Source organism: Ostrinia nubilalis, chromosome 16 (genome assembly GCF_963855985.1).
Source record: "Ostrinia nubilalis chromosome 16, ilOstNubi1.1, whole genome shotgun sequence".
Classification (NCBI taxonomy): Eukaryota; Metazoa; Arthropoda; class Insecta; order Lepidoptera; family Crambidae; genus Ostrinia; species Ostrinia nubilalis.
Window position 1 is genome coordinate 12,340,021 of NC_087103.1, and position 117,937 is coordinate 12,457,957.

The following is a 117,937-nucleotide window of genomic DNA, read 5'->3' on the forward strand; positions in this document are numbered from 1 at the left end:
TTTCGTTAATACACTGAGTTTATTAATTTCTACGAGTGGATTTCATTTTGCCTGAGACCTACGCCATGAACCCTGAACCAGAAGACCCTGTCGCCAGCGACAGCGACGCTCATCCATCCCTGGCGTCGACCAGAATAACAATGTATAGGCTATAATTTATGACGATCTGTGACAAACTAAATTTCAAGCGGGTGAAGCCGCGGGCAATACTACATATTTCATACTAGCTTTTTGCCCGCGACTTCTTCTGCGATGAAGTGGAAAATGGTTCTAATAGAATTAAAATATTCTAAGAAAATTAATTTTGTTAAATGATTATATTTTTTGATATAAAATCTACACATCATTATGTTTAAATATTTGAATACTTACAAAATTATGAGATCTTTCTAAAACAAAATTAAAACACTACACCTGCCGCAGATTTCTTTGTAAACAATGTTTTTTTGTTTTTCCTTCAGGTGCTAAAATCACCAGGCTATTGTGTGCGCATACTCTGGAGTATTCCACATACAACTGGTCGTCGGAGAAGCATAGATTTCCATTAAGTCTACTCCCGCTACCATATTATTATGGAACTCCGCTAAAACTCGTGAGGGCGCCAACATTTGCTTTTGTATCGAAAATTAGTATGAGCAGCTGCGCACGCGGTTGCCCGTTGCAGGCTCTATGCAACCACACTATTTTAAACCGTGGTCCCTAAGCATGAGATGGGAAACTGCACTCTCTTGAATTCTCTTGAATTTGATGGTGTTAGGGGAATCCTAGGAATGAGTACAGACTTTCCAATGGAATCTCCTCATCAATATTGCGAAATTGCGAGTTGCAATGCAATGTTACGTTTTCACTTGTTATTTTATTGTAATCTGACCTTGATTTTTCAAACACGTGTCAAAATAAAAAAAAATAATTTTAATCAAAAGTACTAAGGAATATTTCATTGATATCAACTTAGAAACAAGCACAGATCACAGAAACTAAAGGGAAATGTGACAAGGGACAAATTGGAACATATTGCTTGTGAAAGCAATGATGACAGTAGCGACGTCATTATGTAAACAGTTTATATTGCTTGCATAGTACTAAAGATTATTCGAACGTTGAATACTGATACCGCAATGGATAATGAGCACATAATTTGATTTCTTTGTGTGTGTGAATTTCTAATACGACACTGAGTTTCGAACTCAGCGCATTACTTAGCATCTCTCTATATTTCTATGGAACCAAGTTATCTCCAAAATAACATTCCACACCTTTTTAACCTAGTCAGGTAATAATTTTAATAAAATACGAAGCACGTCATCTATCAATAGGATATATGTATATTTTAGAAGTTAATAAATTATGCATAAAATATAAGGGTGAATATCAACAAACTCGTTTTTTGCCTAATTCCGGTGGCGAATTTTAATTTCCACTTTCCAAAACTTTTTTGTGGCAGAAATAATAGTAAATAACTTGTATTATTCAATGATATGGTAGAGATCAAAATATTATTAATACTTCTCGAGATATGTTAATTTGAAATTATCAAGAGCCACCGAAATTGTATTTGAGCCACCGGAATTAAGAATCAATGCACCGAAATTTATTTATACAGCGGAATTCAGAATGTTATGGATGATTGTCTCAAATTACTTATTTATTTGTAATCAATTAAGTATTATTATCCAGTAAAGATGTTTATAATTAAAAACAATATTCAGGCCTATGTTGTGACCCTAAAAAAGCATCAGATCTTCCCATGTGAGTCGTAAGAGCCGACTAAGCAATCAAAATACTGGAGGGTGGGCTGCAGCATCTTTCCAGGTATTATACTACCATACTGGAACTACCAACCAGCCTGCTAAGCATGGTGATAACGGCAAAATCCCTCCATAGAGAACAAATCCAAAACTTTTTGGCTCTAGCCGCCAACAGCCCCGTTATTCTAGACTCATCACAAAGACATCATACATGACCCTCAAACCCAGAAACCAACTCTAGTCCCGGGAGGGCGACCAACTGCCCCAGATTGGTGTTAGGTTTATCTTCCATAAGTAAAAATATTGGTCCAGGCTAGCCAAGTTTTCTTGATGGTATCATACCAATCCTACACTCAGAATTACGTAACTAATTATTCGCTAAAGACCATGCGAACTGGAGATTAAGTATGAAGATATTTCTAGATCTATACCAGCTACTGAACTAACACATTACATATTTGTAACCTAACCTAACCTAACCTAACCTAGCGACAATGAGCTAAATGAAAGTAGTACAATTAAGAAACGGAGGACTAAATCCAGCCAGCCTCATAGAGAGAGAAGGCCTAGCAATGTAAAAGCCAGAACTGTAAAAGCGTACTGAGCTGCACCCTAATAGTACTGCAAAAATCAAAATGTAGTAATCATTTTTAGACGAACAGGCAATTTAATCACATGTGCATTCTCCGATCACCACACAGCTTATGACCGCAGTCTATGGAGGAACACTATCTGCGGTCGCGATCCTCATCAGTGAAGGACCGAGGAAGAAGAAGAAGTGATCACCGAAATAGAAGAATGCCGAATAAAAGATGCTCAAAAGATGTCGACTGATGAAGCCTAAGCCACGACCAGTGCCAATCCAGCTCCAAAACCCCACGAATTTTCAGCTCGAGTGGCAGAATAGATTGCAACCTATGAGACTAGGGAAATTTTAGCTGTTTCAGAACTATTCTCATCTGTTTTTAAGATTCTGCTTAGTATCGACGTATAAATAGCTATCCAAGTCCTCATGCTGATACAAAGTGTATTATAGAGACGATTTTTTGTAATAAATCGAAAGTATGTATTTGCGAGGACCAAATTGAATATACCAACATGAATAACGAGGATAGCAGAACCATTTTGGTAAATGCCTAAGCTGCTAGGGGAGATTAAGAAGCACTACTAGTAATTAGGCTGAAGATCGAGATTATTCCGACACTTTAGCGAAGATATCCTAGAATGCCCTATTAAAAACAACAAGGTATGTACCAGGAGATAATGAAATCACAACTGAGCTTATGAAATCAGATGGAATGCTAGTACTAAAGTTCCCTTAAATACCACCATGTTTATTGGCCGATAAACCAAAAAATAAGACATGGTGGTGGTGGTAGAGACTGGAATGGAATGGACGTTGGCGATGGTCCAGAGTCAGGTGAGGCCTCCTGCTTCGGGCTTTACCGCTTTTTCCTGAAATATGACACTCTCGGTATCCAACATCCAGTCTCCCAGACAACCTCATTTTCGAAAAGACGTTCGTAATACTACGTACATATTTAATGCTGCGTTAAATTATGCAGAAGACTGAGGACTATAATCAGTCATTATTATTGGCCTTTTTGTACCTTCTTCGATTCGGTCAAGACCTGGGCTGTACTACAGTCTCTTTAATGGCGTCAAATTGACTGTCGATACATGCAACTTCTGAAGTATTTGTATGAAAACTTCATCATATCAGCCCTCCCCCAAGATCAGAACTCGAAACTTATCTGATTGCTGCGAGGGTTCAGAGTTGGAGACACCATAATCTCTTAAAGTCTTTACTACCTCCCACTTAGAGGTTTTCAAGCTTCAGAGCTAGACCGAGCTCAGTATCAAGATACGGCGAGTACATCACACAACTTCGATTAACTGACGATATTGTAGTTATGACTGAGACCTTAGTAGACCTAGGTACAATGCTCCAGAGCCAATAAGACCAATTCTTGCAATAGATTCGCCACCGGAGCCACCGAAATTGCGCCACCGAAATTAAAAATTTGTTACAAAATTCAAATTATAAAGAAAACTATAATTCTGATCAATAATTTCTGTATGCAGATACAACAAAATACCAAACTTTAATCATGTTAAAGAATCGTTTAGCATCTAAGTAAGTAGCTTTCAATCATACACTTGTCACCGAAATTGAAAAATTTTGTATTCCTGTGCCGCTGATACAAACATTTACGGGTCTGCTGGAAAAACAATACCACAAGTCGCAAGTCTTTATAGCCCGATCAGGAGGACACAGCTGAGTGATGCAGGGAAGAAGAACTCTACGTCTCTCAAAGCTTCTTTGGAGAAGTAAGAGAGTGTCGAAATTGAGCCACTGTAATTGCGTTTTTTCGTGGGACAGTTTTGAAAGGCTATTTAAAACTCTTAAAATATGAAATATCACATTTCTTTCATATCATTTGGAAGTCTTATTTAATGTATTTTATGGCTATACTATTCTTAAATTACTAGAATCCCCGAGAAAGAAGGAATGACACAATTTATGAGTAGAAATAGAGTTAGGACGCGCCACCGCTATTAGATTTTGGGTCTTTGAAAACTTTTTTAGCACATAAAATAACTAGCTATTGTCCTGAAGACTTTGCTATCGTGTAAAACGCTGTTTAAACTATATACAGAAAAAAAATCATCGCTCTAGTTACATTTCTCCCATCGATTCTCAGCTCCGCCGCGTAAAAAACGTGTTTGGGATATTCACCCATAAACACTTTAGAAGTTTAGTTAAATCGTAGAATTTCTGAAAAACAAGTACTAAAATCGTACTGAAAAAAACAGTATTAACATGTTATCTAATTTATTTATTAAACGTCGAATTTTATCAAAGATTTTGGACTAAAGTTTTTGAAAATATTTTATAGCCTACATAGAAAAAAATTAGGATTCTAAATCGTGAAAGAAATTTTTTTTCGGAGCCTATTGCCTCCAAACAAACAAACAAACAATTAAATCTTTCCTCTTTTATTAGTATAGATTTAACAACAAAACAAAACGCTTCTTTTTCTTCTTCACGAAACAAAACTCAAAGCGGATAAATAAATAAACAAATCTTTGGACAATTTCACAGCGCCATCTAGTCCAAAAGTAGGCAACCAATATGCTTGTGTTAAGGGTGCTATCATAATGGATATACTTTTTTATAATTTATTTATTAAATTAAATACATGGTACCTACATATTATACATAGTTACACCCAGATCCGTCAAAGAAATTAAAATTCATCATTTCAATTTCTGCTCGGCCGGCCGACTCGAAACAGCCTCTCGGCATAGTATCAAATGTATTTGGTCGCCGTACAAATCACCGCTTTACGACACGAACGCACGTAAACGTCACGGCGGGAAAAATGACACAGGTCCTGCCTTGACGGGCGCTCGCGCCATACTAATCGATGTCGGCTTGCGCATTGTAATTTATACTGATATTCACATCAATATTTTGACAAAGTGGTTACTAATATTTAAACAATAACTGTAGAAATTAATTCTACAATGAATATTCTTTATTTTGGGATACTTTTATTGCAGTTTATGCTGTGTTTTTAAACCAAAAACCACGATCAAAATGTGACGTTAATCTTCAAATTTGCCAAATTATTTTTAGATTTTACTCAATAATGGTAATGAAATTCAAGAATCTATTTCATTAATGGACTACAAGAATATATGTCCGATGATTACTATATATTTTTAAGCTTATTATATGAGCATAAATAATAGATACAGGACTTTGAAAATGAGTCTGCGGCAATTTTTTCGTAAAATGGTTGTGGGAGATGGGGCACTGTGAATTAAGCAAAAGAGTTTTAGTAAATCCGTTTCATTAATGGTCAACAACAAGGATTGACCTATCTTTCGCAGTTATTAAATAATCTCTGGGTGTTGCTTAAAATAGTAATTCATGCTTCCAAAATCTTAGAAATTCGCACGAAAATGTAAAATGGCTCTTAATGAAATGATATTAAAACAGCTAAACATACTAAAGCTAAGCGTCCACTTGTCGGTATGGTATGGACAAGTGGACGCTTAGCTTAAGCTTCACTTGGTAATTTATTTGTGACTTAAGCCAGCACAAAATAAGTCATTAAGGTCAACGTTCTAAACCTACTGCCCTTATTTAATGCGAAACCTTATAGTCGAACAAATCGACGCGTCGCGACGGGAACTCGCATCATAGTAGGTCTACTACTTAACTAGGATCGATAAGTATTTCATAAAGAACTTTCACTACTGATTTACGTTTATAATTGTTAGGTATCTGTCGTCTTTGAATTGTGAAGGTCGCGGGAAGAGCCTGGATGCGGGCAGCACAGGACCGATCGTTATGGAAATCCTTGGGGAGGCCTTTGTCCAGCAGTGGACATCATTTTTCTGAAACGAATGAATCTTGTTCGAACGAGTCTTACGTTAAGTCCAATTTTACTGAACATATTATAAGTTTGGGAACCGTCACAAATCGCAGTGAATGTGGGTAATAGTTGTTATTAGTTAAGTGATAGCACTGTAGAGAGCGTGTGGCATCAGATACGCGCGCACGTAACACAAACGATTTTTAACTCGATTGCTCCGCTTTAGATAATTGCCCTTAAATATAACAATCGATCGTGGAGTGGAACTGAACTTTAAGTGTGCTTTGATAATTACACCTTTTTTTTTAACTTTGAAAAGGTTTCTGTAATGTATGAGAGTTTTGTAATTGTTGAAATACCTATATTTTTACTAGCTTTCTGCCCGCGTGGAATTTTGTTTGTGACAGAAAAACTTTATCGCGGCGTCCCTGTTTCAAAAACCAGGATAAAAACTATATCTATGCCAAATTTCATCAAAATTGGTTCAGTGGTTTAGGCGTGAAAGCGAGACATACAGACAAACAGAGTTACTTTCGCTTTTATAATATTAAGTATAGATAGTATAATGCGTAGGCTTGGAAATAAGTTGTCTTGATACCACCGCTCTTAAACTAAATTATAAATAGATTGTTACTTATCAGTTGTTATATGTAATAATTTAACGTAAGGTACTGTTGCGGCCCCTCGCGCCTGTTATATTTTGATAGCAAAGATTTATTTTACTGTGTAATTGCCACCTAACTGTGAAAGAAAATAATTTACTTATAGTTCTTGAATCAAAAAACATCAAAATGTAAATCATAATTAAATAACTAAGGTAGGTACATTAAATTAATTTTAACTTTATTACTTTCAATTTGTTTCAGACGTGTTCGTGGTCGTGCCACACCGCGCCGCCGAGGCCCGACGAGTCTTGCTGGAGCGCCCTCGTGCCCAAAGTGGAGCGCGAAGACGAAGCCCGCGTGGAGCCCTGGCGGCTGCCCGACCTGCGGCCAGCGCTGCATTACATGCGGGATCGTGGTAAGATAATAACAAGAACCTTCCAGAAACTGCTTCATGGAAGGAGTAATAAACAATGGGGAGTAAAAATTTTGTTCTTACAACCTTCCAGAGATGAATGCTCTGCACAGAAGAAAGTATCCCATCCCCATCCAAAAATAATTATAAAAATGGGCATGTCTCCATTTGTCCTACACTGGCGGACATCGGAAAAAAAAAGTTGCGAGATATCCGCTAGTTGAAGTCCCCGTGGTTCCTAAGGTGGATATCAAAAGTTTGTAGTGGACAACATGAACACGAAGAATGTGTTAAGATTAAATGTTTTTGAATTATCCCACAAAAGAATTGAGATCTAAAATAACGGGTTTCAAGTTCAGTCGAAAGCTTTGATTTTAGCCCGCCTCTAATACTTAACTTAGTCTGATTTAATTTTATTGTTACAGAAAGAGACGGTTGCGCTGCATGTGTTGCTCCACTGCCACTGCTGCCCCCTCCTGCACCTGCGCCTCATTAGCACTAAATCATTGTAATTAAAAAAACTTCATGAAATTGTTCGAAACTTTTTCTAAATTTCGCGCCAAAGCAGCCTATACGATGACATTACTATTTTTTTCTCTAAGGATTACGGCCTTGGACAAAACCACTTTGGCCGGTTGATGAAAGCAAAATCCAGATGGCGCTGGTGCTTATTTAAGATGTTACAAGTTGTAAAATCAGTAAAATGACATATTTTTTGTTTTATATTTTAAAGAATTTATTTGTACAGGATTTTACTATTACAAAATCCGTTATTATATATTATAAGTTATAATCCGATTTGCGACAAGACATTAATTCGAAAGTACTTTTTCAGGAAGTGATAAGACGGCTACTTTCTTGTAGAAATATTGTAGATACATAATTTTAAATTATTAATATAGTGAAACCAAAAAAGCAATCGTAATGAATTGAATTCATTAAAAATGTAGGTAAAAATGTAATTAGTTTAATGAAAATATTCTAGTCAATACTAGTCGCATTGAATCTTTTGCTGTGTTAATTTTAAAGACCTGTGGCCTATTTTGTATACATTTAGGTTCCTGTAACATTGCTACAAACCATATTTATTACAATGTAAATAGTAGACTGTCATATTAGCACTATAAAAATATTGTATTTCCGTAGAATTATTATGGGCCATGCTAAAAAAATTTCAATTTTGTGTAAGTACCTACTTATTACATAGAATGTAGGTTAGAACGAGGTTAACATTGATTAGCCGATATTATACTTCACATAATACATTAGATAGGTAGGTATTGATAAAATGTAAATAACTGAGTACCTAATCCATCCTAATAATATTCTTAAATCGATACTCGTTTAAATACTGGCAATAAAATATGTAACCAATGTTTTTTTTGTATACTAAGTTAACAATGCTGCTTTTTAACAAAAGTTATGGGAAATGTAATATTTATAGGCACTATAGAAAATGAATAAAGATACTTACTAGCATTTATCGTCTGTAAACATATCAAAATACTTTAATGTGAAAATTATTGTAATTTTGTATTATTGCTTACGTAGCTATGTATTTATTTAGACTAGTTGCACATAATAAACACCTACATATAAGAAATATTGTTTTTTTTTTAAACTATCACCCATATCGTCTTTCCTTTTCTTATCGTTATTAATACCGTCTGACTTAGTAAAATACATAATTATTATATCATTTATGGAACTAACATCTGCAATCGTAGGTGGCGCAACGAAAGTTGAATGGCGAACGTATCTATTTACACTAATGTAGTTTGTGTTCAATTTAAAATAACGTATAATCCTATTATCTTATTAATCCTATTATCCCATTAATCCTATTATCCTCCTATTAATATTATAAATGCGAAAGTTTGGATGTCTGGATGTCTGGATGTTTGTTAATCTTTCACGCAAAAACTGCTCAGCGGATTTTGATGAAACTTTACAGTATTAATGTTTATAACCCAGATTAACATATAGGCTATAATTTATGACGATCTGTGACCAACAAAATTTCACGCGGGTGAAGCCGCGGGCAAAAGCTAGTATTAAAAATGTTTGCAAGCCAGACAGATAGAACTTGTTAGTCCGACTACGCAACAAGACGTTTGCGGAGACAGTGTTTATGATACAAATCTTTACTTGTGTTAATGGCCTCAACTCTCGTTGAGCGATCTATATTGATTAATTTGCTCAATGAAATTGTAGCATTCCTTGTTAACTTTATTTTTCCCGGCACAGTCAGCGATGTCGTAGCTTGGTCTGGTTAAGAAAATAATTTTGTTGGTTTTGTTATCGTTCGTTTGTATCAATTAAAATGAAATAACTTACTTTGTTTTATTTAGCATTACTACATTCTACTAATTAAAAAGAAAATATAAAACAAAAACTTAATTGGATTTTAAAACACTTTTCTTTTCAAGTCACGGTTTCAAATATTCCAGTAATATTTTTTTTAATTCCTTAAAAATATAAAAGGAGGAATCAAAAATCTCGCCATCCAAATCTTGTCTATGGTTGTTCATGTTTGGATAAAGTTGTTATAGTCCAGTGCCAGTACTTGTTTTTAAAAACTTTACGTCAACGTCACTGTCATGCAAACTGTCAAATAGCTTTGTCTATTCCTTTTCCTTGATAAATTTTCTCCTGAGAGGTTGGTTTCGTGTTGATCTAAATCCTTTTTTATCACAAAAAGTATTTATCTTTTCTCAAAATCTGATCATGGCGTTCAAAATAGCAAAGTTCCCCACGAGTTTACGTGTTTATTTTTGTGGAAGAGTGCAAATATGTGAAAGTTTAACCTAACCTTTATTGTATGGTGTTTGACTCGAGCCGCTCTGTTTCAGAAGCAAAATGGGTCGTTACTCTCGGGAACCGGATAACCCAGCTAAGTCATGCAAAGCGCGTGGCTCCAACCTGCGTGTTCACTTCAAGGTGCGTGATAATTTGTGACTTTCATCTCCACATGTATTGTTTACTACCGCCGTGGTGTTAATCCTCGCCTGATACTCCCAACTCCGATCGGTTCTTACTATCTCTAAAGTCTACTGTGTATTTATAACCTAACATTAACAAATGCCATTTGTTTTGCCATGTAAACAAGCAGTTATTGCAATGCCTATGTAGCAAAGTACCCCCAACTATTGTTCTATAAGTTTTTATACCATGCAACTTCTTAGAAATGTATCAAATAATTTCAGAACACATACGAGACAGCGATGGCGATCAGGAAACTGCCCCTGCGCCGTGCTGTCCGTTACCTGAAGAACGTTGTTGACCAGAAAGAGTGCATTCCTTTCCGCCGCTTCAACGGTGGGGTGGGCCGATGCGCCCAGGCCAAGCAGTTCGGAACCACACAGGGACGCTGGCCCAAGAAGTCTGCAGAATTCTTGCTGCAACTTTTGAGGAACGCTGAATCTAACGCTGACTACAAAGGTCTTGATGTTGACAGGCTGGTCATCGATCACATCCAAGTAAGTTGAGGTTATTTTTTATGCCAGTTTAGGTTATTTATTATTTGTATGTTGTTTAGGATGCAATGACTACAATAGTGTTTAATATGTGATGATAAGGTAGATGCTATTAAAAATAAATAATTGAGGGTATGAGAGCCAGAGTTCAACTCAGTTTGACCATTAGGCCAACTGTGTTATTGATAAAACTTATTTGAGAAATGTTGTAAGGAGCAAAATTGCAGTAGCTTCTTTATAGATTAGTATTACTCCAGCTTGTTATATATTCATATTCATTTATATTATGAGACCAATGAGTGGAAAAACATACAAATACCTAAAGGGCTACTGCTGAAAATCAGTGTCTAAAAAGAGTTTGCTCAATTTGCACTTTTGTCATTTATAAAAAAATTAGCTAAGATGCTATTATGATTTACTAGCTTTTTGCCCGCGGCTTCAGCCGCTTGAAATTTAGTGTCACTGATCGCCATAAATTATAGCCTATATCTGGGTTACAAACAATAATACTGTGAAGTTTCAACAAAATCCGTTCAGTAGTCTTTGCGTGAAAGAGTAACAAACATCCAGACATTCAAACTTTCGCATTTATAATATTAGTAGGATTATTGCTGAATTCATTCATGACTGGATAATGAAACTCATTCCATTTTATTCCAATACTAGCCTGTATTTCGATTGCTTTCAATTAACACATTTCTGTGGACTCCTACAACATTTTAATTACTATTCGGCCAACACATTCCAATACCAACATACTTTGTTTGCATTCACAACAAAACTATCCTTCCACCAGAGAACAGAAACATGGACAGCTTAGCAAACACTCCGAGATGTTTGTGTGATCCACAAACATTTGATATTGGCTAGTTGGAACGATTTCTGTTTATAAATGCCAAATACAACAATACCGGTAGTAAAACTACATGGTTACATTTTCTACGTACACACCTGAGATTAAGAACATAAATCGAAAATAAATCTCCTGACACAGTCGGGTAAATAGCGGAAAGCAAGTGTTTTTCTTTTTTTTTTTGTCATAAGGCTCTATGTTGATGTTACCAATGGAATAAACTTACGTATAGAGAACCTCGTAAATGCAAAAAAAAAAAAACATTTTGACATTGGGATTTTTTTCTGTTCGGCAGTAATGTAACTATTATTGCTGATAATATTAATGATGGTCTTCAAGTAAACTGACTTAAAATTTTAGCATTATCACTTGTCAACTACTCTAAACTTTAACACAGCACTCACTTTTTATTTCTAGAATGATTTGTGAGGAAATGAAAAAGTATGCAACCCCTCTTTCCATAATTTTAAGATTTGTGAGATAAAAAAAAAAAGACTGAAAGTGAGCCCTGATTCTCACTCCCTTTTCTCACTTTTTTTATTTTATTTTTTATAGCGGCCGCCCGCGACTTCGTACGCGTGGACCTCGTTTTACTCCATTAGGGGTAGAGTTTCGTAAAATCCGCTCTTAGCATCTATAGCGCATACATTTTAAATTTCAACTCTCTTACTTTAAACACATAGGACTTTCATAATATAAACTTCCAACCCTCCTTTTATCTCCTTAGCCCCCGTAGTTGATTTCTAATGATACATTTTCAGTATATGTACCACCTCCACCACCACCATTTCTGCCATAGGACGTCCACTGCTGAACATAGGCCTCCCCCAATGCTTTCCATGTTGATCGATTGGAAGCGGCCTGCGTCCAGCGCTTCCCTGCTACCTTTACGATGTCGTCGGTCCACCTTGTAGGTGGAAGTCCCACGCTACGTTTTCCGGTACGCGGCCTCCATTCCAGAACCATTCTGCCCCATCGGCCATCAGTTCTGCGTACTATGTGCCCTGCCCATTGCCACTTCAGCTTGCTAATCCGTCGGGCTATGTCAGCGACTTTGGTTCGTTTACGGATCTCCTCATTTCTGATTCGATCTCGCAAAGAAACACCAAGCATAGCCCTCTCCATAGCACGCTGTGCAACTGAGCTTCTGTATAAGGCCTATAGAGAGAGGCCACGTTTCCGAGCCATAAGTTATCACTGGTAACACACATTGGTTATACACTCTAGTCTTCAGGCATTGAGGTATTTTGGACGAAAAGATGTTGCGTAGTTTCCCGAACGCTGCCCAGCCGAGTTGGATTCGACGATTGACCTCCTTCTCGAAATTGGACCTACCTAGCTGGATCGTTTGTCCGAGGTAGACATACCTACTTGTCGACAATCTCGAGAATTGAGCTCCCAACTGAAACTGGGTAGGGCGCAACATGGACATTCGGCATAAGCTTCGTTTTGTCCATGTTCATCCTCAGGCCTACCTGTTGGGAAAATCGATTAAGGTCTTCGAGCATTGTGCCAAGATCTTCCAACGATTCTGCCATGACCACAATATCGTCGGCAAACCGATGTGTACACAGTACCACAGTGTACCGAACAGTATATGTACACCTCCACAATATCTAGAGATCATAGTGAGCATACACTTTAACTTTCAAGTCTCTTACTCTCAAAACCGAGGACTGCAATACAAACTTCTAACCCCCTTTTTAACTCCCATAAGGGTTGAATTTTGCAAAATTTTGTCCAATGACCCCAAGCTACCCATCCTTATCGCTCACCCACGGATACGATGTCCTGGGTGAGCCAAGTGGACTCTAGTTAAATTATTATTTTAGTGTCCTTTGATCATCTACAAACAAATCACACCTCCTCTGAATAGTCACATGTCCAATTGTTGTACTACATATTTTGTTTTGTAACATTTTTGATATTTTCTAAAAACGCAATAAACAAATTGGACATGTATGTGACAATTCAGAGGTATGATTTATTTATAGGTGATCAAAGAACACTAAAAAAATAATTTAACTGGAGTCCACTTTGATCATCTTGGTGATCAAAGCCAGGTGGAATAGACCATTAACCCCTGAGAACTCTTTTGAGACTTGTAGTTTCTGAGACTTCGTGATGAGTGAGTGAGTCACTTAGTCATTCAATGACCTTTCTTTCTACTAAAATTATACGTACCTATAGTAATTATCATTAAAATCAAATAAGTAAGTACCTACCAACCTAAGTAATTAAAATAAAGACCCTACCAAAAAATTTACAAATTACATACAGAAAATAAATCGAAGTAGGTAATTCTTATCCTATTTAACTACAATCGCCCACGCGCCCATCCCATTTGTCCGCCGCTGAACCGTACCCTAATATTCATCTCGGTAGATGGCGGCACATAGTAAGAATTTGCAAGGAAGTTTATAAAAAGTCACTAATTAACACTTTGATTTACTCGTTTAAACACAGTGAATGATTCAAATAGGTACATACAGTGAATGGTTCAGTTACATAAAATATCTTTATTTATTAAATTTTCAATATTATTTACGAACAGCGCTATTCATAGTACCTACATGTAATATTTAGTTACTAATTTACTAATGATGTCGATAGATGGCGTTTGACAGCTTTGCCTTCATGAATATTTACGTACCTCAAAAATGTTTGTCAGGCGCAAGAAGATTTTAACCAATGACGATAGATGGCGCTTTTCCACGTCTTATGAAAATCCCAAATATTTTACGGGACCCTATTATTTTCCAAAATAAAATTTAGCCTATGTTACTCGTGAGTTATGTAGCTTTCGAATGGTGAAAGAATTTTTAAAATCGGTCCAGTAGTTTTTGAGCCTATCCATTACAACTAAACAAACAAACAAACAAACAAAGTTTTCCTCTTTATAATATTAGTGTAGACTAGCTTTCCGCCCGCGGCTTCGCCCGCGTGGAATTTTGTCTGTCACAGAAAAACTTTATCGCGCGCGTCCCTGTTTCAAAAACCGGGATAAAAACTATCCTATGTTCTTTCCCGGGACTCAAACTATCTCTATGCCAAATTTCATCAAAATCGGTTGCGAGGTTTAAGCGGGAAAGCGTAACAGACAGACAGACAGACAGACAGACAGAGTTACTTTCGCATTTATAATATTAGTTGGGATTATCCTTGCACTATGCAATAAAATAATAAATTAATTACTCTGGTTCTCACAGCTTCTACTGTAATCAATATTTTAATTTACTTTTGTAAGTTGACATGCATGCGTACCTGCAAAAGTATTGAACAAAAGTCTATGGTAGCCTTATTCGTATTCATATGCATTTACTGCCACTCCATAAACTACACTGGTCATCACAAAAATCGACCCTCCCGCGACAAGCACTTTCAAACATATGCATCCCCACTTCCCACCAATATTGGCACCATTTAAAAGCCTAGTTCTAAACTTCATTTCATTAAAGGAAAGGTTTTTACCCCAAAAATGTGTCTGTAGAAGAATCCAGAGTCACTTCTTCAAAAAATAGGTAGTTACGCTTGAGCCAACTTTTATGGCTATAAAACTGTTAAGTTGGGATTAATCGCTATCCATCTGTTAAAGAGGACACGTGAGATCATTATTTGGTTTTATATCCATAAAAATTGGTCTAATTGATCCCAGAGGCGAGCCCAAAGTGAGGTCTTTATTACGGCTTTTACCCGTGGTCCCCCCAACGGGGACATGTTGGGGGGACCACGGGTAAAAGCCGCTTTTTTAAGTCTCATTTATGTTAATATTTTATTAAGATTTTAAATGTGTTTTTCTTTAACCTCGTAAGACCGAAGAGTAAATTGTGTCGACTTCTAAGTATCGCCGAATGTGCTTTCAGAAGAACGAATAATTTGAAGTAGTAAACGCCGAGCACTTCGAGTAAAAAAATTTCTATGTTAGAGATTTTCTTTTGCATTCATATTTTCAGGGGCCCTATATAATAGTGCATAGAGCTTATTTTAGGTGAAAAATAATAAAAAAATGTTTTCTCTTAAAAGAACATTCGGTATTACAGACTATAAAAAGGAAAAGTAAATAAATTGTATTTTATACTTTAAAGTAAAACATAAATGTAACCTTCTTACTAAATTAATACTACATAAAGATACAATAACGATATTAATAAATGTAACTGAAAAGGAACAACGGTTTTAATTTTATTTAATGTTTCATAATTAGTACTTTTAAAAGTACTATCGGTTTTATAACATACACTAATGATAGGTTAAAATGTACAAGAAGTAAAGTGAATATTCATGTTAATTATAATATTTACTAAACTAAAAATCAGAACGTTCTCATGGTAAATTTTCTCAATCATATTATCATAATTTTAAAAGTCCAATACTCAATCCCATCAATAGAAAAAATATACAAAAATAAAACTTTCACCATCAAGACCGAATGTTCCTTGCAAAGAACTTTTATTTTTCAAACGAAAAAAAATCTTACAAAACTACTTCAAATTAGGAAAAATAATTTTTTTGCTTGTTTAGCAGTATTTTAACTTAAATTATACTGGTCAGTTTTGCAATTAAACTACGTTTACGTGAAGAAAAAAAATTCATCGCACATCATGTCTTCTCGGACGAACCACCTTGTCAAAGAAAAATGATAATTTGACAGTGACATTTTGTTTTTTTCATATTAATAAGTTCGGATACCTGATTTTGAATACTTTAAGCCATAGACTATCACTCTTTTTTTTCGATAGGCGCGAATTTTTGAACTTAAATTTATCGCTAAAGTTTTAGTTCCTCTGAAGGCACATCCGGCGATACTTCGAAATCACCTCCGAAAATGTCTCGGCGTTACTGACTACAAAGTTTCAGTTCCTTCTGAGGCACATCCGGGCTTACGAGGTTAAGGACATTTATTGGGCTTTCAAATACACCAATATTGTTGGGGCACCATGATTGTGTCAGTAGAAACGAGTTTTCCTGTAAAACGTAGGTGGGCCGATTTTTGTGATGAGCAGTATATTAGAAAAACGTTACACTAATTTTCTATCATCAGTTTCATGCCTTTTTTGCTTGACAGGATGTTACACAATGGACAGACTGTTTTCTAAAGGCAAACATAAATTGTAACAAATATTTCGTTAATGGAAATTATTATTATTTTCTGTTTATTTTGTTACTTACATTATTATTTCATTTTCTGTTTTATTAGTAATTTTATTTTGTGGATAGGTTTAATTTTTATTTTTCAATTTGATTTTATTTATTTTTGATTATTTATCAATTTCAACTGATAAACATCCAGGTTTTATTATGAAATCTTCAATAATTATGTATTTTAACCTGTTAATTAAGTGAGACACCATTTATCTATGGAAGGAACTTTTGCTGTTCAGTATAATGATTGTAAATGTCTGATTTTATGTTGAGTTTCTAATCTATTAAATAATAGCTTTCCGCCCGCGGCTTCGCGCGCGTGGACTACATTATCTACATATTTTACGGAACCCTATTTTTTTCCAAAATAAAATTTAGCCTGTGTTACTCGTGGATAATGTAGCTTTCGAATGGTGAAAGAATTTTTAAAAACGGTCCAGTAGTTTTTGAGCCTATTCATTACAACCAAACAAACAAACAAAGTTTTCCTCTTTATAATATTAGTGTAGATGAATCTGCTCTTGAGAATAATCAAATTAATATCACTATGCATGACATGCAAGCATGACTTTCGCATTGTTGTCTAAAACCCTGGTATAGGACTGGTTAATGGTGTTCCTGCAGAAATCCAGGCTGCCAAAAATCAATCATGTTAATTTCAATAAAACAAGTCGGACAAAGGAATACACAACAAAAGCAGAACCAAGAACTTTCAGTGCGAATTTACCATTCCCTGAAACATCAAAGAAATACCTTCTAGATAGAAATTAACCCTACCTATGTTTCGTTACAGGTAAACCGCGCACCCTGTCTCCGCAGGCGAACGTACAGAGCGCACGGTCGTATTAACCCTTACATGTCGTCTCCCTGCCACATCGAGGTGTGTCTGAGCGAGAGGGAAGACGCCGTCGCCCGCGCGGCGCCCGCCGACGACGCGCCCGCTAAGAAGAAGCTGTCCAAGAAGAAGCTTGCGCGTCAAAAGGAGAAGATGATGAGGGAATAGGCTTTTAAGGGTTAATAAATGACTTACCACAATTTTTTGGTTTGATTCCACATCTCAGGTAGGATTTTTTTTCACAACAGTTTTACAACCAATATGTAGAGAGAGAATAGTACAGATTATGAATATTACCACACCATGACCACACCATACATTCTAGTCTAGAAATAGTCTGTAGGTACAGCATTTCATTTTTATTTTATTTACAGTAATTAAGTCTGTTTTAATTACTTTTGAATGTATTTGTTTGTTGCAACACTAACACAATAACTTGAATAAACGCACCACTAGATGGCGTTATAAAATATACAAGACACGAATATAGGAAAGATTTCGATTGTAGGCTGCATTTGGAACTTGCAATGAAAAAAATAAAGTTATTTAGCAGGTTTTTAGTGCTGAAACAAATTGTACAAAGTGACGTAAATGTTACATCCACAATAATTTAAGAACGACCTGAACGACTAGTCGAAGGTTGTTGAAGAATTAGCCTTAGATTTTCTCGCCGAAGCTCCTGAATTTCTACACAAACCTCGCACAAACAGTTCTCCAAATAGAAATTTTCTTCGGCTAATATTTCGGCATTGTTGCCAGCTTCGATGCGTTTTTTTCTTGATGAAGATATTTCTTTTCTTATCCTCTCGTTCTCTGCCTCAAGAATTTTTATTTTCGAATCGTACATACTTGGGATCAATTCATCAGCTTGAGTTGTGAATACTGTCTTTGAGATGGTTGTTTAGGTATCTCAATTTGCAAGCTTCGTCTTTTGCTTCGTGAATTTCTGCTTTCAGAGCAATATTTTTTTCCTTCAGCTGGATAGCTCTTGACATCTCCTGGTGTTGTTTGGTTGTGGCTTCCACCAACTGATTCCTTAACTTTCTGTTCTCATCCACCACTTTTCTCAAACTCAATGCAAAGTTTGACACGGAGGGTTTCTTTTTCGCAGAATAAATTGATTTGTACTTTTTCATAACTTTAAAATTGTAACTTGGTAATTTTGATGCGAAAGGGCTGTAATTTGACAATTTTGACACCTTAATTTTGATTTTGATTCACGTCAAAGCAAGGGAATAGGTATGTTTTTTTTTGTGGAAGGCAAAGAAAACTTTATGTATAGGTCAACTAACACATTCTGTGGTTCTATTTGTGTCTGAACAGCAGAGATCATAACTTTTCTCTGATCTCTTGACCATTACTCAGGTTATGAGTGTTTTATATTACTTTACATGTTTTATTCCATAGTTTCCTACCACCTCTGCTTCTCTTCTGATTAATTTCGTTGCGGGTCCAATGACAGTTTTAACTTTCCCCCGGAACAAACTTGGCCTTCATTGGTTGGGTTTTTATGGCGGTCAAGCTTTAGATCCTGGCTAGACAGGTGTTGCATTGGTGGGAACGAGAGGTGGGAATAGTCCCGTACCATCTGCTGCTCATCCATGCCCCTGGTTGATTTGTTATGAAACGTAAGCAATTGCAAGGCCGCCTATGATGTCCAAACACTACCTGCATATTAACCATTAGTTTCCTACACGTACGCAACGTGTTACAATGTTGCATTCATTTTCTCATCGTGCAGAGATATCTCGTAATGGTAATACCTAGTACTATAGCCATGCCTATATCTATGATCATTGTCAAGGGAGAGCAGACTCCCACGCACGTACTTAGTAGTGGAATGAGACGATATTTTTTATGGCAGTAGGTAACTAACTAAAGTAAAAAATTCGCAATTAATTTCGTAGTTCATTATGACGTGAAAGTGAGATATAGAATTCCCAAATAAAGCTTGCACTATTTCCACAATAATTTAAGCTAATATCGACTCAGACTACAACAAGATTTCTACATTGGGCTTTTGTAGTTAAATAATACTAGAGATACATTATGTTAGGTACTTAAGTATTTCTCCTCGCTTTAGAATCTAGATCTGAAATTCGATTTTAAATTGATTCGCTCGATTAAGACCTAACGTTTACCTGTGCTGCCCTGTGCATCATGAGGGTAGTTGTTTCAGAATTAGGTAGACTTAGGTACAAAACGGTCTCCAGAAGTTGGTTCAGTCTTCTAAGGTAGACTGGAGGAGAATGCCTAATGGCATTAAGTTCGCCTACCGTGATTTACTTATGTGCATAAAAGTGTGTAAATGTAGAGCTTTAACATCAAAGAAGAGCTACTGAAATGCACTTGCAACTGGTGCTAACGGTTTACTCCATCAAAGAAGAACTTATCTGCCACTATTTGAAACCGTGTTTGATCAGTAAAGATATCTTATTTGTGACGTCCGCGTCGGTCTGTTTCTTTTAGGTATATAAGTTTGCTTAGATTGCAGCTATAAAATAATTATTTTTTTAATAACCGTTGTGTGAAAGCTGCGCACGTGACATTAGCGGAAAAGTCTGCCCTCAGTGGCGAAAAAACGCAAGTTCATCGCCATCAACCAAAAAAGAAGAAGAAGAATTACTCATGTGTATCATAAGCCAAGTACTGCAAGTACCTTAAACTCGGGCTAATTCCTTTTCGCCTCACTCCCTGCATGGACCTGGCTTATCAATCAGCCTCACAGTTCGCCCACCGTCGCTCCACACGCAGCACGCATGCCTCGCGTCGCCGTGTTCCTTCTCTTGTGCGCGTGCGCTTACGCCGCGCTGCCCGAAAAACTTGCGACTACAGGTTGGTATTTAATTTTATTATTATTTCCATGTGAAATTAGAAAAAAGCCTCCAAATGTGCCATGCCATCAATGAAGGTTGGTAATTTATTATTTATTTAAATTAAAGTTACACGCGAAGGTAGAAAAAGTTTCATAAATTCTTTAATCGATTGGTCAAATTTCACGTCGACTGTTAGGCTACAACAATTTAATTTTTAACGTTAAGAAGCTAAATGCAAATTTTGTCTAAAAATTGCTCACAGAAAAAAAATAGGCTATTATTGTTCTTTATTTCTAAGTTACCTACTCGTACGTATGTATTTGCATATTTGATTTCATTATTCTTAATTTTAATTTATAATTGGTTATTTATACCTAATTGCACGGAGACGGAGATGGTAAAATGTCCAAGATTTCAGATTTTTCACAGATTAAATCCTACCAACCTAGGTGATTTAGTTTAAAGATTTAAGAAACAAACTTACATCTAAAACAACTACGGATCAAAAACCAGAATATTGTGTACCACACCTCTTACTTTTCACAATTTTGAATTGAGCGTCAGTAAAAGTTGTCTGTCAAAGTACCTACTTACTTAGCATTACACTTACAATAAGTTTAATCTGACGATTATGTTCTTACCTAAACTATTGGCACTGAATCATCCCGTCACTAACCTACCCCAAGGCCACACATGCAGATTATTCGAAAATTATTCCGCAGTTTATCTGGATTTATCATCCTCCGCAGTTACTGTCAGACGGAAATTTAAAGGGCTCAATCTGGCAATGAGGTCACTGGTGCAGTAGGGAAGATTCCTTTCGATGATAAAGTAGGCCTAAAGAACTTATAATAAAGCTATTTTTACTGTAAAAGTACTTTCGTAGCTAATTATGCGTCCAAATTACAAAGTACAATTTCCTACGAATAATTTTGCACGTAACACTCGTTTTGACTGCTTATGCTACATTTCAAACCTAGATACCTATCTACGAGTTATTAATTTACAAAGGAAATGCAATACCTATGCTTGCTACGTGTTATTGTAGCATGGTTAGAAATAATACCCATCCCTGTTAGAGCGCAAGCAACTTGAAGCGCAACACAGATGTTTGTGTAAGTTATTTTAACATGGTAGAGGTAGGAATATTAAGTAGGATTTTTTTTTATGCACAACGAGGAAGCTCTTGGCCTGTATCTCATCTGACGGTAAGTGACGATCAGGACAAAGGTGGAAGCGCGCTTCACCCGGAATCCTCAACCACGGAGGAACTGCGGTTATGGCGACAGACTTAGGTAAGATGGTGGTAGCTAGCCAGGCGGACTTAGAACAAGCCCTACCACCAACCAAACCGAACAGAAAAATCTGCCCCTCCTGGGAATCGAACCCGGGACCTCTGCGACTGATGTAGGTGGTTAGACCACAAGAAACCGAGCAAAAGGCAAACAACCAATTACAAGCTAGGTAAGGTACACCCTTACCTAGCTTGTAATTGGTTGTTTGCCTTTTGCTATTCGGTATGAATATATTTTCATCCGAAATGACGACAAAAAAAAACAAGTTTAGTTTAACCATAAATCTGCATCTGCATTTGATTGCACCTCCGTATTCCCCGCGCCAGATACACAGAACCATGCGCCCCAGAATGCAGCGTAACCGATCTATATGGATCATTGCCACTAGTATCTACGTGAACTCGCGCGCATGTCGTTGACTCGCGGCGCGTTTGATCCGCGCCTGACCCACTAACAGTAATGCAGTTAACACCGCCACCGGACGTTGTAACCGCCTCACCCTATATTCGGACGTAATCTTCTAACGTGCGAATGTTTTGGTGTTTATCTTTTTATTGTTTTAGTTTTATGTCTTGGCGCATTAGAAGAAGGGCCGATCTCTAATGAAAATGGGAAAAAGCAATAGAGAAGAGGATAGTAATGTTTGTTCTTAAAGAAAGTTGTGAGACCCTATTTCTATGATAGAGTTAAAGAGCAATAAGAAAATCATTCGAAAATGGTGGTTTGCCCTGAGGTTTTTAGAGCAAGGGTATACCCATGTGCTAACCCTCAGAATCGAGCTGGTTCGTTAACCAGCAATAAGAAAATCTGAAGCGAACCCTCTCTTTGGTTTACGTGCTCTGTTCCTGTAGACAGATATTCGAGATTTTGATCACTTCGTTAAGTTCCCACACATCACATCCCAGAATTTTGTACGTCATCATAGTTTCAGCCACTAAAGCTACAATTGCTGAAATTCTAGAAATTATTAAGACTCCCGCAATGATTTCCAGATCGTCGGACGGTTGGAGAGGCCTGCATGTAGCGACATAAAACTTTTGATATTTCGACAAAATAAATACTTACTAAAGTTCGGGAAAGATTCGCCATTTAGTTTTTTCTTATAACTTAAGTTCTTCAGATTTCTAGAACATGTTTAAGTTAGGTATCTATATTTTTGTATTGAATCAATAGTCAAATTATTGCATTCCCCGTATTACATTATCATCCTACTCATTCAGTCATGCCGAGTACTTCGTTAATCGGCCACTGCCTACTCCAGTTTCGCAAACGGGTCACTGTCACGATGCGAAATTTTATTTATGCCTTTACGTCTGGCGTCCATTACAACTCAATTGCGAGGATTCGCGAGCGTTTCCTCACTGACACAATGTAGGCTGATACAGTATGGTGACTTCCTAATGGAAAGTTTTATGAATAGCACGGCAAAACGACTATAAAGGAAATCAGCAAGGATCCGAGATATCATAAACAATCCTTTTGCTAGAGCTATCTAAGATAGTTTGATACATTGATAGATCATAAATAAAAATAAAAAATTAAAAAATATAAATATATAAAATTCATTTATTTTTGCAAATAGGCTTTTAAAAAGCGCTTTTACACGTCCCAATATTAACCCTACCACTGCTTCGGGACAATAAATGGGCCAGTGCTGAGAAGAAGCAGCGCAAGAAACTCAGTCACTATTATCAGCCTCCTTTTCAAGGTTTTACAGTCTTTAAAATATACAAATTATAGTCATAAGTATTGATGCGAGCTAGGTAGAAACATTCCAAACATTTTTATCTTTTATATAATCATCAACTTTATAGTAGCCCTTTTTTATTAAGGTGCTTTTGATATGTGCTTTAAATTCATCAGATCAAAATTATTAACGAAGAAAAGTATAGTATTTTTTTATGGTTACGGTCAAAGTTTGGTGGTGCAACTCAGCCTTAGTACTTACTGACTGATAGCTAGGTACTTTATCATAGGTGGCACGTGCATAATATTTCAGGACAGATGCAGACACAAAACCACCGATTGAAGTCGTAATTTGAACATTACGGGTATTTCATTCATATGATTCACAGATATAGATAGATGCAGCATGTGAAAAAATTTGTATGAAGCCGAGCGTGCCACTTTTTAAACGTCATTAGTGTCATTTTAGCGAATTTTAGTGATTGCCGCAACGTAAAAATAATCGTATCATCGTACTGCATTCGCAAAGTCATCGAAAGATATCGTGTGACTCGATTCGACAATTAATTAATTCCGATAAAACTGATAATTTCTTAAATACAAAACCAAAAACATCTTTATTAACCTTTTTAAATAAATTAATTCTTACAAATCGTCAAATCTCGTTATTTGTTTAACCCTACCAGCGTTTCAAGACAAAAATTGGTCAAGTGCATGAATACATGGATTAGTGTGTGTCTTATTGTTATAAAAGTAAGTACGGTTCCTTGTGATCGGTATGAGTACACCACATACACGGACCATGGTTTTAACTCTTAGAGTACATCGCAGGATATGTATTAAAAACAATGCTACTTTATACTTCTTCTACTGCTACTTTATTCTAATTAATTATTTGTTACTTGTGCTGTTAATTACAATTCTCAATCCGTAAATAATTTCTTCTTTCTACCGTGTTCGTACTACTGTCCTCGTAAAATCATCGTAACCGATTGTTGTAATCGGATTACATGAACATCACTCGACCATGTATGTCCATTTGGACATATCGGAACAGTGGGTAGACACTTCTCATACAAAAACTAGTCTCTATATGTAGCAATTGATATACAACCTTATCCCTTAAGCAATAAAGTGCATTTTGGATTGATTTCACTATAGCAGGGGAACCCGCGGATCAATACCACCATACTAAAAATAATTGTTAGTGTCCTTATGTTGGTAGTATTGTTAGTTTGACAAATGAAAAAAAATGTCTGTCAATTGAGTTTGAGTTTTTAACCGGCGCACAGTGGTCTGAAAATGAAGATCCCATACCATAGAAACTTAATGTCAGAAATTAATAAATAAAAATATGTATTGTGTTTAGTATACCTCCCTTTGTTTTACTAATATAGTATAAAGGGTATGAGTAGCTCCATGTGTGAGAAAAAAATATTTTTATTTTTTTTGTATGGAAAAATCACTTAAAGTGGATTTTTATTAAACTGAATAGAACTGAAGGGCTGGTACTTATATGAGCTATTGCACCATACATGGCGATCAAGATGACATACAATTTTTGTGCCGTTGGGTGCCGCTTTGCACGTAGCAAGCTTTGAAAATTTTGAATTTTCGGTAGGTGATCTTTCATGTCTTTGATGTTATTTTATGAAGTTATTAATCGCTTTCAATACGAGAATAGTATGTAAATTAATACTCATATAACTAGGAATATATTAGGGATATTTTTAAATAATTTTTATTTTGAAAATATAAAAAATAAAAAGTTTAATCATTGAATGAAGTAACCAACCAGTTGGTTGACATTGTTATTAGTTACTAACCTGCTAAAACCCGGTCCGTGAGCACGTAGAATTTTGTCCAAAGACCCCTAGCTACCCATCCTTATCGCTCGCAAGTAATTAAATAGCTGTCGCGACTGTGCAACGGGCACCCGCAGTGAGTGTGCGAGCGCGATAGCAACATAATTACGCGCGAGCGATAAGGATGGGTAGCTTGGGGTCATTGGACAAAATTCTACGTGCTCACGGACCAGACTATAGGTACTAGTTACTAACCACTGACATTGTTATTAGTTACTAACCTGCTAATGACGTTTTAATGAAAATAATAGCAATCAGTATTGATTAAATAAACAACTTAAAAAATCGAACTGCCTAATAGGCCAATAGAATTACATTTGAAATCGGAAATAATTCCTACATAAGATTTTATTATTTTAATGGCTTCATTTGTTACCCATTAAGACTATCCTAAGTTTTCGACTTCGATGGAGTTGTGCTTAAGTGGTGAGGGCCCCCGAAAGTGGCGTTTTTTCGGTTTTACGGTTATATCGCGTAAAGGACTTACCCTATCAAAAACTGGTCTTCATGACGGTTGAAGGGCATTTAATAAGACTAAATTCATATGTTTTGGACAAACCGTTCTCGTGCTTATCTTCGAAAAAGTACAAAATGTACGTATAATTAATGACCCTCTCTACGTCCAATGGCTCGTCACTCGCAGGCTCCCAAGCCTTGTAAAGGGCCGACTCAACCAGTTTAACCCTGTCAAGGCTTAAGAGCTGGATGCACCTATCCTTGTTCGTCCCAGCCGTTCCTTAACTGCGGTTACTGCACCTCTTTCTTGCACTCTCCTGAACGACTCTGTGTTACTATACCAGGCATCGATTAGGCAACGTATCGAATGGCTGGGACGAACAAGGATAGGCGCATCCAGCTCGTAAGCCTTGACAGGGTTACACTGGTTGAGGTGGTCCTTTTCAAAACTTGGAATCCTGCGGGTATCGAGCCATTGGACGTGGAGAGGATCATTAATTATACGTACATTTTGTACTTTTTCGAAGATAAGCACGAAAACCGAAAAAACGCCACTTTCGGGGGCCCCCACCACTTAAGCACAACTCCGTCGAAGTCGAAAACTTAGGATAGTCTTAATGGGTAACAAATAAAGCCATTAAAATAATAAAATCTTATGTAGGAATTATTTCCGATTTCAAATGTAATTCTATTGGCCTATTAGGCAGTTCGATTTTTTAAGTTGTTTATTTAATCAATACTGATTGCTATTATTTTCATTAAAACGTCATTAGCAGGTTAGTAACTAATAACAATGTCAGTGGTTAGTAACTAGTATAGTCTGGTCCGTGAGCACGTAGAATTTTGTCCAATGACCCCAAGCTACCCATCCTTATCGCTCGCGCGTAATTATGTTGCTATCGCGCTCGCACACTCACTGCGGGTGCCCGTTGCACAGTCGCGACAGCTATTTAATTACTTGCGAGCGATAAGGATGGGTAGCTAGGGGTCATTGGACAAAATTCTACGTGCTCACGGACCGGGTTTTAGCAGGTTAGTAACTAATAACAATGTCAACCAACTGGTTGGTTACTTCATTCAATGATTAAACTTTTTATTTTTTATATTTTCAAAATAAAAAATATTTAAAAATATCCCTAATATATTCCTAGTTATATGAGTATTAATTTACATACTATTCTCGTATTGAAAGCGATTAATAACTTCATAAAATAACATCAAAGACATGAAAGATCACCTACCGAAAATTCAAAATTTTCAAAGCTTGCTACGTGTAAAGCGGCACCCAACGGCACAAAAATTGTATGTCATCTTGATCGCCATGTATGGTGCAATAGCTCATGTAAGTACCAGCCCTTCAGTTCTATTCAGTTTAATAAAAATCCACTTTAAGTGTTTTTTTCCATACAAAAAAAAATAAAAAATTTTTTTTTCTCACACATGGAGCTACTCATACCCTTTATACTATATTAGTAAAACAAAGGGAGGTATACTAAACACAATACATATTTTTATTTATTAATTTCTGACGTTAAGTTTCTATGGTATGGGAGCTTCATTTTCAGACCACTGTGCGGCGAATTGATTCGTGTGAAGTTATTTTCTCAGATTTGGTGCAATATTACTGTAAATAAACTTTTCTGTCGTTTACGTTGAGTTGATTAAGTTCCTCCGTATCGGGCGTGATAAAGTTTGCTGTTCAGTGTTATGTTTTTTGTGAGATAGAGACTCTTTTAAATAAGCTGTGTTTCAACTTCTACAGAAGTTTAAACTCTTATTTACTTTTCTGTTTAATGGGTATGTTATCTACTTACTTGAAATATTACATCTATTACAAATCTATTTTTCATTAAAAACAACCCTATGTGATGAAAATGTAAATGTACTTTCAAAACTGGTAAATGCATGAACCAGGGCATTGACACTGGTTGGAGAGAAATTATAGGCTTTGTTTAATTAATACCTATTTCATTTTAGGCTTCTACTGATAATGGAGAGTAGAAACAACAAGAAGTGCGTTATTTGTAATAAGAGGCGAAGTCGTGGTGGATCACCCTTACTTTTGAGTAGGTTTCCTCTGGATTCTGACCGGTAAGTTTCTAATAACACTCATTTATTACAAGATAATTTTACTGATTGTGTAAACTTAAAGGCTGGGATTAATATTTTTAATCATACAGTAAATAACCATAACCAATTTTTAATTTCAGTATTTTGTTTCGTACTCTGCAAATGAATTGCATAACAATACTAAAAGAAATTAGTTGATGAATAAATTTCAGTTTGTTATTCTTTTTCTTTTCTAATAGGTATTTCTTATTTCAGTTGTCGAATGTGGGTTAAAAATGCTGGCTTAGAAGACTTAGCATATGTACCTATTGAAAAGTTACACCAACTGAAGTTTGTTTGTGGTGGGCACTTCACTCCTGAATCCTTCAATGCCAAAGGAACTCGGCTGAAGAACTCAGCTATTCCAACACTGGAATTGAGCAATCCCATCTTGCCAGATGAAGTTTTGACAGAGTTTCCTCTTCATGTAAAAGACTCCAATAAAGAAAACCTCAAGACAGGTATGATGATGACTTCAATTATTTTTTTTAAATTTAATTTACTATCTATCAATTTTTCTGAATTATTTAGATGTCTTAATTAATTTTCTTTGGTTTCCAAAACAAACCAACCGAATGCAATTTAACAAGGTTCTTTCTTTGTAACCACAAACATGTGTTGTATGCTTATCAATAAATAATATATAATTTCAATTATTAATTATATCTATACTTTGTTACAGTTCTTTATGATCATTCATATTGCATTCCAAAGAAGTCAAATCCAGTTGAACGAGGTATGTTTATCTAAAATTATACTAATAATATAAAAAGGAAATATTTAATTGTTTGTTTGTATTTGATCGGCTCCGTAACTCGAAGCCAAGATAGCCTAAAGTGCGGGTTAGAACCCCACAGCTTGAATATTGTAGTAAACCCACTCGTAACACAATTTAGCTTAGAATGTGTGTTGAGTTAGAGGAACTTTAGTAATTTGTGTAATACAAATTCTTCAAAAAAAGTACCGGACCAATTTGAAAAATTTTAGGCAATCTACATTAATTAGCCAGGTCAGCTAGTTTAATAATATTTATAAGCTAGTAATTTTTAATGTGAGCAAGACATGTACTAGACTGATTGTACCCTAAAGTTGGGTAAGAACATGACATTTTATTACCCAATTCACATTTCATTATCTGCTTTCAGTTCCCCTTACAACTACAACCAAACAACTAAATTCAACATGTTTGGGAGCTGTGGATATACCAGATTCTGGTATTTCTGCGAAAACAACTTTTGAACCTCTTCCTTCTACTTCCAATGCACCAGAACATATGACCTATAAACCCATTACTCATGGTAAGTGTACAAACTAATTATTTACCTTCTAAAATATGCCTTCCCTCAAACTAAAGAATGCCACCCTGGATGCGTTCTGCAGTCTGCAGTCAGGTCAAAATGAACTTATATGTACAACATTCTAGGTTTCTGTACATTTTATATTAATGCGATTTGACCGTGCGGATACGAACAAAGAACGCAAAGCACACGTGACTGATTGCCTTATCACGACCACTTACAGATTGTCTTGACATACCCGCAGACCGCATCCAGAATGCAGAACATTAAAACCTCTAAATGCCTTTAATTTAATATTATGTCATTGTTATTGAAGGTGGGCCCACGCTTCATATTTTATGAGAAGAGCTATCATTATCCTGTCTTTGCATTTTTTTAAAACTTGATAATGATTGATTGATTTGGAAATAATATGTTTCATAAAACAACAAAATAAATTTTAAACTAATTTGCATATTTATAATATTTCAGATGATAAAAACATTTGCCATCAAGATGCACAGGCAGAAATATTAGTCCACAGTTATAAAAGACCTAAGAAAAACATTGAAATGAAAGGTAAGATAAAACATACCTAATTTAAAAAACTAAGTAAAATTGCTGATTAATTAACCAATATTCAATTCAATTTGCTTTAATGTTGTTTTTTTTACTAATGGAAATGTTTTTATTACAGACACTTCATCAACATTTACAATTAAAGAGAAGAGGCTTTGGCGACAGTTACAAAATGCAAAAAAAACAATAAGGAATATAGCGAAGTCAAGAGTGAATTTAGACAAGTTAGATTCGGAAGTGCTGACATCGTTAGTAAAGGATGTAGTGCAGAATAACAAAAAAAAGTCACAAGGAAAAAGGTGGACTTTAGCCAACAAAATATATGCTTTGGCTATATTTAAACGGTCCCCTAAAGCATACCGCTATATGCAAAAGCTGTTTACGCTACCAAGCACTAAAACGCTCCAAAGGATTTTAAAAAATATACCAATGGAGCCTGGTATAAATAAAAATATAATTGATATCTTCTTCTTCTTCTTCTTTTCAGCCAAATGACGTCCACTGCTGGACAAAGGCCTCCCCCAAGGTTTTCCACAATGATATGATATATTAGAATTGATATGTTAGAGGCAAAAGCATCAAGTATGCCAAAGGAAAATAAATATTGCTCGTTAATATTTGACGAGATGGCGTTAAAGAAACGGATAATTTATAACGAAATTGCTGATAAAGTGGATGGCTACGTGGATTATGGAGAGGGCGAGAACATGGGACGAGAAAAGAAAATTGCAGACCATGCGTTAGTGTTTATGATACAGGGTGCTAAACATAAATACAAGCAATATATTGCGCACTATTTTGTGGAAGGCACAATATCAACAGCAAAACTGGCAAAAATTATATCGGACATCATCAAAAAATTAAAAGAAATCGGATTTATGGTTCTAACAACAGTTTGTGATCAGGGATCTACAAATATAGGAGCTCTTAACATGTTAAAAAGAAACTGTGGACAAGGCATAGATAGCAACTTTTTCTCTGTAAATAATGACAAAATTTTTATAATCTATGACATCCCTCACTTGTTCAAATCATTACGAAACAATTTCTTTAAAAGTGGAAATATGTCTTTCGATGGAAAAATTGCACAATGGAGGCATTTGGTAGTTGCAGAAGAACACAACAGAAATTTTTAAAATTTTAAAAAACTGAATAGTACCATTGTAAATCCAACATTCAAAACTAAGATGAGGGTGAAGTATGCTGCGCATGCTCTGAGTAATACCGTGGCAGCTATTTTAAAAATGATGGCATGGAAAGAAGTTTCTGATTGCAATGATACAGCATTTGTGATTGAACAGTTAGATAAACTATTTGATTGTACAAATGGTCCATCATCTTTAAATGACGTAAAGAAAGGGATCCGGGAAAATGTTTCCACATCAAGTAATCACATTGAGTCTTGGACCTTTTATACTGATAAGTTAAAAACCATAAAATTTATAACAGCAGAAAACACGATACTAAAAAATGTTAAATGCGTAAAGGGATATCAAATATCTATCAAATCCTTAAACGATATTTGGGAAAAGTTAAAGAATGAAGGGTTTAAATATATGAACCTTAGACAGTTTAACCAAGACTCTCTGGAAAACTTATTTGGAATCATTAGGCAACACAGTGTAACCAATAGAAATCCCACTATCACGCACTTTACTGCAGCGCTTAAAACAAGCATGGTTACTGGGCTGAAAGTGCCTCATAGCAGAAGTGCTAATTGTGAAGCAGACAACAATAAACATATGCTGGAATATAAAGACATTTTAAAAACTAATTTAAAAACAACAGAAATAAAAATTAATGTTCAAGATTCCACAGACACTGAATTTTATCCTGTGTTGTCTATCCCGGACCCTGAAAACTTAGAACAGCCCATTGAAAATTTGTGTAGCCTTGAAAACCAACCAGTAGTATATGTAAGCGGGTATTTAGCTGCCAAACTATTACAGAACAGTTCTTGTTTAATTTGTGAAGAGTGTTTGAGCGTGAAAACTCCTGTTGACAATGATTTGTATGCATATATATCTCTTCGCGAATGGTGGCATGATAAAAAAAGTCTCGTTTATCCAACAATTCAATTATGTACCACCGTAAATAAAGCTAAACAATTTTATCATGACCATATTGCCGACCAGATATATATGGAAAATGTTGGAAAATTCATTTTCTTAATGTTGAGTACAAATTGTAATTTTAGTTGGTTTAAATGTCAACAACATAATAAAGAAATTTATGATAAGATGTTTAAAATATTAAGTTACCTTTTTCTAAGAAAAAGTTGTAAAATCATTAATGACAGCTTCATAAAAAGTGAAAACAATTTTGCTGACAAAAGTAAAAAAGCACAGCAACAAAGCATTGAAAAGTAATCTTAGGGCTGAGGTTCGATCAGCTGATAAGAAAATTAAAGATGTTTATAAATAAAAATCCTATTTTTTCTTAGAAAAAGTTGTGAAAATAAAAGTTTACAAAATTATCATTTCTGTACATTGTTATAATTTTCAATAATTCCTCATGCCTACAACTGCTATGTCATGTTCAATACTTATTGTAATATACCTATTTTATTTCGAAATAAATAATTTATGTTACAAAACTTCGTTTTACTTACACATAGTATAAAATAAAAATAGTAATCATTAAAATATTGAAGGTTCCTATACTAGATATCGATATGCAATTACAACCCTAGCAAAGTATCGATAATCGATAAGTTATTACGAACGTCACTAATACTGTCAGAAAATAAGGCATTATGTTGGTAGCTCCGCCTGTAGTTTGTGCGGTTGGTAAAGATTTGCGGGTCGTTCTCTAAAATGCATATGTGTGCGTGAGCTCAAAAAATATCTATGGAGTGCCGTCTCTTACTCTTTTATGCTCTTTGTATCGGAATGGCACGCTTTGACGATCAACTTGCTGTATCTACTCTAATCCATATCTGTGATATGATTTATTTATAGTGTAGTGAGGCTACCCTTTAAGTTTCAATTTTATCAATGACGTGCGAGAATGTGCGTAGGAGTGTCCAAGCTTAGTGTTGAATAGGGAAGTTGTATTGTTAGGATAGGCGTGAATCTTTGTTTCATATTGTCCACAACAATTATTGTATTTTTAAAGTAGCATAGTTCCTCTGTGGTTGAGGATTTCGGAAGAAGCTCGCTTCTACCTTCGGTCTGATCAACCCTTACCTCTTTTGCACTAATCATACACTTGGTGAGATGCAGGCCAAGATCTTCCTCGTTGTTGATATAAAAATATTAAACTCGCATCTTTTAAAGTATTCTTTATAGTACCTACCAAATGAAGCTCAATATTATGTGTCTTAGGCACTTATAGAGAAAGTTTACCATCAGTTTCAGAAGGTATCGCAGTATCGGTAAGAGATGTTAAAGTTGATAGCTCAGTAGACGCTGCTATTCACATGTTGTCCCCTTTTCAATCAAATAGATAATAAAACATGCAGAATTCCCGACTTTGCATTATTATTTGTGTGTTTTTAAGCGTCATCGCTCTGTTGATATCTTCTAAGACAAGTCATTGTACTGGTACAAAATTGTATCCATGCGTTTTCATACTGCTTGTGGCATTGCGCCCATTTATCTTGGTTTAGTGTGGTTTAGTGCACTCGACAAATTGAGCATTGTCTTTGAACTTGTTTTGCCTACAGCCCGTTCTAATAGGCTGGCGATCTTGCAAAGAAATAAGTATGAGTAACTTTTCCATTGTCTAAAAACATCAGGAAGAGATTTCCACCGATGTTTTCCTTAACAAAGGTGAAATTTTGGAAATAAACCGTCACAGTAACAGACAGAACAGTCCTGTTACTATTTTTCATTTTACTACACCTACTTATTAAAAAGATATAAAACGAATTTGATTTGTCTTATATTTAAAGAAAGTACTACTCACATAAGTATCATGAGTAGAGTCTTATTATAAAAGGATGCCAACGATTCCAATTTCACCCTGTGTACTTTTTCCATCAATTACATACACTTACCACACCTCAGTCTTAATCTCAAATTAACAAGGCATAAGTAAATGCTCATGATACAACACACAAATGCAACCCAGCCATGTATTATAAGTTTCAAATCTTTATTACTATGTAGACTTACATCTTCGCCTGGCACTGAGAAGAAGTGACGGAAGAAATTCACACCCGTATTCACAAACGATGCTTGCTTAAGTAAAGCAGCAAATCGAACGCACAGCGTTGAATAGAGCTCTGAGATTGGTTCGTGTGTGACCCTTTGCATCCACGCGCCCTGTGAGACCTCATAGTATTGTTTGTGATTACGGGCGTAAATCCTCTATCATATCACTGCACATGTAATCTGCGCATATGCACCTAACCGAGCACGTTGCAGCAACACGACACTACCGCGCAGATTATTGCAAATCGTCACGTAACGGATCATTTTCATCGCGCCTCAAGTGGAAAATAGTTTCCCACTCCACAGGGAAGTCGCGGGAATAGGACAATCGCAACATTTGATTAACCGGTGACGTCTTTAGGTACATGTTATACGAGACGTGACGTCAAGGAAAACAATAGAGCTGCTTTCAGCTTTGGGTATCCGATGTTTCAGATCTATGTTAAAAGAGCATAGAAATGGCCAATCGCGATCCAAAAGAAAGAGTGAAGAGGTAATGATTTCTTTAAATTATGTACTATAACTACCTATTTACGAACCTATTTAAAACTAGATAATTTACCAATTTAAGTACATTTATGTTGAAAACGTGTCATGAAACGACTTTTTTTGGCGACTGGAAAGATAATTTGCAAATAGTAAAGGAATGCCTTACCGTAAAATTAAAACTTTTGGCAGATTACTCGGTCTTGCACTCGATATTACATATTTATGAATTTGTGTTGTGAGATAGGTGCAGTTGTTTTACTGAAATTTACCTCAAAAACTTTTGTGCTAGGTATTAGAATAACGAACCAATGGAAGATTTTTCTGCTCTATTAAGTGTGGCATTGACGGCTTCCTAGGAAGACACTGGTTGCTGCCATCTGTCCTACACTTCCTGGTCCAATAAATGGATTGATAATGCACTTGGCTCACTGGAGTGATGTAATCCACACGGGTTGCTGACTTGTAGACGTTTTGGTTAGACAGTGACCGACAAAACGGTTACAGACCTACTTTTTTGGCTACTACAGATCTACAGAGAGTAGAGCGCTATATCTGCAAGAATATTTCAAAGGTTCAAATTGCAAATGAATGATTATATATATTATATATATTAATACTTTGACTTTGACTACATACATAAGGCGAACTTAATGCCACTCAGCATTCTCCTCCAGTTAACCTCAGGGCCAAACTGAGCATAGAGTAAGTGGTGGCAAATTACTTAGTCACATAGATTGAAAATATGAAATCAGATTTCTCCCCATCCCAGAATCCTATACTGAGTTCGTGTCAACTTTTGGGTAAATAAAAGTTTAATTTGCTTCATTTCAGAAACCAAGATGGTTCCACAAGAAAGGATCATAGCCGTGAAAAGGGTGCCAATCTCGTACTTCTACCCTTTTAGCCTGTGGCCCATGCCAAAGTACCCGCTAAAAGGTCAGTACTACGTTTCACAGGTTTATTCCAAATATTGAATTACAATATGGCTTCATTCGAAAGAAAAAATTAGGATTTTTTTATTTTTACACTAAATTGTTCGTAAACAATTAACAATATTTCTAGAAAAACTTTCAAAATCGTAGCGAGGAAAAAATTAGAAATTTAACTTTTTCCATATGTAATTTTCCAAGTAAAAATTTTTAATACCTACTTAGCTATAAAATGTTGGGAAACAAATGCACTGCTTTAACAAATAACATAGATATTTTAATTATAATTCTCTGTGATTGCTATACAGTAAACCTATGTCTCATATACTGATACATTCTCGACACCTACAGTTACAATAATGAAAAGATCTTCTTCACTCACTTGGTTTATATGGTGGGCTACATTTGTGATCGTGTTATTTATTGTATTATTATTATCTTTCAGACCGACCAGCGAGCGAGGTAGAAGAACCGCCAGAGGTCTTCAAAAACAAGAGGTTGTTGAGGACCTTACATAGGAAGAAAAGATAAACGAAGTAAAAGTATTTACTATTTTCGACGAATCTCAATAATTGGCTCATAATTCGAACCATGTGACTGTTTTATAACGTTTTTTATTTCATTTGTTAATTTTAAAATTATTTGTGAAATTCTAAAGCTGGGTCGACGAAACAGAGACCCATGTTGTTTTAGATTATACATTAGATTTAATTAGTGGTAATTTGTATTCGTAAATATATTTATATTGAATGCCCACCAACCGACTATTTAAACAGGTTATTAAAATGTTATAAGCTTCCGATAAAGGGTAAAATAAAGAATATGTATATGTATACCCGTGTGGTAGGATTTGATTTTGACCTGAGGCAGTGGGATGAGCTACCCTAAAGTTAAAGTGAGGGTATGCCCTGCATTGAGACGTATGTAGGCTATTTACTTTTTAATGGTAATTTAAAACCTTAGTCATTTTGAAATCTAAACTAATACATATGTATTAAAAAGCTAAAGAGTTTGTTTGAACGCGCTAATCTCAGGAACTACTGGTTTGAAAAAATATTTTTGTGCTTGATAGCCCATTTATCAAGGAAGGCTTTAGGCTATTTATAACAACGCCAATGGGGACGGAGCAGTAAAGAAAAATATTGCAAAAACGGGAAATATTATTCAAACTATTCTCACGCGTACGAAATCGCGGGCACAGCTAGTCTATTTTAATAGTCAAGTTGGTAGGGGTACGTTTTGTTGCTTGCCTATATGAGTGACAGAACCTTATTCGAAATTCATAGTTCATGAGGCTTATGTTCATAGGGAGGCCTATACCGAAGTTCAGCAGTGGACGTCCTGTGGCTGAAATTATGATGATGATTGCTTATGAAAGTTCTCTTTAGGTATTACCATACGTAACATTTGATAGAATAATCGATAAACTATGCCAAATAACAATGTGGATAAAGAAGGGTACGGAACATTGCCATGTTTTTGTATTTTTGATAAGTCTAGTCTAGAAAATAGATACGTAATAATCATTCAATAGAATTTAACATTTGTATGTGGTTAATCTACGATTCGAAATAAATGAATGTTATTATTGCAAATGTGTTACATTTTTTTTATTACCCAGAAAAAATTGCTAAATTAGATTGATTTACTGCATTGATTGCGATAACATAGCGTAAATAGTGCGTTATATTTGCATGTGACGTCCCTGAATAAAGCTCGGTGTGCACGGACCCTAAGTTTAATTGACGAGCATAGTTTTTGTACGAGAATCAAAAAAAGAAAACACCAAAGGAATTGAGAAACCTCCTTTTGTCGAAGTTGGTTAAAAATAATGCGAATTATAAGACATTCAGAGCCATCTATCGCTTGACACCAGTACTAGTTCGTAGCTCGGCTACGCGCATCTTGTAGCAGCGCTTCGACTACGAAAGCGTTAGTGCGCCGTAACGCCACCGCTCTGTGGCCGTAGCGGCGCCACTATAGCGGCTACGATTTGCTACGAGCAACTACGACAGGGCGTTTCGTAGCTCGTAGTATTGATCGCGCTTGCGCGACCTACTGAGACAAGGTCCCGAATGGTCCCGAATTTGTAAACATGTGCCAGTGAAAATAAGTTTTCAATTATAACTTGTGAAGATGCGGGTCGGAATCGTGTGGATTTTGTTCACCTACGCTAGATATTGTCTGGGTAAGTAATTTTAATGTATCCTAAATTCTTGGGATAATACTTATGCATATTCGTAGCTCTTATGCCGTTGTTAAAAAGTACCATATTCACACTGACACGTTTTGCGAAGTGACTGTTCTAAAATTTACGAGTATTCATAGCAAGTTCTGAAAGTTTTACGAAACATTTTAATTATAATCGTTGGATTTATTTACAATTGAAATTTACTCGTAAAAGTACCTTAAAATAATTTTTAATTAAGACTACAAAAAGTTTTAAAAGTTGAGTAAAGAGTATTATAGCATTCGTTCAGTATTATCATAGTACTAATAAATAATGAGTATTTGGTATTAAGTATATCACAGCATTTAAAATCCGCACCAACAGACACTGGTATTTCTTATAACAAATGAAGCTAAATCACATTATGATTGTTTGACACTGATTCTTTTGTAGTGATTTGTGTAAATCTATAAATAATTAAGGCCGAAATTAGAGTAGGCGGTGCATACAGAAATTAATACAAAGAGTAGGTATTAATAAAAAATCAGTGTCTTGGCAGTTACACTGTCAAGATGTTATTGAATGGTTGATCTTTTATGGCAACTTTGTTCGTTTTTTGTGCGTGTCTTTGTTGCCAAAATAAAGTTATTTTCTTTCTTTCTTTCCTTCTTTCATAATTAACTATTATTAAATTACTGAATACTTAGTAAGTAGATAAATAATAATGTTTGCAGGTGTAAAGCTCCTAGAAGCGAACCCGGACGTCAAGCGTCTCTACGATGACCTGCTCAGCAACTACAACCGGTTGATCCGTCCGGTTACCAACGTGAGCGACATCCTGACCGTCCGGTTGGGCCTCAAGCTGTCTCAGCTGATGGAGGTCAACCTGAAGAACCAGGTCATGACCACCAACCTTTGGGTGGAGCAGGTCAATGTCTTGATATAAGATTTAGGACAGCTTTTTTAAAATAATATGAACTGCACAAATTGAAACTTACGCCCGTATTCACAAACATTTCTATGAGGTCTCACAGTGCGCGTGGACGCACAGGGTCACACACGAACCAATCACGGAGCTCTATTCAATGCTGTGCGTTAATTTGCAGCTTTACTTAAGGAAGCATCGTTTGTGAATACTGTGTGACAGTCACAGTCAGCTAATCTGTTGAACTGAGGTGAATCCAAAATTAGACCGTGTGTGTGAAATCTTAAGGTTAAATGTTATTGTACACAGATAGATTTTTGGATGCACGTCAGTTCAACTGACTATTGACAATGAATGCTTTACATTAAGGCACGTCTCTTATCAAATTTGATTGATTTTAAATAGTACATAAAACTTTTTTTAATCAAAATATAAACTATATTCTTACCTTACTTTATTTTAGTGCCAATTTTAAAAACAGATGATCAGCAACTTTTTTACTATTGTTTTGTATTTTTTCCTAATTTTTTTTCGAATCGATTTTCCGTAACGACTTATTTTTTGTTTTCATTTCCCAATCTTATCTTCAAAGGCCTCCTTTACGATTTTGCAGAAGTGGTTCGACTACAAGCTGACCTGGAACCCGGACGACTACGGCGGCGTGGAGATGCTGTACGTGCCTTCTGAACACATCTGGCTGCCGGACATCGTGCTGTACAACAACTGGGATGGAAACTACGAGGTATTTTCATTATTTAAACAATTTACTCGTATCAAAGGTTTTGGGTTTCTATGAAAGTTTGAAACCACGGAGCTAAATGTAATTAAATACCTGCTAAAGTAATAGAGGAGACGCGTTTTATGTGTCATTTACACATTTTATATAAAGGGCCAAATAGCAGTTTGAAACAAATCATGGGGTCGTTTTTTATTTAAAACTGTTTTTAATAATTTATTTCCTTTGTCTCATTCACACGTAGGTAATGGAGAAGCTTATTAACTTTTTTTTTCACAATGAGAAAGCTCTTGGCCTGCAGCTTCACCTGACGTAAAGTGATGATCAGGCCAGAGGCGGAAGCGTGATTCACCTGGAATCCTAAACTACAGAGGAACTGGCTATCTTTTCTGTTATCATGTCTATTTTAGAGTGGTAATTACAATGAGAGACTATTTTTTTTTCCAGGTGACCCTGATGACCAAAGCTACCCTCAAATACACTGGAGAAGTGAACTGGAAGCCACCGGCGATATACAAGTCGTCCTGCGAGATCAACGTGGAGTACTTCCCCTTTGACGAGCAGACCTGCTTCATGAAGTTCGGCTCTTGGACTTATAATGGAGCTCAGGTTTTATTTTATATTTTTTCAGTATTCATTTGTACCGCCACGAGCTTATTAACTTGTTTCATTATCAGAATAATGTGCAATAATCATACAGTCCAGTCAATAAAGCATTATAGATGGAAAACTGTAGAACACAATTTCTGACTTCAGGACTTTATTTAGACTAGTTAGGAGGTGAACATAGCAAAAGTCCCCGTCCTTAGCCCTTGAGCCGGCGAGGAGAGGTGGGTTTAAAGGTGCCACTTTTCGGTTTTTCGCTTAATCCTCGGAAACTATGCGTCCTAGTGACATGACTACTATGAACCAAAAAAAGCATATTCAATTTTCTACAGGTGAGATAGTCAACTTTTTTGATAAATTGTATAGTTTTCGCGGCATCTGCTCTAGAAGGTCTGTAATATTGGAAATTTTATTTTTGTCTTACATGTTCCCATCAGGAGAAAATCGACTAAATCAACATTGAGCAATCATTCTAGACATGCGGGAGCATGTTAAGCCTAGTTCCAGGGAGGGGACTGCACCGTGCGTATATTTAGACGAACCACTTTGAGCCACTATTGACTCCTCATCACTCAAAAACTACTGTGCATTAACACTTCAAATTTGGCTCATGTGTTGAGACTTGCAAGATATACATCAGCTTCAAATTTCATAAATATGCCTCAAACGGTTCTTTAGGTATATATACGCACGGTGCAGTCCCCTCCCTGGAACTAGGCTTAACATGCTCCCGCATGTCTATAGTGTTTGCTCAATGTTGATTTAGTCGATTTTCTCCTGATAGGAACATGTAAGACAAAAATTAAATTTCCAATTTTACAGACCTTCTAGAGCAAATGCCGCAAAACTATACAAGACTAGCTTTCCGCCCGCGGCTTCGCCCGCGTGGAATTTTGTCTGTCACAGAAAAACTTTATCGCGCGCGTCCCTGTTTCAAAAACCGGGATAAAAACTATCCTATGTTCTTTCCCGGGACTCAAACTATCTCTATGCCAAATTTCATCAAAATCGGTTGCGAGGTTTAAGCGGGAAAGCGTAACAGACAGACAGACAGACAGACAGACAGAGTTACTTTCGCATTTATAATATTAGTTGGGATTATCCTTGCACTATGCAATAAAATAATAAATTAATTACTCTGGTTCTCACAGCTTCTACTGTAATCAATATTTTAATTTACTTTTGTAAGTTGACATGCATGCGTACCTGCAAAAGTATTGAACAAAAGTCTATGGTAGCCTTATTCGTATTCATATGCATTTACTGCCACTCCATAAACTACACTGGTCATCACAAAAATCGACCCTCCCGCGACAAGCACTTTCAAACATATGCATCCCCACTTCCCACCAATATTGGCACCATTTAAAAGCCTAGTTCTAAACTTCATTTCATTAAAGGAAAGGTTTTTACCCCAAAAATGTGTCTGTAGAAGAATCCAGAGTCACTTCTTCAAAAAATAGGTAGTTACGCTTGAGCCAACTTTTATGGCTATAAAACTGTTAAGTTGGGATTAATCGCTATCCATCTGTTAAAGAGGACACGTGAGATCATTATTTGGTTTTATATCCATAAAAATTGGTCTAATTGATCCCAGAGGCGAGCCCAAAGTGAGGTCTTTATTACGGCTTTTACCCGTGGTCCCCCCAACGGGGACATGTTGGGGGGACCACGGGTAAAAGCCGCTTTTTTAAGTCTCATTTATGTTAATATTTTATTAAGATTTTAAATGTGTTTTTCTTTAAGGACATTTATTGGGCTTTCAAATACACCAATATTGTTGGGGCACCATGATTGTGTCAGTAGAAACGAGTTTTCCTGTAAAACGTAGGTGGGCCGATTTTTGTGATGAGCAGTATATTAGAAAAACGTTACACTAATTTTCTATCATCAGTTTCATGCCTTTTTTGCTTGACAGGATGTTACACAATGGACAGACTGTTTTCTAAAGGCAAACATAAATTGTAACAAATATTTCGTTAATGGAAATTATTATTATTTTCTGTTTATTTTGTTACTTACATTATTATTTCATTTTCTGTTTTATTAGTAATTTTATTTTGTGGATAGGTTTAATTTTTATTTTTCAATTTGATTTTATTTATTTTTGATTATTTATCAATTTCAACTGATAAACATCCAGGTTTTATTATGAAATCTTCAATAATTATGTATTTTAACCTGTTAATTAAGTGAGACACCATTTATCTATGGAAGGAACTTTTGCTGTTCAGTATAATGATTGTAAATGTCTGATTTTATGTTGAGTTTCTAATCTATTAAATAATAGCTTTCCGCCCGCGGCTTCGCGCGCGTGGACTACATTATCTACATATTTTACGGAACCCTATTTTTTTCCAAAATAAAATTTAGCCTGTGTTACTCGTGGATAATGTAGCTTTCGAATGGTGAAAGAATTTTTAAAAACGGTCCAGTAGTTTTTGAGCCTATTCATTACAACCAAACAAACAAACAAAGTTTTCCTCTTTATAATATTAGTGTAGATATAGAAAAACTGGACGGTCTCGCCTGTAGCAAATTGAATAAGCTTTTTTTGGTTCATAGTAGTCATGTCACTAGGACGCATAGTTTCCGAGGATTAAGCGAAAAACCGAAAAGTGGTACCTTTAAACCCCCCTCTCCCTGCCGGCTCAAGGGCTAAGGGCGGGGACTTTTGCTATGTTCACCACCTAACTAGGCTAAATAAAGTCCCGAGGTCAGAAATTGTGTTCCATGGATTTCTCTCTACACCGTCGTTAAGGCATTCATTGACTGGACTAATAATCATAATCATAATATCTTTATTGCTTAAGCATAAGCATAATAACTTTAAACCCTTGAAAAAAAGTTAAAATAGGTAGGTACTAAAAATTTGCAAGACTGGAAATTATGTATTTTTCGAGAAATCATTCCAATGTAATAGTTTTTAACTGTTTTAACGGAAAATTAAAGCTGGTTTGCTATGCCAAAAGCATGTTCAAGCCCTGGCTACGTATAAACGTATAGAAGATTTATTTGGGTGCTGTTTTATAATACGTTACCTTTTGAAGCAAGCTAGGAAATTAATAAGACGAAATAGGCAGTTAAGCTAGTTCCTGTAGTTTGCAGTTCTATAACAATCACTGAAAGTTCGCGGCGGTTAAGCTGTGAGCACCTACCTAGATAATTTTAATCCGTCTCTAGCTAACCACTGAAACTAAAGTTGCGTTAAAATATTCCACTACCCAGGTGGATCTCAAGCACATGGACCAGTCGCCCGGCAGCAGCCTGGTCCACGTGGGCATCGACCTCAGCGAGTTCTACCTATCCGTCGAGTGGGACATCCTGGAGGTACCAGCGACTAGGAACGAGGAGTATTACCCGTGCTGCGCTGAACCTTTCTCTGGTGAGGATTGTTTAACTGAACTACTTCCAACACTATCGCCATCGCCGGCGCGATCATAGGCCAATGACAGGTCGTGGGAACTGTCATGGATCGCGCGACCTCATTGGCCTATAATCGCGCCGGCGATGGCGATCTGCACGAGTTGGTGTGGTTGAAGCTTTAAATTCCCAAATTACACAACCGAAATATTTCAAACAAGACGTCCAACGGTGGCAACGATCGGTACTGTGTTGACCCCACCAGATGTCGGATCAGGTCTACGGATCCTGAATAAAGATTAAAAAGTAAAGCAAAGAATAAAAAATAAAAAGAGATGTAGGAATAAGTTCTAGTACTCGGCTTTGAGTATTCGACGCCGGTATCAAATCAATAACAAAGCACAACTTTTCTTAAAGAAGGGATCATATTGGTCTTAAAAACTCAATTACTTTGCAATTAACTGTGAACTGAAATGAAAATTGAAATTGAGAAAACGTTAGTCAAGGGTTTCCACTAGCAGCTGTGCGGCACTCGGCAGTGGCACCAACTGGTGAATCGCATTTTAACAGCTCATGAAAAGTACCTACCTACGTCAATTTAATGGTGCTATCAAATAAGTATTTGGTATTATCTCAATCTGTTTAAATCTTTTTGTTCCAGATATAACCTTCAAACTAACTATGCGCCGTAAAACCCTCTTCTACACAGTGAACCTCATCATACCGTGTGTGGGTTTGACTTTCTTGACAGTGCTGGTGTTCTACTTACCGTCCGACTCAGGGGAGAAGGTAAGTGGGAGAATGCAACGCTAAGCCCGATCCGTAACATGGACATTCAAAGTTAGCAGTATAAAATTGCACAAGAACAAAAACCTTGGAGTACAGTCAATTTTGAAAATTCACCGTATCGCAAAAAAGTAGCTAAAGTAGAAAAGTGCAAAGTAGGTAAGAGAATAAATGTAAAATTGTGTACTTTTACGAAGGGGTTCACAAAAATGTAATTGCTATATTATTTCTAAAGACTGTACTTACAAGTGACTTTTTGCGTGATACCTATTTATTGATCGGGCTTTCTCATACAGCTGAAGAAAATGGGTTATTAAATGATTTGATGACAAAAATACTTTTGCATTCTAATCGTATAAATATGAGCATGTAAAAGTAGACAACTTCGTAAAGATCAAAAGTATTTTTGAGTGAAACATCAAAAAATTTAAATAACCTTGTTATGTTTAGGCACGACACAAGCATACACGCATCGATTTGGATGTATTTTTATTCGAAAGAGCATCAAGTATGATTGTGAAGAATATTCCTACAATGACCAATAAAAAATTGCAGGCTATAGAACTGCTGATACAAACAACACAAGAAACAGTACATAATGTATTTATAAGCTTTTGTAACTTGCCTGCTTTTTGAAGTGTTTTAAAAATTCTTGTTAATAGTTTTTTCCTTCTTTATTAATGTCTGATATCGAAGTATAGATTCACATGTGATCAGAAATTGATTGTATTTTGGATTGTTAGTTTGTCTTTGTGATTTTGTGATATGCCATTCGATGCCTGTCATGCGTAGTTACATCCTATGCCTATGAATTCCCCACTCCATTTTACGGGTCGAAATAATAGAGTTTATTGTACAGAAATTAGATGGAATTGGTGTTATGTAAGTAATGAAGAGTGATAATAATGATGACCGAAACAATCTGCCAATCGTAGCAAGCTTAAATCAAAATTGAGTTAATTTAGTAGATACAGTTATAAATAATTTCATAAGGAATAGACAAATCTCCGAATTGGTTTTCGATCTAGAAATTCAAAACACTTCAAAATAGTAGTACTACAAGTTATTACGTACTACGTAAAATCTGGTAAAGGTCGCGGGAGAGCCTGGATGCGGGCAGCGCAGGACCGTTCATTGTGGAAAACCTTTGTTTAGTGGACGTCATTTGGCTGAAGTGAACGAAAGAACGAAAATATATTTTGAAATTCTAATTATTACAATTACGTACGACTTTGGACTAACATTATACAGATTTCATTGGTAAACGATTCATGCGATGCTTCAGAAATACTCGTATTTAGTATTTCTGTAGCTGTGCCTTACTAATAAATAAATGATTCGAATGGCAGATTCGTTTCGAAGTCATGTTTGGGATAGCACTAGGGCATGTTTGTTCCATCCTTCTATCCATTGCCCATGATCCATCTTCCATGTTTTGCCTCTCACTCATCCATAACCAGTATTAGTCTTTTTTGAATCATTAGTTAGATTGTGTGAGTGTGTTAGCGTCGTAAGACGAGTTTGATCATCATTGTCTTTCCACTGAATATAACGAAATAACTTTGCTTATAAAATTACCTGTTAGTCCCTTAATTATTATCTTTAATGTTTGTCTTCAAAAATATTAGCTATTTTATTATGAATTAGGTCTTTCAACCTCAAAAATCAGCAAAGTTACTTCGATTCTTATTCACTAGGAAAAAATGTTTTGCTAAATGCAATGTTCATTCAGCTCTAAAACCACCTCTGTAATTACGTATGGAAGGCTCTTCATACTTGGGAGCATTTATTTTTCCTTGTGAATCCATTTCATTTCTTTGATCGATGTTTTTTTGCGTGTTTGTTACTTACGAGTATATTTATTGTGAATGCAAAAATGTTTCCTTCCTTGCTACTCTATCAACGTGAATATCTCTTACGAATTGCTATAAGATCCTATTATTTTTAACGTAAAGTAGTGGCACAGTTTTAGACTGTAGGCTATAATGTACTTCATTTAAATAAAAGCTTTCGTTATTCAGTAGTCTAGAATCTTTGACTTCCATTCTTTCTGGACCCTTGGCCACAAAAGTAGATTCTTCTAAATTTCGGTCTTCCTTTCAATTCTACTTCTTAGAACTTAGACTAGATTTTTACATAATATAAATTACTAATTATGAAACTGAAGTTTGATGATTGCTTATCATAAAATCACTACTTATGATAGTGATTTGAACAGCTTAGAAGAAACAAAAAACAATAGCAAATCACACGAAACATTGCCACTGCTTGGATCTAAAATGTGAATCTATACTCGAACACTTCATAAAGCTTCCATTCACAAACTGACATGACTCATCCGAATGTGTGCATTTGTGCGTGCTTCCACATGACTCGCTGCTTCTGAAGTGGAAAGACAATCATATGCTTAACGTGTACTCAAAAAGGACTTAATTCTCTCCCTAGATTTCGCTCTGCATCTCCATCCTGGTCTCCCTCACAGTGTTCTTCCTTGGTCTGGCCGAGATCATCCCGCCAACCTCCCTGGCGATCCCTTTGCTCGGGAAATACCTGCTATTCACCATGATACTCGTCTCTCTCAGCGTTTGGTTCACTGTTTGCATTGTAAACGTCCATTTCAGGTAATTTGTCTGTTCTCTCGTAGATATCATTAAGCATCTCAATATTGGTGTCACTGACGGTGTTTTTCCTGCTGCTGGCTGAGATCATACCCCCGACCTCGTTGGCGATACCCCTGCTAGGAAAGTATTTGCTGTTTACAATGATTTTGGTGTCGTTAAGCGTTTGGATGACGGTCTGCGTTCTCAACGTACACTTTAGGTAAGTAAGACAATTTTTTATGCACGTCTTAGACTTTCATGAAAACAGTTTGAAAGGCAGCGCGGTGGACATATACTTAATAGTGTTTAGACCAGTAAGTTGAAGGCACTGGCTTTGACTAAAGCACTACCATGTAATGAACTACGCCGCAGATTTGCGGATGGCTTAATTCTCTTGCTGCAGGCCAGACACCATTTTGATATTGATTTCTCATCATCAGTTTAAAGCGCTTTTATAATTTTATGAGCTGATACAGACAGGTAAGTGTGTTCATTAAATAGACATTACTGTTTAGCTTATTAATGGCAAATTAGGTATAATATAAAAGCGATTTGATAAAATATTTCTTAAAGTGAAGGTTTAAACCGTAGTTTTGCTTTATTTTCTGTAATAACATTGAACCAAATGATAAGAAAAGTTACTTGACAAGCTAAATCTTTATCAGTGCTTTGTATCTAGTTGTTTTATAAATGCTTTTAGTAAAACCATAGCATAATAATGAGTATTGCTAAAACCTATGTTCTAAACAGTTTAATGTTAATCAGGTCATAGGAAAGCTTTGGTTTTATAATATTACAATTTCGCAAAATAGGAGTGACAATAATTCATATAAAACTATCTAGCTTCATGCAGACGCTGAATGTGTTAAGGAGGAAAGTGACGTTATTGTAACGTAATTAGATGATAATGATCATGGATTTTTGTTGAAAAATTATTAAGAAAATCAGATTATAGTTTAATTAGGAATATGCTAAAGTCATAAAAAGTGGCCATAGTATAAATTCTGCTTAGTTTGGGGCTAGAATTTATTATGAAGTAGATTGTCTAAATTTCTTATTTACCAAATTACTAATATTCCAAAGTAAATGTAAAGCAACAAAAAAGATTCCCTGTCACAGGAATTCGAGTAACATAATACCTACCTAAATCAGTTCGCAAAGTATTACGTATTCAAGATGGCTATGTAGGTACGTACATACCTTCGCATAAATACTCCACAATAGTGCGAATCGAGATAGGCTGCATAGATCGCATTTCTTTGTTGGACTCTATCGACGGCTGGGTCAACAGCCTTTTATATGTACATATATCTAGAAGGATTGTAAAGATTGCAATCTATAGTATAGTTCCTTGAGCGAAGATAAACCCATAGGGACTACGAGTATTTAGGGGTTTCATATCACTTTTTATAATGAAAGACACTATTAATTTAGACCAAGCTGAAGGTGGACTAAGTCCCAAAACTCTTATGACCATTTTTACTACATACATTATACTTACCTACTTTAGTTATTGTCTTGAAAAAGGACTATTTCTTTTTTTGTAAAGTTGGTCTGGTTTTTGGATAGAGATTTTTGCAAGAGCGTGCTCGCTCTCTACTTCTCAATTAGAAACCAGGCAATTGCTAATAAGATTACTTGACGCTCAAGTATAAACATAAACTTAAAAATAGATCCAGTGGTCTAACTGTTGAACCAAACACAGGCTTGAATAAATACCTCAGATCTATTTAGAATATCATTGTAGCGGACAGCCGCTCGGGCGTGCGGAAATAAGAAAATATATTCGGTTTAAAATAAAGATGTATTTCTGCATTAAAGGCCCTGACGGCTATCAAAAAACATATCCTTCCAAACTAAAAACAAAAGGTATCATAAAGAGTAAAAAAAAGTATAAAAACATAGACAAAAATATCAAAAGATGCTGGTCCACCTACCGGTTCCCAGCAGTCATGCTTTCAGTACCAACCTCCTACGATCTATGATACAAATATTCGGCCAACAACGTAAATCTAGCCTTCATTGTAACTTTGGCACCACGATAACGGTACAATAGTGCGAATATGAAATATGGCGCACTCTAGACCAAGCTTTATTGAATGCACATTTTGTGGAGCAAAAACTGGTATTGCTTTTCACCTTTAGTAAATTAAGAGGTTTAATAACGGTGCATGGATGGAACTAAATTATCTGTGTTTATTTTTTCAAGATGTATATTGGTAATTGGAATCTATAATCAAAAAGCTATATAATATGAGGCTCCCTTACGTCTTTTCAAAGTATAAAGATGTTATGTGAAAAATCGTATCTTGGGCTAGATTAATTCGAAATTGGAAATACAATAATACCTACTCATATTATCTTATACATTTCAAAAATCTCAAGCCCAATCCAATAAGAAGTACTTATGCGTAAGTGTCCCCACTGTATTTCTGAAACGTTACACTCTAAAAAAAGTTATTTATTTACTCACTTATTCTTAGGGAGATGAACTTAAGTAATGACCTCACTAAAGTTATCCTTTTAAACATTTTAACCTCCTTTCCTTCAGCGCAACCCCAAATAATCTTCTAGGAGAGCTTGCTCTTATACTAGATCTCTCAGTGAGATATCAATAAACAACTGCTACAAATGCATTGTACCCATAATTAATAACCAAAACACTTGCAATTGTCACGTCTATTTGCACCATTATATCAGTAGTTCCAAAACCGAAAATTAACGTTTACCGTTCCCATCGAGCTGTGAATCCCGCGTTAATGGCGCCGTGAATCATGGGCTCATTGTTATTTTGTCATTACCGTAATAGAACGGCGAGCCCGTGAGTTATTGCCGCAGATACTGCTATGAGAATTGGTAAATAACATGCTTAGTACTTTGACAGGGACGTAAGTGGTGTGTTGGGAGAGATCTTGGAGGGTCTTTAAAGAAATACCTACTGATTGTAGTCTCATGAAGCCAGATTTGATGTATGATGAAGAGAGGTGGTTCAGAAAATGCCTGACGATCTTGTTAGGCATTTTCTGCATGCATCACACAAAATGCATCCTGTAAAAAAGCCTTCAAGGGCAGATGCCCTTTGTGCATTTTGTGATTTAATTGACTTTTAACAAACTTAGTAGAGTTTTTACTATGGCTGTTTGAAGTTTAGCTTTTATACATTTATTTGGGAAGACAAACAGTCAAAAGTACTCTTATGACACTCTTCTTTGACTGAACCAACATTCCTAAAGGTAAGCTTAGTACGACACCATCTTACAACAATCAATCATCCAACATTTTAATCTAAGTACTTTATTAAATTATTTCTAGATGCTAAAACCTGAAAAATGGCCAACTTATAACTCCAAGCTTTTGTTACCTAAGCTTGTAGTAAACTAAACGTAATATAGTTGCTATTAGGCAGCCAATTGCGTAATTAATTGGAGCAGCAGCTGACTCCTTAATTAATATCAAACAACATGTACTACAGAGCGATTGTAATTGACTACAGTCGTAAGACAACTCAATCGAAGGGCTATGAATTACGCCACAGAGCATTAAGATCAAATGTTTTGTATTCAAATTGTAATTATTATCTTTACCTAGAACCTCATAGATTGTCAGAGTCAGATTCTGATAGAGTGCATAAAAACTATTATACTGCTCTGACATTTTTGGGTTAGGATAAGATGCAGTGAGTCACTCAGAGTTTTGTTCAATGATAAAATCAAAAGTTTTTGTTTTACAAACTATTGAACATTAGATCAAGTGCTCGTAAATATTAAGGTGATATCTTAATGCAAAGTGTAAGGAGCTGGAAAACGAATTTCTGTGAACTCGAAATATTTTTTGTCTGGAAATAAGAGTCACATATACAGTGTGAGTCACGTTAAAGTGTACATATGAAAATGGATAAAACTAGACCTATTTTTATCGACAAAAAAAAGGTCAAAAATTTTTTGAGATTTTTTTTAAATTTTTTATAGAATTTTTTTTGTTCCAATTACTTATTGTAAAGAAAACGTAATAACTTTTAAACTAAGCGGTATATCCTGATAAAATAAAAACAGTAATAATGCTAAATAACAGGCGATACTGAAAAAATACATAAAATACCCAGAAAATGCCAACAAATAATAAAAAATGCGACTTTTTGAAAAAAATCTGCTTAAAAATTCGTATTTTTTTGGTTATTTGATAAATTTCTCAAAAAAATGCCCCTATAACAGGTGGTTTTTATTACTTTGTATTATTCTCTATCGTATTATCTTTGTAAAACCAAAAATCGCATGTCTCTATCCCTATCACAACATTTGCTATGATCGTTTGAACAAAGGCCTGCCACAACATTATTCTCCGCTACAGGTAGAGACAGTTTTAATTTTAACTAAAATGCTTATTTTACTTCGAAATCTTTTGTTTTTATTTGAAATCTAACTTGTCTTTATCAAAATTACAAATCTAGAGCCATTTTCAGTTTCGTTGTTAACGAAGCGTTGAATGGCGCGCCCGGAGAGGCTTAGTTCAAACGATCATTGCAAACGTTGTGATAGGGATAGAGACATGCGATTTTTGGTTTTACGAAGGTAATACGATAGAGAATAATACAAAGTAATAAAAACCACCGGTTATACGGGCATTTTTTGGAGAAATTTATCAAATAACCAAAAAAACACGAATTTAAAAGCAGATTTTTTTCAAAAAGTCTCATTTTTTATTACTTTTTTGCATTTTCTGGGTATTTTATATATTTTTTTAGTATTGCCTGTTATTTAGCATTATTACTGTTTTTATTTTATCAGAATATACCGCTTAGTTTAAAAGTTATTACGTTTTCTTTACAATAAGTAATTGGAAGAAAAAAAATTCGATAAAAAATTAAAAAAAAATCTCAAAAAATTTTTGACCTCTTTTTTGTCGATAAAAATAGGTCTAGTTTCATCTATTTTCATATGTACACTTTAACGTGACTCACACTGTATATTTTTATTCAGTCCTATATAGGTACGAAAGAAAACACCCCAAGCTAAATTCTGTGTCATATTAACAAGTTATAACAAGTGCGTTTTTGAAACAAATTGTCTATTTCTGTCATTTCCTAAAGCTTCCTGTGCTATTTTCTAATTATAACCTTCTCTAGGTCCCCATCAACCCACACCATGTCTCCGTGGATGAAGAAGCTGTTCCTGCAGCTGATGCCCAAGCTCCTCATGATGAGGAGGACCAAGTACTCTTTGCCTGACTACGACGACACCTTCGTCTCGAATGGATACACCAACGAGCTGGAGATGAGGTAAGCTATAATAATATACCTATTTAGGGACTGATTCACAACTTTTTGATAAAGTTCCTGATAACTTTTTAAAATTTCTGTCAGTTTTGTTACCCAAGTCTCTGATACCTTTTTGAAATTTATATTTCAGACAAACAACCACTTTTGGTTGTACGGGACTCGAATAGAGATTTGATGAAGTTTCGTTTAGTAATCAGATTTTATCGCTCTCTATCACATAAAGGTATCTAAATGATTACCTGGTACCTATTTTGCTAACGTCAATAAGTGATGGTGATCAGTTACCCATTAGGTGACTATCAAGTTTCTTTAAATCCTCTCATATAAATAAAAAACTTAACGAACAGGAAACCGATATTGCGTAGTAATCAAGGATACAAAATCTCAGCCAATCAAATTTCCTGATGGTTTAACATGGCATTAATCATCAGGCAAATATTGCATCCGCAATCAAATGTCGAGTCATTACAAATAATAATTTATCTGTGCAGCTGTCGATCATCCCCAGTCAATTAGCTAAACAACTATGTGCATTGTCAAAGCGCTGTTTCCACATACAATATTGACGAAACTTTCCACTGGCTGTACTAAATCCGTTTTAATCTGGATTAATCCGGTAATTTCAACAAATCGATTTGTTTATAAATAAATTTGTGAGTATGTGCTAATATTCAGTATTTGTAACGTGCATGTTTTGTCGTATAAGAAGATTTGTTCTCCTGCAAGGCATAACACTCTAAAAACATTGGCCGAAAAGAAACCTTCCTAACGTCTCTAACGTTTAATAGATAAATAAACAATAATAAACATTTATTTGCCTTAAAAGGTGGTTTTGTTTGTAAGTTTGCCTTAAACCGCGATCTCCAACCCGCCTGCCAAGCGTGGGGATTATGGCAAAACCCTCTACTATAGTGGAGGAGGCTCATAGTCCAGCAGTGGACTGTAAAGGGCTGTTGATGATGATGATGATGAAAAGGTGGTTACAGAGTAGATCTTGCTTGATATAATATCGAGCGATATTAGTGTAGGACTTCATCTTTTAACTCAAAATCTTCGCTTACTGTAAGTCACTGCCAGTTCAATTAAGAAGCGGGTTGGACAACATTTTAACTTTTTTTGTTTCAACTTGTCTTCACTTTGTCAATACAATCTCATTGTTTTGTCTGTAAATCCAAATAATTTTCCCTTTGTTTATTTTGAATGGCGATCATGGTGCGTGCTTTAATGACGGTTCGCCATTTTATGGGGTGGAAAATCTCTCGTATCGTATTAATCGTTTAAAAATCAACAAATTCCAATCTGCCCGGGGCTCATAACAACTAAGGTGCGCGCACACGGGCAATGTTTCGGGCAATTTTCTTGACATCGCGATTAGCTTTACCAATTAAATAAATAATGCGGCAATTGTTTTGTATGTATTGTTTTGTCTTTATAAGAAATTGATCAATGAGGCCATAGCGTCCGTTGTATTGTACTTAAGGGTCGCAGTAGACTGTAGGTTAGAGACGTGATACCGTAAAGGTTCGGCCAAGCCAACGTGATCACACGCGATCAGCCGGCGTGCAGCGATGGCGATCAGACTTGGCTTGACCTTTACTGTTTTCTACTGATCGCCATCGTTATCGCCATCGCGCACGTAGGCTACACACGTTGGTTTGGCCGAGCCTTAAATTGGCTATGAGACAGTATTTAATAAAAATCTTGCCCCATGTATCAAAAATACATTGGCCCGAATGAGATCTGCAGTTTTACATAATAAGTTTTATATACATTGTCACTTACAATCAGGTGAGAACCAGGCTTCCCTATGTGTAAATCACATAAATTTATTCAATCGACGTATTTGAAAATCAAACCCCGATTTGAACAGTTTAAATCACCTGTGTATACGAACCCTTACTTTGAAATGTTTTCTTTTTGCCAGATTGAAATTGAATGTTGAAGTATCGGTAGTGTAGCCGTATAAAAGCAAACGAATCCATTTATAATATGAATTTGGTAGGACAAGATTTATTTTTTAACGGCATTCAGTTTGTATTTCATTTTTGTAAAGGCATTTTATGATAATTATTGTGATATTGGATTGCGATGTCGATAAAATACGTGTAATTTCAATGGAAAACCTACAGTTACATATGTTATTCAAGACTCATTTCCAACAAAGGTATTTGTATCCCCAGATGCATGAATAATAAATAAACAAATTCTTGAATGAATGAACGAAACGTATTATTTATATTGTTTTCATTTGTAAGCCAATCTGGTGATATCCGGCGAAAAGAATTAACTTTTATTGTATTAAACTAAAGGTAAAAAATGATCGGCCGTACGTTAATTGATATGAAGCTTTAAGCCTAGGCGCAGACCATCGATTTTTCGTCGGCCGATAGTTTAGTCGGGCAGTTGATCAGTATGGGCACGTATGGAAGTGCGCACATTACGCCGATTTGATTTGGCCGATTCTTCATACAATTTAAAATCGGGCACAACTATCGGCCAACTAAAAATCGATGGTCTGCGCCTAGTCTTAATCATTATACGGTGCAATATAGAGCTGTTTAGTACATGCGTACTTAGGTTTAACTTATACAGTCATCATCAAATAGTTCTTGACACTTAGTAGCCAAAAACTTCGCAACACGTCTTTGTTACAATTGAAATAAGGTTGCTTTGTCAACTTTTTAACCACTTTCGGTGTCACGAACTATTGACGCTGACTGTACTAGTGCGAGCTTGTTATTTAAGAGCTTGTTAGCGCGTTTACGCTCGTGAAGCAAGCGTAAAAGCGTAGAAGGCACAGGCTGATATTATTGCATAGGTTCAAACGACCTACGACTCAAGGATCACGCGCAAAATGTAGCTGAAGCGCAAAGTGTAGCGTGCATGTAAGCACAACTGAAAAAGCCCTTAAAAGCTTGGGCCTCATTATCATTAACTATGAGCTTTGCTATATGATGAAATGACCTATGGCTATATTTTGTGTCATTTTTGTAAAAACGCTAAGATATTTAAAGCCAGTTTCTTTTACAACGGAACAAAATGATAAGAATGAATATCTCAATAAACTTTCTTTTATTAGAAAACTTTTCAAACTTTTGGGGAAATAAACATAATAAATCCTTAATTAAAAATTATAAGTATTAAATGTGTACAACTTATTTTCCAATAAAATACTGTCTCTCGCAAATCTTTGTGCCCTCGCGATAGACTTAAATGTTCAGCTACTTATTTCCCCGCATCAAAAACCAATTAAACGTGGTCTTACACATTTTATTCGTTCCAATTAATTTGCATTACAAAAGCTTGTGTCCGTATTTCCCATCGATATAGCTATATTATTATACTCGATGTATAAACTCGTATATGGCTACAATGTAGCTCAAAAAGTAATGCTTAATTGATTCGGTCAACTGTTTTTCTCGTGGGTCATGTGCCTCTTTTCAACACCGTTTATAGTTGCGGATTCGTATCTCGTGAGGGATGTTAAATGTGTACCAGGAGGCCTGGATGTTAGTAATACATGTTTTTAGATAGCTAATGCTGTAAAAATGTATTAAAATTCTTGTTAAGTAGCCGGTAGCCACCAATAATAGTACGTTTCTATAATAGTAAGCAGCGTATTAAAATTACCTCTAATTTCCCACACCTGCTATTTCCCGCACAAAACTGTTTCGGCACGAGCAAAAAGTTTCCTCCCAAATTGTATGAAACATCAGCATCCCAGGTGTGCAGCCACGAAACTTTTGACACATTTTTAATCACCACCATTGGGCTAAATTGCGTCAACCACAAAACAGAGCTAAAGTCTTGAATTTAAATGATTCACGCTGGCACGGGCACTGAAGTTGGAACAATGCTTTGGAAATGTTGCCATTATGTCTGAACTCTATTTAGGTTTGTTTTTAACCGACTTCAAAAAAGGAGGAGGTTCATTGTCGAAATTGAATCTATGACCAAAATTAAATCGAGTTTTGAGGAGAATCTCTGAGTCGACTCGTTGGGATCCTAAAACCCGAAAGGGAATCGAAAGTTAAATGTTAGTTCCTAGTTTTTCACCAGAACATAATGTCAAAGCTTCAGGACATGCCACACTATGGATATAGGTACCACAGAGCATACAAACAAGAGTTTTGTATTAAACGAAAACACACTAACAGTAACTGTACAAAAACAAAACTAAATACATATGAAAGAAGAATAGCTGACCGTTTTTGATCCGCAAAAAGCTATAATCTTTGCCTCTTCAGTACTAATTTTTCTCCGCTTTGCCCGACAGTAGCGGAGAGGGGGGAGAGGGGGGGAGAGGGGGGGTGTCCCATTATTCGTACATTGTGGCGTGGCGTCACGTGTGTACCCGTTTGATAATACCGACGCAAAATACTATTCTATGAGGTGAGAATTGAGGATTGTATGGACGGCACATCGAACTGTACACGGCACTTTTTGTGGTTGTAATTAAGCTATTTTGCAACACAAAAACTCTCAAAAAACGCATTTATTTTTGCTAGTAGGCTTCTAAAAATCACTTTTACACGTCTCAGTATTAACCCTACCACTGCATCGGGACAATAAATGGGCCAGTGCTGAGAACTCAGTCACTATTGTCAGCCTCTTTTTCAAGGGTTTACAGTTTAAAATATACTTAATTATAAATATTGATGCGAGCGACGCAACAAAAATGTATAGTCTAATGTGCAATGACTTTACATAAAAAACGAATTGAGAACCTCAATTTTTTGAAGTAACCGACTTAAAAAAAATTAGGTTCATTAGGAATTGTAAAAAACTAAGTAGTTGGTGAACAGTGAAAATGTGTTGAATGTTGAAGTGTTGTGAAAAATAATAACAAAAGAAATATTTTCATTTTTTTGATAGGACCTTGTTATAATTATGTAAACTTCTTGTCTAGCAAGGTAAACCGACTTTCTTACAACTATAAATGATGATAGATCATGGGGGCAGGGCTACCATTGGACCCTAAACGTACAACACGACCCTATGTTTCTTGCCACACCACTAAACAAAGACTTTGATTAATCTTATACAAAATTGCTCTAAATTGCCTTTATCCCCGATTTATAGCCCTCCCCCTAAATGGATTACCGGCCTTATCGAAAAATGGAGAAACATTTTGAATATTGATTGAATAACGGTATAATTCATTAATAGTAAGGGCCATTTTTCATGGCGATCCGTTTTGCGGGATTCCGTTTTTTGCAGAACCCTGTTTAGTAGAACGTTCACACGAATATCCCGCCGTTTGCAGTGTCCCGCAAAAAACAGATTCGATCGAATTTCGTATTCAGTTATGTCATTAAACATAAATTTTTTACCAACCGGCCTTTGTGAAAACCATTGGGGGAGGCCTAGGTTCAGCAGTGGACCTGTGGCTGAAATGAATAAAAATAGGAGTATTTATTTCAGTTAAAAGTATTATCAGAGTAAATACAAATGAGTAGGTCATATTCATAGAAACACACCGCACGGTGTTGCGCCGAATTTTGTCAGTGTGTGCGTACGCGCCGCATACGTATTGGCGCGCTCAGATACAAACCGCGCTCGGTGCGTTTCTATGAAGATGACCCACTCATTTGTATTTACTCTGGTATGATGATGATTTTTTTTTGCAAACAGCCGTACCTACTGCAAAAAACCGTACCTGGATAAAACGGGATACTGCCTCGTGAATACATAAGTCCAGTTTAGAGGGATCAAGTAATGCAGGATCCTGCAAAACGAAATTAATGGGAAAGGGCCCTTACCTACTGCTTTTGGAGACAGCCTGTATGTAGGGACATCGATCGGGAATACGGGAGAGCTTTGGAATGCAAATTGATTGGAAGGAATAACGAATAAAATGTGTAACACCACTCTTTTTAATTGGATTTTTGTTGACATTGACAGGGTCAGCATGGAATCTAAACAGCGTGCGATTGTGGTGTTATTTTATAACAATAATATGCAATCTACGTATAATGCTCTTAAACCAGAAAAAAAACGATACGACAAAAAATTTCACTGTTTCTTGGTACGAGTTATATTTATTTTGTAGGTTGGTATTCAATGCGACGTTCATTAGTACATGGCGAATTTAATGACATAAGGGATATCATGAGGGTACCACCTCCTATATGCTACGACGAACCCATACTACACACAACATAAGCATATTTGATTTACCATGAGATATTAATGTGCACTATGTGCCTATTAGCAACTTGTAACTGAAAATCTTACCAGTATCTGTACGTAGTTGAAGCCAAATTAACTTCTGTACCTATAGGCTTTCGTGCAGTAGTAGACTGCCAGTTAGAATGATTCGAATTAGTGTGAAGATTCCCAAAAAATCTGCAAGGAACGGAAATACATGCCACGGGAACTGACACAATAAATTATTTTATTGATTGATTGATAGGGAAGGAAAGTTCTTATTACTTTTTATTACTTACTTATCCCCATTGCTTATCAATAAGAATCCTAATAAAGGAATGAAAAGTCATGATTATAGACTTTCAGAAAAGTAGACATTTGCGATATTTGTGATATGCATTATTAAATTCCGCGCGAATATAGCCGTAACCAAAAGCTTGGATAAACTTGCATACTCTGTCTGTACCCACTTCAAACAAGTGCTAAATTACTACAAACCTTATAATAATATGCATTTATGTGTGTGTAAGTGACTGGCGATTAATGATAAGTGGTTTTACAGCAGAGACAGTCTCACCGACGCGTTTGGTGACGGCAAGAATAGCGACAACGGCGACTACCGCAAGTCGCCCGCGCCTGAGGATGACATCCTCTCTGCCAGCGCGCACCAACGGCCCTCAGGTATAAACGCCGTTTTATAATACAGATTATACAGACCTTAAAAGTTCACCCAGTAAATACCTTCACACTTGGGAATACACACTCAGGGAAACGGGACCAGTCACACCTCTTTTTCCACCGTTTCAATTACGTTACAGCCAGGATCTAAACTTTGGCCTCCAAAGTGTGCCCAAGTTATCGGAGTGTAGCCTAATTACAACCTGTCTGGCCAGCGTGGGAAGTGTAGGCCAAAACCTTCATTTGCCTCTGATAAATTAGAGGGTCTTGCTCCTTCAGTGGAAACTAAATGACCTGATAATGATTATCAAGAACCTATCACAATCTTCTTTGACCAGTAGGGCTAAGATGCGCGCCGTGATAACTTTTATCGACGTCAATTTGAATGGGAAAAGTCGATAAAATGGCGTGATAACCGCCTATCACGGCGCGCATCTTAAGCCTACTGATGATGATGATCAAGAACGTGACATACTTTTCTCTTCCACCAGTAACGGAGTCGGAGAACATGCTTCCCCGCCACCTGTCTCCAGAGGTCGCCGCAGCACTCCAGAGTGTCAGGTTCATCGCGCAGCACATCAAAGATGCCGACAAGGATAACGAGGTTAGTGCACATCTAGTTAGTCGTACGTAAAAATGTCTATCTGTCTATTTAGTTATAGTTGAACGATTTTGAAAAGTCAAATGGCAAAGATCGGAAATAGTAACCCGGTATTGATGGCAGCGCCCTCCTGCATATGACATTTCAGCGTTTTCCAACGTGGCAAAGATCGGCCTCATGTCAATTTCACGGTTTAGTTTAGTTCATCTATAGCCGGTGGTTGTACCTACTTCAAATGTTCGTCATTGTCAAATAAGTTAGTCGTACATGGTCGTACATCAAATGTCCAAAGGTTTTAAATGCACAAAATATTATTTTATAAAGACAAGCAATTACCACAACCACAACGAAGTGTTATTTCAGTAAGGAAAAATAAATGATAGAAATAAACCCTAACGCATACACAATAGCAAAAAAAAAGGTTAAAATTAGCAAGAAACTTCACGATAATGAGTATTGAATATCGATGATAGTTTGGTAAGCATTACTAGTCAATTAGTAATACCCTAAAACATAAATCACGTTTTATACCTATCAATTGGTTGGTAACTGACATCCAAAAACATCTCGCTTGTTGGTTGGTCAAACCATCGATAAAAAATAACACTGCACAACAGCATTTTTGTTGCATGGAATGTTTTTTATGGATCTAGCTGCATTTTCTACCCTGATTCCAAATCTGTACTTAGATTTTCGCTAGCAGCTCTACTTTTTCAGATGTGAAGGGTAGCTATTTTTATCAAAAAAACATGGTTTTCTGTCATATAACTATTTATTTAACTATCTAATTAGTACAAAACTTTCTTTTATGTGACTTTCTTGAATGAGTTCGAGTGTTACTACTGTTCTGGATAATCCAACAGTATTCAGCCATCATACTTTCACTCCAATAGCCCTGGTACAGCTCCTCTATGGCGCAAATATCCTGATGAAAGCGTTCTCACTGCTCCTCGCTTAAATCTCCAAGATTTTCAGGAATTCGATCAAGGTGGCTATGAAGGAAATACATCTTAATGCTCATGTCGTATTTAAGTTGCTGAAAGTATAGTACTAACTGATTGACGTGGTCAGGAAAATTGACGGACTACTTATTTCCCAAAAAGTTTTTTACGAACCAAACAAACTCATTCCATGCATTTTTTTCAGCGTTTGTCATACTTTCAGTAAATTTTACATCGTTTATTAATTTTCTAAGTTGTGGTCCATCGAAAATTTCAGTTTTTAACTTCTCAGCACTCAATTTTCAAAACGATCCATTCGTTGAACATTTTTGTGCGGACATACTGTAGTACAGTACCTGAGGTGTACTTGGTTGGGGTTTTAGTGTATCAGTTGAACGCAGGACAGGTCTAGTAACTGACGGCACATTAGAATAAACCCACTTAGAATGATTTTAGCGATTAATTCCTGTTATGTTTACAACGCAGAAATAACAGCAGTCGTCGTGGTGGTTTGACGGTTCACGCCAAATCATAGGACTAATAAGGTTCAAGGGATCCCTCTTGTTATTTTTCCATAATCGTAAAGACTCCACACACGTTTTACACACTATATTCGGTATCCAGGGCTTGTTATTTGTTTCCAACAGCCGTTGAAAGTACTCCAAATGGGCATTTTTCACGAAGTCTGGCACATTTAAACGGAATTTTTTGAATGTATATCTGCCACAAATGTGACAAATCTATTTGGATTGTTTACACAGGTCCTTCTAGACGAAGTAGTTGCAAAAAAAGAAACAGAAACTAGTAAGACGTTGACGATAGCGATATCAGCAGTCAAATGGAGAGTACATTTTAAGAGGGTACCTGTATCTCCTAAACTAGAGCTGCTGGAAAAAATCTGAGGGTAGATTTAAAATCAGCGAGCCTAAATTAGTAAACAACAAGAGAAAAATCTCATGCAACAAAAAACAAGTTCGATTTTGTTGTGCAGTGTAATTGGACGCAACATTAAATAACTTTTCAAACTTATGAATTTTCAAGCGGCGTGCAGAAACGCCGGAACAGCGGTCTTAATTATCGCCGAATAATAATAAAGAACGAAAAAACATTACTTTTATTTCCGAGGTCGGTTTGAATATTCATGTAGTGTGTCCGCGCTGTGATGGCCGGTGGAGCAGAGAGTAATGGAGTGGGGGTGACGGTGTTGTAATTAGGGGAACGGGAATTAGGTGCGTACTGCAGAAGAAAACTTGATTCAATTTAAAGCATTTGAGGCTTTTCAATGGTTGAGTTTCAATATTTTAGACCTATGACAGGATAGAATCTATGACGGAGATTGAATCTAATTTTGAAAGTGGTTTTGTAATGCGGACTTTAGTGCTATTCTACTCGTAGGTTAGTATAGTAATAGAAGTAGCAAAGATCTTGAGTACTACGCTAAGGCACGTAGCTTCTCAGCGCTTGGCATTTGTTTGTCTAAAAGCAAAAAAGGTAGAGATGATTTAAAGAAAAAAGAAAAACATTTATTTGGTTCGTACATAAAATAACACACATTATTGTAAGTAGGTACAACGATTAGAACCAAAAAGGCAACCGCTCATTTTGATTTGACTGACTCACACTATTTCGCAGCATTCAGTCTCCATTTTTGGTCAAAAAATGACTGGATTGAGATTGATTTTAGCTTTAGCGTTCTCAATGCTCATCTTTTACTTATGTATGAAATGACTATGAAAAGTTCCTACTTAAGTAGGAGATGAGCATGCTCAAGCTTAATCTCAATTCAGAATCCGAACAAAAGCCATCATTATACGTGTATTCTTGATACAGAGCTTGACGTTACGTTTTTCACGGGATCCCAAATTCCTCCTATCACCTGCAAACTATCTCTAAAATCACGGAAACTCCACTTTATCCACCAAATACTTTGTGGAAATGCAATTTACGAGCACAAGAAATACACCACAGCTGTGGGCACTTCCCATTCGGTCGGGAATATTACAAATTCCGACTCCACAACAAAGTAAGACTAATCTACTTCACTGCAACATCGCGTGTACATTCGTATTGATAATAAAAATCCTGAAACACGGCACAGAGAAAACAAATTTTGTTTCGTGTTGCATTTAGCGGTTGTTTGTCTTGTATAAAAAGTTTATTTAGCTGTGTAAAGAGAAGACGTGAAATTTCGTTTGAACTGTACACTGGTGTTTGTTCTTCAAACAAAAAGCTTGTAGTTCGAACACGTAAAATGTATTATTGTAGTGACGTGTTTTTACTTCCTTCAGCGCAAATCTATGATTGTTCTTATAGATTTTTGTAAGCCAGATTTACCTATATTCTGCTTTATAATAGCATGACTGCTTTCATTTGTTGTCTTTAACATCTCCTAAGAATCTGTTATTTGGAAGAGCGATTTTTGAAGTGCATCGGTTACACTTGACTAAAGTTTAGTTTTAGCAGGCCTGTTCATCTCCGCGAGTTTACATCGAAAACAAAACACGTACGATGGCCCACCTACAGGATACTATTCGACAAGGCCTCACATACGAGCGAACATTGACTCACGCACGCGTATTCTTGTGTATGATGGAAGAAAATAAAGAAAATGGTGTACTAAATACTGTGCAGTATTTAACTGCCTAAATTATAATAAAAACACAGAATGTACTTTTTTAAGTTGCCTCAAGACACTGAGAGGTAAATAAGTAGTTAATATTATTCATGATAATTCATGCTAAATCATGTATTTCCTCCGCCATTTTCCGCAGTTTGGCACCTCACGTCACATCATTTTACCGAAGTCAGCCCTATAGCTTCGGCGCAGTGCCAATCACTGACGTTTGTCAACAAAATGGTGCTTGACTCTTGAGACAGGCTAAATTACACCATATTGTTAATGACATTGAGCATACATTTTTTTAAATACCTTCGTGAAGTAAAACTTCTGTACGTAGTACTTATTATTATTCTGTGGTTTTAGTTACAGTTCCTCATGATCTGTTTCATTTGACAAAACTTTTTATTATTAAAAATGTCGGAAGAAATATACACGTAGAAATGCGTCAACCCTAAAATCTTGTCCTTTATTTCTCACTCAATAAGAGTGTTTTTTTTTATCCACAACGAGGAAGCTCTTGGCCTGTATCCCACCTGATGGTAAGTGACGATCAGGCCGAAGGTGTAAGCGAGCTTCACCCGGAATCCTCAACCACGGAGGAACTGGCTATCTTACCTCTAACTGCCGGAACACAACAATGCTGTTAGCATTGTTGTTATGGCGACAGACTTTGGTAAGATGGTGGTAGCTAGCCAGGCGGACTTAGAACAAGCCCTACCACCAACCAAACCGAACAGAAAAATCTGCCCCACTGGGAATCGAACCCGGGACCTCTGCGTCTGAAGCAGGTGGTCTTACCACTATAGACCACAGAGGCGGTTAGTGGAAGTGCATCAAATGCACTCCGTTACACTTGACCTGTTGTATCCCAACTGTAAAGTTGCACAACGTCATCCGAATCCGATGACGTTGGCCATTTGATCCAACGTCAAATTAACCCGTCCAAATATTGGGGCGAATTTTCCCACTCGTTGTTTATTTAATCATCGTTGTATTGTTGATTTTTCGAACAGTTAATTAGCGATTTCTACGCTCGCCCGAGGTTGTGTTTTGACAGTTGATTTTATTATTTGGATAGTTCAGTTTGGTTCTGAACCGACTAAAATTCACTGGGCGAAGAAAAAACATAAATTGGAGTTGTTGTAAAGGGTTTTGAATGTTTTATTCATAATATTTATGAAATATTTCTAAAATTGATATAAGCAAAGTGAGTAAGTAATACTTACAAGTCCAATTGCTACTCTTGTCTCTTACACTCGGTCCCTGAATCAAGATTTTAAATACTATTTGCCAGTGAAACAAGCAGTTTCTTTCAAGCATTTACCACCCAGGTACTCTTCCACCAATTTGGTCTAAACAAGTAGGTACTTACTTATATTTTGTCTATAAGTTTAACCGCGAACCACACATAATTCGCAGGTCACACACAATTCAATTAGTAACCCACTCAACCGTTAACCATTTCATCAGACCTTATAAAAGTGAGTGATAAACTCTAGTAAATTGCCGACATCGCCGGTCCTCAAGCCAAAAATTGCTCTGTAAAATCTTCACCGAACACAGCACTTACCGCCCGCCTACGACGGCGTTAATACCAATTTAAATATTCAACAGCTTTAGTAAATGAAGCATTAAAATATTATGTCACCGTCGATACCTAGACATCTGTTAATCGCTCGTTGTAACGTTATGGCTTAAGATGCGCGGGCGCGGGAGCGGTATTGATTATTATAATGAGTCATTAGATGAGGATTATGATATTTATCTTCATTATTATTATCTATAGGACAAGCAAGCAAATAAAGAAGAAAGAAAGAAGAATAGAATCTAGAAGCAAATAAAGTGTAAAAACACCGTACCACATCCGAAGGAGAACAATTTTGGTAATTCAAATACCTGAAAGCTGAAAATTCACTTCTAAGGGAAGTTTAGGAGCAGGTACTCTCTTATGGCATGATTTTATTCTAGCCCTCCAAACATGAAATACCCACAGTTGTTTCTAATATGTTATGACGATCTCAAAAGATTTTTGTAACGAGCAGTATTTATGGGCAATATTGCTTACGCCGGTTCAGTGTCACTGCATGAATGTAGCATACTAGCTTTCCGCCCGTGGCTTCGCCGGCGTGGAATTTTGTCTGTCACGGAAAAACTTTACCGCGCGCGTTCCTGTTTCGAAAACCGGGATAAAAACTATCCTATGTCCCTTTCCCGGGACTCAAATTATCTCTATGCCAAATTTCATCAAAATCGGTTCAGTGGGTTAGGCGTAAAGTAAGACAGACAGACTTACTTTCGCATTTATAATATTAGTATAGATTACGTCAATTTACGAGTTACCACGTTCTTTTCTTATTCAGTCAAACTTATTGAAGAGAATTTGTCGATAATATTAGAATCGCTGCAGTCCGCTCTCTCCCAGCCATTGTAAACACCCTTACTTAGGGTGGGTATGCAAATTGGCACACTTTTGAGCTCTTCAAGGTATTTGGGGGCATGTACACTAAAGCTACGGCTAACGAATCCCTTTAGTTTGGGTAATCGATAGTTAACGACGTGCGATTGGAAAATCGATTCAGCATAAACCGAATAATCCCTACCAATCTCGAGTGCGTTGTTAGCGAAGAGACAAGTCCTTGTGTTAAAAGTTTTTGAAGATTCCGTTTTGTTTGTCTGGTGCGGAGATAACAATGTCCCTGAATATAAATCGGCTGATATGTTTGAAGTTTGTTTATTTGTCGCTTAGCAAATCGATCCATTTTAAGCGAGAGTATACAAGTAACTAAATCGATTAGCAATGTGTTCAGTATAGTTATCAATAGGAATAAAGGTTACTTATGAACTCACCTCACACTATACACACTGAAATATCTATCAAGTATTAACAAAACCGTATTAAACTAGAAAACGATACAATCAACTAACTTTGTAAGAATTACATCGTTAAAAAAACAATAAAGAAGCTGAAGATTCCAATTTTCATCTTCTAAAACGAAAATAAACAAAAATCAAAAGACATGCAGAAATTTTGTTCTTGATAAAGCGGGGAATAACCTAATAACCTCGCTCGCGAGTGAACGAACGATCCCCGGATACTGAATGATGAACGAATGAATGTTTTATTATCGCCGCTCGCAGGTGCTGTCGCGTGGGTAAATATTAATTCGCTGATAACGAGGGCTGGCTAATATCCAAGAGTCTTTACAGTCTTACTGGTGTAGACTTGAATTATTAAAGATGAGAGACGATGCTGGTACAGCGTTTGGTGGGTAGACACACAATCGTGTGACGATTGTTACGTAATAACATGTGGAATGAGTCGTAATTAAATAATTTAACGACTTGTAGAGTTTGACAAAAAATATTATTAAATTCAAATTCAAAACGTTTATTTGCCAAAAACACAGTAATACAGTAATACTACTGTAGATGCTGATGATGTGCTGTATATTTATTTGAGCTTCACTTAACCTGAAATATACAATGCCTAGAATTTTAATTCCGAAATAGCTTCGTTTCGATTTTTTTGTGTGTATTTTCTTCGCTCTGTGAAGCGATTACTAAATTACATCCTATCGTGATTAGTCTCAAATCCAGCAAATCATCATCTTTTGGTGCAGTTAATTATGATGCCCATATATTGGATAATTGGACGGAGGCCGGCTCAATCACTCCGGGTATAGTTACGTGTAATCTTGTTTGAACCTGGATTATGATGCAGGATCATATACGGTGAAACGGGATTAGCCGCGTTTCAGTGATGGTACTTTAATTGGGCCAATAATTGCCCTGATCTTGATTGAGTAGCTTATTAGTTAATTTTCTGCGACCTTGCTTTCTCATATCGGACGTTGTCGTTAGAAACAAGCAAACATACAGATGGTTCGTAACGTAGGTATGCATAATAAGAAAATCGCCTAAAAGATTTCTATGTACTGTCAGCGTCAAATAGTTCCTGACACCAAAGTGGGAAAGAAGTTGTCAACGCAACTTTATTCCAATTTTATTGTAATATGGTTTAAAAGACATTTATTTCTCTAAAAGAATTACATTCACTTACAAGAGAAATACAAATTAACCTTAAAACTATAGATTATTTAAAGTTTATACAATTTTAATTGTTTACATTTTAATATTTTTTGCACGAAGCAGACGCGTACAATAACAGTCACTCGAATATTAATATATTGGCCATTCGTGGGTACACTAAGAAAACAGTACCTCTAGTAGGAAAAACTTTCGAGTTCGTTTCGTTGCGTATTCAAAGTGTCATCGAAAAATTTTGTATGAAAAATTAAACAGCGCCCCCTATATTATAGCCGCCCTAGGGGGCGCTGTTTAATTTTTCATACAAAATTTTTCGATGACACTTTGAATACGCAACGAAACGAACTCGAAAGTTTTTCCTACTAGAGGTACAGTAGTTATAATTCGTAACGACAGGTCCAATTACGTATCGTATTCTAGTTTCTATGAGAATGTTATACTTGTCACTTTAAAAAAAAAGTTTTTTTGATTTTATTTGCAACCATTTTTAGTATTATTAAATTATCATTTTAACAGATTTAATTAAACTCCGAGAATTGGTTCATGAAATAAACGTAAGTAACAAAGACTTGTTGTGAAGTTTTTGGCTACTTTGGGTGTCACGAACTATTTGACGCTGACTGTGCTACTAGAAAGGCTGGGCTGAACTAAGGTAAAATTTATGTTCTTGTTTTTTTATTTATTTTTTATTTATTTAAGGCAACAAACAGTCATGTACAATCAATAGTACTATAGTAAAGATGAATATGATTAAAGACCAAATTAGTGCCTATAACATTTATAGCTATTACAATATTGGTTACAAATGAGCCACTCTTAGGACTAAATTTTTTAACACCAAGCCCTGGGTTTTTTAAAAACCTGGTGCACAGACAACAGCATATCGAGCCAACCACTATGGAATCTTATGTAGTTGTAATAGTTACTTTTTGCAACTAAAATATATGTAGATAATGATACGACATGCTGTCAGTCGGAAACAAAATAAAATAAAACAGAAAAATAAATGAGGAATATTTGTTACGAATTACTAGTCTCGTGCCGATTAATGAGACCGATAAAAGTTTTTCATAATCAGATACTTACGCGCTTTTTTAACGCCAGCGTTATACAAATCCCCTGGAAATGACACCCCACGCCTACGCTATGGTTACGTAGAAATTTGCTTCTAATTACTGGCACCTAACCACCCTTAGCCTACTTTATTACCAATTATTCTTGGCGAATTCCGAGAAAAAGTCGATTTCTAATAGAATTGGGTACAAAAGGCTCGTTCGTTTCAGCCAAATGACGTCCACTGCTGGACAAAGGCCTCCCCCAAGGTTTTCTACAATAAACAGTCCTGCGCTGCCCACATCCAGGCTCTTCCCGCGACCTTTACCAGATCGTCGGTCCACCTAGTAGGAGGCCTGCCAACGCTACGCCACTCGAGAAATTTCCTGTCCCAACGGCCTCTATGAGCTGTTTGTTTGATTGTAATTTTCTTTCTACTATTAGTAGTAGAGTAGGACCTACTTTCCTTTTAGGTGGCAATACATAATTCCACCCTGTATGATATTTTTTCTTTCAAAGCTTGCGATCTATACTGCCTCTATTCCAATTATGTCTGTATTGATTAAACCGGGCCGTTAACAATATCGGAGCGTTATTTGATTGTGGCTTGTACGTTATTACAGCGACATCTGCGTTGAATTGCCCCGGCGATGCTTGGGGATTAACACACTTTTTCAGGCCACCCTGTATTGTGGCAGAAAAATGTTAGTTTAAAATAGACACGTATTTGACCACAATTTAATATGTTTTACTTTCTGAAAAATTAAAAAGCTTTCTTCATACTCCTATTGTTACAAATAGTATTACGAGTACAATATTATTATAATAACTTTTTATGATTGGAGTACCTATCTTGTTTTTATTCTGAGAAAGAATTGAAACTTCTAACACGTAAAATTTTTCTTATAAATAACCCTAGTTTTCTTCTTTCGATACTTTTTAATTTTCCATGTTAGTCAGAGTTAAACCCAAACTAGGTTCAAGATAAAGGAGCAATAAACAGCTCGATGTAAACAAAGTTCACCTTTACTAACAGAGAAGCGTTAGTACGAGTAGTTAATAAGTGTTTTATACAGCTCTTTTATCTCTGAGCGCAGGAATAAAACCGTCACTCCTCGTCTGCGAATGTGAAGACATAACTAGGGTCTGAAGAGAGTAGGCTCACTACATTTATCTGTCTAGACAGAATAAGAGCTATATCCTTTACCATCCACCCCTTCAAGCTTGCCACCGGGGTGTTTGTTGCCACTAATATAGTGGCGTTTACCACGTCGGTTGTAAATGGCACATACTTATTCCCATCTACTCTCTTCGAGCTTGCCACCGGGGTGGTGGTTGCCACTAATAGGTGGCGTGAATAAAGGAATGATCTTAGAAAACAAAATAGGATGTATTTTAGTTTATGACACTTATGGTCTCCAGAGAGCTCCTCCAGGTCGCTACAAGACAGTTGAAGAGTTTTAATAATAATATGATATGAAAAACTTATCGTAACCACCATTTAAGTCGAACCTTTCTCTAAGGAGTTTCGAAAAGCGCGATCTAGCTTTATTCATCCAGCCATTGAGGGCTATCATTTTGAGGTCGTCATTTCGTTCAGCAGGTTATGTTAATACGTTTAGTCAGGCATGTCCTCCATTTGAGAACTCGTTAACATCACCTTTATTTGTTATCATAATTATTAGAGATGAAACGGATAGTTGTTTGGCCGGATACCGAATACCGGATATCCGGCGAGCTGCTAGGCCGGATAGCCGGATATCCGGCGGCCGGATAGTTGTCCCATTGTCATGTTGCATGTCGTAACGACTTTAGCGCTGCACAGGTGCTTCGAACGCGATCAGTAGGTCTAGTAGACTAGACAAGTCACACCTTTCGAAAATCGAATTCGTTCGAATAGAATGTCAGATTTTGCCACTCGTCTAAGGGGCAGATCAATTCGGGCGATTTCGGTTGCCATCGTGAGTATGTGATTGAATAGCGAAAATTCAAATAGTTTACTTGCTGCGTAATCTGAATGAACTGCATTATACAGGGTGACTTTGAAATCGTTGGCATTCTTTTTAATATAAGACTCTACTCATGATTCCCCAAATGAGTCATTCAAATGAATTAAAATTTCAATATTTGAAATCTTGTACAGACGACAGCACATCAATCTTCATATTGTGGCATCTTATTTCAATGTAAGTATTAAGTGTTATTTTGCAACAAAATGTATAGGATGATGTGCTGTTGACTGTACAATAGTTTTAAACTCTTTTTAAGAGCACACTAATACAAATACATAGTTAAAACTTAAAATAATGACAAAAAATCTCATTGGAGTTGTCTCATATTTGGGGAATGCACCATGTATCATGAGTAGTCTTATATTAAAAGGATGCCAACGATTTCAAAGTCACCCTGTATGTCATCAGACCATCAGTGAAAAAAAAGATTGCCTATTTTATTTGGCAATATTTCGACATTAAAATATATTTACTATTTATGCATTCGTCATTAGAGTGAAGTGAATAGCCCAGAAAAGAAATTAGTTTTTTGAAAGGCCTTAATATGGCTTTTTTGTAACTTTTTGGACTTTAGATAAAAACCGTCATTATTATAAGCCATTTTATTGATATTTGACTCAAAGATTAATGTGTTTCATTTTATTATAGGAAATTTTCGTAGTTTTTTTAATATCCGGTATCCGGCCGGATAGTGAGCTACTATCCGGTATCCGGCCGAATAGTAAATTTAGGCCGGATATCCGGCCTACCGGATAGTTGCCGGATATCCGTTTCATCTCTAATAATTATAATATTTTTTTAATCAATAACAGGTTTAGTCGTCATTTTAAAGGACTTATTAATCTCCTTGTATCGTCCTGGTAGGGCCAGAGAAACACAAAATGTTATGTTTACCATCGACCTAAATTTTAGTAGAGACAAAGTGGTACCTCATGCGCGCGCAGTTTTATTAGTTGCACTTTTGCAAGAAAAATGTTAATATCTACTGCATGTTCTGCTACTATGGCAGGTACTGAGGGACATACAAACAATTGAGCTCGCCTGTGCTCAGTGATTTCCTCTATTGAGTGACATTGTTGCTGGCTGGCGGCTGTTAAGTGAATTAGTCGGCGGTTACCAGTTTTACTGCTGCTTTGAGCACTGTTACACTCAGAGTTTATGAGCTTCCGGATTGTAACTTTGAGGCTATTTTTGGAACGGGTTTATTATAGTTGCACTGTGGTTATTATTACTACTATCAGATTGACAGTTATTTCATCCCTTGTTTTATTCGGATGTTATTGCTGTTACCAATATTTGAAAATGTTTTGACAGTAGGTATTTATTTGAACTTGCTATGATGTATTCTTACAGAAACATTTAAAATGCTTGTCTTGTATTTAACCATTGATACCACTAAAGTATCTTTTGAAGATTACTGTTTATTTATAATATTAAATTACTTATTTAAGTGCCTTAAAATACTACTTATCAACCCTAGAAAATGCCTCCAGGCTAATTATTTTAGAAGTGGGCGTGGACTATTTGTAGAGACACAACTTCCAGTAGTCTAATTTAGGAGGTCTATTTTTAATTCCTTGTCTTGCTACCGAGTATTAATTTTGAAAGAGAGCCATCTCTTGAGAGATTATTATCATATAATCTTGTACTTAGGTACTCATGGAACACGATACCTTAAAATATTCCCTCAACAAAAAGCATTAAGTAAAAACATAATACAGAGTAAAGAAAAACGCAAAAACAAATCCCCAAAGCCCCTTGAAAGGTAAAAAAACATTTTCCCACAGAATATATTCAAATTACACCATCTCTCTACAAACTAGACACCCCAAAACACAAAACCAATTTATATTCAGTAAATTATAATAAAAGAAGCGGACGTATTAAATTCAGGAGTAAAACATCGTAGGGCATAAGAAATGGCGTAGGGCGCTCTCAATAATTAAAAGTCATTATATAAATCTTGCTTAATTTGAATTTAAGACTGTCAATTTTGTTTCTGTTCCATCTAGTATCATTGAGGACATTAGAGGAATTAGTACGTGAAATGGAGTTCGACGAAGTCGTCGGAACGAATGGGCCCGTAGGGAGCGAACGAACGAATGAGTGAATGAGTGGCTTACTAAATTCTGAAAGCGCCATCGCAGGTGCTTTGTAATGGAAGTCGTAAAAGCCGAGTGCGAACTAAAAAATGAGTGAACGATGTTTGAGAGTAAGTATAATGGCGTGTAAGACGCTGGAGGGTAATTTGATAAATCTATTGAGCTTGGAATCGTGACAAACTCTATGTTATATGTAGTATGTGAAAAGGTCTAAATTTATCGATTGAAGAATGGTTAATAAATTGGTGATATTTAAACAGCAGTACCATTTGTAATATTAATTTATCAGTACCTAGAGTAGGCAGTCATACTTGGATATATCTGAGACCTTACTAAATACATAAGGTATTGTATTGTTTTCAATTTATCAAAATAAAGTTTTTATCTGGACCAGTAGCAACAATTTAACTATTATTTCATTTGTCCACCAAATCCTATCCTGTTTACCCGTAGTTTTACCAAAAAAATGACTCCTCAAAGTCAGACTTCGTTGTTTTAATGTAAACATCATAATCGAATCATTTGCAATTTGTTTCGCTTCTATCTCGTGCCCGAAAACGATTAGTCGAAACGCGGTTATACGAGATTGAGCCTGTTCATAATACACTTTTATACAGAAGGCCTGATATCTAACAAAAGAGTGAAAATAAGAAAAATTAAAGCAGGGAAAAACAAACACTATCACTTCTGTAGTTCAGTGAATAGCTATCTCTTAAGATGAAAGGGTGTTTATGAAAGAAAAATTACTACAATTGTAAAGATTTAATTGAAAGAGTAAATACAACAGTAATAATACATATTAACACTGCCTATTGTGGCTCTACCTATGAAGTTTACGAATCGCTTGTCTGCACACACATACGTCTAACAATAATCAAACTTATTATCACGTTTATTAATTAGCAAGTTAAGGTTAGAGCACGTCTATCTCTAAATATATAAGTGGGTTATTTTCTAAAGTACTTTTTAATGGCTTCCCCAACCTGTCTGGCCAACGTAGGGGAGTGTAGGTCAAATCTTTCATTTAGCTCTGGTAAAGTAGAACAGATCTTTCAGTGCAGTTCTGCAGTGTATCTGTGTGCAATCTTTCGTTCCTGCAGTGGGGACTACACTAAATGTCCTGGTGAAGATGTTACGTAAATACTGCCCTGTTTCTTTGTAATTTTTTCCCTTAATTGGGCAGAGAGTCTACTGCCAAGCCTTCCTTTGTAATAAATCTAATTACGTGCTCTCATTACTGACAACGATCGAAGAAATCAGCACAATTTAAATTGCAATCGATCGTCTCCCACGGGACCTACTATCGGATCCCTGGAATAGACTTCACTCTTGGGGGTACTTAAAAACCGCGGAGCCGGGATTCTGGAACGATTTAGAACAGGAATTACGGATTCCAGCCAATTTACACGTGTAGAGGTTTTTAACTCGATAAAGTTTAAAAATGGGAGTCGGGAGAGCGTATATTTCGTGAGGGCTTTTGGGGAGATTTAAAGAAGGTTCAAGTCGCCTGGAGTCCTTTTTTGGTTTTGTTTAATTTTCTGCATACATTGGCTGTAAAAGTTTTAAAAGTCTAAAAGTGAATATTTATTTAAAGGCACTGGGTCTCTATCAGAAGGAACTCTAGGGGTGGAATCTCCATAGGCGTGGGTTAACGGGCAAGGAGATAATATCTTGGATGGTTGACAATCACTTTTCCTACAATTTAACGTTCCACCAAACTCAACACGCTTTCAAAGATAACCTCGCAGCCGCCTGCTCACACTTGACATGACACATCTGATTGACAGTTATCTTTTTCTGCGCATCAGTCGGGTGTTACGTTTAGGAATCACAAACCTTCTGCTCTACAGATTTCTACAGATAACATAATATTAAGATTGGTACTATTAATCATCAATAATAATTTGCAGCATCTGTGTCCGGCGCCGACATATTTTTATTCTGTTCATCAGATCCTCAAGCTTTAGCATATAGTCTTGTTTTAGATATAGAGTCAAGAAGAATCAAATTTTTAAGGAGTTAGTAAGTGTAAGGAGTTATTTTTTCTCTACCCTGTTGTTTTGTGTCATTCTTTCATTGATGTTAATAAAACTTCACTTTCTCTTTATTTTAATGCATTTCTGTAGCTTTGATTTTTATTTTCACCAATATTATGTCGGCACAATATAACACATATTGGAAGTGTAAAAGCGGCTTAAAGTTTTTAAAATTTCAACAAATACGCAGCTGTCCGGTCTCGTGCCAAAACAAATGGCGCCATCTTGATGGCTGACGCCTGATTCTACCTGTCAGTGGCGAGTTATTGCCCAAATACGGCAATAGATAAAGATTAAACGCCATGGCTGTTTTACGGTTATGTGTGCATGAGCGATATACGTAGCACGTAACTGGGTTTTTATTTGTTGCGACCTGCGTGTTTTTACCCGAATACGGTGAAGCTAAACGGAAGGATTATGATTTCGGCAGTCTATTTACGTACTTTCCTCCGTACTCCGTAGCGCCTAAACTCCGATTTTGATCAACATGGTTCAACATGATTCGTTATTATGGTCCGAGTAACATACGCTCTTCCCGCGACCTTCACCAGGTCGTCGGTCACCTAGTAGGAGGCCTGCCCACGCTACGTCTTCCAGCCCGTGGTCGCCACTCGAGAACTTTTCTGCCCCAACGGCCATCGTCTCTACGAGCTATGTGCCCCGCTCACTGCCACTTGATTTAAGCAATTCTGCGAGCTATGTCGGTCACTTTGGTTCTCCTGCGGATCTCCTCATTGCTGATTCGATCACGCAGGGAAACTCCGAGCATAGCCCGCTCCATCGCCCTTTGGGTGACCTTGAGCCTTCTTATGAGGCCCATAGTAAGCGACCACGTTTCAGATCCATATACCATCACTGGCAACACACACCGTTCATTGTGGAAAACCTTGGAGGAGGCCTTTGTCCAGCAGTGGACGTCATTCGGCTGAAACGAACGAACGAACATACGCTACATTTTGAGACGAAGAGAGAGAGAAGAGAACGCACACTTAAGTATGTGAGCCGAACGAATTGATGTTTTTCCGTAGTTAGTCCAGGTTACAGTTTTTTTAAACTATTTTTTATTGGACCGACTTGTAAACAAGTATTTTTTATTCTCTTTAAATAACCAAGAATTTTCTTTGAATTTTAAACGTGAAATTTCTTTTTACTGCTCCTAGTCGGGAACTCGGCGGCAGTCAGATATAAAATGCACGAAATGCGATCTTATTCGATTTAGCAGAGTGGTGTGGTGTCATTTTGAAATCTAATATTTTAGTCATGCATCCAATAAAATATAATACAGGAAGGCAGAAACCACACTCCGACTGGGTAATCTTTTGGATGGATATTTTAATGGATACCTAAGTAGATAATAAAAACCTAAAAATAAATTAGGATAAGTAGCTTTAAATAGGTCATTTATCCGAATTTTATCTCTCAAACCACCAGCTTAATGGTCCGTACTTAATAATGCCATGTGTCAGTTTTCGCCTGAAACTCATTTGAAACCCAAAAGTCTTCTAAAATGAATTGGTTTTATGTTTATAAAAGGTTGTCAATTTCTGGTATTTAAACATTTTATAAACCTTCAGTTGATCCGCTGAAGTTTAACGAAATAACATATGACTATCATCCCTATAAGTAACGTCGTAAGAACCTTTATGTTTGAAGAATATATCAGGTAGTATAAGTATGCATCAGAAAAATAACGATTCCTTTAAAAACTAGCATTAAATTTTTGTCGCCGCATCAAAAATCATACACGAAAAAGGAGCGTGCCACAAAAAGGTATCGTCTGTTTAATACGCCATGATGGCTTTAAAATTTATTTGCCCTGCGGGTGCTATTTATACCGCCGTTTCAAAAATGAACTGCGGTTATCGCAAGACGAAGGAACGTGTCTGGAATAGCAATTCGCCGAATTCCATCGCCGCAGGCAGTTTTCGGTAACTTCGAAAACGAACACGGACGTGATGGCGAATTCGTACTTCGCAATATAGACAATCAACGTTCGTTACGACGCAACTTCTTGTTAGGTGTTCGATATATTAATTAAGGGCGATGTAAGTTTCAAATTGTAATTTTATTTTCGGGAATGGAGTTTTCGATGAGTTTTGGACGCAACTCAAATACAGAGTGGATGTTGTGTGAGGTTTTGAGAATACATAATGTTAATTAGGTTTAAGTACTATGGCGATGAAAGAAAACATTATTGTTTCTTTAACGCATGTTGGTAAGCGTCTGAAGAAGAAACAACTTTATTAAAAGTTAATTAAAGCTATGCATAGTTTGTACACCCCCATTAATTTACTATTGCGTTTCGTTTGAGTTGAAGTGTGTTTAAGACGTAATATCAAATTAAGTTATTGACGTAAGGAATCACACTTACTCATGACAATAAGATAAGATATGATAATAGGATTAAAGCAGATTTTCAGCATAAGTAAAAATACGAAAAGTATCAAATTAGTGAAATTTCGATAAGATAGTTCCGACCAAAACATTTCTATGTTATTTTACCCACGTGCGTGGCAGCAAAATGTGACCACCATAACAGTATCGCTACTGGTTCATGGACCACATTCGCCCAGTTTCTTTTGGCTTTCAAAAATGGCGGCACTCTGTTAGCCGCCATTTCTTTTATTAATAGCGGACGGCTTATCTCAGAGAGCAAGACTTGAATGCAAAATATGACGAGCTTATGACTTATGAACGATTTCGCCTTTTCTAGGCCTTATAAATTATCGGCTTTCAATATTTCGCTGGATGTAATCTATTACGGAGTTCTCGTGAATAACCTTCGACAATAATAAATGATGTCTGTTTTTTATACTCGTTAATAAAGTTGGAAACTTCGGAGTCTTTTTAATTAGATTTTTTTCATAGCCATTGTTTTAGCGCGTAATTCTGAATTCTCGAAATGAAAGCTTCTTTTTTTTTATAATACACTGTTGTCAAGGGATATACTTTTATGATCGAATTATTTTGTGATAGCAAAGTATTTCGAAGAAAAAAGTATGAGAATCTTAATATTTTATGCTATTTAAAAAGGTATAACTGACCTAATAAGATTGACTAAAAGACACAATTCATGCTGCTTTTTGTCGTAAAAATACGTATAAAGCATTTGAAATAGGCGATGGTAAGAGATGTGATAAAAACAGATATTTATTTACTTATATAAATATATTTATTTATTAGGGATATCAACAGCTTACAGATTTCAATGTAACATTAAACACTTAACACTATGGAAAGCCAATAACAGATATCCACGTAGTAGCTTAGTTTAAATTATATCTGTGTACAAACAAACATTTGTGAAGAGCGGCTGAGAAAAAAAGAAGAGGCTCTTATTGTAAAGGATCGAATACATATTCTGATCGCATGAAGTGAAATAAATAAAATTGACGTACTCACGCGACTAAAACTTCGTCCAGTAACGCCCGTCGAAAATGCTAAACTAAAAATTTGTTCACCTTTAAAACTCCGCAATAAAGTAGATGTACGAGTATGTCCCCAGAGCGTCCGTATCAATGTAAACACGGATACTACAGGCAAACTCTTAGATACACTAGGTAACCTTATTTGCGAGGGATTTCTCCCAGTACGTACAGTCAGACTCGAAAAGATCCGTTTTGTGGCCTCAACGCTGTGGTTTAAAGGGAGTTGGAATGTCATGATCTTTTTTTGAAACTTTTAAATCCCGAATAGGGATAGAAAGACACGCTAAAACACTCTGTAATTTGTTTTCATTTTGAATCAATCTAATCTTTCATTAGGCCGTGATACCTCCAGATTTAGGCTAACCAATGAACTTCGACGAACGACAAAAAGTTTATGTTATTCGATCTATCATATTCCCTATGTTACATTCGAGTGCGTTTTTCGTTAATAACCTTATCTAAGGCCGCTACCAACCAGCCAATCTAGAAATCATTGGAAGAGGCCTATGTTCATCAGTGGACGTCTTGTGGCTGAAATAATGATAATCAACCTAATTTGACTACGTGAACTCATAAATTGTATGTGAATACTGTAAATTCTTCTTCAGACGATCTACAGACAGTAGAAAAATAATATCCCCGCCTAAGTCATCACTTTCTGAGGCCAACTGTACACATTGCGAGTTTAGCGGCGGCTTGCACCCAGAGATAAGTAAGCAACTTATGTAACGCGCACAAAATGGCGGCTCGAGCGCGCTGAATTTAAAATGGCTGAGATACTGCGCTGGCAGCCGATTGGTTATACACTGAATGAGTTAGGTTACATTATCTAAATATGTATAACTTAAAGGTACAAGGCACAGCCCAAACCACTGGATGGATCGGGCTGAAAGGGCTGGGCAAACAGGTAGATGTTATGACGTAGGCATCCGCTAAGAAAGGATTTTACGCAACACCACCCCTAATAGAGTAAAACGGGATCTACGCGTACGAAGTCGCGGGTGGCCGCTAGTAAAATATAAAATAGACAAATGTTTTGCCCCATCGCTACATCATCATCATTTCAGCCATATGACGTCCACTGCTGAACATAGGCCTCCCGCAATGATTTCCATAGTGACCGCTTGGTAGCGGCCTGCGTCCTGCCTTCCTGCTACCTTTATGAAGTCGTCGGTCCACCTTGTGGGTGGTCGTCCTACGCTGCGCTTTCCGTTTTCTTTATCTCCTTTATGACGATATGCGTTCCATGCAAAATGTCGTGTCGTCACACACAATGATATCTGTCAAAAACAAAATTGAAACAAAAAATTTAAGTAAAAAATCAGTAGATCACAGGATTAAAGGCCTTTTCCCAATATCAAAGAGAATAAGAGTCGATTTACCTCATTTTCTCGAATAAACCTCGCTTTAAAAGTCCAGTCGCGAGTTGAATTCCAAATGTACTGTGGAACATCGCTAGTCGATTGGTTATAAATCGAACATGTGCAGTTGCAGTCCGAATTTATATGAACGTTTGGGCGAGTCCACGGTCTTGACAGATGGAATGACAAGTTTATTATATTTTACACTAGCTTTTGCCCGCGGCTTTGCATCACTAAGGCTGGGTTACACCATCTTACTTCGATTGACTTTAACAAACGTCAAAATCTGTCAAACTCCATACAAAAAGCACCGGTTATCGTTATAGTTACGGTCAAAGTTTGGTGGTGCAAGTCAGCTTAAGTAGGAAACTAGCGTCCGCCCGCGACTTCGTACGCGTGGACCCTATTTTACCCCCTTAGGGGTGAAGTTTTGAGTTTTTTTAGGGTTTTTCCGGAAATTATTCGAACTTTTCTCGCGGTAAAAACTATCCTTGAACTTCAAGGAACATTAAAAAAAAGAATTGGTAAAACTGGTCCAGGCGTTATTGAGTTATGCGCTTACCAATACATGACACTGTCTATCTTATCCGAACTGTACAAAGCCACAATGAAAACCAGCTATTGTTTTAATCTTAAGATGACGCGTGTGCCTACACCTATACTAATATTGTGGTTATATTATGCTACAAATACAAGTATTTTATGTTAGGCATTATATTTGTATTTATTTGTGTTAGGTAGGTACCATGTTTATTAGGAGATCCAGCTCAGCGTTTCGTTTGCTGCGGAATAAATTTTGTTATGGCTAAAAGAAATCAGCAAATAATTTTATTTCTCTAACGTAGATATAAAAGAGAGATGGTGGCAACACGCATAAAATTTTCATTCACAACAAGTTGCAGCCCATTTTTTGAGACACGAACAAGAGATGAGAAGAACAATTTCAATACATTATACAGTTATTATAAATCTCATCACTAACCATGCAATTCGATGCTAGAAGTCATACCTTCAAATCACCATTATACGTTAACGTCTGTTTCATGGTCTTCGTGCATACTCATTCAGCTCTTGCACGAAACGAACTGGCTGTTCTCCCTAAGATATGCGTTGTATAACCACACAGCTCGTGTTTGAACATCCGGATATCGGATTTCAATTTAACTCCTACCCGCAGGACTGACTTGTTCAAAAACTGTGTGCCTACCATGAGTTTACGTTAGGTGAGCTCGCTAGCGAATACGTCAAAAAATTCTATGAAGATTTTATTTCTCGAAAGTAGCCGCTAGGGGCGCTGCACAATATGTCATACATTTAAATGTCATTTTATTACGCAGTCGCTAGCGAGCACACCTAACGTAAACTCATGGTAGGCACACTGATGTAGCATTTTTGTATACAGACAACAGTATGCAGAGCTAAACACTGTGGGAACTTATTTAGTTGAAATAAAAGCGAATTTTCAACAAAAATAGGTAGCCTGATGTTGTCGTCTGTACTAGGCGCAGGTTTGTAACAAACTGCCAGGTTCATCCCTTTTTCGTGTAGTAATTGGCACACGTCTGCTCTGCCGACAGATGGATTATTGTTTTGTTAAAGTACGCTTTCTGATGAAATGTATTTTATTTTATTTTTCAGAACAGTACTTTACTTGTTATTTTTGACTGGCTTTATTATTTTTGCATTATTAGCTGTGTAAGAGGGACTCCGTTTGCCTGTGGTAAATTAGAGAGGATCATGCTCCTGTATTGGTGATAATGAAGTAGTATAGCAATATTATTAGATGTTCACATACCTCTGAAAACTGTGAAATGAAAAATTGTACTTTATGCACACTGATACTGATTTTATAAGCCAGTTTTGAAACTGATCTATGGTATACCGAAGAGCTACAGTCCTATTCAAAATTTTGCCAATCTATTCCTTCAGGTTTGAGCAACAAAACAGTTTCATAGTCGTTCAGAAACCATAGGCAAAATAGACTTATAGCACTATATCGACAACCAATTTAGAACCTAATAGAAGCCAGTTGCAATTTAACCAGAATGTGACCTATATAGTGAAGGGTCAATATTGGCGGGTAGAAAATTATTTTGAACTAAATCAACAGTTTGCAGGGTAGAGTAGCCTCTAGTGATGGGTATAGGTTTGTTGGGTACCTGATTTTCAAATGTATTTATGATTTTCATATTTCAAGTAAAGAGTGTATTAAAATGTATTGTTGATAAGGTCTACCTACTTTTTGCTATAAGCAACGTCAATCCCGAGTACCGTTTTTACCGTGTTAAACCAAAGTCTAAACTTATACTATAAGAATTGAGTAGATAACATTACTGAATTTTATAGATTTATTTTAGTTATCATATTATCATATCAAAAAATAGCTGACACAAAAATACCAACTAAAAAGAAGGAAGTCAAACAAAAAAGCTTAGACAGAGCTTCACATTTAAAAATCTTTAAAAAGATCTGCAAATCGGGAATACGTCCAGGAGTCGCCGACATTATTTGTCTAGCCAGATCTTCAGCTAGATTTCAGTTTCCTATCGAGGCGGAAGCTGCTCCCTAATAGGGTTTCCGCCTGACTTGACTTACTTGACTTATGGTCCTATGTCCCCTAGATGGGGCAGAGGGCGTCCACAACAGTCCTCCATCTCGTTCGGTCTTGAGCTTCTCGCTTGATCTCGCTCCAGGTCTTGCCGATCTTCTTCGCCTCGTCCGCTACAGTGCGCCGCCAAGTTTGCCTGGGTCGACCACGTTTGCGTTTTCCTTGGGGATTCCAATCCAGAGCCTGCTTAGGGATGTGATCGGGGTCCCTTCGGAGAGTGTGGCCAATCCAGTTCCACTTGCGGCGCTTGATCTGCTGGTCGATCGGAATTTCGTGGCAGCGTTCCAATTCGTTTCCGCCTGAAGGAACCCTGAAAGGACTGAAAGTCGCCTTTAAACTAACTGTAGAACTCGGATCCGTTTGATTGAGGTCTCTAAGAGCTCTTTTAACACGGACTTTTGCTTTCGTTAACGAGATATCTAGTTATTTAACTTAATCGTCCTACGAATGGCTGATTAGATAATTAACTTTGGTGATTTGTCTACACTAATATTATAAAGAGGAAAACTTTGTTTGTTTTTGAATAGGCTCAAAAACTACTGGACCGTTTTTAAAAATTCTTTCACCATTCGAAAGCTACATTATCCACGAGTAACATAGGCTAAATTTTATTTTGGAAAAAAATAGGGTTCCGTAAAATATGTAGATAATGTAATCCACGCGCGCGAAGCCGCGGGCGGAAAGCTAGTATAAAATAAAGTGTGTTTGAAAGAGTTTCTTTAAAGAAAAGTATTTAAGTATGTTTATATCCGTTGTTTAGTACCCATAGTACAAGTTTCGCTTAGTTTGGGACTAGAAGCGCAGTGTAAAATGTCCAAGGATATTTATTTATTATTTTGTTTTAATTTCTCTTCCAGGCTTTGCTTGAGTTTCATGCCCGTTTTCACCATCAATCCCTAATTTTTAAGTGACCCATATGAAAACAAAAAGCCTGTTATGTGTTATCATAGGGGTCACTTAAAAATTAGGGATTGATGGTGAAAACGGGCATCAGTTTGTTGAAGTCTTTACTCTTCTTAAAATGTTGACAGATTGACGGAAGCTGGACGTTCAGTTAAACTGACGTTACATTCAAAAACTGACCGTCCATGTGAAAGATTCTATTGAAATTCACTGTAAACTGACAGTTTTTATTGGATGTCCACTGATCAGTTAACACTTAAAACTTAAACTGAGTGTGTATGAGAAATTGTGAGATTGTCATTCAGAGGAGCAGTCCATACAAAAAGGCAGTCATTAAGACGATCCAATGAGTCGATATGAATTTTTGCCCATTAACCATTTTGCCCTACTGTACATTTTTTATAGCAGTAGGTTATTAACTTCAACATAAAGGCAACTTATCCCAGGTACTCAGCTTCACCTGCAGTATTAAATTTACTTCTAAAATTGAAGGCAAACAGAATTCAAAGCTGCATTGAAATTAAATCCGTCGCGTCCACGGGAGTTATCTGACGATGCGAGCGAAGTTTGAACGCGACCGATTGCTGGAGTATGCACTGAACAACTTTTTGAATGTCAATGATAGGGAATAAAGTCGGTTATAATAATGTGCTGGGAGAAAAAAAGGAACCAAAGGAGTCAATTATTACCTACCTATTTTGTTTATTTCGTAATCGTCTGACAGGATTCTCTTAAATTGGGGGTTTTGGTTTAGATTTTCTTGAAGGCCTTTTGAAGTTCAAAGCTGGTCATGAGCCTCCTCTATAGAATGTCACGTTAAATAAATCATCTGTCTACCGGGTGGTAACTCGAGTAGAATTTAGGTCCATTTAAGATACCACAGTGTTTAGCTTAATGGTTTGTGAGGGGTGTAAAGCCTATTTTCTTACAATATTTTTAATAAAGAATTTATACACATTAAAGTAAGCTTTTACATTACTGTGTTTGATGTAAAACGTCCACTCTATGGGCCAGCGTCATAATGCAGCGAAATGTATGAGAATTTCCATGAAAAAGTATGCTTAAAATAAATGGCTTCCAGACTGAGATGACCGAGGCTCCATATTGTTGGGTCACGTTGAAAAATACATGCAATATTCAGACTTGCTTAAACACAGCTCCGCCTTTGTATGAGTTCGGAATCCTCAATTTAAGCCCAATGATATATGGGTGTGACGCGCAAGGCTGCAATTTATTGGAAGAGTAAAATGTCGCAATGAATGGGACTGTTTCAATGAAAGGTTTGCGATAGTTATGAAATTACAACGGACTGTATTTATGAAAGACTAGCTGTGCTTGCGACTTGGTCCGCGTGAAAATATTTGAGTAATATTTCCCGTATTTGCAACATTTTTCTTTACTGCTTCGCCCCTATTTGTTGTAGGGTGATGTTATATAGCTTAAAGCCTTCCTCGATAGATCAGATTTTTCAGGAATACAAAAAATACTATAACTTTACATTAAATGACATGCTGCAGCTCGTACGTGCCATTTTCAGTTGAATGTTACCAGATATTCTTTCAATCCATTTAACAAACTGAGCATACGGTTTATTACGTAAAAGCACTCCATTGTAAACGAACAATAAAACCCTTAATTTGAAAAATCTTGACTGAAGAATGCTTTGAGCGTATAAGGGTATAATAATATAAATGTGCTTTGGAAGAATAAAAGGAATTCCACAAAAGGGCTTCAGAAAAGCGAGATTTATTTTCACTGAAAATATAAGTGAAAGATGTCATCTTATTTGCGTGAACCGGAGTGTCAGTCTGTACGTGATCAAAGAACTTTAAGCTCCCGTTTATATACGGGGCTTAGCGCGGGGCGTGCGACCAGGCGTAGGCGGGTAGATCATAGTGATTAATTGATTATGACTAAAACATTACAGAAATTCGAAATTTCTGACATAACAGTTCCTTTTCAGGACACCGTACTGCATTTATTCTATGGTAGCTTACCTAAGTAGAGTATTTAAAAGTTTTTTCAGTAAAATCAGGTGACTCTCATTGCCTCAATGCTGTACCTATTGTTAAGGAGGGGAAGAAACATTACATTAGTTAAGTAAATCGTAATATTTGTCTCTCTCTGTCTTTTTTTCTATAGTCTATTTCATAATTAATGACATGGCCAATTTTCCTGGCTATACGGGTAGTTAAAGTAACAGTAAGACTAACTTTATGAGCCACCACATGTTAGATGGCTAAGCATGACATGGCACAATCGGTCAGACGTGGCGGGAATCTATTCGTTTTTTACTCTAACTCTATCCCTTTTTAACCACTCCGTAAAGTCGTTTACCATCCATAGGCTTTAAGCACAGTAGTCTTTTGACCACGCGTCACACAGTCTAGGGTATCGCCGCTACACGACCGTGGCCTTAGACCCGACGCGACGCATTGTTCTTCCATAAACGCCTAATCTCTCCTCGGAAATTGTCCCTTGATACGCTTCCCCCATTATCCTCCTCGGAAATAATGAAAAAATGTCCGCTAAAAGTTTTTATTGTTCTTAGAAAGGGTTCAATTAAAGTGCTTTTGAAAACAAGCAAACAAGCCGCCGGTCGTCAAATTGGCTCTTTAGCATAATTGGATGGGATTTCCTTAAGAAACTTTTAAATTATAGTCGACAAGAGAAATGGAAAATCAAAGAGGCTTTCAGATTGCTAATCAGTTTAAACCATTAGAATTACAGCGAATTACTTGTTTATTTTTTCCGGAGCCACTTTAGTCCTTAATTGAGGAGTATTTTTTTAATAGTGTTGTAGAAGATACTATCGATTTGTCAGACTTTGTCATGGCTACTATCGATAGTATCTCGGAGTAGTTCTATGTTACCATATCACAAAGTTATAAATGATTGAGACCAAAGTATTTCATACGAAGTAATTCCACTTATGCCGTGTTCAATTTCCATAAAAGTTAGCAGTGTCACTACCAAAATGTTTCACTTTAAAGTCTATTAAAGTGTTCTAAAAGCGATTTAACAACACTACTACTGTTTATTTTCTATTACATTTAAGTAATAATAGTATCGATACATGAAGCACAGCAGTGATTAAAAACTATCGATACTTTTGATCGATTTCCTGCAACACTTAAGTGCGGATAATCTGAAGATTTGCATTTAAACTGTCTTTGCGTCAGCTCTGGGAGCCCCTTCATTTAGTCGCTTAATCCATATACATAGAGTGCTCTAAAGCATAATTAGGAATAAGTAGTTTTAGAACAGTTGAATTGGGAATTCTTCAATGGTGGATTGGGAATTACGAAGCCACGTCTTACCTCGTTACATGTCAGGAACTAACGCCCGTATTTAAAAACATTATGAGGTCTCACAGTGCGCGTGGATGCACAGGGTTACACACGGAACAATCTCAGAGCTCTAGTAAACGCTGTGCGTTCGATTTGCTGCTTCACTTAAGCAAGCATCGTTTGTGAATACGGGCGTTAGTATCAGCGAAATGAATCATGTTTTCCAATGAAATCGCTGATATGTTATCCTTTGGACCACCCATATGTAAGATAGATTAATTATGTGGGTTGGCGGCACTGAGTAAAATACATTTTTTTAAATTTCCCTTGACCTCCACTCTTTCTGTTGATGTCGTGAAAGTTACTAGGGGATAAATATGCCTGCCTAGGCCTAGAGATATTCTCTGTAGTAAACCAGAGTCATGCTTTTGCAATGGAGACAGAACTGATGATGATAATGATTTTTAAACGGTTTTATTTAGCTTACATTACATCAATTAATAAGTAAAATAAGTTCTAATTCTCAGTGGCCAGCCACGTGGTTAATAAGTTGAACGAAAAAAACTGATCAAACATTTTAGTGCAATAAAATGTGTAATCATTTTTTTTTATTGATATTTTTCTTTTGTTCTCAGGTCGTAGAAGACTGGAAGTTCATGTCCATGGTACTGGATCGTTTCTTCCTATGGCTGTTCACCATCGCCTGCTTCGTGGGCACCTTCGGGATCATCTTCCAATCACCTTCGCTGTACGACACCAGGGTCCCGGTAGACCAGCAGATATCCTCCATACCGATGAGGAAGAACAACTTCTTTTATCCGAAGGACATTGAGACCATTGGGATTGTCAGTTAAGTTCGTAATTTGAAGAAAAAAAAATTTATTGGCCAAAACTTATGACCCAACACACGAGTCATGACTACGATAGATGTGACTCTACCTGGGTGTCACGATGCGTCACAGTGTCAGTGCTATGATCAGTATTTAAAATATTCGTGAGGATTTGATCAGTATAAATTAAACCTAAAGTATAAGTTAAGAAGCTATTGGGTTTTGTCATGTAGGAGTAACGTAGGGCAAAGGTTCATTGATGAATCATAATAAAATTATTATTAATTAAAATAAATTATTGTATCCTTCACAAAATATACGTTTTATGGTAAAGAAATTATTTTTTTTATGGCAAATATGTCTATTTAGATTAGACAAAAATCAGATTACGTCAATCACCCTAAAGGAATTAATATTATTGATGAAAAGGAAGCTATTGAAAATAAGCCACTGAATTAAGTGATGATTTTTTTACTTAAAATAAATTAACGTGTTCAGAAATTGACACATTTAATTTTAAGCATTAAGATTCGTTATACAAATGTAGGTATATTGTTATGTGGTTTTGAAAAATGTATTTTCTTTCGTTTTTTTTTACATAAATGAACAATAATATCATAGGTTAATAGTAAAAATAAATTATTAATCTTAAAGTATGAGAAAATACTCTACATAATTATGCAATAGTATTAGAAACTAAGAAATAAATTATATTGCCAATAAGAGTTTTTAACGGCTGTGAATTTAAGTTTTAATGAATTTTATAACTATGGCAATGTTTATAATAGAATAATGTGTACCTACTTAATGTTTCTTATTAATTATCTGTGCACAATAAACTTGAATTATAAATCAGTGTTTTTATTTACTCACTCATCTCAGATAGATTTATAAGAAAAGCTGAAGTGGCAATGGGCAGGGCACATAGTACGCAGTCTGACGGCCGATGGGGCAGCAAGGTTCTGGAGTAGAGGCCGCGTACCGGAAAACGCGGCGTGGGACGTCCATCCACAAGGTGGACCGACGACATCATAAAGGTAGCGGAAAGGCGCTGAACGCAGGTCGCTACCAACCGGGCATCATGGAAAGCATTGGGGGAGGCCTATGTTGAGTGAGCAGTGGACGTCCTATGGCTGAGATGATGATGATGATGATGTTGATTATTCTATAAAAGTCAAGTTAGCACACTAGAGACACCTCCGATATTTCATATTGGACCCAATGACTAATAGAAGTGAAAAGATTTTGTCCTACTGTAGAATGTATTTTATTTTGATCAGTCACATTATCGATAAAACGATATTACGATATTACGATTTCGATACTATCGTTGACACAATTACAGCAAAGCTAAGATAAAGTCTAGAACTTCTAGTGTATTTCTAGAAAGTCTAGAAAATTGAATAAAGAGCAAAAAAAAGTCGTCCGGCAAGCGAAAGGTCGTGGGTTCGATTCCCGCCTTAGGCAGTTAGATTTTTTCAAGTTGTTTATTTAAAATTTAGTTTGAAAAGCGACTCTAATCGCTAAGAAAATTTTATCAAGTGAAAAAAGTGGTTTGAAATAGTATTTCTCGTTTTTTAGTTAAATCAAACTATAGGAAATATTATGAACAAAAACAGGCCCTACATTATTTTCATCCTTTTATCTCATTTAGGACATTTGGAAACAGATTTAAAAACGGGCATAGGACATACACTTGGTGACTTGCTTGACGACACCAGCTACGTTCGTGGCTTCGAATCTCCCAGAGGGCAAAGAAAAACTACCATAAGCAAACAAAACATATATTTTTATCCAAGTCATTTGTGCCGTATCTCCACAAGCCTTGTTATGAGGTCGAACAAGCTCAGAGGGCAGTCGTCGAGGTACCTGTCACAGTTCCCTCTCTGGCCCTCCAACTCGGCTTCGTAGTAGTCATCATCTAGACCCTCTTCGCGCGATGACGATGGCCTGAAAAGTAAGTTTGAACCTAAATTTTAACTCAATCTTTGGGCAAAGCGGGAAAGAAGGTGGTGCAAAAAGGTTTTATGTTGAAGATATTAAAATGCACGCAGATAAATGAACTAACTACTTATTAGAGCATAGTTTATTTTCAGGGAAGATTCGACGATATTTTTATCATGACACGAAATCCTCAGCTTCATGCAGACTTTATAGCAAAACAAACCTGTAGTTCAGAACAGTTCAGAACCGTTTGGTTTAACAATATTACAGAAAAGCTTATCCATGGCCTGATGTTTCAAACAGTGACAGTGTGAAGAACTATTTTAAAAGTTTATCTTACGTAAATATAATGTGCATGATGTGCCCAAGGAGTCCATTGTGGTGTAGCGGGGTCTCCGCAGCCTCGCAAATGTTTCTCAGCATGCACTCTTTGCCATTCATGCCATGTCTGAAACGTATGAAGAAGTGGTTAAAGTTAAAATAAATAAAATCCTAATCTTCAACTGAAATTAATCCAAGTAACTGAAAGGCGTGCATAAACGCATTTATGTGTGTAAAATACGAAAATAAAAATAAATTTTATCAGCTGAGTTCATGGAAGATATTCCAAAATAAGCCGTTTTGAGCTGTTCATTGAAAATAATTTTATACTCGTAGTGTAGAAAATGTAGAGACTTATATTAGTTTTTATTTATTGTAGCGTTATCTAGTTATTTTTTAATTTAATGCCGTCCACTGCTAGGTACATAAAGGTTTTCCCCACGGAATTCCACTTTTTATAGTAAAATAGCAAAACAATGCAAAAAAATGCATAATCCTCCTGGGCGTAAGTAGTCTGATAAAAAAGTTTTGTGTATGTCAGCTTATCAATATCCCTCTATTTTCTCTTTGTAGAACGATATTCCAGCTAGAAGTTTAAGATTTCAAGCTCTACGTCATTTTCCCTCAAAGTATTACCAGCACTTGTCCCATAACACGTACAGAATGTCAACACATTGAAAAGGGTACTTTATGCACTTACTCCTTAAATCTGTTTTCCAATACAGTGTATGCCAGCTCCCGCGTTATGCTCCTGGTTTGCCGGGAACTTATAATCTGGAAATGTTTGAAAATATGGAAGATTATAGAAAATGGTTGAACAAGTTTGGTATAGAATAGTCTTGCTTTAAGTCGATCAAATCAAATAATTAATTCAGTAGGTACATATTTAGGCTTAGGTCCTTTCCATGGCGCTTATCATCATCATCATCATCATCATTTCAGCCACAGGACGTCCACTGTTGAACATAGGCCTCCCCCAATGACTTCCACATCGCACGGTTGGTACCGGCCTGCATCCAGCGCCTTCCCGCTACCTTTATCAGGTCGTCGGTCCACCTTGTGGCGCTTATACATGTCCCAAATAGGTATAGCTTGCCCTACCACCACTTCGGGACAACATATAGGTTGGTGCTGAGAAGAAGTGACAGAAGAAACCCAGTCACCTTTGTCAGTCGGTGATATTTAGTTGTCTACTATGTCCCAATTAGCATCTAAATAACAATAGTATACATATCGTATTTCATTGTGTATGGAAATGCTAGTGCGCATTTAAAGTTAAGATCTACTCGTACTTTACAACAACAAGTAAGGTGTGAGAACCAATTCGTCCCACAATAGTGCAGGATTAATGTAATGTAAATAAGAAAACATAATAAGCAATAAATATAGCGAAATTAAAATTTCATCAATAGACACACCGTAATTGAATAAAATTCTGGATTCATTCGACATTGATTATATTGAATGGCCATTAACATAATTACGACAAAACCTAAGTGCCTATTAACCTAATAATTTTAATGAAGATCGGGCACCCTGTAGGCTTCTAAAATATTTCTTATCCTTATATCAACGCAATTTTACTGATCTCCAGGTTGCCTTAATTTAATACAATGTTGCGTAAGAGACTGAAAAAGGTGACTCATGCCCGTTTTCACTATCATACCCTAATTTTTAAGTGTCCTCTATGGTAACACATTATATGGATTTTGTTTTCATAAGGGTCATTTATAAATTAGGGATTGATGGTGAAAACGGGCACCAGTTTCTTCTGCCACTTCTTCTCAACACCAGTCCATAAATGTTGTCCGAAGTGGAGGTAGGGCAAGCTATATTTGGACAAAACGGGCATCAGTTTCTTCTGCCACTTCTTCTCAACACCAGTCCATAAATGTTGTCCGAAGTGGAGGTAGGGCAAGCTATATTTGGACGAGTAAACTCTCTTTCTGAAAGCCTACTTGCAAACGTTAAATGACTTTATTGCAGGCAATAGTTAGTTAATTAGTTTTGCAGGGCAATCAAAACCGCACTTAGCCTCTTGATTGGGCCAATGTGCGTGATTTGTGATTCATCTTCCTACTCCAACTCCAACCCCAGATTCACCCAGAAAGCAAGCAGCCGATCTTGGCCGCTACAGGCCTCCTGCAGCGATGCTGGTGATTGGACAATTTGAGCCCGTTGATCTGCTACGGTTCTGCAGGCAATATTGCACACTATATTGCAGGCAATATAGCATCGTCGTTTCAGCCAAATGACGTCCACTGCTGGACAAAGGGCTCCCCCAAGATTTTCCATAATGAACGGTCTTGCGCTGCCCGCATCCAGGCTCTTTCTGCGACCTTTACCAGATCGTCGGTCCACCTAGTAGGAGGCCTGCCATATATGGACAATATAGCATACGATATTGGCAATATTGACTTCTGACTCTTACCGGCAGGTTTGGGAACAGGACTTCGTCAATCTCGGTGATGTTGGTGATGACGCTGTAGTTGGACTCGAAGTTGTATGAAACGAACACGTTCTTGTCGGGAATGTCTATGGGCACGGCTATGGCTACGAACGTCTGGAACAAGGTAAAGTTACGTGAAATCCATGTACACAATATACGATAGATTTTTCCTAAAAGGTTCTCTTCGAAGGATAAATGAGACAATGTGACATAAATCGATAAAGCATAGATATGAATTATAGAATTTAATCCAAAATTGCATTTATTGCAAACATTTAAGATGCCATAGCGATAAGTGCTATGTGCCATTGTCTCATAAAAAGAGCTATTTGTATGTAAATGTGGTGCGTGGCCTTTGTTCCTAATATTTATGTAAAAATCAAAGACTTGAGACTTTTTTGTCTAATTAAAGGAACTCATGGTAGACAGTGTTACAGAAGAATGAAGTTACTGAATATTTTGCTCAATAGCTGAAGCCTATTTCAAGACTGAAATGATGAAAATCCAATGTTTAGTATGTTGATTTTAGTATGATTAAACTTTGACTTACCCCGTAAAGACTGGTGGGAGGGAAAACTAGAGCTCTCTTTTGACGATCACTTCTGCCTGGACAACTTGTGAAAAGCAGCCCTCTAGAAATGAAAATTTTAATCAAATGATTTCACAATAATTAAATAACGAGTTTGAAAAATCATTGGTTTCCACACTTACAATAATATCACAACTTTGAAATACTTCATAGTTTTCACTATCTAAACACAGTCACAATACACTCATCTATTTCTACGTATGATGTACAAACTGGTACTGACATATGAAATGTTAAAACATCTGTCTCTATTTGCTCCACATTGCTTACTTGGTATAGAAAATTATAGGGTACACGCTAAATAATTGCGCACGTTAATAGGGTTCGAGAGAAAATTACTTTTTCTTTTTAAGAGTAAACCGTGAATTTTATTATCAAGCATAAATGGATAGATAATTTACGTAGCTTTAGATTTTGGCTACATAAGAGTTGCAGCGGTGGGAACGAGAGGGGGAATAGTTACGTAAATTAGGCATCTACGTAAAACTTAACTATGCACATTTTTTTTTTAAATGAAACTTATTCATTAGACAGACGAGTTAGGTACCAACGTATACGAGTAAATATTAATAAAAAAAAAATTAATAGTGACATTTTGTTGTTATTGTTATTGCGGAAAGCTCAAAGTATTCATAACAAAATGATTTTTTACCGACATTGAAGATATATTACTTAATTTAATAAACAAGTCATCACATTTTTACTAAATCACAAAAAAAAAAAACTATTTTTAAAATCACAGTTCAAGGGATCAAAAACCTGTGTTTGTCTCGCACCCTAAATTATCGCATGGTCAGTAAGTACAGTCAGCCAAAAGTTCCGTTATGTGTCAATAAGTTGTGTCGTGGCGCGCCACTAAAGGTGCTAAGTGACCGGAGACCCGCGACCTTACGGCTCTATCACGAAGTGGGTTCAGGCATTGAGTGCAGCCACAGTGTATGTGGATGCAGTAGGTTAGTATTTGTTAGACTAATTAAATTAGTTCTTCATCATCATTATCATATCAGCCACAGGACGTCCACTGCTGAACATAGGCCCAAAGACTTCCACGATTTTTAGCGGTCTGCATCCATCGCCTTCCTGCTACCTTAATAAGTTCTTACAAATCATCAAAAATGCTCTTAAATGTCTCAATATTTTTTACTCTAACAGTGCTGAGAGAAACATTTGTTTGTTGTTTCAGCTGAGTTTATTTCAGCGTTTCTTCTCAGCACCCGCCATAATATGCGCTGATAGAGCAAAAAGATAAGGAGATAAGCGCCAACATTTTGTCTAAAATGAGTAAAGATTTTTCATTTTCATTTTCCACTAAAGACGTCCACTGCTGGACAAAGGCCTCCCCCAAGGATTTCCATAAATACCGGTACTGCGCTGCCGGCATCTATGTGCATCCCGCTACCTTCACTGGATCGAAGTAGGTTAATGTCCGGTATATATTGATAATTTTATGCATATACTAGCTGTTGCCTATATCCTTAACTTCAAGCTCCTTCTATTTACTTTTGATTAATTTTGTTGCGGGCCCAATGACAGTTTTATTTGCTGTGCTTAATGATTATCTGCTTACCTCACCTCTTTACCTTACACTCTATGGTAGAGTCCAGTTGATCCTTTTCCTTTAGATGTATATTGGTGTTTGGTGCAGTGTCAAATACCAGACTAATAGAGCAAACACTGACGAAAGTTGACTGAGAAAGTTTATTTGCTTCCAAAAAGGTTATTTATGTTACGATTACACGAATATAAGACCGGTAGCTTTTACCCCGTATGTAAAAAAAATGTGAGAGAAGTCGATATTTTTAAGAATATTACTGAGCAGGGCCCTGGCTACGTATACATTATGAAATATCTATATAAATAAAAATGAATTGTTGTTCGTTAGTCTGATTAAAACTCGAGAACGGCTGGGCCGATTGAGCTGATTTTGGTTTTAAAATGTTTGTCGTAGTCCAGGGTAGGTCTAAACGGTGAGCAAATAAGGAAAAATTGCGATGGCTTATTTATTCCCTTTAAGAGTAGGCGCACACCGTTGATTTTTAGTTGGCCGATAGTTGTGCCCGATTTTAATTTGTATGAAGAATCTGCCAAATCGAATCGGCGTAGTGTGCGCACTCCCATACATGCCCATACTAATCAACTGCCTGACTAAACTATCGGCCGACGAAAAATCAACGGTGTGCGCCTACTCTAAGGCGGAACAGAGTTCGCGGGGTCAGCTAGTTTTAATATATAATTTAGGTTTCATCTAAATTAGTTCCTATGTCTAGTTTAGTTGTAAACAAACATGACGCTCGGCAACATGAAAGATCATCATAATTTCAGTCAACTCATAGGATGTCCACTGCTGAACATAGGCCTCCCCCAATGATTTCCATAATGATAAAAGAAAGATATGTAGTGGAAACTACTATTAAGCACTTTTTAAAGTAATTTTATGCAATATTCCTCAAGAAATGGCTGCACTAAGTAGTTGAGATTACTTACCCTCGGAACTTAAAAATAATATAACGCCAATTAATATCAAACATAAAATTAAAACGCATTTGCTTCTGAATATGAAATAAATGAGATGTCAACATATCGGGTATTGTTTAGATTCGGGATGATTAATTAAAGTCATAAAATATTGTAAATTAATTGAAATTATTATTGTAACCATAAGTATCGATGTAGAACTGCAACAGCATCAACACAAACCTTAGTGGTTTCCTGAATGCTGTCAAAACAAATTTTGTCTGTAATTCTTTTTATTTGGTAAATAAATGAAAAAAAAAAAAAAAAAGATAATTATTCCTAATTACAGCAACATAAATAGCTTTTCCTTTCAGCAGAGTAACTTACCTAATAGTTCCTGGATTCCCTACTATCTTATTAAAACAGACTCTATTCCAAAGCTGTAAGGTTCTTCATTAACCAAGCAATGTTAGTTACAGTAATCTGAGACCAGAATCTTTGGAATATAGACCTTAAAATGATGATAATTAAAGGCGTTTCTGCTTGATAGGGTTCCATAAATGCTTGTGCCTTACAGGTGTAAAGGTAACTTACGAGGAAGCGTTAGTTATTGTTGATGGACTGATGGGCTTCTCTTAGCAATTTGCATAATAACAGCTCCCAATGTACGTAACGCATAGTATCTCTACAAGGAAATTGAATGCTTGGGATAAAGACCACGTTGTCTTGTTTGGCTTTGAATAGTTTAGACTGTGGAGGATAATAATATGGCTGTCGATTTGCTGAAGTGGTTGGAAACTCACCTGCCGTCATAGAGGTCCGATCCTATAGATTCTATGGACAATAAAACATTAATTTGCTTAAAAGTGTTTTATTAACTTAGTATTAACTATGTATAGTGTATTTACAAGGAAAAGTATTTAGATAGTTATGTAAAATCGTTGTCTGATACTCTATTAACTTTGCATATTTTTGTAGTAAAATATCTAAAGAAGGACATCAAACTCCGCTTACTTTTGAAAAAACAATAATTGAAGCCATAATTCGGCAACAATAAGGAATATACAAATACAAAAATATCTTGTTATTTCTGGCAGTATTAAATAACTTAAATTAATGATTGATTAGTTCACTGATATCTCTTCAATTTAAATATTGCAATAGTAACGGACTACACTTGTTTCCATACTGGTAGATTATAAAAATTAGGTACATCTAGACACGCGGCAGGGTGTCAAGCCAAGTTCAATTCATAGTTTCAACATGCCTGATATTCAAAGTTAATTCTCATTTTATGACGTTTGTGTAAAACTTTTGCTATAATGCTTTCTCTACATGTACTGAAAATAGATCCAACGGGCTCTCAGGACATTGTATGCTGTATCTCCCGCATTCTTCGGCCATTCCGTAGTATTCCGCTTCGTAGTACGAGTCTTCTACTTCTTCTTCTAGCATTGACGCTGATGGCCTAAAAATGTAAAAAAAAAGTCATAAGATTTTTGACTTATTTAATTTTGCAATTAGGCTGTTAAAATGGTTTTACAGGTTGCAGACGTTTTTAGGCCCAGTGCTGAAAATAAGCGCTAATAGCCCAGTCACTTTAATAGAGTTTTAATATTAATCTACGATGTAAAATGCTGTTTTATTCGCTTCACTTCGCAATAAAATGTATGATTTTTTTTCTCTACGTAAAATACATATTATTACTTTTACATGTTTTTTGCATTAGACTTATCTAGATACTTATTGCAATTTACGAATGTGGGAGAATGAGGATCAGTACTGTTGCAGAAAATTCAATAAAACTAGTATCTACGTTAATCTTTAAGACATAAGAAAGATATATCTTTTTGAATTATCCAAATCGGACCATTACTTACGAAGATATTAAGTAATAAACATAGGCCCTTTTATCCGCTAAAAGTCAACGTACGCAGGGCCGCGTGACGTCACTATATCCGAATCGAGCGCAGCCGGCGTACTATTGGGATGGAAAATATTTTTTTCCAGCTAAACTATCAGTTTTAGAAAAAAACTTTTAATAAAATTTTTCATCAAAATAAAGTCGTCATACCCAGTTTCTGGCATTTCTGGCATGCGGGGGGTGTCTACCCTGCTTCTGGCCGAAGGGGAGTCATATCCAGCTTATGCTTATGGCCTGGGGGAGGGGCAAGCCTTACCCAGCTTCTGGCCTGGGGGGAGGGGGAGGGGTCAAGTCATACCCAGTTTCGGGCCGGGGGGGGGGGGGGGGGGGGTAAATCATACCTAACTTCTGGCCGAGGGGGAAGTCATGCCCAGCTTATGACCTGGGGAGAGGAGGGGGGCGGGGGAGTCATACCCAGCTTCTAGGCTAAGATTAAATAGATTGAGCAGCTGTCCTTTCCTGCAGCAGCTGGCCCGCCCATGGGAACGGCGAATAGATAGGTAGGTACGTAGGTTTAACTCAGAAAAACTAAATAACAGGTAGGCATTGCGTGTACATCGAAATGATCTTCATAGCAATGTCTTGTAGCCTAGGCAGAGTGTATTTGCCTCAGCTATACCTTATTGTTAGAAGTAATTAAATTAATACTTATATATTTTTATATTTTACTAGGAAGAAGACAACACTTATGAACACTTTATTTGAATAAATCGCCAAATATACCACCGCGGAGACCCCAATTGCGTCTCTGCGTTCCATTGAATCGTATGGATTTTTTGCGTTATTTTTCACAATTTCTATTTTTAAAAATAACCTATCGATAGCTTACTTTATTCTGATGAATAAATGTCATTACAAGTTTTTCTCTAAAACTGATAGTTTGGCTAGAAAAAAATATTTTCTATCCACGCAGTACGCCGGCAGCGTTCGGATCGGATATAGTGACGTCATCGTCCCCGCGCCGGGCGGTCAGTGAACTTTTTTAGTAATTTGGCCATAACTTCGTCAATTTTTGTCGTAGAACAAAAATTTTTGGACTGTGTATTAAGGATTTCTTAGCCCTATAAATCTGCATTCACAGCTAAAAATCGAAATGATCCTCATTAGTCACAGTTTTGTGAATAAATATAAAATCAAAACGATGAAGTAAAAGGCCTGAAAATTAGTGTGATCTATTGTTAAGTCCATTCAAAACGTCAAATCATTAATCAAACATACCATACATCATTCGCATGCGTTCTGGGAAATTTCACTAGTTTTTGTGGACCAAACTTACTAACCGTTGGCGGCCTAAATAATGTACCAACTTTGGTAGCTTAACACTACTTCGGTAATTTAGTACAATATTTTTACTAGTTAGTTACATGCTAGAATTATATTATAGGTTAGGAAAATATTAGGAATTAGGCCTTTACTACATGATTAATGTTAATAATTAGCATAACAGTTGTTATAGAATGACGACCAGCTGTCAATATTGACTCACGCCCGTATTCGTTAAAGTTACTATGAGGTCTCACAGTGCGCGTGGACGTACAGGGTGACACACGAACCAATCACAGAGCTCTATTCAACGCTGTGCGTTCGATTTGCTACTTCACTTAATAAGCAAGCAAGCATCGTTTGTGAATACGGGCGTGAGTTGCTAAAGTTGTGCTGAAGCATTGTCCCGAAGTAGTAAATGTTATAAAATCATATTAGGATTGGAACACATAATCCTTCAGCTCATTTTATAAACTTAAGAATTTAATTATTATTACTGACGGGATTGCTACCTTAATTTTGAGTTTCCGATATTTCGGCACTGTTGCAAGCGCCATGGTCACGGAGTAACTGAAGAAACTTGCGGGTGAGATGTTACTCCGTCCGTGACCATGGCGCTTGCAACAGTGCCGAAATATCGGAAACTCAAAATTAAGGTACATGGTAGCAATCATCATTTCAGCCATAGGACGTCCACTGCTGAACATAGGCCTCCCCCAATGACTTCCACATCGCACGGTTGGTAGCGGCCTGCATCCACCTTTAACAGGTAGCAATCCCGTCAGTAATAATAATTATGTTAGTGACCATGAAAGTTTAAAACAATATAGGTACCTACTTAAGAACTTGTTAAATAAATTGTAGTATCTTACGTTAGAATAAGATGCAGTAAGTCTCCAACGACGCCGTTGTGGTGGAACATTGCGCTTGCGTTCTCGCAGATGCTCATCAACAGACAGCTTCGTCCAGGGTAGCCATACCTGGAAATTGATATTTTCAGTTAAATAAAAAAAAAATAATAATAGTCCTTACTCGTATTTGTGGCGTTCAGTTTAATAAGTTATTTAAAAGGAATATCATAAACTAGCTATAAATTGCCCAATTATCTATTGAAAGAAAATAATGATAACAAATTCTCAAAAGAACTAAAAGAGCTTTTAAGTACAAAATGTTATTACACTATAAAAGAATATCTAGATGATAAAATAAGATGAGTCTATTAATCTAATAATTAAAAAAGCCTCCTCTCTTATATTTTATATTTTAAATTGCAGCGCCCAACAGGGTCCATAATTAACTGTATTATCACACTGTAACACCTATATTACCTACTATGTATTATGGAAGCAATAAACATATTGAGTATTGAGTATTGAGTATTGAGCTTTCCGTCCGCGGCTTCGCCCGCGTGGAATTTTGTCTGTCACAGAAACACTTTATCGCGCGCGTCCCTATGTCCCTAAAAATATCCTATGTCCTTTCCCGGGACTCAAACTATATCAATGCCAAATTTCATCAAAATCGGTTCAGTAGTTTAGGCGTGAAAGCGAGACAGACAGACAGAGTTACTTTCGCATTTATAATATTAGTATAGATTAATCTTGTAAAAATATCTTTTGTCCATTGATATATATAAGGTCTTAATGTCCCTTAACCATGTGTTTTCAGGATTGGCGGAATATGGCTCCAAAGAGATTCAGGGTATTAATTTATTTGGATTTGAATAGGTATAATGCTTTATTAGTTTTATAAACATTCTGTCAGTTCAGCAGTCAAAAAAATGGATAAAGAATAAAAATATTGCTCGTTTGGTTTGAGTGAAGTTTTCCATTACATTTTTCTGGTTTCAACCTACAATTTCCAATCGTTATAAAACATTCGCTATAAAATAATAATAGTTTGTAAGCGAATCGAGGTGATATTAATCGAAAATCCAGATTCGCGGTGGCATCGCGATGAATGCTCGTGATTGCAACATTCTGGGTAGTGATGGGCGATAAAGAACATAAAAATTAAACAATCGATTAAAGGATTGCATTTAAATGATATTGAACTCGTTCCAAAAAGATTAAAAACGAACATTCGAATGGACTTTAAATGTTTGTTTATTCAGTTTATTCAGAAACTCAATAGCTACATTATTTTTTTTGTACACATTTTTCGGTCATCTTTGATATTTTTTGTGTTGTCAAATGCGAGTCTTTATTGAGTCTAAATTGAGAGTGCGATTTTTATTCTGTGGCACTTTCATAAAATATCATGTGTTAAAAGAGTTATTATTATATCACCATCGATACCATGTATTCGATACCATCGAATCATCGGATTAATTGAATATGCTTTTAGTAAAAATCGCATCGCTAATCCATCAGACGCTTAACCGGCAACCGATCATGCCACGTACAGGCGACAGTTATCAAGCTAAATACTGCATCTTATTACAGTTGTGTTAGGTGCGATTTTGCAATAAAATTTTATCGTGGTGTACTGTATTCGAATTGAGGGTTTAATATTCGGATGTTCCAACTTGTTGTTTCGGAGAGCTCTTTCGTTGCAGCACTCGTTTCGGATTATAATCATTGGTTTTATTTTCATGCTGTATTTTAGTGGGGATTTCATCTTTCGCATCCACTCGATCTGAGCGCTCATTATGTTCGTAATGTTAATTAGGTATATTTATATGTTTAATTTTGGGTGAGTTAATGGGAGGTAATTTAATACGCCCACATTAACGTTAAATATTATTACATGTCATTCATTCGGTGTATTTAATAATGTTATATGTTAATCGAAAAAGAAATCCACTTCTGAATAAAGGCCTCTCCCAAGGATTTCCACAATCCCCGATTCTAAGCTGCGCTTCCCACTATCTTATCGAGATCATCAGTTCACCGTGGACTGCTTACACTAAATCTTCCTGTCCGTGGTCGCCACTTGAGATCCATGGCCATCACAGGTAACAAATTTTAACTAGCACTCGTATTAACTAATATAAAGTTGGCTGAGTTGCATTACCTAAACTTTAACTATTTAAGCAGCTAGGAAACTCTGTAATTGGCTTAGATTTAATGCTCCTCAAAGTACCACGAAAATTACAACGTAAGCTGTTGAGTTTCTAAATACATAAATAAGTACTTAAACTATAGTCTATAACCGGTATTTTTTGTATGAAGTTTGACAGACGTTTGTTGTAGTTAAATTATGATGGTGCAACCCGACCAAAGTGTAAATAATTCCTGAAGTAAACATACTTTAATATTTCTATCGCTCAACTGAAGGATACTTAAGCTTCAACACTTCTAAGGAGGTAATTAAAGCAAATTAAGTAGAGTACTTACTTCTCCAACATGGATTCTATGAAAGCGTAAAGATTCGCTCTAGTGTAGAAATTATTTGGTATTTTGCTATCTGCTCTTGGTGATTCACTTCGGGCTTTTCTGCTTATCTAGAAAAAGGAAAAAAAAATATTTGATTTAGAGGGGGATTTACTAAAATAGTGTAGCGGTTGACCTCGACCGTTGGGTCATGGTCGCTTTAAAATCCTTGATTTCCTTTAAAAGTTTCCTTGATTATGCGGGTCCAACGTTAAATCCGTTCTGCTCTATGGGTGTGAAACGTGGAAGGTCACCAAGGTTATCTCGCACCAGCTGCAGGTCTTCATCAACCGCTGCCTTCGCCGAATTCTCGGCATATACTGGCCAGAGAAAATCTCCAACGTCGAGTTATTGGAACGCTGCCACGAAATTCCGATCGACCAGCAGATCAAGCGCCGCAAGTGGAACTGGATTGGCCACACTCTCCGAAGGGACCCCGATCACATCCCTAAGTAGGCTCTGGATTGGAATCCCCAAGGAAAACGCAAACGTGGTGGACCCAGGCAAACTTGGCGGCGCACTGTAGCGGACGAGGCGAAGAAGATCGGCAAGACCTGGAGCGAGATCAAGCAAGAAGCTCAAGACCGAACTAGATGGAGGACTGTTGTGGACGCCCTCTGCCCCATCTAGGGGACATAGGAACATAAGTCAAAGTAAGTCAAGTTGATTATGCTTACCAGTTGACGACATTGGCGTGCAATAGGACCTTAGTCGACAGTGGCGCCATTCTGGTTATTTGCAGTCGACGATCCGTCAGTATACGATAGTTTTCCTGCTGCTTCAGCGCTCACCACTTGGCGTCACTAGCGAGTGATAAAACCTTACTCGACCGTGGCGCCAATCCAGTGATTGCAAATTATGCGATGGTCCTCCTACCGTTTCAGCATTCAGCAGTTGGTGCAGTGGTGATTGTGGTTATGACAGTGGTCTCCACAATCAAGTCAAGTTGGGCCTTTCTCGCTAGAGGCACCAACTGGTAACCGCAATATTAACACAGTCCTTATTGTGCAGCATAAAAAATCAAACGCCCCGTGTACGCCCCGCTAACGCCCCATATAAATGTGTGTACACCTTTACTCGATACTTTCCGGCGCAATCAATAAGATCGAGCCAGTGTTTGCAGAACGGACGCTCGCCGAAGGCTGCAGTGATTGGTCCTCGAATCTTCTGCTTTGAAAGCTACGGCACTTAGAACTTTGATTCAGTTTCGATATTTGCTGATTTCAGCAAAACGAAAAGTTTTCCGCGTGCAGTAAGAGTAGGCGCACACCGTTGATTTTTAGTTGGCCGATAGTTGTGCCCGATTTTAAATTGTATGAAGAATCGGCCAAATCGAATCGGCGTAGTGTGCGCACTCCCATACATGCTCATACTGATCAACTGCCCGACTAAACTATCGGCCGACGAAAAATCAACGGTGTGCCTACTCTAACGGTCTTTATCTATTTTGATTTCTAAGAACTACATAAGTGATGTTAATTTAGGGCACTTCGACATTTGCGCTGCTTCTTCTCAGCACTGGCCCATTTATTGTCCCGAGGCAGTGGTAGGTTAACTTTACCTATATGGTGGTAGCAAGATACCTTTTCAAAACGGTTTGACTTCATACATTGATCCAAAAAACTGAAATATGCATCACCAGTGACCACCATTAAAACATACTCTAATGGTGGTCACTGGTGAAGGACTAACTGGTTAATACCGTATTGCTGTCTATCCAAATTCAGTCAAACTCAGATTAAATTCATTAACAAGGCTATTTAATAGAGTAGGTACTTACATCACCAACAGCACCAATGTCTCCGAGTAGTGGTTCCAACCACGTGCCGTTATCCACGGTGTAGTAGTTGGCTTCAAAGAACCACGCCACGCTCACCGTCGCCTCTGGGTGGAGTGGGACGGACACAGTCCCGAATACCTGAAATTGATGCAAATACATGTGAAATATCGAATGTCAGGGTAGTTGATATTGTTGAGTTATTAAAATTCACCACTAAACAAGCGTTACATAAAGCAGGGGTCTTTCTTTTGCGAGATCAAGCGCGAAACTCAAGACCGAACGCGATGGAGGACTGTTGTGGACGCCCTCTGTCCCATTTAGGAAACATAGGACCTTAAGTCAAGTAAGTCAAGTCTTTCTTTTGCCACATTTTTTGTCTTAGTGTTTTTCGAAGCGCTCTTGTCCAAAAGATTAGGAGACATGTAAAGTGCCATGTAACCTTACTTTTTTATTGTGTCTGGATTCTTTTGTGCCAAAATGTTGGTCGAAACTGAATAATTTATTTCTGATTGATATTGTTCAACAATTGATGGCCAAAAAGTTGCCCTTAACATAGAGGTCTGAAAGTGTGAAAATACGTCTTTTATTATTTTAAAAATAAAAATATGTATAATCAAAACACGTTAATTTTAATCTATGAGTTTCATAAAACAGTCATGAAATACACTCGCGAGCAAAAGTATGGAATCACTTACATGAAGTTGTTTCCACGCGATCTTATGTACTAACGAATTTGTTAGTAACAAAAAAAGTGACACCATTTTAAAGACTAAACTTTTAACTTTAAATTGATACCAAATTCATTTAAATCACACTAGTATTTAAAAAGATATCCATGCTGATGTAAAGAAGTAAGGAAAAGGACATGAATAAACTGTTCGATACGTCGCGAGTGGCGGCCTATTTACCCCTATGAAAGCACGTGTATTCGGATTATTGCTTTCACACGTTGATCCATACACATCTCGGCTTCTTTTGACACTTTACCTGGGACTCTACATCTTCAGAAGCAGCACAAATCGTTGCACTATTGCAAGAAGGGCTCAGCCAGCGGGCTGTCGCACGTCAGCTCCACATAAGCCAGTCTTGGGTTTCTAAAGTTTTAAGACGCTTTCAAGAGACTGGTGGCTTTATTCCGAGACCAAGTTCTGAACAGCGCCGGTGCACATCGCAGAAGGATGACCGTTTTTTCATGTCAAACTCTCTATGAAATCGTTATTTGACTGATATCGACGTCCAGCAAGAGCTCAGAAATGTTCGTAGGATAGTTGTTAGCGAGTGGACAGTTTGTCTAAGATATGAGCAATAGAATTTGACTCCAAAAAGGTCTGCCACGGGCTCGAAACTGACGGCAAGTCACCGACTAGCACGCTTTCAATTAGCTCGCACTTATTTTGATAGGAAGGCGAGTAATAGAGGCGAGTTTTGTTCTCCAATGAATGCAGACTGTGTTTGCAGTGCAGCAGACGAAAAGGTCGGGTCTATAGGCGGCCTGGGGAGCGATTTGTGCAGTGCTGGTTCGCTGAAACAGTGGCTAATGAGGGTGGCTTGCTCGACTTCCCATCGAGATGTGTACGAGCAAATTGAAAGCGTGCTTATCGGTGACCTGCTGTCAGTTTCGAGCCTGTGGCAGGCCTTTTTGGAGTCAAATTATATTGCTTATATCTTAGACGAACTGTCCACTCGCTAACAGCTATCCTACGAACATTTCTGAGCTCTTGCTGGACGTTGATACCAGTCAAATGACGATTTCATAGAGAGGTTGAAATGAAAAAACGGTCATCCCTCTGCGATGTGCACCGGCGCTGTTCAGAACTTGGTCTCGGGACAAAGCCACCAGTCTCCCGAAAGCGTCTTAAAACTTTCGAAACCCAGGACTGGCTTATGTGGAGCTGACGTGAGACAGCCCGCTGGCTGAGCCCTTCTTGCAATAGTGCAACGATTTGTGCTGCTTCTGAAGGTGTAGATTCCCAGGTAAGTGTCAAAAGAAGCGGAGATGTGTATGGATCAACGTGTGAAAGCAAAAATCCGAAAACACGTGCTTTTATAGGGGGTAAATAGGCCGCACCTCGCGACGTATCAAACAGTTGATTCATGTCTTTTTCCTTACTTCTTCACATCAGCCGGGATATCTTTTTAAATACTGGTGTGATTTAAATGAATTTGGTATCAATTTAAAGTTAAAAGTTTAGTCTTTAAAATGGTGTCACTTTTTTTGTTACTAACAAATTCGTTAGTACACAAGATGGCGTGGAAACAACTTCATGTAATTGATTCCATAGTTTTGCTCGCGAGTGTAGAATATGGTGGTAATTTTCATGTTACATAGAAACATTTTGAATCATGCCAAGTCTGGTTGTTTGAGTAACCCTAAAAATATTTAAAAATCCCTTAATTAAGTTAGAAAACTTAGATTGTATTCACGTTACGAGACACGAGAATAATTAAGCTAATTTCTGAAAGTTTCAAGATATGATATGAAAATATAGTGAACTCTTTTAACCTCTTAACTTAAGCCAAGGAAATTAGATGTTTTTAAACATTAAATTAAAGTAAATTTATTGGCTATTTTTATCATAGTTTTGGCCTGAAAGAGTACAAACAAATAACAACAAAACTGAGTCTGAGTTCTTTCATTTTAAAGTTTGAAAATAAATACAAGAATTTCCATTTACAAAAAGTTGACTGTCAACAGCGTATTCAAGTTGCACTTTTTCGTTGCATTATAGCTCTTAATACAACTACATAAAATATCATTTAATTTAGATTGATGTGCTTAACTCTGTCATTGCCTTACCTGCAGTGGTACGGGAGGGGTGACATTGACATAATAAGGCTGGGTTCACCATCTTACTTTAACTTTGACAAACGTCAAAAATCTGTCAAACTCCATACAAAAACACCGGTTATCGTTATACACTGGTCATCACAAAAATCGGCCCACCTACGTTATACAGGAAAACTCGTTTCTACTGACACAATCATGGTGCCCCAACAATATTGGTGTTATTTAAAAGCCCAATAAATATCCTTAAAGAAAAACACATTTAATTTCCTAATAAACGATTAACATATACAATAAATGTGACTTGAAAAACTTGAAAGAAGACCTCACTTTGGGCTCACCTCTGGGATCAATTAGACCAATTTTTATGGTTATAAAACCAAATAATGATCTCACGTGTCCTCTTTAACAGATGGATAGCGATTAATCCCAACTTAACAGTTTTATAGCCATAAAAGTTGGCTCAAGCGTAACTACCTATTTTTTGAAGAAGTGACTCTGTGATTTGATGTCTCTCTGTGAAGTGATTCTTCTACCTACAGACACATTTTTGGGGTAAAAACCTTTCCTTTAATGAAATGAAGTTTAGAACTAGGCTTTTAAATGGTAATATAGTATAGTAATATTGGTGGGAAGTGGGGATGCATACGTTTGAAAGTGCTTGTCGCGGGTGGATCGATTTTTATGATGACCAGTGTAGTTACGGTCAAAATTAGGTGGTGCAACTCAGCCTTAGACTTGAGCCTATAAATCTGAAGGAGATCTGAACTCTCGTTGACGTTTGACGTCACAAAACAACCTCCCGTGCCGCCCCCTTACCTCAGGCATTGACTGATTTAGGCGCTAGATATATCGATACAATTTTTAAAGCAAAAACTTACGCCCCACTGTGTACTCTGCGTGAACACGAGATATCGCCTTTGTCTACTGGTTTCAATGTGCCCATTTAGTACTGTTAAAAACACCAGTGACCTGAAAATGATGATAAGGTATTTTTTAACCTATTTTTCTGTCCTGTTTATATTAACTGGCTTTTGCCCGCGATGTGCGTGGATTTTAGTTTGTCGAAGTATGAACATTAAGTGTTTTTATTTTAACTACGAGTAAAAATAGCCTAAGACCAAACCAAAGAAGAGCTTCTTTTGCTGATAAGTTACTTAATTAGTACCAAATTCTGTGATTAGAAGATAAAATTGAAGATTTTCTAACCGATTCTTTCTTTGCGGTCCAGAGTAGTTCTTGCAACTCACGAAGGCGAGCGAGCTTTACTTGTGTGTGTACGTGTACATGCACATAGCGATAGTGTAATGTCTATCAAATCTTTTGAAAAACGAACAGTAGTGATTCACCACACATGTAAAGCTCACGCCTCTCGCCTTCGTGAATTGCCACAACTTATAAGCTTTCTGAAGATAATCTTGTGATTTCAAAAGCTAGCTCTTAATAAAACGTAAAGCTCTTCAGTATCAGTTAGTTCAAGTATTTATGAAATATCATACACTACGAGTAATATTTGATTAAAAATCATTCCAATATTCACAAATTCCTCACAGAACACATCCAAACTCACAGTCATAAAACAAAATAGAGTCCAAATTATTCACCCAACCCAAAGTGGGTTAATCAAACTTTAATCACAACACAACACATAATAACACAAGTACATACAAGATGCAGTAACAGATGATCCACATGGTAAATTAACCCGTCCGATGGCTACACGAAAACTAAAAGGTTAGTTTGCCGAAATTACCTCACAGTCAAGGCTGGTTGACAAACTACTACTTCGCTAAGCAAATGGTTGACGGGCCTGTTTGCTTAAGAAATTTGGTGAACCGACGCTTCCTATGTGACTACGTACATACACTCGGCTTCGAAAAAATCGCACCTCCCGCGACAATTGCTTTCAAGATTTTCCTCTAATACAAACATGGAACTCCAGCAATACCTATTGGTGTTATTTGAAAGCCCAATAACTTAAAGGAAAACACATTTCCATAAATGTCAATTGAAAAAATCCAATGTTGCCCTTTACAAAGGGAGCCAGTTATTTAATAATCTCACGTGTCCTCTTCAATAGATGGATAGTGATTAATCCCAATTGAACCGCACTTAAACTGCCGTATTTGCTTTAAGCACTGGATCCTTGTAAAGACACATTTTTGGGGACCAACCTTTCCTTTGATGAAATGAAGTTCAGAACTGGGCTTTCAAATGATACCAATATTGGTGGGAAATGGAGATGCATACGCTTGTAAGTTTTTATCGCGGGAAGTGCGATTTTTTGATGCCGAGTGTACATTGTTAGGACGTGTCACGAACACTGCCCAGGTGACAGAAGCATTAAACTGTCATGAACTTATGACGAAGATGCGTAACTAAGAAAATAAGCGACACGTGCTGAAGTGTTCGTGTTTCTGTTCGATCAATTTCCCGCATAGTGTTGCCGTGTGAATGTCAAAAATACCAAAGCTTCGAGATAAATTAGATGTAAAATGTTTTTATTTAAAAACCTACTACATTCACCTTCCATTACGGTATTCGAATAAGGGGAAATAGACTTGTAATGCCGCTGTAATAATTAATTTTACATTTATTTTTCCCGCGGCTGTTTCGGCGCAAAGCAAATTGAATTTAAGAAGTAGATCGTCATTTGTAATCTGTTAATTATGCCACGGCATTGTCTTCGTGCGGTTTCTTCGGAATACATAATTACAACTTTAAATTAATTTTTAACTTGGATCAATGGTTTATTGTGAGACTTATGAGTTTCAGTATTTTCTGAATATCATTTTAATGACGAAAAATATCCTTGTGTAGAGCTGTAATGTTGCTGTAAAGGTTTTTTTTTATGTGACAGGAGGCAAACGAGCAGACGGATCACCTGATGGTAAGTGATTACCGTCGCCCATAGACACCCGCAGACTCAGGGGCGTTACAGGTGCGTTGCCGAATGAATCGAACTATGACATATTTTTGTTAATTCACAATTACTCGTATTTCAATGTCAGAACTAAAAAACTTTTTTGTATAACCTATTATAGCCCCAAACTCAAATAAGCTAGCTTGAGCTTATTGGCATTATCATCAAAGTAAATTTTTTTCTTTCATTATTTTTTAAAGCTATACCAGCTCTACACTCTGATTGTGAGGAAAATATTGAATAATCACTCCCCTGTATAAAAACATGTTTACAACTCCTACCTTTGTAACTAACATAATTGGAATACAAAATGAGAGCCGGTTTCAAATTATAGTTCATGCCATAAGCTAGCCATTAACAGATTTGCCGGATCCTCCATGCAACCTACCACATCAAAGGAGTTACGTTCCACTACGGTGATGGAGCTTATCGATGTCCAGTGTTGGTGGTTATCGAGGTTTTGTTGGAATTTATTATGTCTATAGCATGATTTTTAAACTTCAGGAAAGGAGGAGGTTCTGAAGTTTGTAATTGTTCTGTGCTGCCGCAAAACTTCGTCATTACCTATAAAGTTAACCGAATTAGAAAATTCTCACGTATTTGTTTGTTTACGTAATTTTTGTAAGAGTTTGTATAATGTATGTCAGTAATATCTGGCTAGGTAATGACAATTTAATTGGAAAATGTTTTAATAATACTAGCTCGTGGAGGGTGCCATGAAAAATACCCTTGGACCCACCAGAGGGACATGTTGGGGGACCACGGGTAAAAGGCCACCACATGAGACCGCGGTAACAATTGATTTCTATTGTGTCTCGATTATTCTACGCTACTTATTTTTTATTTGAAGTAAACCAAAATGTATGTTTCTATTAATTTAAATGTTACGTGATTTACTCGATTGATACAATACATTTTTTTTTAATTTTCATCTTCTAATAATCTCTTTTCATTCGTAGAAAAAGATAGAACTTTATCTAGTGTTTATTTAAGCGCGTTATCGACAAATAAACAATTTTTATTAGTGGTCACGGAGAAACATCACTAGTTTCGGCCAATTTATTGAAACGAAGGCATAAAATGGGATTCTGCGGTTTCACGAAGCCGATATGTTGCGCAGATGTTTTTACTTAGCCCGTTAATTTTGTATTTAGTTCAGTCTTTGATCATAGTTGAGGTGAACACGGTAACATCACTATTTTACATTTAAATGTTAATTACGCGTCGTTTTAATCAAATTAAATCAAAAACATTTTATTCAATTTTGACCACTGGTGGCACTTATGAACGTCAAATACAGCAAAAAAAAGGTAGCCCTTAAGGGGCACTTTACATGTCTCCTTACCTTTTGGGCCCTACCAGCGCTTCGAGACAAACATATTATGGAAAGTGCTGAGAAGAAACGCCGGAACAAACTCAGTCAGTTTATCAGTAGTATTCACTGCAGGAACACGACACTCTACAATTTACTAGAGGCAAGTGTATTTGGCCTACACTCCCCACCCTGGTCAGACGTGTTGGGGAGGCCTGATCGCATATTTTTTACACCTTATTTTAGAGATTAATGAAAAAGTATGGTAAAACCTGCAAACCGCAAACTATGTAAACTTACGTAATTTAAAGCTGGCTTTAAATAAAGTTAGCACGTAAAAATATCTAAGCGTTACTAACGTAGCTTCGTTTTAAGCCTGTAACCAGCTTGAATCTGCACTAATAATGAACATTCGCTGGTCGAACCATGCGCTTAGTTAAAGCTGCTCATACGGCATGTGTTATGCGTCCACTAGCCATTTCAGCTAATATCATTCCACTTTTGAACGTAGGCAAAGGTTCAATTCACTTCAGCACAATCTCTCGTTATTAGTCGATTCATAGGGTACATGAGGTTCCTTCGGAGACGTTATCTCCATTCCACAACTAGTTTATTCCACTGGTTCTATTTTGTTTAATTCTGTTATAGAATTGGCTGCTGTTTTCTCTCATCAACATCATCTTCACCAGGTCATTTAGTATCCACTACAAGAGCACGACTGTGTCTAATTTCATCTTCTTATTCGTTACGCTCTTCGCAGAGCGGTCGTGGTCAGGATGAGGCGTTCACGTCGTTCTAATTTAGCCAAGGCAAAAGGGAGGATGGCCTACACTCTCCACACAAGCCAGTCGGGTTGAGGAGGCTTGATGTCCGCATATTTCTTCCTTAGTCACCTCTGGCGATATCCACATTGAATGGGACAAACTTGGTCTTCAATAGTTGGGTTTTTATTGATGGTCAAGCTGTTGATCTTAGCTACATTGGTGGCGTGGAGTTCCAGCGGTGGGAACAGTCTCGTATTTTGGAATTTTGAAGAGCGTTTTTCACACATCTGTGTTAATAACATCATCATCATCATCATCATCATTTCAGCCACAGGACGTCCACTGCTGAACATAGGCCTCCCCCTATAACTTCCACATCGCACGGTTGGTAGCGGGCAGCGGCCTGCATCCAGCGCCTTCCTGCTTGCTACCTTTATCAGGTCGTCGGTCCACCTTGTGGGTGGACGTCCCACGCTGCGTTTGTGTTAATAGCAAAAATAACAATATTATTATGACGTTCAAACCTACTTTACCTTTCTACGTTATTCCTTGCTCAGTTTATAAATAGCTGTTTACTGTTAGCGTCCTGCAGCTCCTTTGACGCATTTCAGAGGTAATTCTGTTTACTAACACGAATATTGTACGGTGGACTACGGTTCATGCTGCTTTGTAGAGAGCTGGTATTTTGATTGCCATTTGGGAGGTTGGTCTCTTAAATTATTTTTGGAAACTAAGCTTAACTTTGTAAATTGCGAAGACAGATTGTAACCAAAAGCCAAACTAGGTCGAGTATCTTAATACATGTAAAGTAAGCCTATGTTCTCCATTGCAAGGCAAAGGCATCGCAAAAGTGAGTTATTAATGGGTTAATAATTGTTTGGGTTAATTTCTATACTACATGATCATTGGTGAAATAATATAATCTGTATTGATCTAGTAAAAATTGTTAGGAGTGTAGTAAAATAAGGTAAGTGGTTGATAAAATTGTATTACCAAGCCACTTGAAAACCTGTCTAATCACTAGCTTCTATAAAAATGTTCTGGTAGTTCAATAAAAGCTCAAAGAAAGAAGACAAAGTGAGCAGTGCCACCCTGTCGCATTCGCGATGCCCATCACAAGGGGACCCTTTTCAGTATATGTCGTCACGATGACGAAGGCCACGACGCTAGTTTTCAGTGTGCCCCATGTCGAGAGAGACGCATGGACTGTAAGATTGATCATTTAGAAGTATCCAGTGTCACCTTTTCTTTTACCTTTTCAGGGTTTACCAGTATATGAGAAGATACGGCATGTGCTTACGTGGCTATGGAAAAAGCAAGTCCCTGACAACATGACAAGTTTGAAAATTATAAATAACTTGAAAAAATCGAACTGCCTAAGGCGGGAATTGAACCCATGACCTTCCGCTTGCCGAGCGACTGCTCTTCCAACTGAGCTACTTAGACACTGGATGAACCCGTCGTTTCGTTGTCGTAGTTTGAGATGCGACTCTTAATGCTAATAATTAAATAAACATGACACGTGTCAGTGAGTGTAAATTTTATGCTTTACTTTTATATGAAAAGTGATGCCGAGGACTTTATTTTAGTTCTTGAATTGTTCGGTCACTTTTTAAAACTTAAGAATGCACTGCGCGAGTGTATTGCGTACTTAAGACCGATTGTGACTTCCGTCAAAAATGATGTCGTAGGACATCATTTCAGCGTGACACTTTAGAGACGCTTATGCCGTATCTCCCCTTTTTGTTTTTATACCGTAGTCAATGCTTCTGATTAATGCTATTAATTTAACAGTCAACCAAATGGTATTATTGTAAAGTGTGTGATTTTTATTTTCTAGATTACAGTATTCGCAGCGAAATTATTCATAGCTGCAAATTAAATGTGATTGGAGCTCCAATACAAAAGTAAAGCATTTTTGTTATTGGATATCACAGAGAATCTGTTCTGAATCATTTACCGTTCGCTCTATGAAAATCTGCGTACAAAATAAAATAAAATGGATTCGATTGTAAAGGATTGTGCGATTAATTACTTGAATGTATGTAATTAATAATATACATAATTATTTGTGTTTTCTGTTTGAGAAGATAATATCAGAATATTCAAACAAAAGTTTATTAATATGATTTTAATATTGTTTAATATATTGTGAGAGGAAAATACCGAGCGGAAAGTGCTGGAATTTCTATTTATGTAAGTATACAATGCAAATGGAAAAAGTCCTTTGACTTTGTATTATCTGTAACCGTACAGACCTATGTACCTACTTAAAAATTCTAATCGAAGCTGTTTCAGCTTTTATTTACAAGTGGGTAGGTATATTTAAAAACAGATCTAGAAAAAAGAGAAAACTGCGCTGGAAAACGCGTTCACATACCTAGTTAAATAAATAAATAAATAAATAAATAAATCTTTGGACAATTTCACACAGCGCCAGCTAGCCCCAAAGTAAGCAACTTAATGCTTGTGTTATGGGTGCTAAGCTTAACGGATATACTACTTATATACTTTTTTTTTTAAATACATACATATTATACATAGTCACACCCAGACCCGTCACAGAAATTAAAATTCATCATTTCAATTTCTGCCCGGCCGGGAATCGAACCCGGGACCTCTCGGCATAGTAGTCCGTTCTGAACCACTACACCAAACGGCCGACGACGAGTTTCAGCTTGTATTAACGTCAGCGAACACAAACTGGGGCATTCAGCACATCCAAATCACTGGGACAACATAACGGTTCATTAGACCGACTGCCTTAGGCGCTACCCAAACAGTCGCCATTTTATTTCGAATACTGCAAGATGTCGCTCCACCGCTCACGCAAAAATCATGCGCTCGTAGCGTTAATTCTACTGAACTGTGTAACGTCGATTTCGGGGGAGGTTCGGCAAAAAAGGTATCTCGTGTACCCAGACGGAGGCCCGGCGAGAACGCAGGTAATTTTCTTTGATTCTTATATAGGCTGATGTGTGATTTGCCAGCGGTTTTTGATGTGTAAGGTAAACATGAAGCGTACATAAATTTGTTTATTTTGGTTATTTGGGGTCACAGACATAGGTGGCCTGGCCTATATTTGTATAGTAATAATGACGTCTAAAAATTACCAAATTACACACTTAAGTTTATTATTTTATGACATTAAATTAGTCTGCGCTTTTAATTCGCGTTCTTTTTTAGTTTTCAATTTATGTTTATTATTATGGATACATACGAGTACTATGATTTATTCAACTTACGTTAAATGTAATTATCCGTTATCTATTTGAAACGCTCTACATTTTTATAGCAGTCGAGCTCGTTCAAAGAAACCTTTTTAACTCAAGAAAATCCTAGGTCTTTTGCGATTTCTACATACTAAAAAAGCACCCTCTACACATAACTCAGCTGATTTAACTTAAGTAAATGGTTTTCTTTGCACTACGGATCCGGCTTAACGAAGCGGCGTATTTTTTTGTTCGAGAATTTAAATGCAATTAAGTTCTCCCAGCCCTCCTTTCGGCTCATAGTGAAAGATTCCCTTCGACTCTTTTTGTTCGACTTAGACATGTTCAAGAGCGAAATAACGGACGTAATTGGATTCTATCGAGTTTGAATTTAATTAACGGGGTTTGATACTTATGTTGCTGTTTAAGTAGGGTTAAATCATTTTGGAATGCCATTTGTTTCATTAATATTTAAAGAAGATTTGTTGCGGAAACAAACAGCAGTTACCTTTAATCATAGTATTTAATAGTAAAATTTATGATTGTAGGTACTAAATGGAAAGAATACTACAATAGTTTGATCTTTGTTTAGGTATAGGTACTTCTATCATGTTATATCTACAATTTTTTTTATCGATGAACGTGTACGTTTTAAAATTGAGTGCACGAGGTCAACCGTGACCGGTTGACATTCGAAAATATTGAAGGATGCCTAATTTCAGTGGACGTCCTGTGGCTGAAATGATGATGATAACTCGAATTCATCAGATATTTAAGTTTAAGGGAATAATAAAACAGGGCGTAATTTTTCTTTCAGTTTATCATAGGTCTGGGTATTCCAGTCGATTTGAAGGAAGCATCAGTGACAGTCGGTACAGTAATCAAATTCCAATATGATTTGCCCACCAATTCCACTGAATACACATCCAGGATATACGGCTTTGCCAATACTATCTCCAGCAGAGACATGGTCAGTGGAAACGAGAATCCTGAGCATGAAAATGAGATAAACGTAGACGATTCTAGAAAGCTGAGTGAGACAGAAGATATTGATATTGACAATGACAATGAAAATGATACGTTAGTGGATATCACGTTTGATAGAAAACGTAGGGCGACGCTGTATTCTGAAGTAGGAGTTTTGAATAGTGTTGATGAGGCAAATACAGAATTACCTCTAGAAGAAGCGATAAGAAGACAAGAGAAGATTGATAGAGAATATACTGAGAAAGAGCCTCAGAGGATGAATAGATGGGACTTTTACAAAATCATCGAGCACATGGTTGAAAGGTGAGAAAACTCTGGTAGAAAATTTGGTTCGGTTGGTTTGGTATATTTTAAAATGCTGTACTTTCAAAAGAATTCATACATTTTCCTCTATCCGCGCTAGTGGACTTTGCCAATTTTGTTAGTTACAACTTAATTATAACTCGTTAAGTAACTAAACGTAAAAAATATTGAAATAGAAATTGACTATCTTATTGATTTCATCAAATCACTAGGAAAATAATTCAGCCTTATTTGTTTGCAAGATTTCCATAGTCTACTAGCGCTTACTACATTGTTTACCATAAGCCTTTTTACCTTGCGCTCAATGCCATGCCATGCATGTACGAGCATCAATTTCAAACCCTCTGAACAGAATTTTCCAGATTTTTGAATTTAGAGAGGTTGTGCATTAAAAATCCTTCGCTATGCTTCTAGGTACGGCTATTCAGGGCGGCCATGCTTACTGAGAACAATCTGTGAGGCGGCCGAGGTTCCTTTCAACCACGAAAACGGGTTACTGGCAGAGATTGGTCATATACTATTCACGTAAGTAAATCTCGGGGTTGCTGCATTAAAAAATTTGAAGGCAAAAATCTAAGCGAGTGAAGCAAGATTAATTTTGCATTTCCTTGAAAATGGGGAAGCTTGTGCGGATTAACTGTACCCATGTTAATGCGGAAAGTTATTACGGTATATTGACATGATTCCTTAGAAGAATTTAATCATTGCAATACCCAGGGTGCAATAATACGGGTTCTTTGTGGATTACCAACATATTTACAGATTTCGTACTGTTTTGCCTTTGTTTTTGAGAAAAATCCACCTTAGAAAGTGTGTTTATAAATTTTAATCTGTTCATTAATTACCGTTTTTTCTAAATTAATTAAGGTTGATCAGTACGATCCAACCACTTTATTGTGACATACCAAGTTAAATATTAAATTAATAAAATAATACCAATAATCGTCTATGACTCTAGATTTAGATGCGTTATGCGTCACACTCTCTTTTGCCCCCTGTGAGATTCGAACCTGTGATTTAACCTGGCATTCAGTCCTTTAGAGTAGGCGCACACTGTTGATTTTTAGTTGGCCGATAGTTGTGCCCGATTTTAAATTGTATAAAGAATCGGCCAAATCGAATCGGCGTAGTGTGCGCACTCCCATACATGCCCATACTGATCAACTGCCCGACTAAACTATCGGCCGACGAAAAGTCAACGGTGTGCGGCTACTCTTATGAGAACTACCTAGCATAACAAAAAGCTACTCACAAGCGCCTTTGGAAGAAACAAAAAAAAAATTGGTACCAAATGACAAATGAAAACTTTAATTAACTATTTCCAGACCATCGACAACAAAAGACGAGCTGTCCCACCACACGGACGTCGAGTACCACGCGGCGGAGCGCCTCGGCAGAAGCGCGGGCGCCGGCTGCGAGGCGCTCTTCCCGGAGTGCGAGAGCTCCATCCTGGACACCTTCACCGAGATCGGGGAGGACACGCTGCATAGATTCGGACTTTGATTAAATAAACGTTCTCTGCTTAAGACTTTTTTGGCAACCTTCCTTTCCTATAAATTTTAGGATTCTGAATATAGACACGCCAGCGCATATACCTACTCATAAATTACAATTTGTGCACGAAAATGGCACGTGCTACAACTATATTTAAAATGCCAAAGTTTTTAGACGAGGCGGCACAGTGTGTTATGGGACTGTATAATCGGACATTCTCATTTATTTGATGAACCGTATAGAGCTCAGTTATACAAACATGATAGTAAAACTCCCGTTTGAAAATTCCAAGTAGTTTTCGCGGTATAAAAATTCAAAGTTACCTATTTTTTTACTTCAAAATTATGCAAAAATATTCTCACTCGTTAACTAATAACATTTAATTCAGAATTGTTATAATACTTCATAGAGCTCTTAAAACTACACGTAATAAGCGTATTAAGTGCTTCGTAAACGCATTCAGTTAATTAGGAAAAATGATTTTAGTGATTTTTGTTTTTATTTTTTTTCTCAATTATACCTTAATATATGCAAACATTTTTAATTGCAAGATATAGTCTGATATTTAATCTAATTGTATAAAAAAAATCAGCTTTAAATTCCGTGATATATTTGAGGAAAATCAAGTTGAAAATATGCGCCATATAGAATTGTAAATTTCCCATCACTTTTTAATAGCAAATTTCTTTTGGATGTTTAAATATCATCAGCTCGATTGTACCAAATTATTGTATTGACATTCGATTTACATAGGTTTCAAATCGATGAGTAAATTATTAAAGGTAGGATAAATTCGACTTCCTAGATTTGTTAACATACTTTTTTAGTTAGTTACTTACATACAACTTAAGTTAATATAAGAGTGTTAAAAAAGAAAAAAGACTCGACTTGAGAACCTCCTCCTTTTTTTGAAGTCGGTTAAAAACAATGTGAATGTGACTTTTTAGAACCTTCAACACAATGTACATAACAGGCGGGATTTGAAACTTTTTAGACATGAATTATTCCTTCCAAAATTGTCGACCCTAGACTCGTAAAAAAATTATTAAGACGTTTTATGTTTTTTCTCAAATATATCACGGAGTTTAAAGCTGATTTTATTAATACAATTAGATTAAATATCAGACTATATCTTGCAATTAAAAATGTTTGCATATATTAAGGTATAATTGAGAAAAAAAATAAAAACAAAAATCACTAAAATCATTTTTCCTAATTAACTGAATGCGTTTACGAAGCACTTAATACGCTTATTACGTGTAGTTTTAAGAGCTCTATGAAGTATTATAACAATTCTGAATTAAATGTTATTAGTTAACGAGTGAGAATATTTTTGCATAATTTTGAAGTAAAAAAATAGGTAACTTTGAATTTTTATACCGCGAAAACTACTTGGAATTTTCAAACGGGAGTTTTACTATCATGTTTGTATAACTGAGCTCTATACGGTTCATCAAATAAATGAGAATGTCCGATTATACAGTCTCATAACATACTGTGCGGTCGTCTGTATATTCTAAAGGGCTTTGTTTGTTTCCAAAATGCTTGTTACAAGACACTGACTATGCATTTGTTTTGACAAAATACGATCGGACGTCTTTTTGAATCTTTCGGATTTCGAATCATCTACACACCGTCACTTTAAAAACAAAAGACAAGAGACGATCTGTCACACCATTGTTTCCGAATCTAAATACAATTTGTATCAGTGTGAAACAAAAGACTAGCTGTCTCCTCTCATATGGATAAAGGTACGTCCACAGCGGGCGCACGAGCTCGCGAAGTCGCGAGGCACGCTTGTCATCCTGCTCACCCTACTCT

At 36.7% G+C, this 117,937-nt stretch overlaps 6 protein-coding genes across 7 annotated transcripts; 4 read left to right on the plus strand and 2 right to left on the minus strand.

The window, feature by feature from the left end:
* Window positions 1-9,721: 9,721 nt before the first annotated feature.
* LOC135079417 (large ribosomal subunit protein uL22) lies at window positions 9,722-17,659 on the plus strand. Its single transcript, XM_063974076.1, has 4 exons — window positions 9,722-9,812; window positions 10,006-10,093; window positions 10,360-10,632; window positions 17,418-17,659. The coding sequence occupies exons 2-4, from the start codon at window positions 10,013-10,015 to the stop codon at window positions 17,625-17,627; spliced, it is 564 nt and encodes a 187-aa protein (XP_063830146.1). The 5' UTR covers window positions 9,722-9,812; window positions 10,006-10,012; the 3' UTR covers window positions 17,628-17,659.
* Window positions 17,660-27,422: 9,763 nt separating this feature from the next.
* LOC135079163 (uncharacterized) lies at window positions 27,423-30,070 on the plus strand. 2 transcript variants are annotated; one of them, XM_063973748.1, is made up of 6 exons: window positions 27,423-27,668; window positions 27,903-28,147; window positions 28,369-28,422; window positions 28,832-28,984; window positions 29,456-29,542; window positions 29,661-30,070. In XM_063973748.1, exons 1-6 carry the CDS (start codon window positions 27,568-27,570, stop codon window positions 30,035-30,037), a joined length of 1,017 nt encoding a protein of 338 aa, XP_063829818.1. In that variant the 5' UTR covers window positions 27,423-27,567; the 3' UTR covers window positions 30,038-30,070. The 2 variants fall into 2 exon arrangements, with proteins under 2 accessions (XP_063829818.1, XP_063829819.1); XM_063973749.1 differs by having other exon boundaries at window positions 29,688-30,070.
* Window positions 30,071-37,198: 7,128 nt separating this feature from the next.
* On the plus strand, window positions 37,199-86,780 carry LOC135079446 (acetylcholine receptor subunit beta-like 2). Its single transcript, XM_063974110.1, has 11 exons — window positions 37,199-37,305; window positions 38,022-38,215; window positions 38,826-38,954; window positions 39,396-39,557; window positions 42,783-42,939; window positions 43,579-43,706; window positions 46,149-46,324; window positions 51,426-51,578; window positions 58,291-58,409; window positions 58,898-59,010; window positions 86,044-86,780. The coding sequence occupies exons 1-11, from the start codon at window positions 37,254-37,256 to the stop codon at window positions 86,260-86,262; spliced, it is 1,602 nt and encodes a 533-aa protein (XP_063830180.1). The 5' UTR covers window positions 37,199-37,253; the 3' UTR covers window positions 86,263-86,780.
* A 1,226-nt stretch (window positions 86,781-88,006) lies between these two features.
* Window positions 88,007-91,758, minus strand: LOC135079164 (uncharacterized). Its single transcript, XM_063973751.1, has 6 exons — window positions 91,664-91,758; window positions 91,503-91,584; window positions 90,935-91,066; window positions 89,204-89,277; window positions 88,523-88,630; window positions 88,007-88,188 (listed from the first exon to the last, which is right to left on the minus strand). Exons 1-6 carry the CDS (start codon window positions 91,690-91,692, stop codon window positions 88,038-88,040), a joined length of 576 nt encoding a protein of 191 aa, XP_063829821.1. The 5' UTR covers window positions 91,693-91,758; the 3' UTR covers window positions 88,007-88,037.
* Window positions 91,759-94,944: 3,186 nt separating this feature from the next.
* LOC135079165 (uncharacterized) lies at window positions 94,945-106,886 on the minus strand. The gene is made up of 6 exons (XM_063973752.1): window positions 106,790-106,886; window positions 106,003-106,093; window positions 102,337-102,474; window positions 100,521-100,627; window positions 98,055-98,162; window positions 94,945-95,463 (listed from the first exon to the last, which is right to left on the minus strand). The coding sequence occupies exons 1-6, from the start codon at window positions 106,813-106,815 to the stop codon at window positions 95,313-95,315; spliced, it is 621 nt and encodes a 206-aa protein (XP_063829822.1). The 5' UTR covers window positions 106,816-106,886; the 3' UTR covers window positions 94,945-95,312.
* A 6,004-nt stretch (window positions 106,887-112,890) lies between these two features.
* LOC135079555 (uncharacterized) lies at window positions 112,891-116,125 on the plus strand. The gene is made up of 4 exons (XM_063974207.1): window positions 112,891-113,065; window positions 114,150-114,622; window positions 115,037-115,147; window positions 115,948-116,125. The coding sequence occupies exons 1-4, from the start codon at window positions 112,931-112,933 to the stop codon at window positions 116,123-116,125; spliced, it is 897 nt and encodes a 298-aa protein (XP_063830277.1). The 5' UTR covers window positions 112,891-112,930.
* The last annotated feature ends 1,812 nt before the right edge of the window (window positions 116,126-117,937 follow it).

Excerpts from the sequence above, each read along its gene's own strand:
- LOC135079446 (XM_063974110.1), top strand. The coding sequence starts at position 37,254 with ATGCGGGTCGGAATCGTGTGGATTTTGTTCACCTACGCTAGATATTGT. Across the intron at positions 46,325-51,425 it reads ATTGTAAACGTCCATTTCAG|GTCCCCATCAACCCACACCA; the intron begins GTAATTTGTCTG and ends AACCTTCTCTAG. Across the intron at positions 58,410-58,897 it reads CGCGCACCAACGGCCCTCAG|TAACGGAGTCGGAGAACATG; the intron begins GTATAAACGCCG and ends CTCTTCCACCAG.
- LOC135079164 (XM_063973751.1), bottom strand. The coding sequence starts at position 91,692 with ATGAAGTATTTCAAAGTTGTGATATTATT. Across the intron at positions 91,585-91,663 it reads TTCAAAGTTGTGATATTATT|AGGGCTGCTTTTCACAAGTT; the intron begins GTAAGTGTGGAA and ends TTTCATTTCTAG. Across the intron at positions 91,067-91,502 it reads CTCCCACCAGTCTTTACGGG|ACGTTCGTAGCCATAGCCGT; the intron begins GTAAGTCAAAGT and ends ACCTTGTTCCAG.
- LOC135079163 (XM_063973748.1), top strand. The coding sequence starts at position 27,568 with ATGGAGAGTAGAAACAACAAGAAGTGCGTTATTTGTAATAAGAGGCGA. Across the intron at positions 27,669-27,902 it reads TTTCCTCTGGATTCTGACCG|TTGTCGAATGTGGGTTAAAA; the intron begins GTAAGTTTCTAA and ends TTCTTATTTCAG. Across the intron at positions 28,423-28,831 it reads GTCAAATCCAGTTGAACGAG|TTCCCCTTACAACTACAACC; the intron begins GTATGTTTATCT and ends ATCTGCTTTCAG.
- LOC135079555 (XM_063974207.1), top strand. The coding sequence starts at position 112,931 with ATGTCGCTCCACCGCTCACGCAAAAATCATGCGCTCGTAGCGTTAATT. Across the intron at positions 114,623-115,036 it reads ATCGAGCACATGGTTGAAAG|GTACGGCTATTCAGGGCGGC; the intron begins GTGAGAAAACTC and ends CTATGCTTCTAG. Across the intron at positions 115,148-115,947 it reads ATTGGTCATATACTATTCAC|ACCATCGACAACAAAAGACG; the intron begins GTAAGTAAATCT and ends AACTATTTCCAG.
- LOC135079417 (XM_063974076.1), top strand. The coding sequence starts at position 10,013 with ATGGGTCGTTACTCTCGGGAACCGGATAACCCAGCTAAGTCATGCAAA. Across the intron at positions 10,094-10,359 it reads ACCTGCGTGTTCACTTCAAG|AACACATACGAGACAGCGAT; the intron begins GTGCGTGATAAT and ends AAATAATTTCAG. Across the intron at positions 10,633-17,417 it reads TGGTCATCGATCACATCCAA|GTAAACCGCGCACCCTGTCT; the intron begins GTAAGTTGAGGT and ends GTTTCGTTACAG.
- LOC135079165 (XM_063973752.1), bottom strand. The coding sequence starts at position 106,815 with ATGTGGATCATCTGTTACTGCATCTT. Across the intron at positions 102,475-106,002 it reads CGCAGAGTACACAGTGGGGC|GTATTCGGGACTGTGTCCGT; the intron begins GTAAGTTTTTGC and ends CATCAATTTCAG. Across the intron at positions 95,464-98,054 it reads TTACTGCATCTTATTCTAAC|GCCATCAGCGTCAATGCTAG; the intron begins GTAAGATACTAC and ends TTACATTTTTAG.